Here is a 144,179-nt window from a genome sequence, read left to right as displayed (position 1 = left end):
TGCGCAATGGTCACATCTAAACAAAGGCAGCGGAAGCGGAGGAAAATCACCGCATGCAGGGGAAGGATTCAGTCAAGGAAAACACCTGAGCAATGTTGTTAATAACCAGAGTTCTTAGTGGTCTCATATTCATGTGGCTGCCATAAGTAGTTATGAAGTAACAACAAAAATAATTTTATGGTTGCGGGTCACCACAACATGAGGAACTGTATTAAGGGGTTGTGGCATTAGGAAGGTTGAGAACCACTGTTCTAAGATACTAAGCAACCAAATATTGTGCATTTTCTTTCTGGCATGTCTTAAACATTAAATCTGAAACCTTGATTTTCTAGTAAGTGAAGAGTAACTTTAAAGGATTACTTAAATATGTTTTGCATGTCACCCTATAAACTATACCACCTTCATACCAATAGATTAAATCAGCTTTCACCGAAACATGTTGAGTTATCATCTCCAGCAATTGGGGAAAGTGTGAGTGAAATAATCCCCTGGTTTTGTCTGCTACGGAAATATATCACTACCCAAACCTTGTATGGCTCAATTTCATTTCAGCAGCACTTATGTAGGAGATCTTCTCAACAGACCTTGCTCTATGATTATTTTTTGAAGACATTGCAGTTACAACAGCAGTGTGCCATTTCCCTCTTGTATTTATACTCCAGTTTTTATTACAAGTATCAGTTGCCCATTCCTTGCCAGAAACCTTGCCAAAGGGAGCGCACCCACGGTTTTCATGCTCAAGGCCCGATTGCGCCATGATTCATCTGCACCTATTCCAGACGCTGACTGCATGTTTTTTCCTGATAATGAGACGGTGTCTCCCCTGCAGCCCTGTCCCTTCCCTCCCATTGGTGGGTATCCTGTTCTTGCCCTTCAGCTACAGTAGAAGCGGGGAAAGCACGGGATGACTTCAGATTCCAGGAATTCTTGGCATCCAGTCAGAGACCGAACTGCAGCAAAATGGTCGTGTGGGGGACACTTTCCACATTGTAGAACTAGCTACTTATAAAAAGCTGTTGCTCTTTGACTTGATCGGTTCTCTCTCTTTGGTATCCAGTCACAAAGTCCAAAGGGGTCATCTGTTCTGTTGAATGTGCTGGAGACCTATAAGTTCTACACAGAAGCAACCATTACTATGAACCTGTATCTAAATACAGAGAATCCCTAAGTTATGAACATCTGACTTACAAATGACTGATAGTCAAGAACAGGGGTGAGACAACAGGAAGTGAGAGAAATCTACCCATAGGAAGGGAAATTCACTCCTAAAAGAAGATTTTTTTATGTGTCAGGAGTGACTTGTGAAACTGCTGTGAGAGAATTAACAATCTGCAAGGACGTTGCCCAAAGGACGCCTGGATGTTTTGATGTTTTACCATCCTTGTAACAGGCTTCTCTCATGTCCCTGCATGAGGAGCTGCAGCTGACAGAGGGAGCTCAACCAGCTCTCCCCAGGTTCGAACTGCTGACCTGTCAATCAGCAGTCCTGCTGGCAAAAGGGTTTAACTCATTGCCCCACTGGGGGCACCTTCCTAAAAGAGTTATCATGGGAGAAAAGATGTCTTCATTGAAGCTCTATCATCAATCCTTGTTTCCTCAAGTCAATTTTTTTCAAAATCCAATGACCACAGGGACAGAAAATGTGGGGAAATCTTCTGAACAGGGGCACAGACAGCAAAACAAACACTACAGGGGTGTTAACACTTCCCTATGCTAACCAAGCTTGTGTGTGTATATGTGTGTGTGTGTGTGAATGAATATATGCATAACACACACACACATATGGCTGAAGTTACACTTAAAAATGTATCTCTTCAGATTTACATACAAATTCAACTTAAGAACAAACCTACATGATCTATTATGTTCATAAGTTGGGGGTTGTTTGTACTTTCCTTGCCCAACAAGCAAAGCTGTTTGTTTTCATTTTGCAAAGGGAAAGCAAAGGCTGAAAGAAAGATGGGTATGCCCAAGGCTATTTTGGGTCGGATAGTACTTCAAACTCAGCACACATCATAAATGCAAGTGTCTCTAAGTAACTCTGAATAAACATCATTTCGTATTTCAGAAATTCTCAAATTCATATTTATTAATTGGGAATTCAATCTTATTGGTTCTCCTGAGACAAAACTAGTCCTGTGCAGTTATATGTACGTTTTGGGTGTGTTTTATATGGGGACCATGTAAATATTTGAGTGGAATGATATGGTACAGCAAGAGAAGCATCTCATGAGTCTTCTACTGGTGTGGTTCAAATCTCTATTAAAAGCAGAATGCCCAAATATTCTTTTAGGCTCCACAGGGAAAGGGGGTCATTTTTTTTCCTCAGGCACTTGCCTTTCTCCAAGGGAGATCATCACATATCTTTTCCAATAATACATAACAGTTAATGCCACTAATATACTTTGGATGGAAAACATGAGACCCTCTGGATGAGATCTAGAAAATGTCTCACAACTTCTGAGGATGCCTGCCATAGATGCAGGCAAAACGTCAGGAGAGAATGCTTCTAGAACATGGCGTATGGCAGCATGGTGTGCATGTGCAGGCCAGGGAGAGCATGCAAGGCTGGAGAGAGGCTTACGCCAACAAGCAGGGAGGGGAGAGCAGGTGGGCTTGGCGTATGGCAGCATGGTGTGCATGTGCAGGCCAGGGAGAGCATGCAAGGCTGGAGAGCTCGAAAAACCTACAACAACCCAGAAAAATAATAAATGGAAGGAAGGAAGTGATAGACGGCAATAAGAAATGAATAGGAGCTAGCAAATTTATATAGCACTGTACATGAGCACATACAAAAGGTCTTTGGTTGTAAGTCTTGGCATTCCCCAGTAGGAAATCTTCCAGAAATCTTAAAGTCAGTGCTGACAGTGCAAGTGTAAGACAACTTCCCATATTCTCCTGTAGGTTTCAGTAGTAGCGGGTAGCTCCCTATTCAGTGAGGCAGTGAAGCAATGCTAAGACTTAGTCCTGACTTTAAAGGAGCTGTCCAAAGTGCTAAAACCCAGGCTTCAAACAGGCTCAGTACCTTGGATAGCTCCCCAAGATTCATATTAAAACACAGAGCACCAGCTCTCAGTAGTAGGTTGAAGTTCAAACATTATCTCTTGGATAAAAATGTGCTCAGTTTCAGCTGGGATTAAGGACAAAGGACCAAAGTCTAGATGATGCTGAGTCACATGTCGTGTTTCTCTAGGTTTTGTCTGTTTGTCTTACAAAATGCAAACAATGAAGCGATAATCTCCAATAGATTCCTACAGGGGAAAAGGCTTCATTTCATTTCCTCTGGCACTCCTCTTTCTCCACTGAAAACATTGAGCTTCTTCCCATCACCAGAACAGACACCTGTATCAATATGTTATCCCATGCTGGGGAGAAAAACTGCCTATGGGGCACAATTTTAAGCCCTCTCAAAATCCAGAGGTGAAATTGTTATGAAGCCCCTTCTTTCTTCTTGGTTTTCTGCTTCAGTCTGCAGATGTGTCAAAACATATTGTCTTAGTGCCTTGTTTGGTCTGCATCCTTCCTTGGCCATACCTCAATATTTCTCTGCCTGATCTGCGATGAACTCTGTGTAGTAGGTACCTATACAAGGTCATTCAAGACCAGTCTGTCATGACATCAGTATTTTACTTTGCTTTTCCCTTCCTGAACAGAATCAAGTAAACATGAACTTGGTGCCTTCCCACCACTGAGTAGGAGGTGAGTTGTTGCTCACCCAAAAACTCACACCAACTTCTCTGCATCATATTTTAATCACAAAGTAACTCAAAACGACATTTTAAAATCCCAAAACACTACAAAGTACCTGAATGGCAAATTTTTTTAAAACTGGTTGGTATAATTTTCTCCCTGATGGTTTGTGTACGTTTTAGAAAACTGTAGTTGGCAGATTAGTGACATTATTCAGACATTTTTATCTTTACCTTTTACTATCCAAAACTGCAAGTGACAATGTCATGAAATAAAAGGTAAAGATTTCACCTTGACATTATGTGTAGTCATGCCCAACTCTGTGGGGTGGTGCTCATCTCAATTTCTTAACCGAAGAGCCAGCATTGTCCATAGACGTCTCTAAGTTCATGTGGCTGACATGACTGCAAGGAGTGCCATTACCTTTCTGGGGTGGTACTTATTGATCTACTCACATTTACACATGATTGCCTGAAGTGTCTTTTTGCCTTTTCCTGCCGAAGTGGTACCTGTTTATCTACTCACATTTGCATGTTTTCGGACTGCTAGGTTGGCAGAAGCTGGGGCTAACAGTGGAAGCTCACCCCTCTCTTTGGATTTAAACCACCATTAGCAAGTTCAGGAGCTCAGCAGCTTAACCCACTGCGCCACTAGGGGTTCCTGTCATGAAATACTTGCAGGTATAGTTCTGCCATAAAACAGGATTCTGGGGTACTAGAATGTATTTTCTGGTAGGATGAGAACTAAAAATATAGCATATCCCAATTTCCATCTGTGAAGTCTTAAAGGATATACTCTGAATCCATCTTGATACTAGCTTCTGAGGTAGTAGTTATTAGTATTATTACTCTAGTGTAGTAATTAGTTATTAAGCCACACCTTTCCAATAAAAGTGGGAACTTCAGAGGATGTTAAGCCAAGTCCATCCTGGTATCTGTATTTTTCCCCCCTATTCTACCTACAGAGAAGAATCCATCAGGATTAGCTGACAGATGGTATGATATGAAGATGTGTAATTCTCTTTCCAACTCTTAAACTGGATAATTCCATGATGCTAAGTGATTATCCATGGAACTCAAAATGCACCTGTTCATCATATTATATCTTGAAAGGATTCCTGTAGCTGGGGCAAGAAGAAACGCCTGTCTTGATAATTTGACACAGATGGTATAGTGAGGCGAAACAATAATAGCTGTATATAGCTCTGAGGATGCTAAATGATGCGGAAAGACTGTATCATTATATATTGATTGAACATTAGCTCACATGTGGATTTTTTAAATGCATTACTTTGGATGAATCCCCAATGATTTCCCTGGAAAACCTTTTCAACAAATCACAGTCGATAAAAGCATAAGAAATATTTTCCCTCAGAAGTGAGTATATATGGATAACAATATTATTGGATGCTTCTGCTGAATACATTTTAATAGATTAAGGCTATTCACGAGATAACATTCAATATGCTTGTATTCAGTATAACAAAACATAATAATCTTTATGCTTAATATCCAGTGAGGATCGATGATCATTAAAGAACTGTTAACGTTCTGCAACATTTATTGGAATACTGCATTGCGACATAAAATAAACAGGTATATGGGGATGCTAGAAGGTGAAAGGCTGTAGTTGCTAAGTAACACGATCATTTCCAAAGCTCTTTGATTGGCCAGTAAAATTGGTTATGATGATTCTACAGTGCTGAGGATTTGTCTATTGGTCATCCACTTCTTTGCTTGGATTGTAGACTTTTAAGATCAGGACTTGCTTTTTCACTGAATTCATCTAAGTTGTGCACGCAAGTGGCAGAGTATTTTCAGACATGACACTTGTTTTGGGGCTTCTAGCATGATAGCTTTCCCCAACTCGAATACTGCCAAAGGACTAGCACTGGAGATTTAGGATGCATGCACTCTGTAGAATTAATGCAGTTTGACACCACCTTAACTGTCATGGCCCAATACTATGGAAGTCTAGGAATTGTAGTTTTACAAGGCCTTTGGTCTTCTCTGCCAAAGAGTGCTGGTACTTCACCAAACTTCAACTCCCAGGATTCCATGGCATTAATTTATGGTAGTGTTTCTCAACCTGGGGGTCAGGACCCTTGGCGGGGTTATAAGGGGGTGTCAGAAGGGTTGCCAAAGACCATGAGAAAACATAGTATTTTCTGTTGGTCATGGGGATTCTGTGTGGGAAGTTTAGTCCAATTTTATCACTGGTGGGGTTCAGAATGCTCTTTAATTGTGTGTGAACTATAAATCCCAGCCACTACAACTCCCAAATGTGAAAGTCTATCTCCCCCAAAATCCACCACTGTCCACATTTGGCCATATTGAGTATTTGTGCCAAGTTTGGTCCAGATCTATCATTGTTTGAATCCACAGTGCTCTCTGAATGTAGGTGAACTACAACTCCAAAACTCAAGATCATTGTCCACCAGACCCTTCCAGGATTTTTTTTGTTGGTCATGGGAGTTCTGTGTTCCAAGTTTGGTTCAATTCAATAGTTCAGAATGCTCTTTGATTGTAGGTGAACTATAAATTCCAGCAACTATAACTCCCAAATGACAACTCAAACCTCCCCCCCCCCCCACAACCCCACCAATATTCAAATTTGAGCATATTGGGTATTTGTGCCAAATTTAGTCCAGTGAATGAAAATACATTCTACATTTGAGATATTTACATTACATTTCATTACATTAGCAAAATTACAGTTATGAAGTAGCAACAAAAAATGATTGGGGGTCACCCCAACATGAGGGACTGTATTAAGGGGTATTAGGAAGGATGAGAAACACTGATCTATGGCAATTAAAGAGGTGTCAAACTACATTAGTTCGACCTTAATTCAACACCCATAGATTTATTGTTAAAATTCCGCATGCAGTGATTCTACAGAATGATATAAGTAGGGAAATAACATAAGAAATCCCAGTAGCCTTATCAAGCAGAAGCAGCAAATGCAAACAAGTTCTTCTTTCTAAAATCTTCTTAAGTAATACTCTTGAAATAATCAACAAATGTAATTTTAAACATTAGATGGCATTGCTCATCCTAGACCTTCCTCTTTCAATAGGCCAGCTTCCTCTCTCACCATCTGTGGTTTAAGTTACTTTTTTGAATGGAATGCACTCGGCCTGAAACCTTACTATTTTGAAGGCAAGCAAAGAGAAAGATGCAAACACATAAAAAACAAGAGATAGTCGCTAATCACCAGCTGCAGGCATGTACACTTGGGGAAGAGGAAGAAGAATGGCAGCAAAGGAGCGGGATGTTGTGTAGTCAGGAGGGAAACGTGATTAATGAGGAACCGAGAAAGTGTTTGTTTTTGTAAACCTTCAGCTCACAAAATGTTCTTGCATGAAGTTGTTTTGTCCAGGAAGACTGGTAAACATATACAAACTTGGGAGTGAGAAATTGTTGGCTCCTTTGTCTAGACCAGTTCATCAGTTTCAAATGAAATCCAGGTCAAACCACAGCAGTTCCCAACAGTACATCCTTTTAGGATGTTGCATTTGATATCACCAGCAAGAACTTTCCATGAACCTCTATGCATAGTGGTCAAGCTCTCATCTGTGGTTGAATGCACTGTGTGTCTGATTCTAATACCCTTTTCTGGAAGTTAACCAACAATGTGAATATTGGTGAGTTTCAATCCCCCAGGTGCATTGATGGAATACAATAATAAAGCCAGTGATTTTTCTGACCGTTGTTTACTGCTAACATGTCATCTTGGATAAGGGGCTCTGGTGGTGCTGTTGAACTGCCAACCTGAAGGTTGGTAGTTCAAATTTGCGGGACGGGGTAAGCTACTGCTGTTAGCCCTAGTTCCTGCCAACCTAGTAGTTCAAAAGCCTGCAAATTGTCCTGAGTTGCCCTTCAAAAACAGCCTTTAGACAATGTTGGAAGTAAAATAAAAATGCTTTACTTCAGCAAACACAAAGGATAAGCAAATGCAATTGAAAAGTGCAAAGGAAAGCAAGGAAGTCTTAATCTAGACACAAATTAAAGTCTCTTACAAAGTCCCCCAAAAAACACCAGTCTTCCTTCAGACAACAGATGATGAACTAAGTTCTTAGCAGACACAAAGCAGATTCCTTGACTCATTTGTCTCATCAGTATCAGGGTTGTTGTAACCAGCGAAAGCTGACTGCTCCTGCTACTCATTTATAGACCTGAATTCCCCACGCAGGAGGTGCTAGGGCATCTCCCAATTAGCTCAGCGTTTTTAGCAGCTATCCTAGCTGAACACCATCTGTACTCTGTCTCTTTTCATCTCTCTAGAAATGTGGGCACTTTCAAACCCTCATCGTCTGATTCTTCTTCTCCCTCTAATTCCTGAGCACTTCCCTGCTCCCCTTCCTCCTCTGAAGATGAGGAATCCCTGACATCAATATGAGTAGATAAACAGGTACCACTTTGGTGGGAAAAGGCAGAAAGATGCTCCAAGCAATCATGCTGGCCACATGAGGAGAAGGTGACAACTCAGGCTCCTCGGCTTGGAAATGGAGAAAAGCACCTCCTCCAGAGCCAGAGATGAAAGGAGAAGCCTTTGCCTTTGCCTGTGTTTGTGTGTTTCATTGCATGTAATTGTAACAAGGCATTGAATGTTTGCCTGTGTCTGCTTTATATACTGTAATCTGCTCTGAGTCCCTTCGGGGAGAAGGGTAGAATAATAATAATAATAATAATAATAATTTACTGTCAAATAATCAATTTTCTTTATAGCCATCCTTCAAAACCTTAGTCTGCAGATTTCTTGGAGGACTGAGGACCGCATCCCATGAAGGGGGGAGTGGGGGAGGGATTGTCTTCTTACCATAGCACTATTCCTGCTATTAAGCAGCTGAGGGGGAAAAGGAATTGTGGGAGTTGAAGCCCAAGTTTGCCCATGCTGACTTTAAACACATTTTAAAGATATAGTCCCACAAGGGAATGGCTAGAAGTAGTTTAGCATCATATGATGGACTCCCTTTTTAAACTGTTTTTAAAGTGCGTAGAAATGGGGGGGGGGGGGGGGAGACAGCATCTGATGAGGTCCTAAGATTTTGAAGGACTGCTATAAATAAACTGGTTGACATGATAGCAAATATCCAAGATGACATGACTAACACCTGAGCCAAAGTATAGAAGTTATTACATAGGGTGAGATCAGAATATAGTGGGATACAGCAAGGTGCTAAGTTGTGGTTGTTTTTAATGACTACCAAGACAACTTCGACTTACGGTGACCCTATGAATGAAAGACCTCCTATCATCCTCAGCCCTGCTCAGGCTTTGCAGACTTGAGACCATGGCTTCCTTGACCCATTTATCTTATTTTAATTATTTTGGCTTCTACTGAGAGTTCAGGCTTAATTTTTTTTTCTAGGATCCATTTATTTGTCTTATAGCAGTCTATCAGACAAATAAATGGATCCTAGAAAAAAATAGCAGTCTATCCACATTATCACAGGGTGTCTGCAACCCACACCACTGGAGAAATTACACTGCTTAGCCGGTATTGCACCACCTGACATCCGCCGGGAAGTAGCAGCCAATAGTGAAAGGATCAAGGCAGAGACATCTCCAGCTCATCCCCTGTTTGGGTATCAGCCAGCACGTCAACGACTTAAATCAAGACATAGTTTTCTTAGATCTACAGAGACACTCGCTGGAACACCCCAGCAAGCGAGAGTCCAAAAGTGGCAGGCCCAAACCCAGCACCTCAATTCATGGGTGATACCAGATGAGAGACTCCCCCCTGGGCTCTCAGAAGACTGGGCAACTTGGAAGGCGCTGAACAGATTGCGCTCTGGCACCACGAGATGCAGAGCCAATCTTAAGAAATGGGGCTACAGGGTGGAATCCTCAGCATGCGAGTGCGGAGAAGAACAAACCACTGACCACCTGCTGCAATGCACCCTGAGCCCTGCCACATGCACAATGGAGGACCTTCTTGCGGCAACCCCAGAGGCACTCCAAGTGGCCAGATACTGGTCAAAGGACATTTAACCAAATACCAAATTTGCAAAATCTGTGTGGTTTTTTTTCTTTCTTTTTTTTCTTTTTCTTTTTAATCTCTGTGTTTGTTTTGCTCTGTTAGAATTGTAATACAATGGTTGCTGATGACACGATAAATAAATAAATAGCAGTCTATCGTATCGATTGAAATTTCCTCCTGCAACTTTTTTTTGTGCTTTTTCTAAGGGTCTCAGGGCAACTCTTCTCCATCCACATTTCATCTTCACAAAAACATTGTGAAGTAGATTAGGCTAAGAGAAAGTGACTGATTCAAAGTCAATAGTGTTTAAATCATGATTTTGATCATTACTGGGCTGGCCAGTTTCCTTGTAATGGTATAAATATGGCCCCATTACTGTTGTTTCCTCTTCTATCCAAGCTTGATTTTTCTTGTTCACTAGTCCCTCTCACACTGCTAAAATTAAATATCTCAATGCACATATTTGCCATGGCAGTGTTGCAATCTCTGCAGATTTACTTATTTGTCTTCCTGCAATGCAAAGACAATAGAGAATGGAAATTGGTTGGGCTGAAATTTCCTCTTTTGGTTGTGCAATTGTTTCTTTTATTGGTTCAGGTCTGAATGAATGGAAACAATACTTTTTACCATGCTGTGTGGACTGAGGCAAACAGAAGGGTATCCTGGATTCGTAAAAGAAATGGGGAGCATCCAATGGAGTCCACAGAACAAAGAAAAGATGTCCCTCAAGATGCTCAAAAGATGAGAGGTTTTTAGGGGTATGCAGAATGGCAGAAATCTGTTATGTTTTTGTTTCAGAATCTGTTTTTGGGACAATTCTGGGAGACTAGGAGGGCGGCTGTTTGGATTTGTAATCCAGGATCCATAGTTTTGATTCCGTTTTGTGAAGAATCTCCCCAAAAACAGAACGGAGAAAAGCACTTTCTGCTTCCCTTCCATTTTCTTTCTCAGACTGCCATATTCCCTGAGACAAGGCAATATTTTGATGGCCAAAAAAGCGTGCGATGTTTGTTTGTTTATTCTTTGTAATTACACGAATGCTTTTTAAAGCACTGAACAATTTTTTTTCCAAAAATGAATGAATGTAAAACATCAAAATAAAAGGCAAGATCTAAAAATGCAACAATACCAGTTCTGTTAAAAAAAACAAGCTGCAAAACAAAACCGACATGAAAGACACAACTGCAAATGCAAGCGGCTGCAATGCCAAACCAACCTGATAAAGTACAGTAACAAATGAGGAGTTCAAACCAGCCAAGAAATAAATGGCACGTCCTTTTCCTCTCCTCCGCCCTTGGCATGTTCTTGGCCACTATTTATTTGCCAGTTTGGCTCCAGAGCCAACATCACACAATTAATATATGCAAATAAAAGCTTTTCCTCCCAAATCTATGATTCTGTGAAAAGCAACAATAACTGTCTTGAAGAGGGAATGCTACATAAAGCTTGTTTTGCAAAGTATCCACCATAACATCAAAAAACTGAAGGAACATATAGATATACGTACTGCTATTCCCAATGGAGTAAGCGGTGGGAAGGGGAGAAACGAGCGAAAGGGCTTGTCAAAGGAAAAATGGCTAAATCCCTCCAGCTGCTCCTTTCTGTTTCTTGGAGTACAATGGAAAGTACATAATTAGAACTACTGTACAATTCCCACCCTTCATAGCTGAGCCAAGGAGATTTTCTGTGCCAAAACCAAGAAGAGCCAATTCTTATTTCAGTCTCTGAGAAAACACTCAATTCATTATTTACCTGTGACGTCTCTTAAGTCAGAAGAATTTAGACAAGTTGCTAATAACAAGAGGCTTCGGGATGCCTTTATGGGTAAGCCTAGAATTACTTGGCTTTCATGGTTCAACCCAACTCAGAAACTTCAGAAGGAATGTATGCTTTCACTTGAATTAAAATAGCAATCCTTCATGTTTCCATGGTTTGGAAACATGCAGGTGGTTTTTACTGGAACCTCACAAGGTAGAACAGGTTACTTATTTACAATGGAGTTTGTTGTTGTGGAGTGCCTTCAAGTCATTTCCAAACCATGACGACCCTAAGGCTTCACAGTGTTTTCTTGGCAATTTGTTCAAAGAGGGTTTGCCATTGCCATCCTCTGAGGCTGAGACAGTGTGACTTGCCCAAGCTCACTCAGTGGGTTTCATGGCCAAGCAGGGATTCTATTTCTTCTAATTCTTCTATTTTTATTTATTTATTTATTTATTTATTTATTTATTTATTTATTTATTTACTATTCTTGTATACCACTGTATCTCAAGCCCGAGGGCGACTCACAGCGGTTTCCAAACAGCAAAGACAATAAAAACAGCAATAATCAATATACAAAACAGTTAAATTACACAGTTCCATTAATAGCTAATAAACAATCATCAATACACAGTTTTAAATGAAAGCACTCATGATTAGTTGGTTCCCAACATTTTTTTGACCAGGGGCCACTTGACCAGGGACCAGTTTGACCAGGAACCACTTGGACAGGGACTACTTTGACCAGTGACTACTTTGATCAGGAACCACTTGACCAGGGATCACTTTGACCAGGGACCACTTGACCAGGGACCACTCTCCAACATTAGTACCAAAGGGCTTATGAATCAGGTTTTGCTCAACTTTAGATTTGGTTTGATTATTTGGGGTGCTGATTCAGAAAATTGCCTTGGATAGACTACATACATTCTCATTTCTTATACAGAACATATGACATCCAGTAGTCACCATCTGCTCGCCCACAGAAAACCATATTTAATAATGTAGAGCTGATGTGGTACTGGTAATCTTTTGTGGGTAGTCAGCTTCTCCCCTCCCAACATCCCTGTTGCCTCGGTACTATTAATGATGTTGCGAGACCAGTTGCTCTAGCTGTTGTATGGTTTCGAGGCAATGGTGTAGTAATTTTCATATTTTCATTCTTGGGGGTCACAGGTTGGGAACCACTGTCATAAACACACCTCCAAGAATAATCCAAAAATGTCAACAGCTGTGTTGTTCTCTACCTACAAAACTCTTCTAGCATTTTTTATTTCCAACAGGAGTATTTCGTAAAGCGAATGGGTCATAATTGTCCATTCAGAACTAAACAACTTGAAAACAACTTGCCCTATAACAGAAGTAGTTCACAGCAATACACAAGTATACCTCAGTTAACAAAGTAGAAATAACTTGGAAATAGTAGGGATAGGTTCTTACATCAAAAGCAGCTCAACAGGTTTCAGCAAACTTTCTATTCAAGACTAATACTATGCACATGTGAAATGAAACAACCAAGTCAAGTATGAATTGTATCAGCAGCCTCCACTTTAGTTATTTTTTTTTCATTTTGGAGGCAAATTCCACCAGAAGTTGACCATAAAGTCATATTGAAGAACCTAGAAATTCCTAGAGAGAATATCTCTCCTTCAGAGTGAATCTATGGTCAACATATGTTGGAAGTCGACCAGAGAGTCAAGCTGGGAGGCCTAGATATTCCTACAAATGTATTTTCTCAAGTAAAAACAAACAAACAAACAAACTTGAGGCCTCTCAAAGTGTATTTTTTAGGCTTGAGAGAACATCTTGCAATTTTTTTTAATTAGAGAGAATTATTTTTCCATTTCACAGGGATCCTGCACCCCTAAAGTTCACAAAAGTACTATAAAGCCTGGTATAAATCCGACAGCATCAAGAGTATGCATGTTGTGAAACAACAACTGCAAACTACAATCACAAATTAGGAGAATTAACTTGTAACACTGGTTTGGCAAATACTGAATTTTTAGATCTCTGAAATCATTGTATTTTTGAACAATTAGCCCTGAAACCCGGAGAATTAATAAAACTTTAACACTGGGTTAGCAAATACCAAATTTTGTAGAGCCTCCGGATCATACTACTCTTGAGTAATTGCAGCCCTTAGTATCACCCTACAACTCTGAGAATTAATAAATCTTTGCCTGGGTGCAGCCATGAGAACTCTATAGAAAACTCATTATTGTGGGAGAGATGCTTATATATTATACTCCACTATTGTTGAAACTGTTGCCTCAGGCTTTCCAGTCCAGGGTTTGCTGAGGTTAAAATGTTTTGCCTGTGATCATCAGGTTTATGTGACACCAGGGAATCCTTTCTATTCCTCCTCCTACTCACCGCATGGGAGGTTTTTTGTTTAATTTTTTTTGTTCTTCTTGATTAATGGGAAAAATTATGGACATGGAATATGGAAGGAAGGTTCCTCTATCTGTCCTCTGCTCAGTAATTAGTAAAACAAACACTTTCCATTACAGCAGGGAAACACACTTTTTCCATGTAAATCACCTTCCATCTAACCTTAAAGGGATAGCACAGAGGGATTTTCCTGGTGATGGTATGCTATATTCATCTTCTCCTCCAAACCTGTCAGTCCCAAAACCTGTTGTGCACATTTCTATTGTGGCAGTTGATTTGGCATCCTTCTGACAGGAGTTAGTTGACGTTGGAGTGAACCTACGCCAGGGAAGTCCTTCGTTACATTGTTGGATTACATTTCCAACAACTCTAGTGAGTAAAGCTGATGGTGGAGGAAAAATAGTTAAGAATGGAGTTGGACTTAATGACTCTTGTGGACTCTTCCAACTCTATTATTCTTTGACTCTGTGCATGCTGGGAATCATAGTCTAAAACCACCAAGAGGGTTGAATTTGCACCCTCTTGAATTCTAGAGTGGTTCCCAACCTTTTTTTGACCAGGAACCACTTGACCGGGGACCACTTGACCAGGGATCACTTTGACTAGGGACCACTTGACCAGGCACCACTTTGACCAGGAACCACTTGACCAGGGATCACTTTGACCAGGAATCACTTGACCAGGGACCACTTTGATTAGGAACCGCTTTGACCAGAGACCACTTTGATTAGGAGCCACTTTGACAAGAGACCACTTGACCAGGAACCACTTTGATCAGGGACCACTTGGCCAGGGACCACTTTGACTTGGAACCACTTTGACCAGAGACCACTTTGACTAGGAACCACTTTGACCAGAGACCATTTTGACTAGGAACCACTTTGACCAGAGACCACTTAACCAGGGACCACTTTGATCAGGGACCACTTTCACCAGGGATTGCTCTCCAACATTAGTACCAAAAGGGCTACAAATCAGTTTTCCAAGTTGGGGTTCTGATTCAGAAAATTGCATTGGATAGACCACATCAGCTCTAGTTTCTGATAAAGAGCATATGCCATGTCCAGTGACAGGGAATTAATGGCAGGCAATGCAAAATGAGCAGAAATAATAATAATTTTAAAAAAGATGAAAGAGACTTGCGGACCAGATTTTCGTACTCATGGCCAACACGTTAAGAACCACTGTTCTAGAGGAAGCCCAATAAACCTGGCTTAGGGACTATGGTATGAACCTGGTCATGAAGCTGAGGGCCATAAGAAAGCTTCCTTTGTAGCAGTGTCGCAATTGTGGAACGTGCACCACCCTCTCCCCCAGTAAGTTAGGGTGGCCCCTTTTCTATTAAGCTTCTGATAGGAAGCCAAAAAAGTGCTGTTCCGCATGGCTTTCAGTGTTTGAAACTGCTATTTTATCTTTCAAAGCTGGATTAACATTGTTTATAGACCACCTTTAGGAACTTTCAAAGCGTATCCTAATGCATTTTAAAAAATGTTTTAAAGGTCTTATTGTTTTAATTGGCATTTATTGGTTCACTGCCTTGTGTGTTGGGTTTGATGCAGAGATACTTGAAAGAAAATAAATAAATAACATATACAGAATCCCCTGCATTGGTGAAACTTCTGCCAAATTGGATTTGGGCACATGCATTTTATTTGTTTATTTATTTATTTGCTTCACTTTTATACCACATATTTCAGCCCTTGACAGGCGACTCAATGCGGTTTACTCAATGCGGCAATTAAAACACAGCAATACAACAACCGGGACGACAACGTCGCTCCACAACAATTAACATCAGACAGACAAATCAACAAACAACATATATAACGCCTCCGTTAAAGTCAGATCCATTCTCATAGTCATTGTGCCGTTCCTATGTTCAGTTACCGTCTTCCTTAGTTAGTTGCATTGCTTAGCCAAACGCTTGTTCGTAAAGCCAGGTCTTGACCATTCTCCGAAACGCCAGCAACGAAGGTGCCTGTCTGATGTCTGCTGGCAAGGCATTCCATAGCCGAGGGGCCACCACTGAGAAGGCCCTGTCTCTCGTCCCCGCCAAGCGCACCTGTGACGCAGGCGGGATCGAGAGCAGGGCCTCCCCAGACGATCTTAATGTTCTAGTCGGTTTGTAGGCGGAAATGCGTTCGGAGAGGTAAGCGGGGCCAGAACCGTTTAGGGCTTTATAGGCCAAGGCCAGCACCTTGAATTGAGCCCGGTAGCGGATTGGCAGCCAGTGGAGCTGGCTCAGCAGGGGAGTGGTGTGCTCCCTGAGTGCCGCTCCTGTTGAGCTAATATATAGTTAGCGCCAGAAACATTAATTCAAGTTCAATTGGTGTCAAACTGCATTAAATTCAACAGTGTAGATCAGGCACGGGCAAACTTCGGCCCTCTGGGAGTTTGGACTTTGACTCCCACAATTCCTAACAGCCAGTAGGGCCAAAGTTTGCCCATGCCTGTTATAGACGCACCCTTAGAAGAAGAGAGGGGAGAGGAAGGAGCAGAATCCTGGCTTTCCCAATAGGCTCAAGCAAAAGCTAAAGACTACAGCCTCTCCTTTCTCATTAGTCATTCTCTCTCTCTCTTTTTTCATTCTCTTTTGCCCTGTTGCTCACACTTTGATGTGGCTTGGCAACTTGTCTCTGGGTTTTTATCTGTGAAAAGTTGGAAGGTTTGAAATGGTGCTTTAATATTTAGGATTTAGAGACAAATTGAACTACTGTAAGGTTTGTTGGAGGGGGTTGTGAGAGCTTTATTGGGGTGTAATATATCATTCACACCTCTGTAACAGTGGCAAAGTCCATGCTGCAAATTTAAACTAGCTTTAAAAACCTGTTTAACTGGAATTCATTATATTCCAATCAACATGAAAGAGCCTATAATTGATGGTTTTACCTCCAAAACTGATGACTGAACAGGAATATTACAAAAGGATTTTAGTGGTTCCTAATGGCCTGTTAACTTTCTCTCCCCTACCTTTGGAACCATTACTGTAGAACAAAGAGGCAGCTGTTAGGATTCAAGAGTTTGAACTTGGACTTAGATGGAACTAGAGAACTAAAAGGTTTGCCTAGAGTTTTTTTTATTTATTAGAAACATTAGAAATATTGATGTGCTGCTACAAGTTGCTGCTGACTTTTGGTAACCCTAAGGCAAACTTATCACAGGAGCCGCGGTGGCGTAATGGGTTAAACCCTTGTGCCACTAATCTGCTGACCTGAAAGTGGCTGAACTGCTTACCTGAAGGTCAGCAGTTTGAATCTGCAAGACAGGTTGAGCACCGGTCTGTAAGCTCCAGCTCCTGTCAACCTAGCAATTAGACAACATGCAAATATGAGTAGATAAATAAAGTTCACCAAAAACTCCAAACAATCTTCCTGGCAACACAACCAGGAAGTAACAATGCAGGCTCCTCGGCTTGAAAACTAAGAAAAAAGCACCTCCCCAGAGCTGGAGATGAGCACCACCTCCAGACGCCAGAAATGAAATGCCTTTGTTTGTATTTGTCTGTTCCCTTGTATATTAATTTAAAAGCATTGAATGTTTGTCTATGTATGTAAATGCTGCAATCCACTCTGGGTGGAGAATGGCGGAATATAAATAAAGTGTATTATTATTATTATTATTATTATTATTATTATTTTCTTGGCAAAGTTCATTCAGAACTGGTTTGCCTTTCCGTTCCTCTAAGACTGAGTGAGTAGGATTTGCCCAAATTTACCCAAAGGATTTCTATGGCTGAGTCAGGTTTTGATTCTAGTCTCCAGAAGGGTATCCACAGTGCTCAAACCACTATACCACACTGGCTCTCTTTTATACAAATCTCAGAATGATTTATAACAAAAGGTACAAAGACTTTAAAGTGTCTTAAAATAAATGCCTAAAATATACATATTTTAGACTGGGGGATTAGATTGGGGGGCATTCATATTTTTTTAAAAAGAGTTGGAAGAGATTTGGAACTTAGCCGTGTCATGTTTCTGAGTTTTCACTTCTCCCTATGTTTTGGATTTCAGTTCCCAGAGGCCACTGCCTGCATGATGAAATTCAGGGATTCTAGAACTTCTAATTCCAAGTACCTGGAGAGCCAAAGGTTACAAACAACTAAGCCAGTCCAATCTACAGCTCAACACTATAGAGCAGTGATTCCCAAATTGTGGTCCATGGACTACCAGTGGTCTACAAAAATGAAAATATTACTACACCATTGCCTCAAAACCACACGGCAATGAGAGCAGTTGATCTCATGAAACCATCTTATAAGTGCCTAGGCAATGAGGATGTTGGGAGTGGAGAGGCAGACTACCCATGAAAGATTACAACTACCACATCAGCTCTAGATTATTAAATATGGTTTTCTGTGGACGAGCAGATAGGCAACTACAGGATGGCATATGTTCTGTATCAGAAACTAGAGCTGATATGGTCTATCCAATGCAATTTTCTGAATCGGCATCCCAATAACCAAACCAAATCTAAAGTTCACCAAAAAATTATTTGTAACCCTTTGGGTACTAATGTTGGAGAGTGGTCCCTGGTCAAAGTTGTCCCTGGTCAAATTACTCCATGGTCAAGTAGTCCCTTGGTCAAAAAATGGCTGGGAATCACTGCTATAGAATTAGTAACTACAGGAGTTCAACCCATATGAGATTCCAGGTGTTTGAGGGGGAGATTGTAGTTATGCCGTTTGGCCCTTTTTCTCCCCTTCCTTAGCATCTGCCACTTTCCACATGATGGAGGAGCAAAGAGTGAGGAAGGAGCCCTGTTCCATTTAGACAGTCTTCCTATAAATTTCAGAATTTTGATCATGAAGGGTATCTCCTGGAACCAACCCAAGATACATTGCTGTCCATATGGCATGGCATGTACAAAACCCAGCTGGGTTGACAGTTGAATCTTTTTTTTATACTTCCAGTGGGAAACAATTCTCATAACATCTTAGGAGAGCAATATCCTTTCAGAAGTGCAGAGTGACTGGCCCATGAGGCCTTGTCTTCCGAAAGAAGCAATCACTATGGGAGTCTCAGGAAGAACAGCTGCCCACCAGGCCTGTGAAGGTTGGTGACTTCCGTGTGAATGGGATAGTGAATCAACCACATAGTGGAGATTTTGAAATTGCCCTCAGTGTATTGCTACCTGAACACCATGCCTGAATACCTGTGGCCTTCCAGGTGTTTGGGCTTTCAATTCTGAGAACCCCTAGCCAGCTTGTTCAATGGGCAGGAATTCTGGGAGATGAAGTCCAAAACACCTGGAGGGATGCAGGTTATGCATGCCTAGTTCAGGTAATTGCCTAACAGTAGGGCTGGCCGACCTATGCAAATAAGACTAGCTTCCTTCCTATTTTCCCTTCACATACACAGTATGCAGTAGAACCTGCTGTCAAGCATGCCCCAGAATGTGGAGATGAACACGGCTTCAATCTTCCTCTCGCACAACTGGAATAGCTGAGAAATTGAATGCCCAAATAGAACAGAGGCTTATCATCAGTAACATGGTTTACATTCAGAGACTTGTGTGTGTGTGTGTATTTGTGTAGATTCAATTGAACTCAGACACTTTCCTTTTTTTGTACTTAAAGCTCCCAGAATCCTCCAGCCACTTGCCATGTTGTGTGGAATATTAAGCCTTTTCTCTGCCTTCTCCTCTCCTCTGCTTTAGTTACCCCTGTTTATAGGCCTTCCCAATAGTCTAGATAACTTCCTTTGTATTAGTTTTTGGGTGGAGCATAAAAACCCTAAAGGCCAGTCATAGTTGGTCTATTTCTTTTCCCTGTATAGAGCTCTCTTGCAGGACTCCTCCTTTTTTCTACAGCAGAGCTACTATGACTTAAGGTTGGGATTGTCTGGTAATCCAAGCCCAAGCAATTCAAACAGGCATTCTTAACTGCTGCATTTAGCAGTATTATTATACCAACAGTCCAAAGGACAACAGAAGCTTTTGGTCAACTTAAGCTTCACAGGAGAAAAGATTAAGACAGTTTGTAAGCAACAACTTGTAATCCATTTCTTTGCACCAGAGACAAGAGAGACTTTCAAAGATTCCAGAGCAATGATTGCAACCAGCAAAATATCCTTTTGTAATATTTTAAGTTACCTTATGATAGTCCCAGGTGTAGTTAACCCTTTATTCATTTTGTTTTCAGTAAACCCATTTGGTTATCTTTTCATTTTGCCTCAAATTTCCTCTGTCTACTAAGAGTCTTAATCTTAACAGAAGGTATCAGATAGCCCCCCGAGTAAAGCCAGACAATATAGTTTTTCCAAAGGCTCGGACGTGCCATCACAAGGAATATTCTGAGAGTTGTATTTTTTGTTCAAGGTAACCTTACCAAATGTGCACATTTATCTTCATTGACAGATGCATATGTACATTAAGTAAAATAACTGCAACTATCAAGAATATTATCTCTCATTTATGAGAAGCAAAAGGCTGAATTCCTGGCATAGGACTTCCCAGTGGTTAGAGACATGGGGACTGCATAAGAATATATAATGTCTTTATTCTTATCCAGGCAGTCGAGCATCCTCTGAAAAAACATCAAGATGTTCTGTCTTTTTCATGCAGCATATTAGACTTGTATCAGTGCACACCTGCCTCATGCATATCCACTCTGACTTCAAAATGTAACATGAGAAATAGTCCTGAGGGTTCTCAGGAATTCCAGTTCTCAGTCAGAAACCAGATTCCATGTTAGTCTTGAACAGATGGCTTGTGTATGGGTGGAATTTAATCTGTGGTATTGTGCTAAAAGCACTGGGTGGAATGCTGGCCCACTAAACTAGCATAGCTAATGTTGCATGAATACACACATCTTTCCATACCTTAACTGTCTTGTCTATAGTAAGTTCTATTTTTTCACAACTTAAATCCTATTCATAGAATCCTGGCTTAAATATTCTTTTTCCACCATTCACATTTGATTACACTTTTGAGTATATTTTGTTGAATTATTTTTTTCTATGTCTGCAAGGTATTTCTGACTTATGGTGTCCCTAAGGAGAGCTTACTGTGGGGTTTTCTTGGTAAGATTTATACAGAGCGGGCTTGCTTTCACCTCCCTTTGAAGCTAAGACAGTATGGCTTGCCCATTTCATCCAGTAGTTCCCATGTCCAAGCAGGGATTTGAACCCTGGTCTCCAGTTTCCAAACCACTGCATTAGACTGGCTCTTATTCATTGCGTCTTGTACCCTTTCATAAATAAACCAGGACTTTGCCTTTTATTGAGACTTGTGATTTATCTAATTGGTTTCCTGTGTTGTGATATTATTCTCAGTCTTATGTGCATAATGCTAAAAAGAAATTACAGGCAGTTCCCAAGATACGAACAAAATAGGTCCTGTAGGTTTGTTCTTAAGTTGAATTTGTATGTATGTTGGAATAGGTACATTTTAAGTGTAACTCCAGCCAAATATGTGCATGTGTGCATGCATGTGTGTGTGTATATACATACCAAGAGAGAGAGAGAGAGAGAACAAACTGTGGATAGCATAGGGAAGGGATAACACCCCTGCGGTGTTTGTTTTGCTGTCTGTGCCCCTCTTCAGAAGATTTCACCTCACTTTCTGTCCCTGTGATAACTGAATATTGAAAAATTGGTTTGTTATAGAAACAGGGATTAATAATATACTTTATTTATACTCATGGCGGATTATGGAACACATATACGGCAAACATTCAATGCCATTATACAATGAGCAGGACAGACAATACATAAACAGAGGTAAAGGCTTTTTCCACCTCTTTCTGTTTCCAGCATCTGGAGGTTGTGCTTGACTCCGGCCACAGGTGGTGCTGTCACTCCATCTTCCATGCCAAGGAGCTTTTGTCGTCTGTAGACGTCCTCCTGATGTCCTTATGGATGCCATTATTACCTCACCCTTAAACCAGTACCTATTTATCTACGCACATTTCTGTTTTCAATCTACTAGGTGGGAAGAAGCTAGGGCTGACGGTTGGGCACTCACCCCAACCCGGGCTTGCACTGCCAACCTTTCAATCGGCAGGATTTTCTGCAGTTAAGTGGTTTAACCCACTGTGCTAAGTCTGAATTGGTGATAAAGCTTCAGTGGAGACACCTTCAGTGGAGACACCTTTTCCCATGATTCAGGAGAGAATTTCCCTTCCTAGGGGTAGATTTCTCTCACTTGCTGTTATCTCACCCCCGTTTTTAATTATGGGTTGTGTGTAAGTTGGATGTTTGTAACTCAAGGATTGCCTGTATCAACATGTGGAATCACAGAAGAATGGAGATACTTAAAACATAGCATTTGGCAGAGAAAATGGAAGAATCTGCATTAAGATATTTCTCATTTGTTTGTTTGTTGGTGGTGCTGCCAGGGTAAGTTGGCCACATCACAGTTTTGGAACCAACTCTTGTCAGTCCTCGATACCATTCTGAATTGCCATGCCCACTGCGGAAAATGCAACGGCAGTTGAACAAATGGATTAGAAAAACTCCAACGCAGGGCGCATTTCAGCCCTGGATTAGCAGATGTTACTGCCAGTCAGAAGAGAAGTGTGTGTAGAATTAGCCAACTGCCACAACAGGTGGAAGCGGCCATTGGTCGATTTGTCCTGGGAAGGCCTGACGAATCCCAGTCACACTGGTCCTCTTTCATTTCCCACCAGCTCCCTCAAAACTGCAACAATACTTCAAACTAAACAGGAATTGGCTTTTTAAGGCACAGCACTTGTGCTTCCAGGTCCCTCTGTTTTATTGCTTCCAAACTGTTTAACTGACTGTGGTCTTGCCCAGCTGGATGTTTATGGCACAGCTCTGGTGTCATTCTTCCAGCTGTTTTTGCTGGTTACTATGGTCTGATCAATGTCGTCTGAGAGCTACTGCAGGAGTGAGGAATGAGATCTGACTCCCAGCTCCCATCAGCCCAGCCAATGGTCAGAAGTAACATCCATTCTGCTAGATTGGGGCTGACTCTGTTTGGCAGTGTTTACGAAGTGTATCGTTATCCTATACAGATCCAGAGTTGGCCCTGTGCTAGGTGTGTTCTGTTTCTATTTTGTATGTTTTAATTATGTTTCAAATGTATGTAGATTTGTCTAGCACTTGTATATATTAGTTAACATGGATGCACATCTATATAAATAAAAATGTAATGTTCGTTTGGGAGAATTAACATAACTCAAAAACCACTGGGTGAATTGACACCAAATTTGGACACAATACACCTATCAGGTCAACGAGTTACCATCACTCATAAAAACACTGAAAAACACAGCAGAAGAGACTTAAAAGTTAAAAAACAAAAATTACATTACAATGAATGCACAAAACCACATATACAGTATATAAGCAAACACACATATACACAAATATATACACACATATACATACATAAAACACATATACACAGACTGGGCTACAGCAATGTGTGACAGGTGACAGCTAGTATAGAAAGAAAAGGCAAACAATGTGAGTTTTCCTGGCTGTATGGCCATGTTCCAGAAGCATTCTCTTCTGACATTTCACCCACATCTATGGGCTTCTGGAACACAACCCAGAAAACTTTTAGCAGCCCATTGATTTCAGCCATGAAAGCCTTCGACAACACAATAAATACATTGGAGACTGATGAAGACTGTGAGCAAGTTAATTACCTGCCTGACTTAAGTATTGTTGTTGTTCATTCGTTCAGTCGTCTCCGACTCTTCGTGACCTCATGGACCAGCCCACGCCAGAGCTCCCTGTCGGCCGTTACCACCCCCAGCTCCCTCAAGGTCAGTCCAGTCACTTCAAGGATGCCATCCATCCATCTTGCCCTTGGTCGGCCCCTCTTCCTTTTGCCTTCCACTTTCCCCAGCATAATTGTCTTCTCTAGGCTTTCCTGTCTCCTCATGATGTGGCCAAAGTACTTCAACTTTGTCTCTAGTATCTTTCCCTCCAGTGAGCAGTTGGGCTTTATTTCCTGGAGGATGGACTGGTTGGATCTTCTCGCGGTCCAAGGCACTCTCAGCACTTTCCTCCAGCACCACAGCTCAAAAGCATCGATCTTCCTTCGCTCAGCCTTCCCTAAGGTCCAGCTCTCACATCCATAGGTGACTACAGGGAATACCATGGCTTTGACTAGGCGGATCTTTGTTGCCAGTCTGATGTCTCTACTCTTCACTATTTTATCGAGACTGGACATTGCTCTCCTCCCAAGAAGTAAGCATCTTCTGATTTCCTGGCTACAGTCTGCATCTGCAGTAATCTTTGCACCTAGAAATACAAAGTCTGTCATGGCCTCCGCGGTTTCTCCCTCTATTTTCCAGTTGTCAATCATCCTTGTTGCCATAATCTTGTTTTTTTTGATGTTTAGCTGCAACCCGGCTTTTGCGCTTTCTTCTTTCACCTTGATTAGAAGGCTCCTCAGCTCCTCCTCGCTTTCGGCCATCAGAGTGGTGTCATCTGCATATCTGAGGTTGTTAATGTTTCTTCCAGCAATTTTCACCCCAGCTTTGCATTCATCCAGCCCCGCACATCGCATGATGTGTTCCGCATACAAGTTAAAAAGGTTGGGTGAGAGTATGCAGCCTTGCCGTACGCCTTTCCCAATCTTGAACCAGTCTGTTGTTCCGTGGTCAGTTCTGACTTAAGTATTACCATGTGCAATATAGGACAGAGTCTCTGAACCTTTAATTAAAAAGAGATTAATTAATTAATTTTTCTATTTGTATCCCACCTTTCTCTACCTCAAATGGGACTCAAGGCAGTTTTACACATGGCAACTATTCAATGCCTTTTGGACAACAAACAGAATACACTTAAGCTAAAACATTAAAATTAAATGCACATTAAAATATATAAAACATTGCATTCACTATTAAAATCATGCCACCCTCAATCATAGTCTGAAGTCGTTCCAAAGATCAACTGCATGTTTTTCGAGGCTTTTACATTGCACTTCAGTTGCAATAACTGCAATTTCAGTTGGGGTTAAGCAAAATGCCTAAATTCCCTTTATGATCTTTCTTTGCAGTAGCATTTCAGATCTAAGATGGAGTCAAATGAAGGATTGCCCCTTAAAAACGAGGGCACTTATACCCAGGCTCCAAAGGAAAGCTCCAAATGCAAAGCAATGTTTTGATCCTTATTAATAGATCAGTTCTGGTAATCAAGTCTTTTTTTTTGTATGTGCCAGGAATGACTTGAGAAACTGCAAGTCGCTTCTGGTGTGAGAAAATTGGACATCTGCAAGGATGTTGCCTAGGGGACGGCCGGATGTTTTACCATCCTGTGGGAGGCTTCTCTCATATCCCCGCATGAGAAACTGGAGCTGACAGATGGGAGCTCACCCTGCTCCCCGGACTCGAACTGCCAACCTTTCGGTCAGCAGCCCTGCTGGCACAAGGGTTTAACCCATTGTGCCACCAGGGGCTCCACAATCAAGTTATTGATTCTTATCAATGAACCAGCCCATGTCATCAAGAAAAATGCATTCATGATGCTAAGAACTCTAAGCTGCCAATTCAAGAAGAAGCTGTCCCAAAACAGTTGTATTTCAGCTGGACAGCTCAACAACAAGGTAATGTTGCTGGATAAAACTATTTGTTTCCAGCTACTATGAGAACTGTAGCTATGCTCAAGGATAGGGGGAACATTATCCTTGGTAGTCAAAAATCACAGGGCTTCAAATGTATTTGCTGTAGCTTCAGTACAGTATTAATGGGTGTCCCACCTGTATCAAATTTGGGTAACCTCCATTATCTTCACCACAGCATACTTCCAACATTGCACAGATAAAAACAGGCACACATTTATTTATGTATTTACAGCATTTATATTCCACACTTCTCATCCCAAAGGGGATGCAGGGCAGATCACCAAACACATACATGGCAAACATTCAATGCCATTAAACAGACAGGACAGACAACAGATGACGTATTATGTCAGCAGCTTCAGCATCCTGGAGGTTGTGCTTGATTACGGCCACAGGGGGTGCTATCGCTCCATCCTCTATGAAGAAGAGCCCTTGATCACAGACTTCCTCCTTTGACTGCCGGCATTTTTCTGGTATTTCCTTTTCAGAGTGCAGTAAAAAAACCTCCCCGCTTAAGTGGTGCCCAGTTTCTGTACTCACAGCTCACAGCTGTTTTCTGCTTAGGCGGACAGTGAACTGGGCTGAAAGTCAGGTTCTCACCCCAATCCAGGCTCCAAAATGCCAACCTTTTGATTGGTAAAATTTATTGCTGCTTGTGATTAACCAGCTGTGCTACAGTCCGGCCCATGTGGCAAAACAAAATGGCAAGAGTTATTAATAAGGAAGAACAAGCAAGCTAGGAGCAACTATAGTAGTTTGCTTCTGCCTGAGCCAACTAGGAAGGGGAAGATTCCTATTCTTTGTCTGAAATAACTGAGTGCAACTATTTTTGCACTTTGAATTGTTTGCAACAATTGCAATAAACTAAGCTTGTGAAGAGAAAAAGAAACTGGGACATTTTAAAAGCAGCAGAAAAAGTGGGATGTAGATGATTACTTAGGACCTTCCTGTCAGATTAGGATAGTAGAAACACACAGGTTTGCCACCACAGCAATTTGTTGGACCTTGAAGGTTTTTTACAATCAGCAAATCATCATGCAGCTGTTTGTTCCTTATCCTCATACAACCCGCAGACAAATGTGTCTTCTTTCCTGAATACGGCCTTTTATCTTCCCATGACTAAGTAGCCACATTTTAGACCTTGACCATGTCTTACTTAAAAGACTATGGACATTAGCAACCTTCTCATTTCACTTTTCATGCCAGAAACAAATCCTGAAGCAGTGAAGTAGGGTGAAATCCACCCCCTCTCCGTAAAGCAAAAGCATGTGTTGCTGGGTGCTCTTCAGTGCCAAGCCACAACTGAATGAATGGACCCAGCTTAGCATAGCAATTAAAAGCCCGAAGAGCATGTAATACCTGGTTAAAATCTCACCTCTGCCTTGAACTGTCTCTTCTTGTTGAAAACTGTTATGTTACTAAGGCAGTTTCCATTTGTAGGTCACTTCTCCACCTGAAAGCCTTCAAAAGTAAAAGACAAAACCCAAACATGAACTATGACAGAGCAAAACAGTCAGAATGAAAAGCAATAGCTTTCAAAAGAGAGATATAAAGGAATCCTGTAGCACCTTTGAAAGAAGATGAGAAAAAGTAATTTCTACCTTAAGCTTTTGTGAATTTCACTTGATGCATAGAGTCTCAAAGGTGCCACAGCATTCTTTTATATCTTGAATATTATGTTATACTATTATACTGTAACATAATAAAATGTATTTAGATACTTTGGAAAGAGAATCATTCAAGGTCGGAAGCTTGGCAAATGAAAACAAGAGAAAATGCTTGATGCATGAAGCTCATAGAAACTTCCAAAGAGAGAGAGAGAATTGTATTGTTGAAGGCTTTCATGGCTGGAATCATTGGGTTCTTGTAGTTTTTTCGGGCTATATGGCCATGTTCTAGAAGCATTCTCTCCTGATGTTTCACCTGCATCTATGGCAAGCATCCTCAGAGAGAGAATTTTCTATCTCACAGAACCGTCTGTATTATTAGGACCCAAAGCATGGTCTCACTTTAAGAACTTAAGAGGAAAGCATACATATGGAAGTGCTACATCGTAGCATCCAGCTGTCCCATTTTGGCAGGGAAAGTCCCTTTCTCCTCTCCTATTTTTCAACTGCAGATGGAATGCCCCACTTTCTCATCCCTCTTCATCCTCATTTGTTGCAAACTGGGTTCAAAGTGCAAAAGCAATTTGCTCCAAACTTGGCAAGGAGGAGGGAAATAAACTCTTGCCCTTCCCATAGATCAGTGGTTCTTGATCTTTCTTTTTTGGCCAGGGACCGCTCGACCAGGGACCACTCTCCAACATTACTACCGAAAGAGTTACGAATCGGTGTTTGGGACAACTTTAGATTCGATTTGGTAATTTGGGGTGCTGATTCAGAAAATTGCATTGGATAGACCACACCAGCTCTAGTTGCTGATACAGAACATATGCCATCCAGTAGTTGCCATCTGCTCGCCCACAGAAAACCATATTTAATAATCTAGAGCTTTCGTGGATAGTCAGTCTCTCCCGTCCTGACATCCCTGTTGCCTCGGCACTATGAGAGGGTTTTGCGAGACTAATTGCTCTTGATTCCATGTAGTTTTGCGGTAAAAGTGTATTAATGGTGAGGCCATGGACCATACTTTTGTTCTTGCCAACCACTGGTGGTCCACGAACCACAGGTTGGGAATCATTGCCATGGATTAAAGCAAAGGCAAACCGCTGCAGCCTCTCTTTGCTTGTGTATTCTTATTCATTAGTAGTGTTTCTCATCTTGATTGTACTCTGCTGTTGCTTGACCATGTGTGTCCCAGTTTTATTTGTGAAATATTAAAGTGTGCTGTATAGATCAATTCCTAAGTCATCTATCTATCTATCTATCTATCTATCTATCTATCTATCTATCTATGTATCTATCTAGATGACATAAAATATGACATTTACACTGTGAGTTGCTATTGAGGGACTCTTACTTGCAAGCCCATAGCCAAGGGAGGGGAGGGGGGTGTTACAGGTTCAACAGGTAAAATTTTCAGCAAAAAAAAAAAAACAACACCCTGGTTTACTTATTAATATTAACTGGTTAACCAAATTCCCATGCTAAATCAACGAGAAGCAAAAAATAGAGTTCCTTCAGAACTGTAAGCACTATCTCAACCAAATGTTGATAATTTATTCACACTACCTTTCCACCAGGCTGACGGTAGCATGTTACATCCATCCTGGCAATAGAGCAGCGACTACCAAGAAAAGTGACTTTATTGCCAGGATGGATGTAAAATGCAACTGGCAGCCATAAGCAGCATTCTCCAGGCCACATGACACACACATCTCCCCCAGCACTTTGCTACACTTTCTAACACACATATATTGCTCAGCATTATCTGCCTGAGATACCTGGCTCATGTTGTAGAGATAAGTAATCTTGTATATATGGGACCCAAAATCCCTTCTTCTGGGCCACAGCCTACAGTTATATCTAGTGGTCGCCCAAGGGGTTGTGTTATACTTGATTTATTTTGCCTTTGGGTAACATGCATAGTTGAGACAATAGAGAGCAATTAACATAGATAGAGCTCATTCTGTTCACATATTTGTTACTGAGATAATGTTTCTAGAAGAGAGTTGAAAATGCAATGTAAAATTAGACAAAGTCTCTCCTCCATAAATTATTGTTTTCAGGGGAAGAAACAACAGTGTTTCATATGCATGAGCACATGTGTGAATTACTTTGCCAAGGGTGGCATTATTAACCTCTGGTTTCTCTCTCCGTCTACTCCTCCCTCCCTTACATACATCAGGAATGCATGAAATATTTTGGATATTAAATAGCTATGAAAGCAAAGGCTGAAACTAAAATAGCAATGGTTATGGCCTGATTCCATTAGTTCCAAAGGCTAACGGCAGATGTTATCAGCAGTCTCTCCACTACCGAGATTGTTGATATGACAGGTTTTGAGACAAAATATTAACACAATTTGCAGAATGGAAAAGTGAATCACCCTGTCCTAGCCAACTGGAATCAAACTATAATAAGAACATGTAATGTTTATTCTAAATTTTAATATGATTACAAAAATTGAATAGATACAAAAGATGGCCTTTCTAAGTATGTATCTGCAAGGATATGTTCCAGAACCTACAGTGGAAACAGAGAACCATGGAAAAATTAAATTAATAACCTCTGCTTAAAGTTACCATAGTGCTGTGCTCAAGGACACAGAAAACACCTAAGTAATGATGATGATGACAGTAATAATAATAAGTATGTATATCCCATTTTTTCTCTCTACTGCAGAGACTCAAAGAGGCTTACAAAAGTGTGGGCAGGTGGGTCACAGGGGGTGTCCTGGTCTGGGCTTTAGCACAGTAGGTTAACTGCCAGCTGCAGTAAATCTTGCCAACTGAAAGGCTGACAGTTCAAAGCCCGGGACAGGGTGAGCTCCTGGCCTTTAGCCCAGCTTCTACCTACCTAGCAGTTTCGAAAACAGCAATGTGAGTAGATAAACAGGTACTGCTTAAACGGGGAGGTATTTAAGGAAATGCCAGAAAAAATGCTGGCAATTTGATCAAGGAGGAAGTTTACAAACAAAGCTCTTTGGCAGGGAAAAGTGGAACCCCTCCCCCCCAATGGACAGAACTGAGCACAGCCTCCAAGATGCCGAAGATGGGGAAGCCTATGTATACCTCTATCTATGTACAGTTGTCTGTCTTGTCAGTGTATAACAGCATTGAATGTTGTTTATGTGTTCTGTGATCCACTTCGAAGTGAGAAGGGCGGAATATAAATACTGCAAAGAACTAAATAAATACTGTAGTTTGCCAATCTTTCTAAGAAAACTGTAATGTGAGCGCTCTGGTGATCATGGTGTATTTAAGTCCATGGAATACCTCTTTTATATAATATTTATTGTGAAGATATGGGGAATGAGAAAGAGTACAAGAGTGGATATAGAGCATCCTCTATCATCTTCTTCCATTATTATAATACATAAAAATATTCCTATGATGTTAAAAAAGAAAAAGAGAGAGCATTTCTTTTTTAATCTAAAACAGAACGACAGAATAGTGAGTTTAAAATGTTTTGAAACAAAGGAAAGATAGAAAAGCTGAGAAATGGAAAATAGAAAGCCCTTACTAACACTGCCAACCCTGTCTCTGCTGTTTTTTTTTTTCATAATGAAAATTTTGTCATAAATCTTATTTCTGGTAGATTAATTTTCAAGGATCCTTTGGATATCATTGGAGATTCTGGTATTCTTATCACTAACTTCTCTACTTCTTTTTTTTTTTTTCTTTTCTTGTTATTTTTTCATTCCCGCACTACTAATTTTCCCTTAATATTCTCATTTTTCTTCTTATTTTAAAAAGTCAATAAAAGGGTGCCATACTTTTTCAGATTTGGAAGGATCTGTTGACTGTATAAGCCTAGTCAGTTTATTCATCCCTGCCATATCAAACATTTTTGCAATCCATAATTTTTTTCATGTTAGGAGCGACTTGAGGAACTGCAAGTTGCTTCCGGTGTGAGAGAATTGGCTGTCTACAAGGATATTGACCAGGGGACATACATAGTTTTACCATCCTGTGGGAGGCTTCTCTCATGTCCCCACATGGGAAGCTGGAGCTGACAGACAAAAGCTCACCCCGCTCCCCTGATTCAAACTGACCTTTTGAGCAGCAGTCCTGCTGGCACAAGGGTTTAACCCATTTCCCCACCGGGGGTTCCATCCATAAATATTGTTTCTAATAGTAAGCATAAACAATCTTCCCTGCAGTCACCATGTATAAAAAGAGTATCAGATTTTTTTGGGGGTAATGTTGAATTTGTAAGTTCCAACAGAAAGGCTTCTGGTTTTAATGGTACTCTAATTTTTAAAATGTTTTCAATGCTCTTATGAATTATATCCCCCCCCCCCTCTTTTTGCTTTAAAACATGTGCACCACGTATGATAAAAAATTCCTTCTTTTTGATGACATTTTCATTAACAAACATTAAAAATTGGTTCCATCTATACTAATCTTTCCAATGTTGTGTACCATCTATACATCGTCTTATACAAGTTTTCACTTAGTCCATAGCACCTTGTGAATTTCACCTTTGTTTTCCACATCTGTTCCCATTTATCTAATTATGGCCCACAGTCTTTGACTATTAAATCATACAATCTTTGATTAGATGCACTTCTGTTTAATTTTAATAATATTTTGTAAACTTTTGCAATTTGTTTTTCTTTAGTCTGGAAAAAAAATCTATTTCATTCTTTTGAACTGATGACTATCTTCTTATCAATTTGGTATAGTTCTTGTAGTTGTCTATATTGGAACCATGAAAACTATATGTCCTCTTGTAGTTGGCTTTGATTTTTCAGATGAGTCTCATTTTGCTGTCTAGTTAATACCTGTTTATAGATGGGCCATTGGTCCCCCCCCCCATCTCTGCCCAATGGAAGGCTTCTTTGGTAGATGCCCCCAGAGGCAATTTTTTATTTGTACCTTTTCCATATTTTGTATAGTATATTTCTTTTCAGATGGCTCTTAAAATTAGAGTAAATTAATGATTTTTCATATATTAAGTATCTATGCCATCCATATCTTAAATCATGTCCTAATGTCAGTAATATTTTATTATCTATTCACCTGCTATACAGCTGTTAAACGTGGACTGTCTACAGATGTCATACACAACTCCTGGAAGTATTCCATCAGCACTGCCTCTGAAAAATCCTGCAAATCTCTTGGGAAGACAGGCAGACAAATGTCTGTGCTGGAAGAAGCAAAGACCACTAGCACTGAAGCAATGCTCTTCCACCATCAACTCCGCTGGACTGGCCATGTTGTCTGAATGTCCGATCAACATGTCCCAAAGCAGCAACTCTACTCCGAACTCAAGAATGGGAAACAGAATGTTGGTGGACAGGAAAAGGGATTTAAAGATGGGCTTAAAGCCAATGTTAGAAACTGTGGTATAGACACTGAGAACTGGGAAGTCTTGGCCCTTGAACGCTGTAAGTGGAGGTCAGCTGTGACCAGCAATGCTGTGGAATTTGAAGAGGCACTAATGGAGGGTGAAAGAGAGAAACATGCTAAGAGGAAGGCACGTCAAGCTAACCCTTACCAGGACCACCTTCCACCTGGAAACTGATGTTCTCACTGCGGGAGAAGATGCAGATCAAGAATAGAGCTCCACAGCCACCTACAGACCCACGGCCAATAAACCACATCTGGAAGACAATCATACTCGAGCTACAAGGAATCACTTAAGTAGTAAGTATAAAGTATTCTCTATTATCAATGGAATACGTATTGTGATTCACCTAAGATCTGAGCCATTGAACTATCCAATGAAACTGAACTACCCACTGAAATTGAAATAACAACCTTTGGAACAGCATTTGTACTCGAACAGAATGCTCCAGCTTACTATTTTTGCAGGAAAACAGGGCATTGCACAAGAATTGCACCACCAACTCAGCTTAAAGAACTGTTCCTTCTGCAACTTCCTTTAACAAAATGTACACTGTACTGTGAATATACATGGCCACTTGTTTGTTTGGGTTAAATTGATACTTTAGCACCATTTCCTTGAATTCCTGTGTGTGGATACAGTGACACATGGTTCTCCAAAGAGGCTTAGTTGGTCTGGAACATTCATGACATACCAAGTTCTTAGTATGGTGAATATTAGTTTTTTTTTTCTTTCCCTGTGGAATTCTATCTTGGTGGAGTCAGCCCTGTCATTAACCAGAGTTGTCTGCTCCAGACAACAGATGGTGAGGGTGCCAGGAAAATGTCAGTGGACAGCACTCTGTGCACCCCATGTGGCCATGAGAAATTTTCTTTCTCATTTCCAGTGTTGAAGCACATTTCAACTTCTAATCCAGTTGGTTTCTGTACATGGAAATGGCAGGAGGAAGAGAGGGGCCCACTTAACACTTTCCTTCACAGTAAAATTTTGTAAATGCAATATTGATAAATTCTGTTAAACATCTCAAATGAACTGAATTTTTCAGTCATTCTCAGGGATGAGGACATCTATTAGTTAGATGTTTTTTGAATTTTCCATATTTTTTTTAACTTCCAGTTAGAATTTAACTGAAATTGAATTGACAGCCACCCCTAAGAGAAGGAGACACCATCTTCTATTTCACTTAGAAAGCAAAATATTTTAGGAAAGCTCTACCCCTCGGACAGAAGAAACTCCTTGCTCTCTATTCCTTCTAGTTTATTTTTTTAATTCATAATATCAGAAGTTAACCGAGGGTACAGTTGTAATGTATTTAAAAAACACAAACTTTAAAAAACTTGGCATCACACTAAATGTCCTTTGACCAGTAGCTGGCCACTTAGAGTGCCTCTGGTGTTGCTATAAGGAGGTCCTCCATTGTGCATGTGGCAGGGCTCAGGTTGCATTGTAGTAGGTGGTCTGTGGTTTGTTCTTCTCCACACTCGTATGTTGTGGACTCCACTTTGTGGTCTTATTTCTTAAGTTTGACTCTGCATCTTGTGGTGCCAGAGCGCAGTCTGTTCAGCGCTTTTCAAGTTGCCCAGTCTTCTGTGTGCCCAGGAGGGAGTCTCTCCTTCGGTATCAGCCATGGATTGAGGTGCTGGGTTTTAGCCTGCCACTTTTGGACTCTCGCTTGCTGAGGTGTTCCTGTGAGTATCTCTGTAGATCTTAGAAAACTATTTCTTGATTTAAGGCATTGGTGTACTGAATGACAGCCGAACAGGGGATGGGCCAGAGATGTCACTGCCTTGGTCCTTTCATTATTGGCTGCTTCTTCCTGGCAGATGTCAGGTGGTGCAATACCGGGTAAACAATATAATTTCTCCAGTGGTGTAGGGCGTAGACATCCTGTGATAATGCAGCATGTCTTGTTAAGAGCCACATACACTTCTTTAGAGTGGTGCAATGTGTTCAACACTTGGCATGCGTACTCAGCAGCAGATTAGCAAAGTGCAAGGGCAGGTGTCTTCACTGTATCGGGTTGTGATCCCCAGGTTATGCCAGTCAGCTTTCGTATGATATTGTTTCTGGCACCCACGTTTTGCTTGATATTCAAGCAGTGCTTCTTGTTGGTCAGACAGAGCATGGTCCAGGGAAACTCCCAGGTATTTGGGTATGCTGCAATGCTCCAGTGGGATTCCTTCTGGTGAAATCCATTCTTTCCCATTCACATGTCTGCAGGGGCAGAAAACCTTTTTATCCACATCTAACAAAATATGTTCTTTCTAGATATTTTCTAGATCCTTCAGCAGGACTCTATGGCCAGAAGTCAATTATTTCAATAGGATTTTGTATTATCCTCAATTTTGTGTATCCACACAAAGTCTGGGAGCATATTCCAGATATTAGGCCTGTTTGATCAAGAAAAAATTTGTTTCTAAAATCGATTTGTAATTGGGGTGTTTTTTTGTTTCGATATTTAAAATATTTACAAAACTTTCCAAAAAAATGTTTTGTTATTTACGAAATTTCGTAAATATTTACAAAACATTTTAGAAACAAATTTTTTCTTGATCAAACAGGCCTAAAAATAATAAATAGCCTGAGTAACTATGAGGAGCCACCTACCTGCTTGGCCAAAAGATCCCCCTCCAGAACGCTATCACTTTGCTCTCCTGGGCGCCGCCATCTTTACTGCTCGACGGCGTGAGCAAAGCATCCCTTTCCCTGCTTCACCTACGGAAAGCCTGAAGGGACATACTTTCTTCCTCAAAAAAAAATACGTATTTGAATACTTGCTTGGTCTGTGAAGCTTGGTTGGCAGGTTGAGGCGTGTGTGGGGAGGGAAACTGATGGTCAAGGCGAAGGCAGGGGAGAAGGGCGCGCGCGAAAGGGAGGGAGATGTGATTGGCCGGCGGGGCAGATGATTGACAGAAACAGGAGAAGGTCATTGCAGCCAAGCGAAGAGAGAGAGAGGAGGGCGCAGCAGCCGGAGCCGATCGGATGGCGCGCGCGCTCCTGCGCCCTCCTCCTCCTCCTCCTCCCAGCTGTGTTGCAGGAAGTGCCAGGAGGAGGAGGAGGAGGAGGGCGCAGGAGCGCGCGCGCCATCCGATCGGCTCCGGCTGCTGCGCCCTCCTCCTCCTCCTCCCAGCTGTGTTGCTCGCGCCGCCCCTTCGCCCCGCCCGCCCCATTTACTGCTGGGGTGCTTGGGAGCGCCGGATTGGCTCCCAGGCACCAGCAGCACAGCAGCCTCCATCCCATTAACGAGACGAGCTGAAGCTCGTAAAAAAAATGGGGCTGCTGTTTCGATATTTTTAAACCCTTCCGGGTTTGAAAATATGTTTTGAAATCGCGTCGGATATGGTAAAAATAACGATTAAATTACGAAATAACGAATTAACGAACTAAAACCGACAGGCCTACCAGATATGGAAGTCATGCTGTACCACCAACTCTTTGCTGCTGTTTCTAAACTTTTCTTCACTCCTAAGTAGAAAACAGTTGTGTGAGGGAATGAAAATATTTTAAAAGGAATTTATAGGGTAAGCAGCTGAAGGTTAGCTGTGTCAGGGCTGATTCATACATGTATTTGTTGTCACTGAATTATTTGTTCGACAACTAACACTTGAACTGTATGAACTCCTTTCTTGGGAAAAACACATTTTGGATCCAACTTAGTTTCATTAAAATTTATTTCCATTGCTGTCAATGGGACAAGCTAATCATGACTTGAACTCAAGTTCTCTAGAGTTCAAGGAGAATTAATTCATCTACATTACTTTTTGTGCAACTCGTGGAAAGCATTGCTGTCATGTTCCAATTGAGTTTGGAAACAACCTCCTGACATGATCTAGAATATTATGGTTTTTGTTTCAGGAATATAACTGACAATACCTTGGCCAGCATGGGGGATTCTTGCAGTTGTAGCCCAGAAAGTAGCTTTTTAATGTTCTGCATTTTTCCAAAGGTTAGTCCTTATCACTTCGCCTTCCATTAACTGTGAGAACACCCTGCCTCGTTCATAGAATTTTATGGGGCATCCAGATCATGTCAACTTCAATTGTAAGATTCCCATATTTTCCCTTTATTTCCACATTTGATCTGAGCTAGTGTGAGCTATGCTCTGATTCAGTGAAAGGCCGCATGAAAAGGTCTGTGAAGGAGATGCAGTAGATGCAAAATTCCATTTCACTCACAGTCTTAGGAGTTAACCTCCACCTGGAAGCATTCAGAATGCTGTACTCATTGGCCTAAATTCTGTTGTGAGTCCTGATGAGAGTAGACCCATTCAGCTACTGATTTAATGAGTCTAATGTAGGTTAGAACAACCAACAGGACTCAGCTTTGTTCAATAAAGATCCAGAGATACTGGAATGTCAGTTCTCGAAAATATCCATGAGGTTATTGCTTTTATTGCCTTTATAACTATTTGTTTTATACTATTAAATTGTATTACTTATTTATTACTGCACAAAGCATCGAATATTTACCTTTTTATGTGTGAACTGCCCTGAGTCACTACGGGAAGATGGGGCGGAATATAAACAAAGTTTGGTTGTTGTTGTTGTGGAGACCCTCAGACTCTAAGCCCTCCTGGGATTCCCATTCAGTCCTCTGGGTTTTCCAGATACCCACCCCATCTTTCCCATTGCACCATCTTTTTGGAGTTTCCTGACTTTTGCATAGATTTTTCCTGTTCCAAAAAGTTGAAATATCTCTCCCAAGGCTTATGTTACTTGGAATAAAAAAATTAATCTAACCCCTTTGTCTTTTGCTCTGGGCACCTCTGGAAACTCTGTTCCCTGAATTTTTGTGAAATGGAATTCAACCGTCAGGTTAAAAGAGGTTTTCATTTCTTCCACGTAGACGGCAGTGAGCAATGCAGTGAGCAATGCAGTGCAAGGCAGTATTATATATTGATAGCTATTGCTGGTTCATTTGCCATTCCTGAGCAGAGCTGTTGATAGCCCAAGGCTCATGGTGGTCTTTCTTCTATAGGGTCAACCTAATAAGTAGGTGTCTTGATGGCAAATGAGAAAGGCGACATCTGTTTGCAGCAAATGAAGAAAGACTCCAATCTTGTGTTGGAAGACTTTGAGAAAAGGCCCAAACCCACCCAATGGGGCAGGATAAAATGACCCAAGCAAAATCTCTGTTACTTCCATTCATGGGCATTGACTGGCACCTACTTCCCTTACTCATAGGAAGGGGAAACAACATGCCCTTCTGAACCCCGGGAAAATTGTATCTGTCTAGACAATGACTAAGGGAAGAATATGTTGAGTTGCAGGGCTTTGAAAAGTGCAAACAGCAACAGGGGAATACAGATTTACAAGAACAATTCAAGTGTACTTTCACACTAGACATGGGGGAGAGGCAAAAGTGAATGTTGCAAAATCTAGGTTAAAATCTGAGCTGAGAATGAATTTTTTTATTGATGAAGTTGTATTAACAAAGTGTCTGATAGGGAACCTCCTTTTTCAGTGGTTTCCCACCTGATCAGATCCTCTTTCTCTTCTTGAATTTTTCAGCAGCACCAGCACTAAAATGATAGTGAAAGGAGGCTAAAGAAACACATATTTTCTTTTTTCAGGTTGCAGAAGTACAATATACAATGACATAAGTTTTTGAGTTGGAAAGAGGAGAATTTGACTCCAGTTGATCCGGTTGGGTGCCTGCGTACAACAGGTGAGGTAAATAGCAACTACCTCCAGAATCCTTTAATGCAGTGGTTCCCAACCAGTGGTCCAGCTTAAATGGCTGAGAGCGAAAAGGAAAGGGCCTGAGGCTGTTAGGAATTGTGAGAGTTGAAGTCCAAAACACCTGGAAGGCCCAAGTTTGCCATGCCTGGTCTAGAATGATCAATTACTTTCAAATGCTTCTGAACTCCAACTTTCTTAGCAATTATCGATTAAGACAGCTACAGGCACCTGAAATACATTGCAATAAGCTGTGAGCAGTGAGCCAGTGTGGTATGCTCGATGTCATGTTGCACTGTCATCCTACCATCTGGATATATGTTGATACACAGTGGAATAATTTCCTGTGGAGTTACTGTAAGGTACATATTCCTACTGTCTGTTAGGGTAAGACCTCAGTTACTCATATTGTCTCTTGCTAACAGGTACACTTTATGTGCTTTAGTCTAATAAGTGATTTGCCCTTCCTACAAAAGCAGTTCACATAACTTCTGTTTAGGGGATGTGTCCATATAAAGTCATAGACAGAACTATTTGCCCATTTGCTAATCACAAGTTTGATGCGCACCCCCCCCCCCCCCCGGGGCTGTGCCAGCTTTAAGAAGATGCCAGGTAGTAATCACTCTGCCATTCCACCCACAAGAGCATGTTGATAAGAGGTCAGCCTTGCTTATACAACCCTTTGGGGCACAAGCAAATAGTGACTCATCCTAGTTACAAGGGGAGTGACTCATCCTGTCTGAGGAAAACTTGTCTACATTTGACTACACTGTGTACCTATTTTTTAGTGGTACAATGCTTAGTTTTTATGAGGCATACCAAAAACATACACTATGCTTGCTGAAGCTGTGCTCTATGTTCCTAATCATATCCATATCCTCATATAACAGAGATATTAAACTCATTTTCACTGAGGGCCACATCAGCTTTATAGTTGCCTTCAAAGGGTGTTGAATCCATGGACAGAGAATCCATGGATACAAAGGGTCATGGATTACATAGTGGTCAGTGCTCTTTAGTTTTTACCCAGTTTGGGTCCTGGAACAATTCCATCACCCTTGCCTCTGAAAAATCCTGCAAATCTCTTGGGAAGACAGGCAGACAAATGTCAGTGTGCTGGAAGAAGCAAAGACCACCAGCCTTGAAGCAATGCTCCTATGCCATCAATGCCACTGGACTGGCCATGTTGTCCGAATGCCCACTCAGTGTCTCCCAAAGCATTTACTATAGGAAAAGAGATTTAAAGATGGGCTTAAAGCCAACCTTAAAAACTGTGGCATAGACACCGAGAACTGGGATGCCCTAGCCCTTCAGCGCTCTAACTGGAGGTCAGATGTGACCAGCAGTGCTGCAGAAATTGAAGAGGCACGAACTGAGGGCAAAAGGGAGAAACATGCCAAGAGGAATGCACCTCAAGCCAATCCTGACTGGGACCGCCTTCTACCTGGAAACCAATGTCCTCACTGCGAGAGAACCTGTGGATCAAGAATAGGGCTCTACAGCCACCAACAGATCCACTGACAAGACACTACACTTGGGGGACCACCATCCTCAGGCTACGAGGGATCACTTAAGTAATTTGTTTACATATGGGTCAGTGCTCTTTTGTTTTTACTCAGTTTTGGTCCCCAGATGTTATTGTATCTCAACTCCCATCAGCTCTAGTCATGATGTCTAATGATGGGGAATACATAAATTATACTTCAGCATTTGGAAGGCCACAAAAATGACATGACTGGTTAGATTTGGGCCATGGGTCTTGAGTCTGACATGCAATATGAAATCAATAACCATTACTTTTTTAGTTAGCATCTTTCTTGAAGCTGACTGCAGAAAAAGTCCAGAAATGAGAGATACACATTTAACCTATAATATTCCTTTGATGTTAGTGAAGTTGTCTGGATGTTGTTTTACAAGTCTGCCTTGAACAGATGCGAGGAATCCTAACTTCTCTGCCCATAGACTCCACCACTGACCTTGCTGTCTCAAAGATCTCCTGAAATTTTTTCACAGATTCTGTGCGCATCTGCCTGGCTTTTTCTAAGAGACTGTCAACATGTTGCAGACTACAGAAAATGTCTGTATCATTATCTACTGGATGAGATGTTTTGATAAGCTGAAAGGATGATGACAGCACAATGTCGTCTGTCTAATTTTGGATGTCAGAAGTAGTGTTAAAACCCAGGAAAAGTGTTTTTTTTTAACTGCAACTCCCAGAATCGTGCAGCTCTGTGTGTGGATCCTACAAGCAAAGTACATACAACAAAATGTTTGACATCTAAAGGCAAGAATGAGGTTGTATTTTTTTCCCTTTGATGTAGGAAATGTAATCTTTTCTTTATTTTCGGTTGTTGTGTGTTTTCCAGGATGTATGGCCATGTTCCAGAAGCATTCTTTCCTGACGTTTCACCTGCATCTATGGCAGGCATCCTCAGAGATTGTGAGGTCTCACAACCTCTGAGGATGCCTGCCATAGATGCAGGCAAAACATCAGGAGAGAATGCTTCTGGAACATGGCCATACAGCCCGAAAAACACACAATGACCCAGTGATTCTGGCCATGAAAGCCTTCAACAATACATTTCCCTTATTTTGCTTTTTCTGAGAGCTGAACATAAATAAAACACAATAGCACTAAATTTTGTTTTGAGCCTTTTAAAAATAACTTTAGATACAGTACTGAGTAGTATAAATTAATTTTATATAAAATGGGCAGGGAAGAGAAAGGATTCTGCTTTACAAATGAAAAAAAATGTAAGAAAACAAATAGTCTTTTAAGACAGAGTAAAATTGAACAGCAAGAAGTGCTTTAATCTTTGCAAGTTTTTGGTTTCAGGTTGGCAAACAGGAAGTGTGTGGCTCCAAATTGTTTTTAATTGAATTTTTTGACTTGTTATTTGTCTACTTTAGAGAATGATATTCAGAGCCCATAGCTGTTGTTGTACGGTTTATTCATTTATTTTCCAGTAAAAAGCCTGACCATACCATTAAATACACATTGTTTGTCAGAGGCCACGAAGCAGAGTTTTGCCAAATATCTATGGACTTCTTTGTCACAGGAGAACTGGGCCAACCAAATACAACAGGTAGTATGAGAAGCTGTTTGAATTCCAGGTGCTGCATAGAAATTCAGCTCCTGAGAGTAAAATAGTCCTCTGTTATTTTTCCGGACAGTAGAATTGAAGATCTAAGACCATTGTGTCCCCTCCTCCCTTCTTACTCCGTTCAAGTGAATGGAATGAAAGCACTGTATAATTGCCAGATGCAAGGGAGAAATGGCTGCAATTGGAAAAGGAGTCAAGCACCATTCTTCTTATGACCGTGTTGTATTAAGAAGCGGCAGGCTCTTTCCATTCATTCTATAAATAAATAGAGCCAAAGCCGCAAGCCTGCCTTTCCAAGGGCAGAATGGCTGGGTTTTTGAGCCAAGCTGATTGTCTTTGTTAATTGTCATAACGTTGGACTTAAGGCAGTTCTATGAAGGAGAGGCCTCCAAGTTACCCTGTTATCAACAACCTTGCTGAAATCTTGCAGGCTCAGGGCTGTGGCTTCCTTCATGGACTTTATCCACCTGTGGCCAAACTGGAAAAATTGGGAATTTGAAACCTTTGGCTGGTTTAGCATGATTTCTGTGTTTCAGATGATCCAAGGAAGGTTTTTCTTTCTCCCACAGACTGCCTCTATCAGGTTTATAGATCTTCATCTTCTGGGGCAAAATTGCATCTATTGCCTGCTAACAAACATACCTATACTGTTACTGAGCCCAACCAGGCATCTGGTTTACCTGAGATGATGTCGGAAGAGTTTCCATATATTATAGTCCATTCATAAGGTAAAGGTAAAGGTTTCCCCTGACATTAAATCTAGTCATGTCTGACTCCGATGGGTGGTGCTCATCTCCATTTCTGAGTTGAAGTGCCAGCATGGTCCGTAGACACCTCCAAGGTCATGTGGCTTGCATGGAGCACTGTTACCTTCCCGCCAGAGTGATACTTATCGATCTACTCACATTTGCATGTTTCTGAACTGCTAGGTTGGCAGAAGCTGGGGCTAACAGTGGGAGCTCATCCCACTCTTCGGATTTGAACCACTGACCTTTTGGTCAGCAAGTACAGCAGCTCAGTGGTTTAACACGTTACACCACCAGGGGACCCTGTCCATTCATTGAATACAGAGTTGGAAGAGAGGACATGGGCCATCTAGTCCAATCCCCCACCATGCAGGAAAAGCACAAAAAAGTATACCTGACAGATGGCCATCCAGACTAAGAGGTCATCCAGAAAAGCCGCTTTTCATTTTTTTCAATACGTGCCATGGCCTGATCCACCAAACATCCCGCACTCTCCTCTGACCTTCTCCCAAGCCAAGCGTACTCCTAGCTGAAGGACAGCATCGTGTTTTGATAGGGATACGAAAGCTGATTTATTGGAATTTTAGTCCAACACCCAAGTCATTACATCAAGCTGGTTCTACTTTGCTTAATATTGCAGAAAAGGAGTGAAAGAAATAAGGCAACCAGCGGAAGGGAAATTATCTATAAAGAAGTTTCATTTCCAGAAGCTTAGCAGAGTCTCCTCAAACCCAGCATCTTCCACAGATGTAGGACTCTATAATCTCATTCATTATGGCTATGGCATATTTATGGTCCAATCCAACTGAATGGCACCAGATTGGGAAAGGCTACTTTGTGCAAATTTAGATCATTCATCCTCCTCAATATTATGTTTTGATTTTTCTCCTTTGCATCGAGATAATATAGTGAGTCACAAGGGATAAAAGAACAGCACTTAGAAAGACTGTGTCATGATCAAAAGTCCTGTAATCCCTATCTGGGGATTATGGAAAATACAGATATTTTAGTAAAGCTTTTCCTAGGTGTAGCTGGAAAGTAACAGTGATGAAGTCTCGGCTCTCTAAGCGTATGTCAGTAACTAATCCCTTTCCTTTGCTGTTTCATTTTTGGAAGCCATTCCTGAAAATAGGCCACTATCTTATTCTACCCAGTTACACAAAAGCTTCAGTGGATCTCATCCTTTGGTAATTTGGGATATTTTGTGAACCCTTCAGTTCAAGGCAAAATAAAGGTGTGTAGTGGAAACAGAGAAAAGGATCATAGCAAGCAGTGATTCGAAACTATCCTTTCTCTTTGCTTTCTTGGCTTCCAACGGTTGCACTAGATGCTACCAATGGAATCCTTGCCTGGAGACTTTGGTTAAATCAGGCATGGGCAAACTTTGGCCTTCCAAGTGTTTTGGACTCCAACTCCCACAATTCCTAACAGCCTCAGGCCCCTTCCTTTTCCCCCTCAGCCACTTAAGCGGCTGAGGGGGGAAAGGAAGGGGCCTGAGGCTGTTAGGAATTGTGGGAGTTGGAGTCCAAAACACCTGGAAGGCCAAAGTTTGCCCATGCCTGGGTTAGATAGTACTAGCAGTACAGAATAAAATGCAAAAGCATTCAGCATTATTAGCATATCTTTTGTGATCTTTTGTGCAGAATCTCCTGCGGCTATAATGAGGCTTTGCATAACTCCAGTTACTTCAGATTGGAAGATGTCACCCTGAGACTACTAATATGAGTTAGAAATGGGATATTAATGACTATACCAGAGAAAGAGGCACAACCGCAGTGTTTGAACATAAGGTCAAATACAATAAATGAAAATGGGAAGTGCTGATGATACAATGTCAGTTGGTTCACTCTTAGCAACAGTCCACTGAATCATAACGGTTTACCCTCATTAATTTTGTCCCTCCATGGTCCCAAGTACTAATCTCTCTCTATACTAGCATTTGAGATTCCTTATGAAAGTGGCATTGTGTAAAGACCTGAGCCTGGAAGGCTTACTTTCCTGTTTCCCAGAATGCCTCAAGCAGGGGTTATACTGGGCTTAGATGCATGGGAAGCTATCTTATAGTGAGTCAGACCACTGGCCCATTTAGCCAAGTGTTGCCAATTTTGATTGTTAGCTGTTCTTGGAGTTTCATGCAGGATTTTTTTCCTAGCAAAATCTGGAATTCCATAGTACTCCCCGGTTGCCTCTGTCCCAAGTACTAGCCAAGTCTGACTCTAATTCAAATTTCAATAATACTAAGGGTGCACCTATGCTGCAGAATTAATCCAGCTTGACACCACTATAACTGTCATGATGGAACCCCCAATGGCTCAATTAGTTAAGCCCTTGTGCTGGCAGGACTGGAGACTGAGAGGTTGAAGATTCGAATCCTGGGACAGCACAGATGAGCTCCATCTGTCAGCTCCAGCTCCCCATGTAGGGACATGAGAGAAGCCTCCCACAAGGATGGTAAAACATCAACACATCTGGGTGTCCCCTGGGCAATGTCCTTGAAGACGGCCAATTCTCTCACACCAGAAGCAACTTGCAGTTTTTCAAGTTGCTCCTGACACAAAAAAACTGTCATGATTCAATGCTATGGCATCCTAGCTATTGTAGACTTACAAGGTCTTAAGCCTTTTCTGCCCAAGAGTGTTGGTGACTCATCAAACTACATATCCCAGGATTCCATAGCATTGAGCCATGGCAGTTAAAGTGGTGTCAATTCTACAGTGTAGATGCGCCCTTTGTATTGCTGGTTTTTGAATTAGGGTCAGACTTGGTTAGTAAAGTGGTGTCAAACTGCATTAATTCTACAGTCTGGATGCACCCTGAGTGTAGTCTAGGAGATACTGCGGGAATTGTCTGGCAAATAAATAACTTTTCCAATGTTGTTATGCTCTCATCTGCAATTAACAACATAATTACAATATTCCTTCAACTTTTATGGGAATTAGAGATGCAGAACTTCTATGAAAGTGGAAAAAACATGAACAAAAAAGGCTTTTTTTAACAACCCGAAAGAACACCCCTCTAGGAATCTTTAAGTCCTTCGGTGCGATTCTATGGTGAATGTCTGGCAGAAGTTGACCATAGAATCATATTGGAGGACCTAGAAAAGTATTAATCAAATTTGTGAATAATCAAATCCACAAAAGTCAAACCTGCAAATGTGGATGTCTGACTGTATAGCCCAGGCATGGGCAAACTTGGGCCTTCCAGGTGTTTTGGACTTCAACTCCCAGAATTCCTAACAGCCTCAGGCCCCTTCCTTTCCCCCCTCAGCCGCTTAAGCGGCTGAGGGGGGAAAGGAAGGGACCTGAGGCTGTTAGGAATTCTGAGAGCTGAAGTCCAAAACATCTGGAAGAATGAAGTTTGCTAATGCCTGGTATAGCCTGATTTTAGAAGTCACGGAAACAGTATCTGTATAGCAGGCTAGGAGCCCCAGTTCACCCAGTGTGGCAATCTTAATTTTACTTTATGTAAATCCATGAACAAAAGCTCACAGTGATCCATACCACCAAAAAAATGGGGAGGAGGTGAGGGGAAATACAAATTCCAACTTAAAGAGAAGATAGGAAATCAAATAAGCCTCATCCTCGTTATAATCATGTGCCGAGAAGGCCCGGGTTCGGTGGGGCAGCGGTTCCCCCAGAGGACAGCGCCTCTTTTCCTGTTCATACACAGCTTGTAAACAGCGAAAAAAGTGTTGATACATGTATTTTTGCTTGCATTAGTTCGGATCCCCGAGGCATGACATGGTTTAGTGGTTTTAAAAATAAAAAATATACATACATACATACATACAATTAAAAATAATCTATTCAGACATGACAATAGAAGTCCTTAGTGCATATGCTGTCACTGGTTGTCATTCTGACTGCCTTGACTTTGTGCCCATTGTCACTGTAAACAGCCTGAGTCCAATTAACTGCCGGGTGGAAAAGGAGGAGAGGGAAAAAATAACTTCTTGTCCTCCTGATCCAACCCACCCCAAGGGGAGACTGGAATCATAAGTCTTTGCCATATTTCCCCTGCGTCTCTTGCAGCAGGAAGCATATTGTCCATCCAAACGGCTGTGTTTTCTTCAGCTTATTCCCCACCTCAGTTTTGTTCCTTTGGGAAAATGCGCTTGAGAAGGGAGAACTCCAAGGGTCAACTTTGGTGGGAGAACGTCCAGTGAGCGAGGGATCGGGAAGCACCATTGGCCGTCCATAGCAGCGTTGAAGCGGATGGACGGAGAGAAACTCTGAAAACCCCATGGGGGCAATACAGCAAATATATTAAATAATAAACCTGAAAAGTAAGAAAAGAGAAAAGGTGAGTTGAGATTCCATCTTGCCTCGCTAGACCAGTTTCATTCTAGCTATTCTTTCTAATGTCCTTTCCCAACCTGACCTCCTACATGTTTTGAAATGTGTCTTTATCAGTTCCAGTTAAGTAGCTGATGGTGAGGAAGCTTTTGGCAAAGGAACTAATTAATTTACAGTTTTATAAAATTGAGAAGTTGAGAAAATAGTGTGCAGCTGTGGAATGTTTGATAAGGCAAAATGGGCATGCTATTATCATGCTCTAATCCAGCAAATCTGTCTGACTGCATGCAAAGCCATTCCTGTGCTGATTCTTTCCCATCTCAGCCAAGAGATGTATGCTGCCAGCTGGATGGAGTAGTAGTTTATTCCTTTCCTTTGACTGGGTCTTTCTAATCAACAGAACTGTGCATTCACACTAGGCATGGTTGATTAAAAAATGCTTCAAAACTGCATTCCAAAGTAGGGGGCACTGGTGATTCAATTCTAAAGTTACTTCCGAATTTTTCCATTTTTAAAAAACTTTCTGAAATGTCTGAATCTTTGGAAGTGATTCGTTAATGGAGGACATGATTGTGCAATAGGGGAAACTTCAGGGGCTTCTCTGAGTCCCCTTGTGGGGAGAAGGGCGGGATAGAAATGTATGTAATAAAGAAATAATAAAATTCTCTCTCCCTCATTTTTGAGCTATCCTGATGAAACTTGCTACAGTGGTAGAACACATCCTCCACTGTTAGGATACCAAATTTCAGAATGTTCAGATGATACACTGATTTTTAGAGAATTTTAAAAAGAATTTAGAAAATATTTTTTAAATAAATAAATAAAAGTGCTACCTCCTTGAATTTTCTAGGGAACACCTTAAGGTTATAGGAAATCTCTCCCTCCAACTTTCAGACATATTCAGACTTCTACCAATTTTTGGTAAAAAATAAATAAACAAAAAAATGAAAACTCTATCTCTTAATTTCTTATGAAGATTATAACAAACAGCAATCAGCCCATGTTCTTGCGAGAAACATTACGGAAGTAATTTGGATTATGTTTGAATCCGTGAACTGTTTTTAAATGAATGCTTATAATTGCTTTAATTATGTTAATTGTAACTCTGTGTTTTAATGTATTGTTCTTTGGCATCTAATGGTTGCCTGCTGTAAGCCGTCCTGAGTCTCTCTTCGGAAGTGAGAAGGACAGGATAAAAATGCCCAAAATAAATAAACAAAAAAAATGAAAACTCTATCTCTTAATTTCTTATGAAGATTATAACAAACAGCAATCAGCCCATGTTCTTGCGAGCCAATAAAAAAAAAAAAGGCAGGAGGAAACCATTAGGGGAAATCATCATCTCAGTTTGACAACACAGCCACTCCAGGAGGAAATATTGGCACTGCAGAAGGAAAGGGGAGGGAAAGAGGGGACCCCTGAGGGCATGGGGTGGGGTGCCTTTTTGGCTGGCCACAGTTTGCCAGTGTTCCACCCCACTCCTTAAGGATCAATTCCTGCCCCAGCAGAAGGATCCCTCAGGTGTGTGAGGTGGGGTGCCTTCTTGGCTGGCCATTGGAGGCCAGCATGCCACTCTGCCCCTTCAGGAGTCAGTCCTGCTCCTACAGAAGGAAAGAGGAGGGAAGGAGGTAGGTAGGGGACTCCCAGGAAGGCCAGGGGGCTGAAATGCAGGCCTCCAACAGCCAGCCAAACAGGCATCCCTTCTGGAAGAGAAAGGATGTCTCTGGGGAGGGAGGTAGAAGGAGGGGACTCCAGGGAAGGCAGGAGGGCTGGGACGCTGGTCTCCAGTGGTCAGCCAAACAGGCACCCCTCCCAGAGAAGAAGGACGCAGAAGGAAAGGGAAGGGCATCATAAGGAAAGGACAGTGAAAAGCCAGCCTTCTGTCAGAGGTTGACTGGCTCTCTTTCAGACTTTCACATCAGCACCAGCTCTCCAACACTTTCACAACAGTCCTGTATAACTTCATGTGATTTGTTTCTGCAAATTGCTCCACCCTTCTGCTGAGACTTGATTTAGTCCCTGGGACAATTCTGCAACACCTGCTCCCCTGCAATTTTACAACTGTCTTATATAATTTTATGTGATTGGTGGCTGTTGGTTGGCCATTTGGTCGGGCATGGGTTTAACAGTACTACGCTACTGTTAAATTTCATGTGACTCATTGCTGCAAATCTCTTTAGTCTTCTGATAGGACCTGATTTCGTCTCTGGGTCAGCATTGCATCAACTTTTCCCCTGCAATTATACCACAGTACTGTACAATTTTATGTGATCAGTGGCTGTTGGTTGGCCATTGGTCACTTTCCGTCTTACCAGGGCATGGGTTTAATAGTACTATGCTGCTGTTAAATTTTATGTGATTCATTGGTGTAAATCGCTTTACCCTTCTGCTGGTACTTGATTTAGTCCCTGGGACAGCTCCGCAGCACCTGCTCCCCTGAAATTTTACAACCGTCTTATATAATTTTATGCGATTGGTGGCTGTTGGTTGATCATTCCATCACTTTCCCAAAGGAAACGGCATGGGATAACCTAGCACTATCCTTTCAAATTTTATGTGATTAGTTGCTGCAAATCTCTTTAGACTTCTGCTGGGAGTTGATTTTGTCTCTGGGATAGCTCTGCAGCATCTGCTCCACTGCAATTTTGCAACCGTCTTATATAATTTCATGTGGTTGGTGGCTGTTGGTTGGTCATTCTGTCACTTTCCCTCTGGATAGGGCATGGGTTGAACCAGCACTATACTTTTAAACTTCATGTGAGTTACTGCTGCATATATCTTATGCCTTCTGATAGGCCACAATTTAGTCTCTGGGACAGCTGCATCCATTGACCTGTATTTGTACTGCACTGTTGTTAAACTTCATGTGATTTGAAGCTGCTGCTAACTAATCCATGATATAACTGCACGCTGCAGCCGCTGACCAGCAGTTTTCCAATGGTGCTATTAAAACACATGTGATTTGTAGATGCAAATCGAACTTGATTGAATCCCTGTGACAGCAGTGCATCATTTGCTCCTCTGCACTTTTACTACAGTCTTATATAATTTTATGTTATTGATGGCTGTCGGTTGGCCATTCTGTCACTTTCCCAAAGGACATGGCATGGGTTGAACTAGCACCTTCCTTTTAAACTTCGTGTGATTTGTTGATGCAAATTGTTACTGCCTTCTCCTGGGACTTGATTTAGTCCCTGGGACAGCTATATGCAGTACCTGTTCCCCTGCAGTTTTACTACAGTCTTATATAACTTTATGTGAAAATTGGCAGTGGTTGGTTAAACGGCAGGCAGTGGAATCTCAAGAGTTGCTTCTGCAAATCTCTGTAGCCTTCTACAGGGATGCAATTTAGTCCTTGGGGCAGCTGCAGCCACTGACCTGTACTTGTATGATGCTGCTGTTGAATTTTATGTGAGTTGTTGCTGCCACTAACTAATACACAGTATAACTGCGTGGTGTGGTGCGCCGCAGCCTCTGATATGTATTTGTACCATGCCGCTGTTAAATTTCATGTGAGTTGTTGCTGTGCTGCAGCTAATTGATCCATGGTACAAATGCGTGGCATGCTGCAGCCGCTGATCAGCACATTTTCAACAGTGCTATCAAACTTTGTGTGATTAATTGCTGATGGCCATTTGGCCATTTGGCCCCACCATTAAGGGCAAATCGTTTGTATTCGTTTAGGATGAGATTTACTTCCCAAGGCAGCTGTGCAGCAACATGCACGCAGCAGTTTTTCTACTGTGCTGTACAAGTTTACATGATCTGTGGCTGACAAGCTGTTGGCTGGCCATAAGGCCACTTTCTCTCTATCCAGATCATGGGTTGAGCAGTACTACCATACTGCTACACTTTATGTGATTTGCAGCTACAGGCCTGTGTCAGACTTCTAAGGAGGGAAAGGTTAAGCCAGGAATTCGCTACACAACAGATTATTGGAAAAGGAGGAGAGGATGTGGTTAAACTTAAATTGTATCAAAAGCATTGCATGCATACCCTGGCATAAATGTAATAGAAGTAGAAGCAGCCATTAATCTGTTGAGCAAAACTAAATGAGGTCAACAGCAAACACTGAGCATGAGGTAGATTAATGTTGAAATTAAAACATTGGTAGCAGTGTGATCTCACATATGTCAATTTAACATTGGTGTGGATTTCATGACCTCACACAAGTCAAGATCACTTTAAAAAACATTGGTGGTTGAACGATGTCAAGATCGACCTATAAAACATTGGTGTTAGACTGATCTCTCAAAACTCAAGACCAAGTCTGAAAACACTGGTGTTAGTCTGATCTCTCAGAACTCAAGTCTGAAAACACTGGTGTTAGTCTGATCTCTCAGATCTCAAGACCAAGTCTGAAAACATTGGTGTTAGTCTGATCTCTCAGAACTCAAGACCAAGTCTGAAAACGTTGGTGTTAGTCTGATCTCTCAGAACTCAAGTCTGAAAACACTGGTGTTAGTCTGATCTCTCAGATCTCAAGACCAAGTCTGAAAACATTGGTGTTAGACTGATCTCTCAGAACTCAAGACCAAATCTGAAAACATCGGTGTTAGTCTGATCTCTCAGAACTCAAGTCTGAAAACACTGGTGTTAGTCTGATCTCTCAGATCTCAAGACCAAGTCTGAAAACATTGGTGTTAGTCTGATCTCTCAGAACTCAAGACCAAGTCTGAAAACATTGCTGTTAGTCTGATCTCTCAGAACTCAAGATCAAGTCTGAAAACATTGGTGTTAGTCTGATCTCTCAGAAGTCAAGACCAAATCTGAAAACATCGGTGTTAGTCTGATCTCTCAGAACTCAAGTCTGAAAACACTGGTGTTAGTCTGATCTCTCAGATCTCAAGACCAAGTCTGAAAACATTGGTGTTAGTCTGATCTCTCAGAACTCAAGACCAAGTCTGAAAACATTGGTGTTAGTCTGATCTCTCAGAACTCAAGATCAAGTCTGAAAACACTGGTGTTAGTCTGATCTCTCAGAACTCAAGACCAAGTCTGAAAACATTGGTGTTAGTCTGATCTCTCAGAACTCAAGACCAAGTCTGAAAACATTGGTGTTAGTCTGATCTCTCAGAACTCAAGACCAAGTCTGAAAACATTGCTGTTAGTCTGATCTCTCAGAACTCAAGATCAAGTCTGAAAACATTGGTGTTAGTCTGATCTCTCAGAACTCAAGACCAAATCTGAAAACATCGGTGTTAGTCTGATCTCTCAGAACTCAAGTCTGAAAACACTGGTGTTAGTCTGATCTCTCAGATCTCAAGACCAAGTCTGAAAACATTGGTGTTAGTCTGATCTCTCAGAACTCAAGACCAAGTCTGAAAACATTGGTGTTAGTCTGATCTCTCATATCTCAAGATCAAGTCTGAAAACACTGGTGTTAGTCTGATCTCTCAGAACTCAAGACCAAGTCTGAAAACATTGGTGTTAGTCTGATCTCTCAGAACTCAAGATCAAGTCTGAAAACATCGGTGTTAGTCTGATCTCTCAGAACTCAAGACCAAGTCTGAAAACATTGGTGTTAGTCTGATCTCTCAGAACTCAAGATCAAGTCTGAAAACATTGGTGTTAGTCTGATCTCTCAGAACTCAAGACCAAATCTGAAAACATCGGTGTTAGTCTGATCTCTCAGAACTCAAGTCTGAACACACTGGTGTTAGTCTGATCTCTCAGATCTCAAGACCAAGTCTGCAAACACTGGTGTTAGTCTGATCTCTCAGATCTCAAGACCAAGTCTGAAAACACTGGTGTTAGTCTGATCTCTCAGAACTCAAGACCAAGTCTGAAAACATTGGTGTTAGTCTGATCTCTCAGAACTCAAGATCAAGTCTGAAAACATTGGTGTTAGTCTGATCTCTCAGAACTCAAGATCAAGTCTGAAAACATTGGTGTTAGTCTGATCTCTCAGAACTCAAAATCAAGTCTGAAAACATTGGTGTTAGTCTGATCTCTCAGAACTCAAGACCAAGTCTGAAAACATTGGTGTTAGTCTGATCTCTCAGAACTCAAGATCAAGTCTGAAAACATTGGTGTTAGTCTGATCTCTCAGAACTCAAGACCAAATCTGAAAACATCGGTGTTAGTCTGATCTCTCAGAACTCAAGTCTGAAAACACTGGTGTTAGTCTGATCTCTCAGATCTCAAGACCAAGTCTGAAAACATTGGTGTTAGTCTGATCTCTCAGAACTCAAGATCAAGTCTGAAAACATTGTGTTAGTCTGATCTCTCAGAACTCAAGATCAAGTCTGAAAACATTGGTGTTTGACTGATCTCTCAGAACTCAAGACCAATTCTGAAAACATTGGTGTTAGACTGATATCTCAGAACTCAAGATTAAGTCTGAAAACACTGGTGTTAGACTACTCTCACAGAACTCAAGATGAAATCAGAAAACAATGGTGTACGTAGAATTATTTTTTATTATCTAGATTAATCTAGGGAATACTGCTGATGTCAAATTCCAACTCTGGGAACTCCAGAACAGGCAGGTTGGCCTTCAGGAAGACCAGCTTTTCCATTGCAAGGGGGTCCAGCAACCTCCAGTCATGGGTCACAGCATCTCCTGCCAGGTTGAAGACCCTTTCACTCTGGATGCTGGTTGGTGGGCAGGTGAGGATCCTGAGGGCAATATTTGCCAGATCTATCCACACATGGGTCTGGGAGCACCAGTTGGCCAAGGGATTGCAGGAAAAAGGCTCTTGAGGCTCCTCAAAGTAATGGTTTATGGAACACTTGGCCAAGCCTATCTTGCATGCTTTGGCAGACAAAGACGTTCCCACCTGTGACAGCATGGCAACAGTCTCCTCAAAGAAAGCGTCCCCGTTGCTGCTGCTGCTGCTACTCCGCCCTCTGATGCTTTTTGGGTGACACCAAGGAGCTTTCAGACTTGGAACTGGCATTTGTGCTGGGGGTGGCCGGCAAAGCTGCTGGTGTGGCAACCGGGGCAACATCCTTCACCCTCAGAGTGTATGCCTCCCTCACCAGGTTTACCAACTGTGCCTTCCATGTTGGTAACTGATATGATAAATATCAGCTGTTAGGATTTCTGGGAGTTGAAGGCTAAAACATCTGGAGACCCACAGGTTGAGAACCACTGACCTATTTCAATGGTATATTAGCTTTCCACAGCCAAAGTGTCTGCTATCTTTGTCTAATAAAGCAGCAGGGTAGGCAAAGTATGGCTTTCCAGCTGTAGTTGGACAGTGTCCCTAATGCGAAGATCGCACATGGCTGCCAGCATATGGATCTTATTGCTTAGCAGGAGCTCCAAGAGTTTCCGGAGGGCAAAGGTTAACTTCCTCACCACCTCCTGGGCCTGGGGTGTCAGGGGCCCTGCCATGGACTCAAGCATCCTCCCACCCCCGAGCATATCCAAGTGCCTCTTCTGCCATAAGATGAGAGGGACTGCCTGGCTGAGGAGGGCTCTGGTGCCGGAAAGGGTCACGGTGGCATTTTTAAAGGGCTTGAGCATGTCGACCAGCTGGGAGATGGTGTCCCACTCCTGCTTGTTTGGGACCAGCTTTGTTGCCAGCACAGTTACTCTCAGGGAGATGCTGTGGACAGCCCTCTGCTACTTCACCATGCATTCCAGCATCTTGTACGTGGAGTTCCAGCAGGTAGAAATGTCCTGTAGCAGCTTGGGTTGGGGTAGGCCTTCCAGGGTCTGCCTGTCACGCAGCTGTCGGGCTGCCTTGCTGCTCCAGTGGAAGTAGCCTGCAATCTTGCGGCAGCGCTCAATTAGGTGACTGATGTGGTTGGCGTTCTGTTCTTTGGGGCTCTTAATGCCATCTTTCATGGTGTTGTGGAGTAGGTGCATTATCCAGTTAACGTTGGTAAAGCCCGCACTTTCCACCATCCTTATCATATTCTTGCAGCTTCGGTGACCATGAATCCCATCTTCATGTTCTCCTGCCTGTGCTGCATCCACTCCCTCATCATGTTTTCCAAGTATTGGCAATTGTATCAGCCTTGTGGTTCTTGTCTATCACTTCCATTGCTAGCAGGGCCCAGCGATGCCCTAACTCCAGGCTTCCTTCCTTCTCCTACCAATGTGCAGTGAGAGAGAGGCAGGAATGACCTCCTCCCAAGCTGGACCAAATGTCCAAGGTGAAGTGGCTGCAGCTTGCTTGGGTATTGTGCATAAACAAGGTCTACCTTGCAGCCGTCATATAAGGATAGAATGACACTTCAGGGGAAGATGTGGCATGTGGGGATCTTGAACTGTGGGAATGCGAGTGGCATCAAGCACCAGAAGCCTTCCCTCTCCACCATACAGAAGAGCTGTTGGTCGAGAGCTATCACCTCTCCCATGCATTGGGTGATATGCTTAGAAGTGGGTGACTTTTCCCCAATCTCATCCTGCCTGTAGGCAGGCCCCAAGCTTCCAGCGTGGACTGGGTCTGTGTGTCCCCCTTTGGCAGTAGGCGTCAAAGTAGGAGTACTCTGGCGGCTGTTGCAGGTGCTGCCAGCTTCTCTTCCCCCCACCTTGATGGTTGGGTGATGTCTCTTCATGTGCATCCTCAACCCCAAGTTAGCCAGATGCTTCAGGTCTTTCCCCCTGATGATGTTCCCCCCACAGTGCCTGCAAACTACCAGTGTGGCCATCTGGGAGTAAACATCAAAATGATCCCAGAGGAACGACTTGGGCCTTCCCATCACACCAGTGCCTGTGGACTTGTATGTTGAGGTGGTGTGGGGGTTGCAGGGGGCAGATGTTGGTTCACTCTCCTCTGAATGCCCCTCCTCCAAATCGCTGACAGCCGAGGAAGACGTGGAGGAAGTGGGAAAGAATTTCTATGGTTTTTCCTGCCCCCACCACCAATACATCATCATGACTCTTTTGTGATTGCTCTGAGCTAGTAGCAACAGAAATGGGAAATGGAAAGTGGGACCCCCAAGTGCTTGCAACTGCCTCCACTACCCAGGGTAAAACATTTCAGCAGCATGTTGCTTTCCCCCCTCCCTTTCTTGCTGCCTCGGGAGCTACATGCAGAAAAAGATACAGAGGTCTTACGTCCCATGCCACTTTCCGCAGAACTCTTCATATTGAAAATGTATCAACCCCAAACAAAATTCTATGAAAAGTAGACAATTGGTCAGACGACACCTTGAATACTGTGTCCAATTTGTGCATCGCAATTGAAAGAAGATGTTGACAAGCTGGAATGTGTCCAGAGGAGAGCGACTAAAATGATCATGGGTCTAGAGAATAAGCCCTATGAGGAACGGCTTAAAGAGCTGGGCATGTTTAGCCTTCAAAAGAGAAGGCTGAGAGAAGACATGATAGCCATGTATAAATATGTGAGGGGAAGTCATAGGGAGGAGTGTGTAAACTTGTTTTCTGCTGCCCTGGAGACTAGGATGTGGAACAATGGCTTCAAACTACAGGAAAGGAGATTTCACCTGAATATTAAGGAAGACCTTCCTGACTGTGAGAGCTGATCAGCAGTGGAACTCTCTGCCTCAGAGTGTGGTGGAGGCTCCTTCTTTGGAGGCCTTTAATCAGAGGCTGGATGGCCATCTGTCAAGGGTGCTCTGAATGAGATTTTCCTGCTTCTTGGTAGGGGGTTGGACTGGATGGCCTACGAGGTTTCTTCCAACTCTATGATTCTACAATTTTATAGTTTTATGAACCCCAAAAAAATATAATTTGGTGCCTTTCCCCTGATTTAGGAAGGACACCTGGGTGTTGGAGTTCAGGGGATAAAGGAAAAATTAACAGGAAAAGTTTAAAAACCTACAACAACCCAGTGATTCTGGCCATGAAAGCCTTTGATAATGCATTTAACGGAAAGATTTTGAAAACACAATCCAAAATAGAAGGGAGGCAGTTGAACCCCAAGGAAAAAAAAACCTTTTGTGCCTTTCCCCTGACTTTGGGAAGGCAGCAAGGCTTGGGATCAAGAGATTTAGGAAAAATTAACAAGAAAAGTGTTATAATATTAAAAAAAATGCAACCCAAAACAGAAGGGAGGCAGTTGAACCCCAAGAAAATATAACTTTGATGCGTTTCCACTGACTCAGGGAAGACACCTGGGTTTTGGAGTTCAGGTGATATAGAAAAATAAACAGGAAGAGTGTTATGATGTTGAAAACACAACTCAAAACAGAAGGGAGGCAATTGAATCCCAATAAAATATAACTTTGGTGCATTACCCCTGATTTAGAGAAGGCACCTGGATATTGAGGTTCAGGACAGGAGTTTTTTGGAATGAATAGAAAAAAAGTGACCAAAAAAAAAAAAAACCCGCCCCCAGGAGTGAAAGGCTTTCTCTCAAGTTTCACACAGTCACTTTATAATTTTTTCCCTTCCCTCCCTCCCTCCCAAACGTTTCCTTCTTTCTTCTTTCTCTCTCTTTCCCTTCTCCCTCCCTCTCCCATAATCTTTTCTTCCTTCTTCCTTCCTCTCTTCCTCCCTTCTCCAAACCTCCTTTGGATCCAATGCCTTTGCCAATGCCTACCCTTCCACTGCAAGCAGCAGCAAATAAGACCCAACCACCCTTGTCACTTCTCTGGCTGGAATGAGTCTTCCAGCCATGTGCTTGGGTTTATAAGCATCAATGACTGCTGGACTTTGGATAACCCCTCCCCCTTACAAAATGGAAGCCCTCATTGGCTGGGAGGCAAGCAATTTAGGCTGTGCCTCTCAGCAGGTTTACTTTCATCAAAAAGGCTCTTTCATACTTCCAAATCGACTTCCGAGGCATTGAAATCACTGGTTCGGGTTGCTTTGAAACTACAGGGGACTTCAGACTCGCTAATGCGCATCAGAACAGAGTTCGGAAGTGTGAAACTTCCGAATTTACTTCCGACATCTGTAACTTCCGAACTAAATCTCCCATGTCTAATTCACACCTATTAGGCCTTCCTTCCTGGACAGGTGATGAGCTATTAAGTCTAATCAAAAGTGTGTAATACAGTGTTCCTTGACAGACAAATCCCAGTGGGGGAAATGTTTACTCCTTGTCTCTTCCTCTTATTCTTTGGCTCTCTAATATAAATGAAATTTTATTCTCATGTGATTTCCTTTGAACAGTGCTTTTAAATTTAATGACTCTAAACTAACGGGACTGGAAGAGGCCATGTTTCTCAAAACTCAATAATCCAGCTCCTTGGGCACCTGCAGTCAGGACAAAGTGTACCTATAGGATGAACACATTGATGAACACATAGTGCACTTGACTAAAACCAATGAAGTAAAGAAGGCCATGATGTAGAATCAGACCATTTGTGTGATGTTCAAATGACATATCTATCCCAGTGTTATCTGATGCCTTCTATGCCAGTGGAATCAACTCTACCTTTTACCCAAAAGTGTAAAGAGCTATTGGTGTACATCAGGCCTGCACAACTTGTAGTCCCCCGGGTTTTTTGAGCTTCAGCTCCCAGAATGCACTGGATAAGCTGGCAAGGACTTCTGGGAGTTGGAGTCCCAAACACCTGGAGTGCCACAGGTATGCAGGCTTCAATACTTTGGATAGGAATACCAAAATCTTCACTATAACATGGGGTTGATTTGCCACCTCATTCACATAGAAGTCACCACCCTTCTCAGGCCTTCCCATGCTACATCATGCCTTCTATCTGTCCCTTTGGTAATAAATTTCAAGCTTGTTGATACACCATTCAGCTTCTCAAAAACTGCTTTTCTTGTCCAGGAAGAATGTTATAATGTTGAAAAAAACACGACCCAAAACAGAAGGGAGGCAATTGAACCCCAGGCAAAATTAACTTTGGTGCCTTTCTCCTGACTTTGGGAAGGCAGCAGTAGATTGGGGTCAGGAGATTTGGGAAACATTAACAGGGAGAGTGTTATGATGTTGAAAAAACACAACCCAAAACAGAAGGGAGGCAATTGAACCCTAAGAAAATATAACTTTGGTGCCTTTCCCCTGACTTAGGGAAGGCAGCAAGGGGTTGGGGTCAGGAGATTTAGGAAATATTAACAGGATGAGTGTTATGATGTTGAAAAAAACACAACCTAAAACAGAAGGGAGGCCGTTGAACCACAAGAAAATATAGCTTTGATGCATTTCTCCTGACTTAGGGAAGGCACCTGGGTGTAGGAGTTCAAGTGATATAGGAAAAATTAACAGGAAGAGTGTTATGATGTTGAAAACACAACCCAAAACATAAGGGAGGCAGTTGAAAATATAACATAAGGGAGGCCCCAAGAAAATATAACTTTGGTGCCTTCCTTTGAGTTAGGGAAGGCGGCAAGGGGTTGGAGTTCAGGAGATATTGCTTCCTTTTCAATAGGACAGAAAGATTAAAGACTGACTTAATTATTCAGTCTGTACTCTGTGCAGACTGGGGAAGGATTTATCAGTTAATTTTCTTTAATTATCCTTCCTCCTATGATTTCCTTAATGCAAAAAGAAAATTAAACAATGAAAAGAAGCCAGTAATTATACTCCCATTTATAAACAGATAAATCAAAGAGCAATTCATCATTATTGCTGTAACCATATTGAAATGGAAGCAAGGACTAATAGATTCGATGTATTCTATGAATGCTGCAAAGATCAAAATCCAACTATATTTCAAAATCATATTTGAAGGGGACATGTGCTGAATGTTACACATCGAGGAGAAAACATGGTGTAATGATTTTCACCATGAAAATGGGCATTTACTTAATAACAGAGCATTATAGTAATCGCTGTAAGGAATCATCTTAATTCTATTTCAGATTGATTGCAGAAAAGCAAGGCCTCAGCAGCATTAGAAGATCATGTAGAAGAAGAAGAAATAACATTTTGTGTGTGGAAAGGCTGCTGTATATTTGCAGTACTACTTTATCGGTTGAAGTTACCTGACATTTGCACTTTTGCCTGCCAGCGGTTCTATGCTGGGTAGATTTCTTTCAGCGCCTTCTTATCATGTAATTGCTTGAACTTCCGATGCTTCCTCTTTCGTGCCTTTGTTGGAATAGAAGTTACAGTGCTTGGTAGTGGACCACCTGCCAGAAAGGAAGAAGCACAGCACATGCTGGTATGCAACAGCTGACTGCAAAGGAGAGTCTCTTCTCAGAAAAGTTCCATTTTCCCTGCATGGACATCCACATACAGAGCTTGGGAAAGGTCTTTTTGGACGACAGCTCTCAGCATCCCGCAGCCAGCCTGGCTACATTCCAATGGAGTAACTTTTCCAAGTTCTGCCAAAATTTTGAAAACATAATTTCTATAATACTCACTTTTAATTCCTGGTGAATTTGGCTGACTGGGAGGTCGGGATGAAACTGGCTGACATCGGCATTGCAGATGGTCTTCCAAGGCCACAATGGCTTTATTGAAAACTGGCTTCCTTAGGACAATTTCAATCTTTTGTACCTGTCATCAGAAGAGATGAAAAAAACAAACAAAAACAAAACAGCACAAATCCATTAGGAGTCAGTATGTCAAATCAACCTTCCCTCAATCAGCATCAGTGGAGTTCTATACTTCTATACATCTGTAAAGACCTTTGCAATGTCAAAAGAGCTCTGCTCATCATAATGATCACATTCATTCACTTGGCCACCTGAATCATTTTACTACATTGTTCCAATAATCCAGGAATAATAAAGACTACCACTTCTGATCCTAGGCACAGTTCATCATCTTTGCCGAGCCTATATCACCAACTATCCTGATTTAGCGGAAGCAGTCATAATTAATGTTCTGTCATCCCATTCTCTCAGCTGCGTTTGAAGTATCCCATTTACTTTCACCTCCTCCCATTTTCCCCTTTTGTCCTCAATCTACTGCAATTGCTGCAAACTTTGTATTAAGGAGGGAAGAGGCAGGGGAGGAGTCTTGCCCTTCCCAGTAGGTCCAGGCAAAAGCAGACTGTTGCAGCCTCTCCCAAATTGTGTATTTTTCCTCATTAATAATGTTTTCCAACTTAATCACATTCTGATGTTGTTTGGCCACATGTGTCTCTGTTTTTCCCTGAAATGTTGGAAGATGTGTGATCCTATATTATGTGTAAGTTTTGTTGTAGAGCTCAAAGAGACCAAGAGGCCACTGAGTCCATTTTTTTCTGCAAGGAATTAATATCTATCTACCAATAAAGTTGACACACACTGTACTCACCTTGCTATAATGTGAAGGAATCCAAAGGCACATTTGGGACTAATTGAGAAAATGAGATTTCCAGCATAAGCTTTTGTTGATAAAATCCACTTCATCAGATCCAATTGCAGCTGAAGTAATAGGCCAACTCCCTGGAAGCTTATGCTAGATTTATTTTTCTCTTTTAGTCTCAAAGGTGCTACAGGAATCTTTCAGACATAAAATCAGATTAATTTAACAGTATTCTTTTGGAATGCAATTCTGTTTGGATGTACAGAAGGATGCTGCAGATCAGAACATATGCCTTCACATAGTCTGTGTGGCGAAATAAAAATCACACGCAGATCATGTTTGTACCAGTCCACACACTATCTTGCTAGATAAATGATATGCCATGCAGTTGATCAATAAAGAACAAGAAGCTTACTCTTTAAAATGCAGAGCAACACATATACAGTCATGTAAACACTTGCATTGACTCACACAATGTCCTTTGACAGAAATTCAAAAGGTATTTAGGTGTCCATCTGGAAGACCTTATTCCAGCAGCCCAGAAGCAAAATCCTTGCCTCTGTAAGCTCATGCACAGCTAACAACCTAAATATGTAACTGTTGCCAAAATTCCCAGGTTCAGCTAGTCTCTCAGGCATAGCCCAACCAATCAGCTTCGTGCTTTGCATTTCCAATTAACACACTCACCAACTGATTTCTATATGCTCCAACAGTCTGCAGATTTATGGCAACCTCGTGCATTTTTCATATGTTTTTCTTAGGCAAACAACAGTAAGAGATGATGAAGAAGGTTAAGTGTGTGCCTTATGATAATATGTTAGAAAATTAGTATGGCTTCCCTTTGGGAGAGATAGTAACTCCATTACACAACTTGTCATTAGACCGTGTGATTCCATTTCACTCAGCAACTGAATAACATCCAAATCTTCTTTTGTCTGTTTATCTTTCTTTGAAAGCATGTCCCCACTTTGCACAGTCCAGGACACATGCTGCTTGCTAGACAAACCTTTCCAACCAAACAAGACAGACGTCTCTATTTTCAGAAGAAACATTTCCAGGTCACATTTTCTGATTAACCTTTGACTCCTTGTTTGCTCTTTTTCCAGAAAAACAATTGCTTCTATTGCCACCAACCCTCAATTTTCTCCTATTTAGCATGGCTTTTTAGAGAAAGGAATTTCCCCACATAGTCATGGCGTAATGTCTTCCCTCCCCTTTGTCTCCTTGCCAGGCAAAGGATTTACATGATAGTTTTTAACCATTTGACTGGGAGGAAGCACACTATTGGCTAGATATTTAGTAGGATCAGAATGTGAGGTCAAGGGGCAGGTATCCGCTTACAACACATTCAGACAGGATAATGTGGAGGAGCTGCTGGCTTAGGCGAAGAGAGCAAAGTGCATTGAAGTGGCAAGGAAGCAGAGGTCAGAATATTTAGATGTGCCATTAGACTGCTGATTTGCCTCCATGCAAGGAGACATAACAAAGCAGAATTCTAAATAATTGTGAATGTGCTGGCATGCTGCATAGTTTACTTCTACTGCAACTATGGATTTTTAACAATTATTTGCTTATCATGATGTCTGAATCCAACAGGACTCTGTACTCTGCTTTTTGCTTTCCCCTAACAAGCCAGAGTGCTGGCTCTTGCTAGGTTCATAGGTAAAGGTTTCCTCTGATATTAAGTCTAGTCCAACTCTGGAGGGCGGTGCTCATCTCCATTTCTAAGCCGAAGAACGTTGTCCAGCATGACTGCATGGAGTGCTGTTACCTTCCTGCAGAAGCAGTACTTATTGATCTACTCACATTTGCATTTTTAAACTGTTAGGTTGGCAGAAGCTGAGCTTAACAGTGGGAGCTCACCCTGCTCCCAGATTTGAACCGCCAATCTTTCAGTCAGCAAGTTCAGCAGCTCCGGAGACTCCAACTCCCAAAAATCCTAGTCAGCTTGTCCAATAGAAAGGAATTCTAAGAGCTGGTCCAAAACACCTGAAGGCCCACAGCTTGTGCAGACTTGCCTTAGAGATTTATCTCACTGTGATTGCAAAATGGGGTCAAAGATTCACTGTACTTCTCTCTCTGTTGCTGTTCCTGGAAAGAAACATTTTCAGATGGCTGACTCCCACTGAGTGATACCTCTGTCCAAAACATTAATACGGCACCTCCCCCCACCCAATCACCCATAATTTAATCACCAGTGTAGGAATGCTATAGATTTCTGGATTCTACTTGCAGCAGAGATCCAACCAGGGTGGTGACAGAGAGTAGCGATGACATTGAGTTGGAGGAGCCTATTTTGTTTAGATTTCCAGAAGCTGTTACACCTACACATTGCATTCTATTGAATCTTGTAGGTTGAATCCTTTAAAAATTAAAATGGAAGAAATATTAACTTATGGTAGTGATACGAACAGAGGTCTTTGCTTACCTGCACATGTCGCACACGAACCTGCGTGGGGCGACACTGCATGCTTCGGGTATTACAGCAGCCTGTGCACCGCTGCACTTCCACACATGGTGGCCACACAAGGAAGTTGGCATTAGTGGGATCCACCATGCCCCGGGTGATTTCAAACACTTCTACTCGTGTCTTACATTCAGCAAGTACTGCTGGTTCTACTGGTTCTTCTCCACCTAGAATTAATCAAGAAAGACACATTGTGGTCAAATCAACTTTGTAACTCAAGTCCTCTAGACATAGCCTTGAGAAACATGCCTCCTCTGTTCCATTCATGAGATTCTAGGCCAGCGGTTCTCAACCTATGGATCCCTAGGTGTTTTGGCCTACAACACACAGAAATCCCAGCCATCTTACCAGCTGTTAGGATTTCTGGGAGCTGAAGGCCAAAACATCTGGGGACCCACAGTTTTACTGCCTGTCTCATCTGCATTTGAATCTTCAGAATGTAAATACTCTATGACCTAAGCATGTATATTTTCATGTGAGAGGTACAATTGCCACTTAGATATCTCTTTCCAATCTGATTTCTAATCCCTGGATTTATGGCAAAGCATTTTCAAACATTTCCAAATATTCAAACTCTAGAAGCTGGAGGAAACCTTGGTGAATTTTCTAGTAGTGAAGAGGTGGAGCTATTTCTCTGAACACAGTTCTGCCATCCTCTGAAACCTGATATTTGTATCTCTGTGCTGATATTTAATTTTTGAATGGTCCTAACATTAAAGAAAATTAAGTTAATAGTGGATCACTCATTCCAATTCCAGAAATTATATCTTCAGATTGCAAAAATAAGATTTTTTAAAAAACTTACTACAGAATAGTATCTACCTAAGAGACATGACAAAAACTGAAATCCACAACTAGAGAGCTTTGAAACCTTGCTGTATTTTAGTTTTAAGCAGGAATGTAGTGACTGGTGCAGGATTATCCAAGGAGCTTTATGTTTGAGAAGTGAGTGAAATACATATGTTCCTGGTTGATATGAAACACAGTCAATAATGATACCATACTGCCTTTGATGTGCCAGTACTGTTTACTGCTCCTGTAGGACCAAAATTGCTCACTGGGGGATTCTAGAAGTGGAAGTGTTCCCAAAACTATTTTCAAGGTTACACAGGGCCAGTCCTGTGTCTGAAGTTTCACCCATCAATTAAGTAAGCCATATCTGCAACTCACCTGGACTGCGTTTCCCTCGAGACAAAGGACCAGGATGTAATCTAGTGGCGTTCAGGTAGGAACTAGGGCTATCTGGTTCTTTAAGAGAAAACAGAAACAACATGGGAATTAAACAGTGCTGTGCACATGTAATTCTTTAAGATCAAGCATGTTGAAATTCACACAGATAGAAAAGGAACGGGTTCACTAGTTTATGCAAAACATGACTCCATTAATTATGCCAAGAAGACAACAGGGTTAACAGTATATCAATCTAAAGACACATAGCATAGTGCATTTGACTTTGGGAGATTACCAACCAGTCTGACAAACATGCTGGACTATAACTCATATCTTGATCACCAAGCACAACAAATGGTCATGAGGACTGTAGTCCAGCATGACTGGACAGCACAATGTTGGAAAAGGCTGCCGCACAGGCAGTGGAAAAGGTGCAGTTTGATAGACTGACATGGCATTATCCTTGCACAGCCCATACCAAAACAAAAACTAAGCTAAGCTGAAGTTCTTGAGAAAAACTATAGGGCGGAAGAGAGCCCAAGGAGAGAGCAGAAAGCTTTAGGAAGAAATGTATGCTATGGACAGGGTTGTCAGATTAGCATCCCTGACATGAGGTTTTGGAGCCAAAATCTAGTGATGTTACAGGCATTGGTTTCTGGTGATGTCTTTAGGGATAATATATTAAGCATCAAACCCAGCTGCTCAGAGTATGACATTAAAAAAACCAAGGCTCACAAAGAATATATGTATATGCAAACATACTGTCCTCCTTGCCTTAAGGACCAGAGCAGAGACTCTGAAAGATAGGAACACTATCTATGGAGTAACATTTCTTAAATGAAGACTCATTGTGTCTTGCTTTACATGTTGAGAGCTTCCAAATCTTCTTGCTAAGGAAGGCTTACAAGAACCTGCTGTCTTTTGAAGACAAGATATTTTTTTTCTGTCTGTCTACTTGACTTCAACACTATGATTGGCAACCTTGTCACATGGCTGGAGTCATATCACGTCATCTTGCATTGTCAGGGGGTGTGGGGGGACCGGCGCTGGGCTAAACCAGCACATGCTGTCAATTTTAGCCCTTTGTGATGAGATTTATAGTGTGTTTAATGCTCATCTGTGATATCGATTTTTGCCTTGTTAGCTGACAGGTCTATTTTGTGGGAGTTTTTTTATTGTCTAGAAGACAAGCATAATCCTGGAGTCCTAAGGACAAAAATTTAAGTAACTTAAGAAGCTCCTTTATACTTTTGTCTGTTTATCTGTGTAGCCCACTACTATTGACTTTGATTGGTAGAAGACCTCCAAAATCTGGAGATATTAGCATTGGAGGAGAAAGAGACTGGCAATAATTTTTTCCAGTACCATGTTTGAGAGCAACAGCCAATGGCACCAATCTAGGACCATTATTGCTTTAGTAGCACTGCTTTATAGCAACTGCAACCTGAATTGCTAAGGTCTGGATCTTTTTCATACCAAGCACATCACTCCCTTCCCAAATCATAATATGAAATGTTATATTTTTAGCACTGAGGATAGTTTGCAAAAGCTTTCGGTCCAGTGCCTACAAACACGCCCTATATTTTCCCAAAGGAAATGCTGAATAGAGCAATTCCCACCACACCTCCCTGGAGCTAAGAGTCCCTCTAGAGTCTTAAGGACAATGGCAACATTTGGAGATAGTTTCTGCACAGTGGCTGGTCTTTCCTTCTCTGAACTTCTTGACTTACAATGAGAAAGACATAAAATCAGTATTGGGGTACTAATCTGGATTGTCAAGCACAGAGAATTGAAAGCCCAAGGAAGAGAGAGAATGGAGACAAGCTTAGTACAATGTACCACAAGACTAAGTTTTTCAGTGTAAAGGAATGGCAGCCATGCATTTTCTTTATTGAATTCAGGACAGACACATTTTCATTATTTGGGATGCAGTGGGAGAATACGCAGAATATTACTGATGTATCCACACTGCACAGTTATAATACTTTAACAACTATTATGGCTCCATCCTGGAATCTGTAGTTCTGTGGGGTTTCTTGAATTCCGTCCCAGAAAGCTCTAATGATCTAATTCAATGGTTCCCAAACTGTGGTCCATGGACCACTAGTGGTCCCCAAGAACTAAAATATGGTCCATGGCCGAACTGTTACTACACCATTGCAACAAAAACCCTCTTATAGTGCTGAGGCAATGTTGGGAAGGGAGAGGCTAACTACCCACAAAAGGCATGACAACAAGCCTCCTGACTGCTGCTTCTCCTCCTCCGAGGAAAGTTATTCCATGTGGCACCTGGAAGCGGGGGCACCTTGGTGTTTTCATTTTTAGGCTTGTTCCTGGGGTTATTTGGGCTACTGATTCAGAAAATTGCATTTGATAGATCTCATTAGCTCTAGATTATTAAATACAGTTTTCTGTGGGCAAGCAGATGGCGACTACTGGACGGCATATGTTCTCTATCAGAAACTAGATCTAATGTGGTCATTCCAATGCAGTTTTCTGAATCAGCACCCCAAATAACCAAACCAAATCTAAAGTTGACAAAAACTGATTTGTAGACCTTTTGGTACTAATGTTGGAGAGTGGCCCCTGTTCAAAAAAAAGGTTGGGAACTATTGGTCTTATTAAGGGCTTCACAAAACTACCAATCCTAGATGAAATCATGGAACTTGCAATAGTATTGAACTGTTATAATTGAGAATTGTGAACATACCCTAAATACATGGGCTACCTTCACACTGAACAGTATAGCAGTCTAATATAGCTTTAATTGTCATGCTTGCATCCTACAGACTGTTTGTATTCATTGTTTAGGGAACCACAATCCAACTATTTCATGCAATGGAGCCATGGCTGTTAAAACGGCATCCAAGGGCTATCACAGAATTATAGAATCATAGAATCCTTGAGGTGGAAGAGACCTCGTGGGTCATCCCCTGCCAAGAAGCAGGATAATCACATTTAAAGTACTCCCAACAGATGACCAGCCAGTCTCTGTTTAAAATCCTTCAAAGAAGGAGCTCCACCACACTCTGGGGCAGAGAGTTCCACTGCTGAACAGATCTCACAGTTAGGAAGATCTTCCTCATGTTCAGGTGGAATCTCCTTTCCTGTTCTGTAGTTTGAAGTCATTGTTCCTAGTCCTAGTCTCCAGGGCAGCAGAAAACAAGCTTGATCTTTCCTCCCTATGACTTCCCCTCACAAAATTATACATGGCCCTCATGATGTCTCCTCTCAGCCTTCTCTTCTGAAGGCTAAACATGCCCAGCTCTTTAAGCTGCTCCTCACAGGGCTTGTTCTCCAGACCCTTGATCATTTTAGTCGCCCTCCTCTAGACACATTCCAGCCTGTCAACATCTCCCTTCAATTGCAGTGCCCAGAACTGGACACAGTATTCCAGGTGTGGTTTATCGTTGTTTAGAATGCCGCAGTGGTTATTTGGGAGAAGGAGCTCCAATAGATACTGCACGATTCTCAAAAGCTTCAGATTTAATCTTCAGCATATGGTCTGAAACTATTTTGAAAGGTGCCTGTTCCCAGATTTATTGCTCTAAAGCATCCCTGTATCCCAAGGGAATGAGAAAAGATTAGCTACAGGGAACAAAGTTGGTATCAGCTATTTATGCCATAAGGCCAAACCAGTTCTTCCCAACCCGCCTCGCATCCCCCATGCTCTGGAATGTTATCAGGCTTGGGAGAGTTCTTTTGCACAAGGGCTAAACAGACAAGGGGGAAAACAGCATTGATGTTGACTTGAAAGCAATCTTCTACTGAAAAACAGTTCTCCACTAAGCCTCACCCAACCCGCCCTCTTTTCCCCAAGGGTGTCCTTGACAGGGCAGGATGGGGTTGGCAAACCCGGCCTTGGAAAAGCCAGCGCTGCTAATTTTGGAAACCACACCATTGTATATAGACTGTGCAATCCAAGGGATGGTGGTGGTGACGGCCGGGGATGGGGAATTTTTTTGGTGGGGGGAGAGAAGTCCTAGTGGCTTTCTCTGAAGGAAACAATAGCTGTACACAGCTGGTGCCCTCCCCTCTCTTCCCCCTCCCCTCACAAGCATTTTGAAAGGCAGTGGGGAATGCTTTTGAGAACACGCCAGTGGTCCGACTGGCATAGGAAACAAAAGCAGGAAATTCTGTTCCCCCGTAGATAGTGTCTCGGCACAGATTACAAAGCTACAAACAGACAAACACAAGAGAGAAGTCAAGGGGGGGGGGCGGTCTAGGGAGAGGACAGGCGGGAGCAGAAGTTGAAACAGAATGGAATTTACGAAGAAAGCAATTATAAATAATACATTCCAGGGCCAGCCCGGTGGCTGTGACGCGTGCTCGCATTCCTGCACGTGCCACCACTGCGGCCTCAATGCAACTGCCGCCGTTGCGGTGTGTGACCTCAGTCCTGTGGCAGGTATCCCCAGAGCTTGGCCACACAGCCAAAGCGAAATCCATTTTCCAGAGGCTGTGATAAAGCCATCCATCTGCCCTTCTCACCCTTGCCTGTTGCTCATTTCTTCCTTTTCCACAGGAGAAAAGGATCAGGAGTCTAAAAATTAACAGAAGCAGCTGCGCAATGAATCATACAAGTCTAGTTCGGAATCTGATGAGATTCCCAGACTCCTGAAAAGCCTTGCCCTTATCTTTAAAACAATGTTGCAAGCACTAACAATAATTCTGGAGAAGGGAAATGGTTTTGTTGTTGCGGTTGTGCACCTTCAAGTTGTTTCCAACTTGTAGCAGCCCTAAGGAAAGCCTACTTTGGGGTTTTCGAGGGTAGAGAGAGTATACAAACCTAATTCTGCCTTGGTCAGACCACACCTGGAATCACACTGTGTCCAATTCTGGGCACCACTATTGAAGGGAGATGTTGAGAAACTGAAATGTGTCCAGAGGAGGGTGGCTAAAATTATCAAAGGTCTGGAGAACAAGCCCTATGAGGAGCAGCTTAAAGAGCTGAGCATGTTTACCCCGCAGAAGAGAAGACTGAGAAGACACATGATGGCCATGTATAAATATGTAAGGGGAAGTCATAGGGAGGAGACAGCAAGTTTATTTTCTGATGCCCTGGAGACTAGGACACAATGGGATTCCACCTGAACATGAGAAAGAACTTCCTAACTGTGAGAGCTGTTCAGCAGTGGAACTCTCTGCCCTGGAGTGTGGTGGAGGCCCCTTCTTTGGAGGCCTTTAAGCAGAGGCTGGACTAGGGGTGCTCTGAATGTGATTTTCCTGCTTCTTGGCAGGGGATTGGACTGGATAGCCCACAAGGTCTCATCCATCTCTATGATTCTATGAATTCTGAACTAACTGGAAGGGATTACATTGACTTCAGATGGAATGCCCTGTGGCCTTCTATTCCTTTGTTTTTCACTTCTGCTCTATTACAATCAATTTATTCCTCTTCCTTTTGTGGCAAAATTTCTTGCAAGATGAATCATGGCATTTGGGAGTGAGCTGTCCAACCTGTTCAATCCACGGGACAACTTTGTTTTGATTTAAACTAGCTCTATAACAGGCATGGGCAAACTTTGGCCCTCCAGGTGTTTTGGACTACAGCTCCCACAATTCCTACCAACCTACTGGCTGTTAGGAATTGTGGGAGTTGAAGTCCAAAACACCTGGAGGGTAAAGTTTGCCCATGCCTGCACTATAAGATGAGCTGACAGATGGGAGCTCACCCCACTCCACAGATTCGAACCACCAACCTTTCGGTCAGCAGTCCTGCCGGCACAAGGCTTTAACCCATTGCGCCACCGGGGACTCCTGGCTGATTGCCTAAGACCCATTTACTAAGTTTATAGCTGACCTGACTTGCTTTAAACCTAGGATTTGAAGGCTCTGCCCACAGCAAACTCTGAAAACCAAGAATTCAAGAGACAAAAAGAGAGGGATAATACAGAGAAGAGGAAATGGAATTGGCTGAAGGAATACATGCTATTACGATAGATCAGTTTTCTTCTATTGGATATCTTCTAAATATATTTGACTATACTACTCACTGGCAGTGTACTGGTAAATTTTGCAGTATATCCCTTCATCAGAAGTTCCTATAGCAACACTCCATAAATGCAGGCAATAATATGCAGTACATAACAATTTTCATCTCTATCAAGAGCAGGTCTATTATAAAGCCACTTTTTCCACCCAGGAAACAAGCCATGTCCAAATGCATAGACATTCCCCCTTTTTCCTGGGGAAATCTGTCTTCCCTCCAACTCCTCTGGGAATTACATCAAAATTCAGAAGAAAAGTCATGTACTTTTTCACAGCCGCAAGCAACAGACAAGGTGAGCTGCATCCTCAATGGAAGAAAAAAATGTCTAACGATAAGTGAGCAACTTTCACGAGGTGGTTCTATTTGCAGCACTGACAGATGCAGGTGGGAGGGCAAAGAACTGACATCTTAGGTCTTTTTCTCCATTGCTAAGAAATTAAGGAGGAATAAAGAACCTTGTGTGGAGGTAAATAATGTTTGCTGTGGTGCAAAGCCACTGCTCATCAGCATGTCCCAAGGCTTCAACCCCGCAAGCCCCAGCTCCACTATACTATTGCTCCCCACCATCCCTAACTAAAATCCACACTGAACTGGATTATATGGCAGTTTGAACTCAGTTCAAAGCAGATATTGTGGATTATCTGCCTCAATATTCTGGGTTATATTTGGAAACAACTTGTTTTTTCTGCAGCTATGACTGCATTTTATGAATTTAAATGCTTTACACTGTAATTATGTATGTGCATGATTGTAACTCTATGGTTTTATCATTGTAGATTTATGTAGTGTGTATATGTGGTGCTTCACTGTATTCTGTTAGCTGCCCTGAGTCCCTTTGGGGAGATGGTAGAGGAGTAGAAATATATTATTATTATTATTATTATTATTATTATTATTAATATTATTATTATGGTTCTGGAAGGGCCCTAAATCACACCAGCTGGGGATGCACATTACAGCATATCTAGCAGACTTTCAGTTAGGGAAAGCTGATGTAGGGTCCTTTCACACAGCCATATAACCCAGAATATCAAGGCAGATAATCCACAATATCTGCTTTGAATTGGATTATCTTAGTCCACACTGCCATATAATCCAGTTCAATGTGGATCTTGTACAGCTGTATGGAAGGGGCTGTAGAAATATGTCATCAGCAACATTTACAAACAAATGTATTTATTTACTGTATTTATACACTACTTTTCTCATCCGGGGGGGGGGGGGGGACACTCAAGGTGATTTACAACATACTAGTGGTAAAAATTCAATGCCAACATACAGTACACAAATAATAATAATTACTACATATAACTATGAACGTAAAATCAATTAAAACCATTAAACAAACCACTTATTTCAATAGGTTGCATGCCAAGCCATGTTTTAAAATGTTCCTCTCTAAAAGTAGTGCATTTATTACGTTTGCTGCCCAATTAAACATTTTCTTCATCTAGATTTGCTCATGGCAATTCCTAGCTAACACTGTTCTGCTGAAGTTTGTCAGAAACCAAAAAAAGGCAGGGAAAGATTTAAGCACTTAAGAACTGTGGCTGAATGTGTACAACTGCCCTGGGATCTCAAGTTGCTCAACGAAACATTCTCATATAGTAAACAATCTCTGGGAGCAAGCAAACCAACCAACTAACCAACCAACCTGGATGATTTTAAGAAAACACTATGTAATAATCTCTGGTTTGCAAAGGACAATGTCATATGCAATGGAAGTTGCATTGTATGAACACGATGCATACAAGAGGGTCACAGACACTTTTGATACAAGTGGTAGGGAGCTGGGGCCGGTGATAGATTATAGGGTCTTGACTATCTACATAAGGCTATGGCAAAAAAGCATAAACCCCGTCTCTGCGTTCGCTCCATTTTTAGGTTCTCCTTTCTTTGGCCTCAGGAATGGAGGAGAGTGGGTGTGAAGAAACATCCATTTCTGGCCCCTCTTCCTACTAAGTCTTACCTCCCAGCAGTGGAGACAAAGATCTGTTGGCTTCTTGCTTTCTCAAGTTGCAGCAATCTTATACAATGCTGCAAATAACACAAACTTGTGAGAGACGCCGATTTAAAGACTTCCCACTGATGGAATCAGGGACGCAGCTCACCTTTTCTATCCTTCGTGGCTATAGACAAATGTGTGGCTCCTTAAAGAGGCCAAACATGTATTTCTGTCTCTCAGTAGGTGTTTTGATTCTCTTGCTGAAAAAGATGGGAGCTGACAGGGTGCAGAAAATAGTCTGGATTGTTCACCCCACACAAAAAGTATGGCATGTGATATCTTTCATGTGTGAAATGGCAGGCTTGACTTTGAAGGAGCTGGGGGTGGCCACGGCCAACAAGGAGCTCCCATTTGGGCCAGTCCATGAGGTTATGAAGAGTTGGAAGCAACTGAATGAATAAACAACAACAATCTTTCATGTTGATCCATTCTGTTATTTCTATCATCCATGATCAATAAGGCTAGCTCAAGATATTTTGTCATCTGAGGCCAACAGCAAATGGTGCTCTTCTTTCACCTACCAGATTAAATGTACAGCATGTTCATTGTGGCATATCAGGCAAAAAAAAAAAAAATCTCAACAAGCACTTCAACCTAGCTCTAGTAGAAGATTACTAGTAAGTAATAACAAATTCAATAACTATTTGCCAAAGATTCTTTCTGAGGTGGTTGTTTTCTCATTCTATGGTAGAGTTGGTTTTTCATAGAGTCAGAGTTGGAAGAGACCTCATGGACCATTTAGTCCAACCCCCTGCCAAGAAGCAGGATAATCGAATTCAAGGCACCCCCGGACAGATGGCCATCCAGCTTCTGCTTAAAAGCCTCCAAAGAAGGAACCTCTACCACATTCTGGGGCAGAGAGTTCCACTGCTGAACAGCTCTCACAATCAGGATGTTCTTCCTAATGTTCAGGTGGAATATCTTTTTCCTTTCGAAGCCATTGTTCTGCATCCTAGTTTCCAGGGTAGCAGAAAACAAACTTGCTCCCTCCTCCCTATGACATCCCCTCACATATTTATACATGGCCATTATGTCTCCTCTCAGCCTTCTCTTCTGAAAGCTAAACATGCCCAGCTCTTGAAGCTGCTCCTCATAGGGCTTGTTCTCCAACCCTTGATCATTTTAGTCGCCCTCCTCTGGACACATTCCAGCTTGTCAACATCTCCCTTCAATTTCAGTACCTAGAACTGGCCACAGTATTCCAGGCGTGGTCTGACCAGAGCAGAATAGAGGTGTAGCATGACTTCCCTAAATCTAGAGCAATCATTCCTTCTATATCAGTGCTTTCCAAAGATTTCATGTTGGTGACACACACTTGAGATACGCATCATTCCACAACACATTAATTCAGTTTTACCAACAAACCAGAAGTTACGCCAACTCCATATAAGGGATGCAGACACATACATAAATTGTTATAATGAAATTGTATGGGAACACAATGTATCTCATGAAAACCTTTTCATTTATATATTTAAAAATATAAGATTTATTGGATATTGCACATAAACTTAGAGGTTCTTTGTTACGTTTGTGCAACACACCTACACACTGCAGCTGACACACTAAAGTGTCACAACACACATTTTGGAAAGCTTTACTCTGGGTGCTTCTGGTATAGATCCAATACAGGAATCTGACAGTCGACCTGACAATCCTGGATGCCTCACACCTGCTTTTTGAGTGAGGTGATAGTGAGATGACATGATTTCAGCAACCCACACACAACATATGCCCTTATATTGCCTTCCCTGAATGCAGAGAAGAAAGCATTCACTTATTTGGAGTACATGCCAACAGTGAAATCTGTGTATGATACACACATATATTTGTTGTTCTCTTACTGTTGCTTTTCCCTAAAATTTAAGGAATAGAAACATTCAGCATTGAGGAGATTTACCTACGGAGTCTATCCGCAGGACCTGCTGGAGGTCTCTGATGGAGCGCACGGAGCTGTCACTCAGCATTTCATATACCTCTTCGGGGATGGGGTCTCCCTGCCAGACAATAAAGAGAGAGACTTGCTGTTAAATAGATTCCATGATGTTAGCTAAACAACTGTTTTGCATTTATTACAAAAGGTAAATCCAGTGAAAGGAGAAGCCAGTAAAACAATGAAGCAAAATGCATATAAGTGTGTCACAAAGTATGGTATTAGAAACCATCAACTGAGAAAATCCCTGCCATATACACAACAGATTAAAACGATGGCGCAGTCAGCTCCTAGGACTTATCAATTAAAGGATATTATTAAACTCTCTTCTTTTACAACTTAGAGAAGGTGCGGGGGGGGGGGGGGGGCAGAAGAAATGGGAAAACACAAGGGAGTTGCAGGTGAAAGATTACAACTCCTGGATCCTCCTCCTCTTTCAAACTCCATGAATGAGGCAAGGCAATTGCATAATAAAAAGCCTAGTCTGGAAGCCTGCTTGATGACCTTCAGGATTACACACCCAAGAATTCCAAACATTCTGCTAACAGGCAGAGCTTGAGCCTGCTTCGCAAGCTCGACATTTGAAAGATCTTTATAGTATAACCCAGGCATGGGCCAACTTGGGCCCTCCAGGTGTTTTGGACTTCAACTCCCTCAATTCCTAACCGCCTCAGGCCCCTTCCTTTTGCCCCTCAGCCACTTAAGCAGAAAAGGATAAGAAAAGGAAAGGGCCTGAGGCTGTTAGCAATTGTGTGAGTTGAAATCCAAACTGAAGTGTGCCCATGCCTGGTATAACCCTACACAGTTTATGTAACATCATGTTCAAATGAATCGTAAGTATATTCAGAACTGCAACCTCAATGTGTGGCTCTGTAATCACTTCTTTAGCATATGCCTTTCTTATGTCAATTTAAGTATGATGGAAGACAGTCTCCAGGGTTTATTTTCTTGTTGCTGGTTTTATGGTTTTGATTCATAATATGGAGACCATGGTAACAATTAAATGCTAAGTGGAGGAAGGAATGTCAGGATTTTAAAAAATCAGTTTAACTTCTTTTTTTAATTTGGCAGTGAAATCTCTAAACACGCTGCAATTTACACTAAAACAGTGGTTCCCAACATCTGGGGCTCCAGGTGTTTTGGACTTCAGCTCCCACAATTCCTAGCAGCTGGTAAGCCGTCTGGGATTTCTGGAAGCTGAAGTCCTAAATACCTGGAGGCCCAAAAGTTGGAAACCACTACACTAAAACTATTGTTAGTAGTTTGGACAGGGCTGTTCTCATTCCAAAAGGTTGAAATGCCTCTTCAAAGGTTTGGTTACTGGCAGTATGAGACATAAACTGAAGAATACTAGTATCTTTGATTCCAGAATTTTGTCTTGGAGGCTTTCAAGAACTCACTTGAAGTTGAATTTAGTCCTCTAGCTAAAATATTTTTCCTACCCTTGGTTGAAAAGAGGGGTAGTTTTGAGATAAGGAGGCAACTGGCTCTTTCCCCAGCCATTCTTCCTTTCAAAGAACAATTCTCCTCTTCCTCAAGTTACATCTTGCACCCTCCCTCCAAATGTTCAAAATATATGCAAACATACACTTGAAATTTCATGCAGATGAAAGATGCTTTGGTGAGTCGTAGAATATGATAATTTAGGTAAGTCACTGGTAGGATTAAGTTGCTTTGATGATGATTTGCAGAGATGACAGCTGATAGAAAGGCTAAGAGTCTCTTATCCTCTGCTACTTTCTCTATTTTGAATCATCTTCCTCAAAACAGTTCTTCTAAAACCAATTTCACGCTCTCATGTGTGTATTAGCACATAATGTGTTGTTTGACCTTAAGCAACATTTCACACACATACACTATATGTGGATGCAAAAACAGTGCTTATTTTGTCATAGCAACACATTTGGAAGGCAGAGTGTGGCACAGCTTCAAATGTTTTGCAATCTCACCCATGTTTTTCGTATGTAATGCTGTACTGGGAAATATAGAGATCTGATCCCCTTACAGGACAAGCAGCCTATGTCAGGTTGCCAGACTTTCATAGCTTACTATTCCATCTGAGATAGATAGATAGATAGATAGATAGATAGATAGATGAAACTATCTATCATCTATCTATCTATCTATCTATCGATCTATCTATCTACACAATAAAAGTCAAAATATGTATGTGTGTATGTGGCTGGAGTGTCCACTTACACAGACAAGCTCCTGCCTCCACAAACAGCTATAGCTCCCACCTTCTCACTACTCAGGAGATACCAAAGGCCCTCCCCTCCAGTGACATTGCAGGTTATAGTGAGCACCGTAAACATGTACAAGAGTCTTGCCAATGTCCTCCACAAACACCATACTGCCCACCACCCAAGTGAATGCTTCCATACGGGGACAATTTCATCCAAGATTTTCTGTTTTAATTCCACCACAGACATCCCAATGTTTCTGACTCTCCCCATTGGTGTGGAATTTACGTGATCCCACCCATTGCCTCTCCCATAACCCTTTCCTTTCATTTTCTATGGCACACTGCAAACAGAGAGGAATTGATCAGCAACTGAACATACTGGAGGGGGTTGGGGAAAATTCACCATGATTATAGGAGTTGTAGGTCCTGGGATGTATAGTTCCCCTGCAATCTAAGAGCACCCTGAACTTCACCAACGATGGTCCTGGAACTAACTTGGCACACAGAATCCCCATGACCAACAATCCCTCTTTGGAGGGACAGGGGCTGGAGTTCACCTACATCCAGAGTGTGCTATGGACCCATATGATGATGGATCTGGACCAAACTTGGCATGCATACCCAATATGCCCAAATTTTAATACTAGTGGGTTTTGAGGAGAATTGGCCTGGACATTTTGGAGTTGTAAGTAGTTCACCTGCAGTCAATTGATAGTTCACCTGCAATCAATGAGGACTTTGAATTCCACCAAAGAATGAATTGAACCAAACTTGGCACACCTAGCCCCCCATGACCAGCAAAAAATACTGCAGGTTTTTTGGGGAAAATTCACCTTGATTTGGAGGAATTGTAGTTCACCTACATCCAGAGAATATTGTGAACCCAAACATTGTGAACCGGACCAAACTTTGCACACATACCTGATAGGCTGAAATCTGATTACTGGAGGGGTTTGGGGAAAACTGACCTTCCTTTCTGGGTGATCTCCATTGATGATGGACCTGGACCAAACTTGGCACACAAAGCTCTCATGACTAACTCAACCTACTGGAGGGGTTTGAGGGGACTGACTCACCAAAGTGGGAACTGTAATTTACCCTAGAGCCAGAGAGCACACTGAACCCCACTGATGATGCATCTAGAGCAAACTTGCCCAACATAACAAACTTTAAGTACTGATGGGAGTTTTTCAGGGTTAACCTGACGTGATGTGAAGTGTAGTTCACCCACAATCTTATGAATTTGTACAACTAAAACTTGACTTTTTCAAATAGCCCAGGCAATGCCGGGTACCCAAGCTAGAATGACATAAAACAGAAATCATAGACATGGGTCTCGGGGGTACTGCCTTGCAGTGGCTCCAGTCATTTCTTGAGGGACGGTCCCAGAAGGTGTTACTGGGTGACACCTGTTCGGCCCCACAACCGTTGTTGTGTGGAGTCCCACAGGGTTCGATCCTGTCCCCAATGTTATTTAACATCTACATGAAGCCGCTGGGAGAGATCATTCGGAGTTTCGGATTGAGATGTTATCTCTACGCAGATGATGTCCAGATCTGTCACTCCTTTTCACCTGTCACCAAGGAGGCTGTCCAGACCTTGAATCGGTGTCTAGCTGCTGTGTCGGACTGGATGAGAGCTAACAAATTGAAATTGAATCCAGACAAGACAGAGGTCCTACTGGTCAGTCGCAAGGCCGAACAGGGTATAGGGTTACAGCCTGTGCTGGATGGGATTACACTCCCCCTGAAGACGCAGGTTCGCAGCTTGGGAGTGATCCTGGACTCACCGCTGAGCCTGGAACCCCAGGTATCAGCGGTGGCTGGGAGAGCTTTTGCACAACTAAAACTTGTGCACCAGTTGCGCCCGTACCTCGGGAAGTCTGATCTGGCCACGGTGGTCCACACTCTTGTTACATCCCGAATAGACTACTGCAACGCTCTCTACGTGGGGTTGCCCTTGAAGACTGTTCGGAAACTCCAACTAGTCCAACGAGCGGCAGCCAGATTGCTCACCGGAGCGACATACAGGGAGCATACCACCCCCCTGTTGTGCCAGCTCCACTGGCTGCCGATTCAGTTCCGAGCACAATTCAAGGTGCTGGTTTTGACCTACAAAACCCTATACGATTCCGGTCCAATGTATCTGTCCGAACGTATCTCCCTCTACGTCCCACCCCGGAGTCTGAGATCATCTGGGGAGGCCCTGCTCTCGACCCCACCACTGTCACAAGTGAGGCTGGTAGGGACGAGGAGCAGGGCTTTCTCAGTGGTAGCCCCCCACCTGTGGAACTCACTCCCGGGGGAGATTAGGGCATCATCATCCCTCCTCGCCTTCAGGAGGAGGGTGAAAACTTGGTTATGGGACCAGGCCTTTGGGCACTCTGGCAATTAAATCAGACAATCAGGCAAGTAAGACCAGCAGGATGGATGAATGGAATGAAAAACTAGATCTAGGTGTTAACAAACGCTGACCATGTAAGAGGAGAAACTGGGTTTGTATTTGGTTTTAATGATTTTATTGATTTTATGGTTATAATGCATGCATGTCAACTGTGAATTGTTGTAATTTTGTGTACGATTGTTTATGATGCAGGCATCACATTGTGCCTTGTTTCTGTAAGCCGCCCTGAGTCCCCTTCGGGGTGAGAAGGGCGGGGTAAAAGAACCACACATGATAAATACTAATTTTGTACTTCATGCATTTTTTTTTTTTTACTAAACTACACAACAGGGATTTTGAGTTGAAGGAGATGGACTTGGGGAGAAATTGCCTACTACATCTCATTACAGTCTGTTCTGTTACACCAGCTCAGTGCCATGTAAGTGTTTCTGATTATGGGCCCTTTCATACCACACAGTTATAACACCATGATCCCATTTAAACTGCCATGGATTCATCCTATGAAATCTGAATGCTTTCAGTTTGGTGAGGTACAAGATGTTCTGGTTGAGAATTCTCAGTAGCCCTCATGGATGTCCATATGTGCTGTGCTGTCATAAAATTTAAAGTGGAATCATAAATGCTATAACTGTTTGGGCCCCAGTATGAAAGCTCAGAGTCATTTCATGCTCAGCTAGGATTTGCAAAGGACAATTTGTGATAGACTTCCTGTAACCATTTTCAGCAGAATATAATACACAGACTCACACCACTGATCATTTAAGGTCCATGATGTTGTCCACCCTGGTGGGCAGCTGCTCTCTAGGAAGTCTTTCCAAGAACATGTATCATACAGTATATGTGTGTTATTAAACTATGGCATCTCTCCTACAATGTAACAGTATTCTCCTAAAACATTCAGTAATGTAATCATTTTTATAATATATGGATTGTGTTTCACCTCTCAAATTAGAGGACTATGTCAGTATAATATTGAATCAGTCCTAGTTAAAGCCTAACTGCAGAAACAATAAGGAAGAAAACATAGTGCTCAATAAATGCTTATCCATGGCTCATGGTGCTCTGTATTGTTTTTCCTGACTGGAGGGAAGGAAGATAAAAAGGTCTAATTGCTCAACCATGATTTGAAATGCAAGGATGCTGATGTTGCTGTTACACTCCAGGATCATAATGTGGATAAAAGAGAAATTTGTGGTGTTTTGTAGAACAAATTAAGAGTTCCACATAATTAGGAAACAGGATTTTATATTAGAACTATTGAAGTATACATACATAGCCTTCCCATTTCTGTTTTCTATTGGCATGTAAATGTGTCTAATAATATGAGCAACCTAAGGACTGGAAGGAAGAAGAATATCATAATCTCCATCTTTTCCCCATGAGATCACATGTTTCTACAGATCTATGCGATTGTGGAGAAGAGGAGACCACCTACTACAATGCAGCCTGAGACCTGCCACATGCACAATGGAGGACCTTGTCACAGCAACACCAGAGGCACTCCAAGTGGCCAGGACATTTAGCACAAAGCCATGTTTTTTTAAAAAAACAAAAAACTTTGTGTTTTAAGATACATTATAACTGTATTTAAACTGTACCCTCAACTCACTTCTGACATGATAAATAAATAAATTACATTGGTGAAGGACCAATGTTAGCTATAGCTTTGTTCAAATATCAGATTAAATATATCTCAGGTTATCCCTAAGGCTCTCCAACTGTGTTGGACTTCAATTCCCATAATTAAATCTTGGCTCATTTATCCTGAGACCTATATGTTCCCTACCACTGGTTTTGACAATATGCTAAGTAGGCAATGTTTTATCTATATATAAGAAAACACAAAAACGTAAGTGTGAAACAACATGTAAACTGTCTTTATAGATTCCTCCCCATGTCTGGCTTCAGTGAGAAGGGATGTATACACATTGAAAACAAATATCGATATGTCGAAGGCTTTCATGGCTGGAATTACTGGGGTGTTGTGTGGTTTCCAGGCTGTATAGCCATGTTCTAGCAGCATTTTCTCCTGATGTTTCATCTGCACTTGTGGCTGGCATTTTCAGAAGATCATTAGATCCTCTGAAAATGAGTGATCCTCTGAATATGCCAGCCATGGTGCAGGCAAAACATCAGGATAAAATGCTGCTAGAACATGGCTATACAGCCCAAACAGAGGCGGCCCTAGGTAATTTTCAACGGTAAGCAAACAGTATTTTGCCCCCACCCCCACCCCCACCAATCACTGTTATATATTTTCTGTTCATCGTGGGAGTTCTGTGTGCCATATTTGGCTCAATTCCATCATTGGTGGAGTTCAGAATGCTCTTTGATTGTAGGTGAACTATACATCCCAGTAACTACAACTCGCATAGGTCAAGGTCTATTTTCCCCCAAGAGCACCTCAAGAGCGCCCCTGGGCAAAATCAACTATACTGAAAATGCTTACTTTGCGTAATGGGTTAAACCCCCCCCCCCCCCCCCGAGCCCAAAAACCACACAATATCACAAATGCAGATATTTTTTTTTATACCAGCATTCTGCCTTGCCTCACCCAACTGTAGGAACCTCGGAAGTTTCCAAGTGGGTAAAGATTTGTTGATGTCACAGTTAAGTAGCAGTGACATAGTCTAGACTCAGAGCACAGCAAAATTACCTGGACTACATTTTCCAAAATCCCTCTCACTAGCGTGCCCAATGCCCATTGCTTGTTGGCTAACTAAGGGATTTGGGGAGTTTTATTAACAGAAACAACAAAACCAGTTTCAGGCTCTTTCCATATCTTTCTGTTCCCAGTTCCCTTTGCCATTGTTCTCCTGGGCTTGATTAACAAAAGGGTTGTTTGCAAAACCCACATTTGTGCAGTGGGAGATCAGAATCGATAAACCGAACCATTCTGAAGCATTGAACCTGTCAGGAAATACAGGTGAGAATTAATAGTGCCATCACGTTGATGACAGGACTACCCTTTCCTGACACATACTTCATCACACTAGAGAATGAATCCACTTTAAATCTGGTTTCTGTCTCCTGCAGAATTCTGGGATTTGTAGTTTAGTGAGGATATTAAAGGCTCCTTCCTGAACTACAAACCCCAGAATTATGCAGGAGGTAGCAACAGGATTTAAAGCGGATTCATTCTCTAGTGTGATTAATACAACAAGAAGGGACTTTATTTGGGCACCTTTGATAAAGGATAGGAAGGAAAACTACAAGAGTCTCCATGAGCTGACTGTCTACTAAGGGAAGCAATGCAGAGCCTGGGAGGGAGAAATGCTGAAGAACTGATTATAGAAACAAGCTCCACTCCCTGTTCAGAGAAGTGGGTTTAGGTGCCAAGTTTTACTTGTCAGCGATGTTATCAGTTGGACTAAAGCATGTCAACACGCCCAGCTTGTAAAGTTCATTATCCTCTCTCTCACACACAGAGAGGGGCATGCAAGCCCGGGCCACAAAGCCTTTTTATTCTTCTCTTTTTCGACCACGTCTGAAGGTTGAAGTCCTGGGTGGAGAGAAGCCCCACTGAGCTCAGGTGTACTGACTTTGAGCACAAATATGCTTTGTTTGGATCAAGCTTTTAAGCTGGTGCAGCTATCGAGATAAGCTTCTTCCCATGGTTTTGCTCATTGAATGGGAAACTAGACTGAGTGATCCAACGGGACAGAGTCCAGTTCAGAAAAAGTGCTGTGGGTAAACAATTGTATGCTCACACATGTTCCAGGCAAGCAGACACTCATAAACCTAGTAAGGAAAATTCCTTAATGTAAACAAGTCACTTTATAGCCACTTCCGCCTGCAAATTGACTGGTCAGAAGGGTGAATGGCAACAAAAGGGAGGAGCCTGTCCCTCCACAAACTGGAGTTGTGGGATTTATTTTCTGCTCAGCTTCTCCAAAGGTGAAGCTAGATGTCTAGAGAAAGTTAATGATCTCCTTTTAACTGCAAGGTAGATCAAAGATGCCTGTTCCTTGGCTGGCTGGCAAGCTCTCAAGTGCCTCCAGGCTGGTCTTGCATCAGCACAGGGCTCCACATTCAAAGCCCAATGTGGTTTTCATATCTTCTTGTCTGCCTTGCTTTCCCAATCTTATGGCTTCCCCTGTGTACAGTATGTACTGCCATATTCAGTCATCTGCGTCACTAGGCATAAGCCAGCATTCACACACATACATTTTACACACACTCCTTCAGCAATGCTCATGAGTTAAGCACAGAATTGAAACACTGGCTGTGGACATCACAGTCTAGAAAAATTAACTTTTCAAATTTGGGTGAAGACAATACAGGCAGTCCCCGAGTTACAAACATCTGACTTGCGAATGACTCGCAGTTAAGAATGGGGGATGAGACAACAGAAAATGAGAAAAATCTACCCTTTGGAAGTGAAATGTACTTCTTGGAAGAGTTATCATGGTGAAAAAGTGTCTCCACTGAAGCTTTCTCACCAATCCTTTTTTCCACAACAAGCTAAATTTTTCAAAATCCAGTTATCACAGGGACAGATAATGAAATCGTATTTTAAAAATTCAACTTAAAAACAAATGTACAGAATCTATCTTGTCGAAGGCTTTCATGGCCGGAATCACTGGGTTGTTGTAGGTTAGTGAGCCTCACTACCTCTGAGGATGCTTGCCATAGATGCAGGCGAAACGTCAGGAGAGAATGCCTCTAGACCATGGCCATATAGCCCGGAAAAACCTACAACAACCCAGAACCTATCTTGTTCATAACTTGGGACTGCCTGCTTTGGGTGCATGGTGTGTCCTTTAACCTTGGAGTAAGTTGCCTGAGTTGAGCCAAAGCAAGAAGCCATTCTGTTCCACTGACAGGTGACAGCACCATGATTCCTCTTTAACTACATTGGCAAAATCCTATGGCAAAATCACGTGGTTTGTAATGGCTGAGAATCTTAAATGCTCCTCCCTAAATTGCGAAGCTTAGGATTATATATGATTTTGCCACAGCAGTTAAAATGCAATCATAACACTACATTTGTGTAGTGCGTAAGAGCCCCAGGCATGGGTAGGAGAGGTCCAAAACAGTTTCTGGCCTGAAGCAGATCCTAAATACTTTTAAAATGAACTAAGTTTGTTTGATTGATTTAACATGGGTATATAAGCTAATGCTTCCAAGTTGTGCACACAAAGCAATAATGCTATCTCTTTTAAAGGCTACCAAAATCAGTTGCTGGTCTTCTTCTCTTCTGCTGATTTGGCTGTATTAAGTAGCTGAAGCAGAAACGCAACTGCTGCCCTGTTGCCTCTACTTCCTTGTCTTCTCACCCTACAGAATAAGACAGCTGCAGGAACACTTTTAGCAGTACAGGCCAATGTTTCTCTACCTTGTTGACTACTGCTGCTGGAGAACAAGCACGGGCAAAAATATTGCACTGCCTTCCTGGACAGCTTATCCTATTAATCAAGGTCAGCAGGAGGATGAACTCCTCATACCTAGAATTATAGCCAGTGGCCATGCTGGCTGAGTATTTTGAGCACTGTAGTCCACTGAAGTAATATTCCCATTCTCTGTAATGAGTCTTGTCTTCTCATGATATGGCCAAAGTATGGTACCCTCAGTTTAGTCATCTTGGCTTAAAGAGGGAGTTTGGGTCCTATTTACTCAAGGACCCTCAGAATATTTCTTCAGCACTACATCTGAGTTCATTTTTCCCCTTATCAACTCTTTTCACAGTCTAGTTTACACAACCATACATAGTAAATACTGTTCTTCATTATAACAACAAAAAAAACATTTTTAGGTTTTATTTGAGAACAGATTCTTTTTTCAACAGCTACTCAGACCTTTCCACAAATTATCTGCTTTGAACTGGGATAAATGGCAGTGTGACTCAGACATTCCAGTTCAAAGCAGATATTGTGGATTATTCTACCTTTATATTCTGGGTTATATGGCTGTGTGGAAGGGCCCTCACTTGAGATATTATGTGTTCGAAATCATCAAAGGCATTGAGGTCATTGTAATGGCACGCTCTACAAGGTGACTAACACTAAGGATAGAGGATGGAACTGGAAAGTTTAATATTAGATAGGTGGAACCGTATATCTATATAATCCCCCTCCTTTATTGGAAACTACCATGCAGAATCCAGTCAGATATATATATTATAATAATAGTTTTTGTTCTTGCAGGTGTAGGTGAGCCACATATTTCTGGAGCATTCTACAAAGTTCCTTCCCACAAATGCTATACTGCTATTTCGGCCATAGGGTGATTTTTCCCACAGGTGCACTTTTGTTGAGTTATCTGAACACATATCTCGAGGCTCCTCTAAAAGGCACAAACCCTAAGTCAGAATATATTCATGAAAACCAGTCAAGATATTTTGCTACCTGAAGCAGGAAAAAAATTCCAAGATTTCTCCCTGACAGTAAAAACGGATTGTCAAACTTACCAATATAAACTCTCCTTGCTTTCATGATATCTTAAATTAAGTTTCCTGAGGCAGCCACCTTGTTCTGCTTAATGGTAGGGCTGGCCCTGAATTTACTATTTCCTTGACATTTTTAACTACTGTGATGGATAGTTTAAGACAGAGTTTGCCAAGATGTAGCGGAGCCAGGCAGCCAGTTTATTATCCTGCAGGTACATAATAGATTATGATCTCGGAAAGATTGGAGAGCCACACCTTTTCACTGCATCCATGCTAAGGTGGGAGCCTGAAAGTGTTCCCATGAAAAAGTAATCAAAAGCCTGAGCCATGCAGTTATATATATAAGTTCCCACAGAAACCATGTATATGCACAGTGGTTTCACATGATTGTTCTAAGGTTTCGACCAGAAATATACTTTGCAACATAGGACCAAAGAAGCAGGAATTGTGAAACTGGATGGAGAGGAAATGGTTCTGAAAGCTCAGAGGGGAACACCAGATATACTTCTGCATTTTGTTTAATTTGGTCTCTGCTTCGTTTGAACATCCAGGGTCATGAGAGATGGGAAGGGAAGGTCTCCTGATCTGAAAGCTCCAAGAAAGATTATTGATTCTACTTCATTTTGTATTGTTGTTGTTGTTCTAAGAAATGTATTACAGTACATATATTACATCAATAGAGGTGAAATAAATGTGCAGGCAAAAACTCATGTCTCATAGAAGTCTCCCCCTAACCCTTTTCACCTGCAATTTCCATCATCCCCAGCCCTCACAGACACAACCATGCTGTAGAGCAGTATTTCTTAACCTGGGTGTCAGGACCCTGGGGTAGGGTGGGGTGTCGCAAGGTGTCAGAGGGGTTGCCGAAGACCATCAGAAAACACAGTATTTTCTGTTGGGGGTTCTGTGTGGAAATTTGGCCCACTACTATCATTGGTGGGGTTTAGAATACTCTTTGATTGTAGGTGAACTATAAATCCCAGCAACCTCAACTCCCAAATGTCAAAGTCTATTTTCCCCTAACCCTAAACTCCACTAGTGGTCACATTTAGGCATATTCAGTATTCGTGCCAAGTTTAGTCCAGATCCATCATTGTTTGAGTACATAATGCTCTCTGGATGTAGGTGAACTACAACTCCAAAACTCAAGGTCAATCCCTACCAAATCCTTCCAGTATTTTCTGTTGGTCATGGGAGTTCAGTATGCCAAGTTTTGTTCAATTCCATCATTGATGGAGTTCAGAATGCTCTTTGATTGTAGGTGAACTATAAATCCCAGCATCTACAACTCCCAGGTGACAAAATTACCTCCCCCGCCCAACCTCACCAATATTCAAATTTGGGCCTTATCGGGTATTTGTGCCAAATTTTCTCCAGTGAATGAAAACACATCCTGCACATCAGATATTTACATTACGATTCATAACAGTAAGAAAATTACAGTTATGAAACAGCAACAAAAATAATTTATTGTTGTGGGTCACCACAACATGAGCAACTGTATTGAGGGGTTGCAGCATTAGGAAGGTTGAAAACCACTGCTGTAGAGGGATTGCAGGAAGTTTGGTCCAACAGCTGTCTTCTTGCAATGATGCCCTTTCTCCACTGAAGGTCATATACCAAGAATTATTGTGCCCTTTCAGCAGTTTCCCAGCTCTGAAATCCAACCTATCCCTTCTGTTCCTCTGTTCCTCTGTTTGGAAAAGGGAGGATTTTAATTAAGCCAGAGTGCAAATTGGCCACAGAGGGGTGGATGGTGGAAAGACAATATTAATAATAATAAAGACTGCCCTGCCAAATTGGCATTGCTCACTGTCACCAACCTGGCAGCGGCTCAGCCACAAAATCCCAGGTTTTTGGAAATCTAGGTGGTCTTTGCCTTTGGCTCTGTGTTATGATAGGATGGAATGCAAACTGTGCACCTGGAGAACTAAGAGAGCAAAGCAAATTAAATAAAAATGAAGACATTCCTTCCCTCTCCAAACAGTGCTTGGGGTTACAGTGAGGGAAACACAATGAGATTCCTCAGCATGGAGAAACAGCAACACATTGCAGAAGAACCTAGCAAGAGATACAGAATCTAATTTAACTCCAAGGGCAATCCTTTCAATGGCTGCCATTAAATCCTCCAGTAATCACATCAGCAGAGGACTATCGCCTCAAAATCCTAACAAGGGATCTCTCCTGCATAGGTCATCCAAAGACCTTCCCATTATCTGGAAACCTGTCCTTCATGAGCAAATAACACTGTAAGTTTGAGTCTTCCCACTGGTTATTAGTTCAGTTTTTGTATTCACACCCACCACGATGATTACTACAGAAGACTATTCTATTCTCCACCCTTCACCCAAGAGCAGGCTGCAAAGAAAAAAAAAAGGGAAGGTATTTTCCCAGAAGCATTATGTGTATAGACATACAGGAAACTGCATCATTTTCTCCTAGACCCACATCTGCACCCTTCACATACCCCTTAGGCAGCTGTTTCAAAGACATTCCCCATCTTAGCACCCTGTACACACATATGTCTATTCTGACAGCATCATTCATTCACAAGGACAGTGCCATGACCCATTAATATACTTCCTCATGTTGTGGTGAACCCCAACCATAACATTATTTTTGTTGCTACTTCATAACTGTAATTTTGCTACATTTGCTATCGTAATGTAAATATCTGATATGCAGGATGTATTTTCATTCACTGGACCAAATTTGGCACAAATGCCTGATGCACCCAAATTTTAATACTGGTGATGTTGGTGGGGATTGATTTTGTCATTTGGGAGTTGTAGTTGCTGGGATTTATAGTTCACTCACAATCAAAGAGCATTCTGAACTACACCAATGATAGAATTGAACCAAACTTGACACACAGAACTCCCATGACCAACAGAAAATACTGGAAGAGTTTGGTCGGCATAGACCTTGAGTTTGGGAGTTGTAGTTCACCTACATCCAGCGAGCACTGTGGACTCAAACAATGATGGATCTGGACCAAACATGACATGAATACTCAGTATGCCCGCATGTGTACACTGGTGGAGTCTGGGGGAAATAGACTTAACATTTGGGAGTTGTAGTTGCTGGGGCGTATAGTTCACCTACAATCAAAGAGCATTCTGAATCCCACTAAGGACAGAATTGGGCCAAACTTCCCATACAGAACCCCCATGACCAACAGAACATACTGTGTTTTCTGATGGTCCTTGGCCACCCCTCTGACACCCCCTCATGATCCCCAGCTTGAGAAACCCTGCACAAGGAGATTGGATCTGAATGGACAATTTACCTTGAGAATTTAATAAGCACATCCCAAACCAGCCTCATCTACGCAGTCCAATCTCTGCTTATGCTATTTAAATGTGATTTTGTCACACTGAATACAAGGTTCATGAATACAGATCTACAAGATTCCTCCTTTTGATCTGCACTGAAAATGCAAAAGATTGCCTGCAATACAGGTACCCAAGATAACAGATGAATTTAAAACAAGCTTAGAAAATAACTTTTGGGACTACAACTAACTGTGGGACTCTGAGAGCTTTAGTCCCCCAAATAATATTTTAAATTCTTAAAGTAGAAATTACAATGAATTAGAGTGGCTGTGTTGCTTAGAACCGTGCTTGCCAGCAAACCCCCTGCATCTCAGTGGCATAAAATACTTTTAGAAAACAGATGCCACTAAGTAGTATCCTTCCCTAGGAAAATAGAAACTTGGTATCATATTTTCCTCTGCATTATGGCACAAGGAAGAGTTTCCCCACTGCAGCCCCTCTGCGGCCAACAAAAAGCCATGCATCATACTTTGAGAACACCTGCCATTAAGAAATAAATAATGAGTGGGCATCCAACAGAGAGTTCAGAGCAAAAGAGACCGCGTTGCAGAAAGCAGGAGACTCCCTGGCGTGGTGCATAGAAGCCGGGATTTCCAGGAAGGCAGGTGCCATGTTTGACCGGGGGATAACTGTCCCATTGGGAGGATGGCATTTCTGTGACCTAATCCCAGATCTAAGTGACAATGCAGCACGAGTGTGTGTGAGTCTGTGAAGGTACGTGCTGGGAGATGAGTAGGGTAAGGATGATTAAGCCAAATGGCATGGGGTACATTTCCTTTCAAAGTCAGACTACACATACTGTCAAAGAAAGGAAAATGTTTACTGCTTGGGGAGGAAATACAATTGGCCACATGTATACAACTACAGCGAAGGCCGATCTTTCTTTTATGACCAGAGTAACAATGGAACAACCACAGGAAGGAAGGCTGCACACCCACTCATTCTCTTGTGAGTGGTTGACTGAAATGAAGAAAACATTGTACCATCTTGGTGCAGGGCTTTGAAGAATAAGACCCCCCACCCACCCCAATTCCACATTTTAACCACTTCTTCAGATGTATTGCAGCAGGCTACCATTGGTAGTGACAGCCACTGGATTAGTGCTAGAGAGGATGTTTGCATTGACTCCTATCTTGGCTAGTTTGTTGCCTGGTAGTTATAAATGCAAGAAGAAAGAATGCAGTCTTAGAATATGTAGATGCTCCTTTCAAGGGTCCTGTTCAACATCTTTATTAATTACTTAGATGAAGGTTTAGATCATCAAGTTTGCAGATGACACCAAATTGGGAGGAATAGCCAATACTCCAGAAGACAGGAGCAGAATTCAAAATGCTCTTAACAAATTAGAGAGATGATTGCCAAAACTAACAAAATGAAGTTCAACAGTGACAAATGCAAGATACTCCACTTAGGCAGAAAAAAAATGAAATGCAAAGATACAGAATGGGGGACGCCTGGCTCGAGAGCAGTACGTGTGAAAAAGATCTTGGAGTCCTTGTGGACAACAAGTTAAACATGAGCCAACAATGTGACGCTGCAGCTAAAAAAGCCAATGGGATTTTGGCCTGCATAAATAGGATGAGAGTGTCTAGATCCAGGGAAGTCATGTTACCCCTCTATTCTGCCTTGGTTAGACCACACCTGGAATACTGTGTCCAATTCTGGGTACCACAAATGAAGAGAGATATTGACAAGCTGGAATGTGTCTAGAAGAGAGCAACTAAAATGTTCAAGGGTCTGGAGAACAAGCCCTATGAGGAGTACCTTAAAGAGCTAGGCATGTTTAGCATGGAGAAGAGAAGACTGAGAGGAGACATGATAACCATGTATAAATATGTGAGGGGAAGTCACAGGGAGGAGGGAGCAAGCTTGTTTTCTGCTGCCCTGGAGACTTAGATGTGGAACAATGGCTTCAAATTACAAGAAAACCACTTGAACATTAGGGAGAACTTCCTGACTGTGAGAGCTATTCAGCAGTGGAACTCTCCGCCCCAGAGTATGGTGGAGGTGCCTTCTTTGGATGCTTTAAAACAAAGGCTGGATGGCCATCTGTCGGAGATGCTTTGAACATGATTTTCCTGCTTCTTGGCAGGGGGTTGGACTAAATGGCCCATGAGGTCTCTTCCGACTTTATGATTCTAAGGGACTAAAAGAAGTATTTCTTCCAGGTCTAGCACAGATCTCACTCCCAGTTTCGCCAACGGAGCAGGGAAGACTATATGAGCAGAGAGCAAGACTGGCCATGACCCCACGAAACTAGTTGCTTAGCTAGAGAAGAACTGAGAAGTTACAGGACAACCAAAGATTTGTTAAAGGGGGAGTCAAGTATTCTTTCCAGCATGGGATGTCTTTTCACTGGAGCATGCTTATTTTGCAATATTACTCTCCTGCCCATATTGCTGGATCTCTGGGAGATATATAACATCCTGCTCCAGTTACTTTATTTTCAACTTGCCATGAATACTTCCTACTGTTGCAATGCCACCTTCCCCAATTGAATTTCAGCCCTGGTTTCCCATCTCCAAGTTTCCATATCCATGATATGATGTCTCACACTATGAATAGGACAGTTTGTAGCAGATGCGCAACTACATTCTAGAGTAGTGGTTTTCAATCTGTGGGTCCCCAGGTGTTTTTGTCTACAACTCCCAGAAATCCCAGCCAGTTGACCAGCTGTTAGGATTTCTGGGAGCTGAAGGCCAAAAACATCTGGGGACCCCAGGTTGAGAATCACTGTTCTAGAGTATATGTCTGAGAGCCAGTATGGTGTAGGTAAAAGAAACCATGTGTTGTTCACATTTGATCAGCCTACACACTGCCCTGCCAGAGAAAGAAGATATGCCACACAGAGGAACAACAAAGAACAAGTAGTTTACTCTTCACAGTTCAGAATAACATATGTACAATGGGATCAGTTAGCTCAACTCACATAATGTCCTTTTGTGAGTTTTAAAATTGTCTTTCTCTGTCCACATAGATAAATCCCTTCAGCAGCTCATGAAGCAAGAGTACACTCAAACACTGTGTTTCTCTCTGCTTCTCTCTTCAAACTGACTCTCTGTGCATCCGCATAGCTCAAGCCTGAACAAAAATGTAATCGTTTCCAAAAGTTCCAGGCTCAGCCTGCTCCCCGGGCATTGCCCAGCCAATCAGGTCCATGCATCTTATTTTACAGTTACTGATTAACTGATTCCTTGCATGCTCCAACAGTGTAGTGGTTTGAGTACTGGAGACCAAGGTTTTATACTCTGCATGGCCATGGAAACACACTGGTTGGCCTTGGGCAGGTCAGGCACACTCCACCCCAGAAAATCCCATGATAGAGCTTTAGGGTCATCATAAATCAGAAACACTTTAAAGGCACACAGCAGCAGTAGTGTGTGTGTGGAAGCCAAAGTATTGCAGAGTTCCCTTATGATGATCAGCTGAGGGAGGCAACAGTAAAACAAGCGAGAAGAACCAGTGGGGGAATGGGCCAACAGCTGGTGCAGGACAACTCTACTCAGTGAACTGTAACAAACTTTTCTTGAAGGAAAGACTGAAAATATTTCCTTGCTAGGAATCAAGAAAGGGGTCAAATATTATTGTCATCGTGTTGGTAGAAAAAGTTGTTTGGTTTTACATTTGTCTTTCACACAGCAAACACTCTTTCAAACACTTTTCTGCAGTTTTGCATCCCATCCAATGACAAACGAAATGCTTTCTTCTGAACTGCACAAGTTGTGTCAGAGACTGGCATGATGGTGGCCAAACCAGTCCCATATGCAGATATGAAAAAATGAAATGCGGAGATACAGTACGTGTGAAAAAGATCTTGGAGTTCTTGTGGACAACAAGTTAAACATGAGCCAACAATGTCATGTGGTGGTAAGTAAAGCCAGTGGGATTTTGGCCTGCATAAATAGGAGTATCGTGTCTAGATCCAGGTAAGTCATGTTGCCCTGGTCAGACCATACCTGGAATACTGTGTCCAATTCTGGGCATCGCAATTTAAGGGAGATGTTGACAAGTTGGAATGTGTCCAGAAGACAGCAACTAAAATGATCAGGGCTCTGGAGAACAAGCGGCTTAAAGTGATGTTTTAGCCCAAAGAAGAGAAGGCTGAGAGGAGACATGATGGCCACGTCTCCTCTCATATGTGAGGGAAAGTCATAGGGAGGAGGGAACAACCTTGTTTTCTACTGCCCTGGAGACTAGGACGTGGAACAAGGAGATTCCACCTGAACATTAAGAAGAACTTCCTGAATGTGAGAGCTGTTCAGTAGTGGAATTCTCTGCCCTGGGGTGTGGTGGAGGCTCCTTCTTTGGAGGCCATCTGTCAGGGGTGCTTTGAATGCGATTTTCCTGTTTCTTGGCAGGGGGGTTGGACTGAATGGCCCACGAGGTCTTTTCCAACTCTATGATTCTATGTCATAACAACTCTGATGCACCTGGAAAAAGCATGACATAAGCCCTAACTTTTTGAGCCCTTAGCACCTGATGTCTGCCCTTGCCTGGGGAAGCTTTCTTGCGTGTTTGTTTACAATCTTAATTCATTCATGTGCAATAAATGTGCAACAACCCTCTCTGTTCAGAAACGCACAGTAATTGAGGCGAACCATCAAAGTGGGTGTGTGCCTTATTATGCAAGTTTACAGAGTCACTGAGGGTGATAATTTCTCTCCTTTCTGCTGCTCCACAACACAACCCGCTCTTTGTTTCTCAAAACAGGAAAACTTTACTTGTTGTACCATGTTTTAGTAACAAATGTATGTTCCCCAGGGTAGAGTCTCTGCCTTTACTTGCCTCGATTAACTGCTTTACATAGATTACAGTGCTTCAAAACACGATACATACGGCGCCTGCATGCAACTGTTTATTCAGTTTGTTTATGCTTGATTCTTATATTCATAAGCATCTAATGATCTATATCTTAATAGTAAGAAACAGGCAGTATTTGGAGGAATTATTCTTCCGGAGAGTTACACAAGAGCAACAGTGGGGGGAAATACTTTCTTGGAGCTCACCAGGACTTTTTTTTAACCTAGACATAAGCAAATATAAAGGGTAATATTTAACAACCTTGTAAACACATATAAAGCATATTTAATGAATGGTACTTATTAGAATGTTTGCATTCAAGCAGAGCTATCCAAATGTGAAACACACACAGCTTTCTCTTTGAATAGCACCAGACAACAAAACACATTCTTTAGGGGGGGATCCATGTAAGATACCATATCTATAAGATATAATGTATACATGTTTTGAACCTGGGTAATTATCCTTTCTAAAAAAGAACATCTTAAGAAATGGGCCACATGTTGTATCTGGGAAGTATTTTGGTAGAAAAATGGATCTCGAGATATTGCTCATAATATCAATTTCTATGGACAGTATACAGTATATATGGGCAAACTTTGGCCCTCCAAGTGTTTTGGACTTCAACTCTATGGACAGTATACATGGGCAAACTTCAGCCCTCCAGGTATTTTGGACTTCAACTCCCACAATTCCTGGCCTCAGGCCCCTTCCTTTCCCCCCTCAGCCGCTTAAGCGGCTGAGGGGGGAAAGGAAGGGGCCTGAGGCCAGGAATTGTGGGAGTTGAAGTCCAAAACACCTGGAGGGCTGAAGTTTGCTCATGCCTAGTATACAGTCAGCCTCCATATCCAAGGAATTCTGCATATATGGATCCAACCATTAATAGCTTGGAATTAAAAACAATTCCAGAAGACAAACATTAATTTTACAAGGGCTAACATTTTACTATGACACTGTATGTATATTATGGAACTTCAATATTCATAGATCATAGTATCCATGGGCGCTCCTGGAAACAAATCCCAGCCGATACCAAGGGTCCAGTGTACAAGGCAGTACTGGATTTCCCAATCCTCTTCCCCAGATAGAATGGAAACAGAAGCTTTTTTTCTGATATAGAGAACAGCAAGATCATTTTGGAGCACATCGCATTATATTAATTGCACATTACTTTGTAGTAAGTGCACCTAGGATCACTGTAATTTTAGCACATCTATGTACTATGTTACTCCCGGTGGCGCAGCGGGTTAAACCACTGAGCTGTTGAACTTGCTGACTGAAAGGTCAAGGATTCAAATCCGGGGGGCGGGGTGAGCTCCTGTTGTTAGCCCCAGCTTGTGCCAACCTAGCAGTTCGGAAACATGCAAATGTGAGTCGATCAATAGGTACCGCTTCAGCGAGAAGGTAATGGCGCTCCATGCAGACATGCCGGCCACATGACCTTGGAGGTGTCTACGGACAAGCCGACTCTTCGCCTTAGAAATGGAGTTAAGCACCACCCCCCAGAGTCGGAGTTGACTAGACTTAATGTCAAGGGGAAACCTTTACTTATGATTATAGTATTAAAAATGTCATAGGCCAGGTTTTAAAATGTGAGCTTGGCTGACAAAAGCACAAAACAGATAAGCTGCTGCTCATTACACTGCAATCTGGAAGGCATTCATTCTGCAGGAATGCTACAATTCCTGTGCAAAAATTTACTGTGTTGTGGATCTATCTTACACTGTTATTACGCAAAGTGAGGCAGCCACCTCAGGCAGCAGAATCTTGGAGTCATGAAAGGGCAGCAAAGAGTTATCCAATATTATTTCTTATTATTGTAAGTGAGGAGAATTGCCAGTCCTTGACTTTGGGTGAATCTTCACTGTAGAATTAATGCAGTTTGACGCCACTTTAACCACAACTTTAAATGAGTGCTATGGAATCTCTTTGGAAGAGAAGAAGGCAAAAGACCCCATGACACTACAGCTTCCACAATTCCATAGCATTGAACCAGGCTGTTAAAGTGGTGTCAAACTGCATTAAATCTACAGTGTAGATGTACCCTGAGGCTAAAGAAGCAGCATCAATGTGTGACATCATTGCCCCACTCCCGCATCCCTGCCCAGACTCTACACAACACACACACACAGCAGAACAAAAGCCTACTGTAATCCTTTGCTCAGGTTTGTGGGCACAACAACCTCAGCCTTGGCCACCTCCCAAGCCTTGGCTTCCAGACTTTCTCCTCCTTCTCCTCTAGAGGGACTGTGTGCTTTATTAATTTCTACACACTGTGCAAGCTAGGGGAGAGCCCTCTGCACATGCTTGGAGGTGCTGGTGTTTGCTTCACAAATGGTTTCAGTCTTCCCCAGCCTATATCAATGGATGCCTGATGTTGTGAACACCTTTTCTTGACCTCTGCCCTCTCACCTTTTTGCTAGTTTGTTGGAAAAAGGTGGTTTGTAATGGCACGGAGTTTATTTACTTGTGTGGGTCTGTGCCATGCCCTGCATCCTCTATAAATAGCTATTGCAGGGCCCTCCTCTTCTTAGCTTTGGTTCTTGGCTCTCCTGCTGCCACCAACTCAGAAGGCAAGAAGGAGAAAAATATACACATATGCAAACATGCGGAGATCGATTCTGCCTGCCCCTCCTTAGCAGCTGTCCATTTCCAGACAACCTGCTGTTCCATGACTGGGAGTGCATCTATACTGAGGGCCATATCGGGCCTGTTGAACCCCTGCAGACAGAAGGCACACTTTCATTTTTGGAACATAGTAGCTGATGCTTTTTAGCCAATTTGGGTCCACATTGGTTATTGAACAATAACGCCCATCAGTTAATATTTTAATAATTATTTTAAATGAATGTTGTGTTGTTTATATCATTTATGTTTAATGTCGGCTATGTTAGATATAGATTAAGTGACAGGTCATGACATTATTTAATTTTGGGGGGTATAATTTGGCTGTGGATATTGATTTTTTTTGGGGGGGGGACATGGTTATTTGTTTTAGGTTTCTTATTTATTAATTGGATATGGCATTGAATCATAGAATCACTGGTCATCCAGTCCAACCCCCTGCGAAGAAGCAGGAAAATTGCATTCAAAGCACCCCTGACAGATGGCCTCTAAAGAAGGAACTTTCAACACACTCCAGGGCAGAGAGTTCCACTGCTGAACGGCTCTCACAGTTAGGAAGTTCTTCCTTATGTTCAGGTGGAATCTCCTTTCCTGTAGTTTGAAGCTATAGTTTAGCATCCCAGTCTCCAGGGCAGTGGAAAACAAACTTGCTCCCTCCTCCCTATGACTTCCTCTCACATACTTATACATGGCTATCATGTTTTCTCTCAGCCTTCTCTTCTGCAGGCTAAACATGCCCAGCTCTTTAAGCCGCTCCTCATCAGGCTTGTTCTCCAGACCCTTGATCATTTAAGTTGCCCTCCTCTGGAATATTTGCCATCTTTTCTTGGATTCTGCCCTGAGCTCCCTTGAGGAGAGAGGGCAGAATATAAATAAAGTTTATTATTAAGGCTGCCTCCCTTCTAAGCCTGCTTTCCTTCTAAGACAGTGTAGAGCAGGCATACGCCAACTTGGGCCCTTCAGGAGTTTTGGACTTCAACTCCTACCATTCCTAACAGGCTCAGGTCCCTTTCTTTTTATCACTTCCACTATGCAGTTTGGTGTTAATGGGAATGGCCACCCAACAGCACTTGTGGCTCTGAGGTTGGGAAAAGGCGAAAAGACATTTTAAAGTCAGACAGTATATCCGCAAGCCTTGCATCTAAACCCATACCCCACTCTCTTGACTAAACAGAACAAACTGCAGCTGTCCATCAGCTATAATCATGAAGTTCAATGATGAGAAACATAGGAGTTATAGTCCAGCATCCGGAGGACCACAGTTGGCCAGCGGACCATGAGTTTGACACGTCATCAACACAATAATAATAATAATAATCTTTATTTATATTCCACTCTATCTCCCTGTGCCGGAGTCTGCAGTGGCACAGCAGACTGGGCTGGGCTGCAGAATTTGCTAACCAAAAGGTCAGCGGTTCAAATTCGGGGAGCGGGGTGACCTCCCACTGTTTGCCCCAGCTTCTGCCAACCTAGCAGTTTGAAAACATGCAAGTGTGAGTAGATCAATAGGTTCTGATTTGGCGAGAAGGTAATGGTGCACCATGCAGTCAAGCTGGCCACATGACCTTGGAGGTGTGTATGGACAAAGCTGGCTCTTAGGCTTAGAAATGGAGATGAGCACCATTCCCCAGAGTCGGACACAATTAGCCTTAACCTCAGGGGATACTAGACTTAACTTCAGGGGAAACCTTTACCTTTAACTATCTCCCTGAGGGGTCTCAGTGTGGATTACAACATAAACAGATAGGTAAACATTCAATGCCTTTAATGCCTATAGAGTTAATGCAGTTTGATTCACTGACTAAATGCTATAGGAGCCCTCAGTGGCGCAGTGGGTTAAGGCTGAAGACCGACAGGTCAGAGATTTTAATTTGGAGAGAACGCGGATGAGCGCCCTCTGTCAGATCCAGCTTCCTATGCGGGGACATGAGAAAAGCCTCCCACAAGGATGATAAAACATCCGGGCATCCCCTGGGCAACGTTCTTGCAGATGGCCAATTCTCTCACACCAGAAGTGACTTGCAGTTTCTCAAGTCGCTCCTAAAACAAAAACTAAATACTATGGAATCCTGGAAATTGGAATTTTACAAGCCTTTTTTATTTGTTTTGTTTTGCCCAAGAGTGTTGGTGCCTCAACACACTACAATTCCCAGGATTCCACAGCATTTAAGCATGACAGTTACAAAGTGGTGTCAAACTGCCTTATTTCTACAGTGTTGAGAGGATTGGCACAGGAAAAAGTCCTCCCTGGCCCTTTAAGAGCCCTTTCCTCCTCCTCTTTCCCCCTTTCTTGCATTCCCTCTCTTATCCCCGGGGGCCTTTTGCTTGCAACTGATACAGGATCCCTCCGGCAGCAGCGCCGACTTGGAACAGCTGGGAAACTCCGCCGGCGACTAGCCACCCCTGGCTGAGTTTCAGCTGCCAGCCACAACTTGGCCTGATCCCCTTCCTTCCCTCCAGGCTGACCTCCCATCGTGGGAGAAAGGGAGAGAAGGAGGCAGGCCAGACAGAGAGACGCACCTCCAGAAAGGCTCCCCCTCTCTCTGCCTGCCTTCCTTGCAGAAGCAGGTACCTGGGCTGCCTGCCTTCTAAGACAGTGTAGAGCAGGCATGGGCCAACTTGGGCCCTCCAGGGGTTTTGGGCTTCAACTCCCACCATTCCTAACAGCCTCAGGCCCCTTCCTTTTCCCCCTCAGCCGCTTAAGCGGCTGAGGGGGAAAAGGAAAGGGCCTGAGGCTGTTAGGAATGGTGGGAGTTGAAGCCCAAAACCCCTGGAGGGCCCAAGTTGGCCCATGCCTGGTGTAGATGCACTCTGAGATGCTCCCAGGAGGTCCAGTTTCCCCAGGGCTCAGCTGTATCATTTAAAGCAGTGCTTCCAAACCTACCTAATGTCGTGACCCCTTAATACCATTCCTCATGTTGTGGTGACCCCCCCAACCATAACAATATTTTCATTGCTACTTCATAACTGTAATTTTGCTACTGCTATGAATCATAATATCCGATATGCAGGATGTATTTTCATTCACTGGACCCACTTTGGCACACATACCCAATACACCCAAATTTGAATACTGGTGGGTTTGGAGGAGGGATTGATTTTGTCATTTGGGAAATGTAGTTGCTGGGAGTTATAGTTCGCCTACAATCAAGGAGCATTCTGAACTCCACCAACGATGGAACGGAACCAAACTTGGCTCACAGAACTCCCAACAGAAAATACTGGAATCATTTGGTGAGCATTGATCTTGAGTTTTGGAGTTGTAGTTCACCTACATCCAGAGAGCACTGTGGACTCAAAGAACAAAAGATCTGGACCAAACTTGGCATGGATACTCAATATGCCCAAATGTGAACACTGGTGGAGTTTGGGGAAAATAGACCTTGATATTGAGGAGTTGTAGCTGCTGGGATTTGTAGTTCACCTACAATCAAAGAGCATTCGGAACCCCACCAATGATGACATTGAACCAAACGTGGCACGCAGAATTCCCATGACCAGGGGAAAATAGTGGAAGGATTTGGTGGGCATTGACCTTGAGTTTTGGAGTTGTAGATCACCTACATCCAGAGAGCACTGTGGTCTCAAACAATGATAGATCTGGACAAAACTTGGCATGGATACTCAATATGCCCAAATGTGAACCCTTGTGGCATTTGGGGAAAATAGACCTTGACATTTGGAACTTGCAGTTTCTGGGATTTATAGTTCATCTACAATCAAAGAGCATTCTGAACCACACCAACAATAGAATTGGGCCAAACTTCCCCCACAGAAAGCTGGTGACCAACTGAAAGTTTTTGGTGACCCCACTGACACCCCTTGCAACTTCCCCTGGGGTCCCGACCCCCAGGTTGAGAAACGCTGGACGAGAGGGTATAGCGGTTGTTCCACTGGCATAAGAGCAATGCATTCCTCCACTACCTATGTTATAATATAGGGTTATTATTATGTAGATTTTAATGAATGTAAGTGTGTGTGTGTGTGTGTGTGTCCACGAGCATGAGAGAAAGATACTGTGTTTTCTGATGGTCTTTGGCAACCCCTATGATACCCCCTTCATGACCCCCGGTTGAGACATGCTGATTTAAAGGAAAATAACAGTGCTTCAATGTTTGACTCTTCCCCATACATTGTTACCAGCATACACTCATCAAATATGCTCACTCAAGGTTTCCTCCCAAGTCTACTCTTGACCCCATGGGTTTCCCCCTTTCTCCCATGATTAAGAAAAGCCCATGCATTTATGTATCTATCTACTCACCTCACCGCTGATGAGTGGCAGGTACCAGAAAGATAGGAAAAGCACTCCGAAATGCATGCCGACTCCAATCCCCAGAAGTTCCAGACACATTGAAGGAGAGTCTTATTTTTTGTTTTAAAATTTATGAAAAAAGAGAAGAAGAAAAAAGAAATAATTTTTCCACCCTGGGGCTATGAAGTCCTACAGAAGGGGGTCTCTGTCCTCCTTCATGTCTCCTCTCAAAACTTTTGCTCAAAACCCAAAAAAAGTGTCCCCTTAGGTAAAACTTCTTCTAAAGAGGGAGAAAAAGGATTGCTGTTACTGCTTTGCCCTCTCTATTGAGAAGAAAAAGCATAAGTAACAACCAAAGGGGGGAAAAACACAGTGGATTAAAGTTCTTCCTCCTTTCAGGACAGGAGCGTCTGTTTGCAGAAGCGAAATGGCTTGCAGTATTCCTTCTAAGTAAGTATTCAACTTCAGGATATTAAAAAGGCTAAGGGAAGAATGGATATCTTCCTGGGTTCCTTGTTAAAGACTTCTTGCAATGCAGTCTTTGGTTTGAGGGGCTTGTTTGCTCTTTTCTTGGCTTCTTTTCCCAGTTGCTCTCTTTGCGCACAGGTGAGCCAAGTCCAGCTGAGTCTCCAAACTTGGCTTACGATTGCTGCTGCTGTTCTTCTCCTCTCTGGTAGTAAAGAAAGAGAAAGAAAGCTCAGTGGATTCCAAGCCAAGGCAGCACCAGGGAGAGAGCTCACTTGGGTGTTGCTTTCTAGCCTGCCAGAGAATAAGGTGCTAGCATTTCAGTGGTTCCTTCTTTTAAAGGAGAAGAGAGAGTGAGAGAGAGAAAAGGGGTGGAGACAAGACTTGCAAGAACTCCTCTCTTGGCTGTGAATCAAAGAGAGAAAGAGAGAGGGGAGGGAGGGAGAAATTGAGGCATATTTCAGTACTCACTACTTTGGGGAAAAAAATAAAATACAATCCCTCCCTTCAATAACAAACACAGTGTGAAGGCAGCAAACACTCCCCTCCTGATTTCAAAGTGGGAGAACCTGGGAAATTCTGTTCCTTCAGGACAAAGGGAGAGAGAGGGAGAGGGAGCAGAAGTTGTGTGGGTGCGTTCCTTGGCTCCGCATCTTCTCTCTCTCAGACATTTTCGGAGACAAGATTAATTTGTGTTCTCTCCATTCTGCCACCTCAGTGGTTCTGAAGCCTATCTTTGATCTATCCATCTATCTATATTTTCATGCCTTTGATCTCACTCTCTTTCTATATGTGGAGGGGAAAGCGCCAAGGAAATCTCAAAAGTTGTTAGAACAAGATCCGCACTGAGGTTGGCACTTGGCACGGCCTTCAAGGCTGGAGGGCATTTGGTTGCATGGTAATTTCCACCATGTAATAAACACCCAAGCTTTGGAGGGTTGAGCCAGCAGATATTGGCTTGGGGGGAAAGTAAGGGGAATTAGTTAATAGGTGAGAGCAAGGCATAGTCATCTTTGTTAAAATAACATTAAAATAACAGCACAATTACACAATTTCCCCACCTACATGGGCCACATGCAATGATGATGAGTTTTCTTTACTGGCAGGTAAAGTGGGAGAACAGACCTGGGCAGCTTGTAGCCTCCTAAATTAGGCATGGGCAAACTTGAACTCTCCAGGTGTTTTGTACTTCAACTCCCATAATTCCTAACAGCCTCAGCCCGTTCCTTTTCCCTCTCAGCTGCTTAAGGGTGGGAATTAGGAAGCCTACCAGATAGTGTATGCTAACACACCTTTGAATAACCTATGGTGACTCCATGAATTTCATGGGAATTTCTTAAGAAAGGAATGCTCAGAGAAGGGTTACCTTTGCTTTTCTTCCAAAATATAACATAGAGCACCTGGTATTCCCTGGTGATCCCCTGTCCCACTTCTAATTAGACTCTGCTTAGTTTGCAAGATCGGATAGAATCTTGTGGATTCAGGGTACAGATCCTACAGATCTTGTTAAACTGTAAATCCCAAGATCCCAGTCAGTTTAGCTGGGCATTGCAGTGCAACAGTATCTGCCTAAACCAGTGGTTCCCAACCTGTGGTCCGTGGACCACCAGTGGTCTGCAAGAACTAAAATATGGGCCGTGGCCTCACCATGACTATGCCATTGCAATGAGATCGACTGGTCTTGCAAAACCCTCTTATGGTGCCAAGGCTTATTAAATATGGTTTACTGTGGGTGAGCAGATGGCGACTACTGGATGGCATATGTTTTGTATCAGAAACTAGATCTGATGTGGTCTATCCAATGCAATTTTCTGAATCAGCACCCCAAATAACCAAAATGAATCTAAAGTTAACCAAAAACTGATTCATAACCCTTTTGGTACTAAAATTGGACAATGGTCCCTGGTCAAGTGGTCTCTGGTCAAATAAAAATTGGAACCATTGGCCTAAATGCTGGTCTTTACCAGGATTGTCCAGCTGGATGTACTCTATGAATACTGTACTCCATGTTCAGACACACAGCCACACAACACTTATGCATGCGTTAACACTCATACTTCAGACTGCAATTACTCTCAGAGTTTCCTGCTGTTCCAGAGATGATCCAGTGCACTTCCTTTTGTGGAATTTGTACTTTTGTGCATGCACAAACCTGTGCTTATAAAGTGACTCTCTGCATTGCAGTTGGGGCATGGTGTCATTGCTATAGTATAGAGGATAACTTGGAAGCGGTCGCCATGCTGGGTTGCTGCCAGTTGCTTTATTTGGAAGATGAATCACTTTATTTTTAAGAGGAATCCAATTCCCTTTGATGACAAATGGAAAGTGCATCCAGCTGAGTGGGTTCCCCAGATCTTTGCCCAGTGGTCCATGGCCTCTGGTCCTGTCCAGAGCTTAGAAACTACAGCATTTCTTTGAATTCTAACTGACAGCACATGAGCCAGCATGACCACTCTCTTCAGAAAAAGTAAATTTTCCATGTTCCAAGACTATTTCATAGGATGTTTCCCAGGATAGAAAATATGAGGGTCTCTAGATATTTTTGGACTGCAACTTTCAGCAACTCTAACCAGTTCAGCAGCATTTGAAGGGCTGCATGATTCCCATTCTTGATTTAGAGTCATGTGGCAAAACGGGCCCTTTGAAATCATATCATGGCTTTTTGGGGAGCTCTTTTGCCCTGCCTTCTGGGAAGTGTTGGCTAACATCCCCTCCTCAGTGAGGTGCAGGAGACCCATGGTGGAGATTCCATCCCCAACCTTTAAAGAAACCTCATCTCATGGATAGGAAGAGAGATTGTTGCTGAGCTGTTCTTGCTATTTTGAGTCCTTCCTCTTTTCCTCTCATCATTCCTTTTACAGTTGATGTAACTGAAGATCAAACAGGAAGCACTTTAGCCTTCGATTCCCAATTGCAGTTGATGGTCCACTGTGTGAAGAGACAAAATACACCTTTGGTCTGACCAACATGCCTCTTCCTGTGCTTTTATGTTCTGGTCTTAAGTCATTGTATTGGAGGATAAAATAATAAAGTGTTTCCCTTTCCTTAGAAAGTAGTTTTTTAAGTATAAAGTTATATGATTCTGTAAAAAAATATTAAGTACATTAAAATGATGCTGGTGTTGTGTGCCTTCAAATCATTCATAATTTAGAAGTTGCAGTGACACAGTGGGTTAAACCCTTGTGCTGGCTGAACTGCTGACCTGAAAACCTGAAAGTTAGTTGGAATTTGTGAGACAGCGTGAGCTCCCGTCTGTCAGCCCCAGCTTCCCATGTGGGGACATGACCGAAGGCTCCCACAGGATGGTAACACATCTGGGCATCCCCTGGACAACATTCTTGCAGACAGCCAATTCTCTCGCACCAGTAGCGACTTGCAATATATTCCCAAGTTGCTTCTGACACAATAAAAAGTCCTAATTTATGGCAGTCCTGGGTTGAACATATCATTGAGTTTTCTTGGCAAGATTTGTTCAGAAGGGGTTTGCTACGGCCTTCTTTTGAGACTTGAAGAATGCGACTTTCTTGAGGTTACTCAGTGGTTTCCTATGGCTGAGTGGGGATTCAAACTGGGGATTTGAACCCTGGTCTACCAGCTCCTAGTAAACCTATATAGGTGCAGAAATAATGTATTCACCCAGTAAGCTCATTCATACACCCCCTATAGAGACAATTCACACAATAACGCATGGCACACCCTTCCGTTCTCCTTTTTTGTCACATCATTCTAGTCGAACACATGTTGGATAATAGAGTGCACTCTAATTTCAGTTTTCTATACCTTTGGGATTTAGAAATACTTTACACTGCAAAACTAAGGAACTTGGCAGTCCACTTACATTTTAGACTTAACAGACAGTCTGCCCCTGCCAAGCTGGCAGACATTCATCCACCAACAGCCTGGACTTCTTTCTGTTTAGGACACTGGAGAAGACCTTGGGCAAAGGTAGAGAACTGTAACTCCCATAATCTCCTAGACACCACGCTCTGCTTTTGGTGACCCATAGCTTCTGTCTTGTCTATCATTCCAAATGTTTCAGCATTGGCCAGCTTGGACAATACTGAAACATTGTGATTTTTGCAATCTACTACAGTTTGTAATTACACTGTAGTAAAAGTGGATGCATAAACCCCCAGCCCTTATTTTATGGAAGACAAAAGGCAACAGTGGAAATCTCACAAGGAAATGTATTGTTGAGATCCTTGAACAGCTAAGATCTCATTAAACTGGCAAGGCAATCTAGGAAATATTACTTTTTGAGGTGAGAACTCCCATAATTTGTGTCCCATGCTGGTTGGGAGTCTCTTGGAGCTGTATCCCAAAATATAAAGTGGTTTGAAAACTCAACTACTACTCAGGAGACCAGGGTTCAGTTCCCTGCTCAGCCATGGATACACATTGGTTGACCTTAGGCCAGTCATGCACTCCCTGAAAACCTGATAATTGGCTCATCTTAGAGTCTCCATAAGTTAGAAATGACTTGAAGGCACATAACAACTACAATACAGGTGGAATGAACTCCGAACCTTCTGCGAGTAAAACTTTGAAGCTCCAGCATTTTGCTCTGGAACCTCATTTTTAACAAGTAAGTAATTGCCAGAGGCTCTTACAGGATAAAGCCAATTTCTGCTCACTGTCACCTTTTGACAAGTTTATTTGTCTTGGCAAAAGAGAATCTGCTGAGCATCACTATGCGGTCCTAAACATGTTGATTTGGGTTGTATTTCTGAGGGCTAAACTACACAGGATGCCAAACATGTCACTTAAGTATATAGAGAAAAGGAGTGACAGGATTATCCCTTTCATTTGGAGATGGGTATAATGCAGCTCTCCAGCTCTTGGTGGCTTGCAACTCCCACTTTTACCAGAGTTAGGTTCATAGGGACCCCACGAAAGTTAAAGATCACAATTAAAGGCATTGCTACTTTTAAAAAAACTTCTCTAGGAATTTCTAGGCTTTCTGGTATTACTTCCATTGGTCAAGGTCCAATGAAAGTGGACCAGAGAATCACACTGAAGGACCTAAAGAAACATAGAGATTTTCTATAGGTTCTCTAAGTTCTCCAGGACTGGAGGAAGTTGACTATGGAATCAGAATTGAGGATTTAGAGATTCCTAGAGATAACATTTTAATCAAATTTGTAAACAAATCGCAAAATTTAAAACCACAAATGTGGAGGAATGAATGTACTGTGTTTTAATAGAACTGTATTTTATTTTCAAGCTTTTTGTAATCTATCCTGTGATATTTTTTGTAAATTAGACAGTGTAAAGATATAATAAACAACTTATAGAATGTCTCATTCAGTATACATTGTTCTATTCATAGTTTACATTTCTAGGCCACCTTAATAATAATAATAATAATAATAATAATAATAATATCCAGCATATATATCTCGTTTGCTGTGACATACTGTGTTTTTGTGTCAGTAAAATAATAATAATAATAATAATAATAATAATAATAATAGACTTTATTTGTAACCCACCCTATTTCCCCAAGGAGTTGAACTGGAAGATATTAATTATTATAGTTTTAATTGATTTTATATGGATTCTATTATGTATTTTAACTGTTTTTAAATTAGTGTATGTATGCTGTGGCATCTAATTGTTGTCAGTTTGTACGCCACCCTGAGTCACCTTCGGGCTGAGAAGGGTGGGATAGAAGTGCTATAAATAAATAAATAAATAAATAAAGGGGACTCAGGGCGGCTAACAGCATTTGACGGCAATGTACAAGAGTGCGCTGATGTCCCTTCTGGCCAGATCAGTCTTTCAAGTGGCTACATTACCTGTACTCTTAACGTGTGAACAGATTCAGATACATTATCTGGGGTTAGGAGTTCAGAATCCACACAAAAGTGGAAAAACCACAAGTTTTAAAAATGGTTTTTTTTAACCTCAGAAAACTCCCCACTAGCAATCTCCAGGTCCTCAGAAAGATTGCTAAAAAGCCATTTTAATCAAATCTGCAAATAATCAAAGAATTTAACACGCAAGTGGAGATGGCAAACAGTATTTGTAACCTTCCCACTTTACACAAAACCTCCAAATTAATTATATGTGGTTCTGGCCCAACTTACATGTCCGAACGCATCTCCCCTTATGAACCATCTAGGACCTTAAGATCGTCTGGGGAGGCCCTGCTCTTATTACCGTCTTTGTCACAAGTATGTTTGGCGGGGATGAGAGATAGGGCCTTCTCGGTGGTGGCCCCTCAGCTGTGGAACGCCCTCCCTATAGATATTAGATCGGCCATCCCCATTTTAACATTCCAGAAAAAAGTCAAGACTTGGCTTTTTGAACAAGCATTTGCAAATGCAGAATAACTGACACAGGAAAATGGAATGACTAGACAATGAGTCCGGACAATGTTTTTAACAAGGAGACACTATGAATTTATATTTTATTGATTAGTTTTTATTATGTTATGTTTTTAATTGTATTTAAGACATTGTAAGCATTGAATTTCGCCCTGTTAACCACCTTGAGTCACCTGCGGGCTGAGAAAGGCGGTATACAAATACAGTAAAATAATAATAATAATAATAATAATAATAATAATAATAATAACAACACTTCTTTAGGCTGCGGCCCTATGGGTTCAGGAGGTACGCCCCGCCAAACTCAGACCTCATGTTCACTGCCATTTAATGCAGTTCAATGCAGTTAAACAACATTATGAAACTGCATTATATGGCAGTGGTGTTACCTTTGAAAAGGTTGTATAGAGTTGCACTATTAATCATCTAGACATGTTTCTCAAAGCATCACAGTCCATCTCCTTATCTCAATACAAAGCCATTGTATTTTCCATAATCAGTTTTTATGTACATAAAATGAGCTATATGCACCATCTAAAGCTAATTTACCAGTGAGGGTGGCATTTGACGAACATGATAACTCAGATTGTGGATGTGTGTGTGTGTGTGTGTGTTTTGAGCTCCTGGTGCGTTGTCTTTTCCATATCCGGCTAAATTACGTAGAAGCCAAGATTGAAAGAAGGTTATTTATTTACTCGTGGATGATGCTGTGTGGAATTTTTAGAAGCACGGCTTTTGATAGAAGCTGATACTCGCAGATTCTTCAGACAATGAGGAAAAGGATGTTTGGAAATAGACCGTCCACCTATAGCTCTGAAGGAGCCAGGGATAAATAATAATCAAAGTCTCTATAAAGATTTCTGTGACTATTTATTTAACATGAGAAGGGAAATGAGTCCCAGGTCAAATTTAGATCCAGCAGAGACAACTGGATCCCAAAACAGAAGTGTGGCCCTTCAGATGATGCTTAATTGCAGTTCCTTTCATTCACTGACAAGACTGATAGTAGATGCAGTCCAACAACAATTGGAGGGCCCCATGTTTCTTACGGCACTCCATGCAGTCATGATGGTCACATGACCTTGGAGGTGTCTACGGACAACGCCAGCTCTCCGGCTTAGAAATGGAAATGAGCACCACTCCCCAGAGTCAGACATGACTGGACTTCATGTCAGGGGGAAACCTTTACCTTTAACTTACTATGTTATTATACCTGTCCTACAAACTAGGGGTTTACGTGTATCTTCTCCATAATGCAAAAAAGAATACTTCTTAACTTCAACATGACGTAAAAAATACATGAAAGCCAATCTGACACAGCTGGACAGAGCTGAGTTCTGATGATGGGGAAAAAATTGCATTTTCTTAAGGCAAAAAATCCAACCTGAGGAGTGAAAGCAACACATGAAACAGAGCAGTGCAGGGAAAGAATCAGCCCCTCTTTGACTCATAGAATTGGAAGAGAGCACAAGGGTCATCCAATCCAATCCAGGAATTTAGCCATATCTCTGTATGTATTTAACTTTGGTGGATTTGATTAGCCATGGATTGTCTTGGCATTCCAGATACTAAGATCGAACCACAAGCTCTATATAACTCCTTACAAATACGTACATATTTGAAACTTTGCAAATCCTCCAGTTAGCATGAAACATTTGGGGGAAGGGAGGTGGGTTGTACAGCTTTTTTGCAAAAGTTATTTTTTCCACTTTCTGCCCCCTTTATCCAGTTTGTGTTATATGGAAGGCTACTCCTGCCATTTGCTATTGGCTATGCTTGATTAGGTTGCTGGATGTTGCACATTTACCATAGCATTTAAATCCAGTTTTTAAAGGGTTCAGGCTCAACGTATGTATCTGATTGCATTGCTTCTTACCAATCTGCTCGATCGTTAAGATCTTTCAGAGATACCCTTCTCTTGTTGCTGCTGTTGTTACAAGTATGGTTGGCGACGACAAGAGAGAGGGCCTTCTCAGTAGCCGCCCCAGTCCCTTGGAACTCCCTCCCCACTGAGATTAAAACGGCCCTTTCCCTGCTATCTTTCAAGAACCAGTTGAAGACCTACCTGTTCAAGCAAGCTTTTGACGAATGAATTCAATTGCTAATGATAGCAAGATTGATAGGAGCCCCCGGTGGTACAGTGGGTTAAACCCCTGTGCTGGCAGGACTGAAAACCGACAGGTCAGTTTCAAATCCAGGGAGAGCGCGGATGAGCTCCCTCTATCAGGTGCAGCTCCCCATGCGGGGACATGAGAGAAGCCTCCAATAAGGATGGTAACACATCAAAACATCTGGGTGTCCCCTGGGTAACGTCCTTACAGACGGCCAATTCTCTCACACCAGAAACGACTTGTAGTTTCTCAAGTCGCTCCTGACATGACAAAAAAGAAAAGAAGCAAGATTGATTTGTTCTGAGCTTAGAGAAATATACTATTTAATTGATGAGTCTTCACAATAATTGTAATTGGTTTAATGTTTTAATGCTTAATATTTTTGTATCTTATTTCTGGATGATAGTTTGCTTTGTATGATTTTTGTCTTGTGTTTTATGTTAAATGTGCTTTGATTTGTAATGTATTGTGTTGTTCTACCGTTAGGTAGAAAAGCAGAATATAATAAAGATGATATTATTATTATTATTATTATTATTATTATTATTCTGACAGAAAAACACAGTATGTCACAGCAAACGAGATCTATATGCTGGATTTCGTATCACAAAATCACAAGTCAAACACTTCCCAAGTGTTTAGGACTGTGTGATGTATTTTCAAATGATGCACACAGATCCAAATAAGGTGGCCTTTTGCAGTTGACAGATCGTGATTTTGTCAATGTTTATTGTTTCCAAATGCCAGTTGAGATCTTTTGGCACGGCACCCAGAGTGCCGATGACCACTGGGACCACTGTACTGGTTTATGGCAGAGCCTCTGTGGCTCGATTTTGAGGTCCTGATAACGGCTGAGTTTTTCCTGTTGTTCTTCCTCAATGCGACTGTCACCTGGTATGGTGACATCAATAATCCAAACTTTTTTTCTTTTCCACAATTGTGATGTCTGGTGTAGTGTATTCCAAAATTTTGTCAGTCTGGATTTGAAAGTCCCACAGTATTTTTGCATGTTCATTTTCCACTAGCTTTGCAGGTTTATGATCCCACCAGTTCTTTACTACTGGCAGGTGGTACTTGTGACATAAGAGTTGTGTCTCTGTTTGTAGTCTATCTGTGTAATTTTCTTGCAGCAGCTGAGGATATGATCAATGGTTCTGATGGCTTCCTACTGGGCTGCACAGGCCCGTAGCCAGGATTTCGTTTTGGGGGGGGGGGGGAGGCTAAAAAAAATTCAGGGGGGCTGAGTTTCGGGGGGGCTGAGTCTGAGTGAAAGAGGGTTTACCCTAGCAAACCTTTTGTATCATTACTCCAATACCCCCATGCATATGGGATATATTGAGTATGGTGATCAGATCATGATATGAATAAACATAACAGTTTAAATAATGCACCAGTAAGGCCTTTTCGCGAACCACCATGAGAATTTGGGGGGGGGGGATGAAGCCCCTCAAGCCCCCCCCCCCCCCCCCCGGCTACATGCCTGGGGCTGCAAGAATCAGGCCTTCCACCTCCTTCTTCAGGGTTCCATTCATGAACCATAACCAGGTCTTCTCCTTATCAACTTTTCCTTCAATTTTGTAAAGGAACTGCCCATGCAATACTTTGTTGTGCCAGCTGTCAGCACTGGTTTGTAGTGCAGTTTTCTTCTACTAATTCTTTGTCCACTGTGCTTGGAGACGTTTCCCATTATTGATTTCAATTAAAGCAGGTTTTTGGCTTTCTATTACATTTTCTGCCAGGGCATGTTTTTCTTCTTCAATTGCTTGTTTTACTTGTAAAAGTCCTCTACCTTCTAGGCAGACAGAGCCAGTCAACGTCACTGTGAGGATGTAGTGAATTATGAATGGTCATGAGTTTTCTTGTTTTTCTGTCCAAACCGTCCAGTTCTGCCTGCGTCCAGGTTATGATGCCAGCAGTATATCTTATGACAGGTATGGCCCAGGTGTTTATGGCCTTGATGGTATTGCCTCCATTGAGTTTGCTTTTGAGAATTTTTCTGACCCTTTGAGTGTATTCTTTGCTGACCAGTTTTCCCATGTTCGTGTATGATGTTGTCCAGCTGTAGTATGCCCAGATATTTATAGGACTCTGGCTGGTGACACTTTATCACTTGGCCATTGGGCATATTTATGCCCTCACTTTCAATGATTTTTCCCCTCTTCAGTACCACTGTCGAACATTTGTCCAATCCAAACTCCATGTTGATAACAGTGCTAAAGATTTAAACAGTGTTAGTCAGAGACTGGATTTCAGTTTCGGATTTCCCATACAGCTTCAGGTCATCCATGTACAGCAGATGTGAAATTTTGAGAGATTTCTTAGACGTTTAATAGCTGAGGTTTGTTTTTTGTAAGATTGTTGACAAAGGGATCATGGCAATGATGAAAAGCAGTGGGGACAATAAGTCTCCCTGGAAAATTCCTCTCCTGAGGTTGACAAGTCCATAGCTTTCACTTCTAACATACAGTTCAGTTTTCCAGAACTTCATCACATTTTCAATAAAAGTGCCAGCATTTTTACAAATCCTGATGGTGTCTAGGCACATGATGATGATGATGATGATAATGATGATGATGATGATTAGACCCAGCTACACTAGACCTACAGAAGCATAAATGCTGCCCTTCTGTGTTCTATTGATCAATTGAGTCTATGCCAATTGGCATAGCCTTAATTATATTGCTGTCTACTTTTCTCACCCCCTTTTCTTCCTTCTTGCCCATCACAAGAGTAGGTTACTCATACCTAAAGGAGATACTCTGTTGGATACCAGTCTCTGCTTCTTTACAAAGACTGCTTTACAAGCATTCTTTCCCAATCGTAATACATTGTAATACATTACAATAATTTATCATATATAAACCCCACTTGCCAGTTTTACAGCACAACTCACAATCTCTGAGGATGCCTGCCATAGTTGTAGGTGAAACATCAGGAGATAATGCTTCTGGAACATGGCCATACAGCTTGGAGAACTCACAGCAACCCATTATAATACTATTCAAAGACATAGCAGTTCTACTCTGTATCAGCATAAAATTATACCCTCAAAATCTGCAGCACTTTTGGGACTGAGAAAGAGAAATGCTAGTATAAGCTTTCATGGACTTGTCCATTTCATCTGATACAAGGTTTTGTGCATCTGATGGTTTCAGTGTAAATTCATGAAAGCTTATGTTAGATTTTCTCTCTCTCCAGCCAAACTAGTCTGTAAGGCCATTTTGAATTCTGATCCTGTCCTCTGGGGTATTAGCTATCTCAGATGGAAAGGATGCTTGAAAGGGCTACTAAGGCACATTAACTGTACACAGAAAGAGTCAGCAAGAACTAAGAGCAGACTATGACTCTGGGAGACCAAGGTTTGAATCCTTGCTCCACCTTGGAAAACCACTGGGTTGCTGTGAGTTTTTCAGTCTGTATGGTCATGTTCCAGAAGCATTCTCTCCTGACGCTTTGCCCACATCTATGGCAGGCATTGTGAGGTCTGTTGGAAACTAGGCAAGTGAGGTTTATATATCTGTGGAATGTCCAGGGTGGGAGAAAGAACTCTTGTCTGCTTGAAACAAGTGTGAATGTCGCAATTAGCCATACAAAATCTGGCTACAAGTATTTAAAAAACCCTCTAAAATCAGGACAGTAAATAAAGAACTACACACACAAAAGCAAAACAAAACAAAACAGGGGAATTCCAGACAAGAATCAATCAGGGCCAGTTAACAGCACCCAACAACGGATTCCCCCAGGCAGCAATCAGCCAGGCTTTGCAGCTACAAGGCAATTATGTTGTCGACTATCGGCTTCAATTACATGCAAATCAAGGTGGCCAATTGCAATATTCACACTTGCCTCACAACCTCTGAGGATGCCTGGCATAGATGTGGGTGAAACGTCAGGAGAGAATGCTTCTGGAACATGGCCATACAGCCCGGAAAAATCACAGCAACCCACTGGGTGACTTTGAGCAATTCCCACTCTGTCAGTTAGAGAAGAGAGCAGTGGCAGCCCCTTCTGAACAGTTCTTCCCAAGGAAACACTGGAATAGGGTTGTTTGTCTTAGGCTAGTCATAAGTTGAAAATGATGAAAAGGCATACAACCACAAGATGAAGCCTTACAAACTACTACTATGTATGTGGTTGTCATGGTGAGAGCTTGTGCTTCAGATTTTACAATGCACCCTTGCCATAGTCTGTGCACTACAGCTATTTTTATAGCATGCTGATCTATCTGGATCTCTATGCTCTCAGGCCACCAAACAGCCTTACCCTCCATAGAGAGGTCTTGGGGCCTTCTCCAAGGAGGCTGTGTGCCCAGGGCAGTGCTCAGGTGGAGTGTCCTCTTGTGTGAATTCGCCTTCCTTCACCTTGTTTATGTGGCCCTTCAATACCTGTGAGGTGCTGAATGGAATTCCAATGCTCCCAGATATACAAAATTAACTTTTTAATTGTTGTAATATGCATTGTTTTTGAAAATAAACTGCCCGTGCCATATATTGCTTCATTTCTAAGTGTAACTTCAGAGTGATGAGAGAATGCGTCTGTTGAGATATCACTAACATGTCTTTTAAAAACAAACATAAGAAAATGCTATGTATTATATCAGTAAAGTAACTTCATCCCCACTTGCTCTATTACTTTGGAAATGTGACTCACCTATCCCTAACATAAAGAATTTGGAGTAACTGGATTGCTTATCATGTGTTACTTTCAAGCCCTGGGTTCCCTGTACCCTCCAAATGTCCTGATTTGGCAGGGAGAGTCCTGTTTAATCCTCTGTGGTCTCATTTTTTTGAGCTGTTTTTAAAACGTCCCAGTTTCTCTCTGCAGTGTGAAAAATTTGGGACACGGATGGAAAATTCCATTTGGTGGGGCACATTTCTTCATTTGAGGTGTGAGAACTGCCTTCATCCTTCTTCCCCCATAGTTGCAACATGCCCTTCAACTGTCTTGATTCAATGTATTGTCGAAGGCTTCCATGGTTGGAATCACTGGATTGCTGAAGCATTCACTCCTGACGTTTTGCCCACATCTATGACAGGCATCCTCAGAGGTTGAGGGGTCTGTTGGAAACTAATAAGTGGGGTTTATATATCTGGAAAGTCCAGGGTGGGAGAAAGAACTCTTGCTTCCTTGAGGCATGTGTGGATATTGCAATTGGCCACCTTGGTTAGCATTTAATGGCCTTGCAGTTTTAAGGCCTGGCTCATTGCTGCCTGGGTGAATTCTTTGTTGGGAGGGGTTAGCTGGCCTTGATTGATTCTTGTCTGGAATTTCCCTGTTTTTTTTAGTGTAGTTCTTTATTTACTGTTTTTAAATACTGGTAACCAGATTTTGTTAATTTTCATGGTTTCCTCCTTTCTGTTGAAATTATCCACATGCTTATTAATGTGTATTAAAAAAAACTCTAAAATCAGGACAGTACATAAAGGGGAACACTCAAAAAGCAGGGGAATTCCAGACAGGAATCAGTCAGGACCGGCTAACACCTCCCAACAAAGGATTCCCCAAGTCAGCAACAAGCCAGGCCTTGAAACTGCAAGACCATTAAATGCTAATCAAGGTGGCAAATTTCAACATCCACAAGCAGACAAGAGTTCTTTCTCCCACCTTGGACGTTCCACAGATATATAAACCTCTCTTACCTAATTTCCAACAGACCCCTCAACCTTTGAGGATGCCCTCCATAGATGTGGGTAAAACATCAGGAGAGAATGCTTCTGGTCCATGGCCATACAGCCTACAAAACATATAGCAACCCACTGTCCTGATTTGACTGGGATAATCCTAATCTGTCACTCATATTTTCAGCTGGTTTAGAAATACCCAGTTTCTTTCCCCTTCTCCCCCTTTCCCCCTTTGTCCTCAGCCTACTTTAGACCCTGAAAACTGAAATACAAAAGTAGTTTGGACTTGGTTAACTTGGCAGGTGAGGGAGAGAAATATAGGGAGCAGAATCTTGCCATTCCTAGAAGGCTTGGGCAAAAGTAAACTACTGCAGGCTCTCCTTGCTTTTGTCTTCTTTCTCATTAATAACTTTTGGCATTGTAACCACACTCTAATGTTACTGGGCCACATGCGAACTGGTTTATTTGTGTTGAAGGGTATGTCCTCTTTGGAGTGGTACCTGGGGAGTTGCAGTACTGGGGTTCTGTGCCAAAAGTTGAGCTTCTGAGGAACACTGTGGCATCACCCTCTTTGGTATATGACTGCTCGGGGACATGTCCCTGCTACAAATTCATGGGCTGCCTCCACATATGGGTGTAGGGAGCATGTAGGCATCATTGCCAGCAGTCTCTCATTGGAAGACCATAGTGATATTTTCAGAGATGATGTCTGCCCTTTTCAAATGTTCTTCAGGGTATCTTTTCATTACTCTTCCCAGGCTGAGGGCATAGACTAGAGCAGTGTTCCTCTACCTTCCTAATGCCATGACCCCTTAATATAGTGCCTCATGTTGTGATGACCCCCAACATAACATTATTTTTGTTGCTACTTCATAACTGTCATTGTGCTACTGTTATAAATTGTAATGCAAATATTTGATATGCAGGATGTATTTTAATTCACTGGACCAAATTGGGCACACATACCTGATATGCCCAAATTTGAATACTAGTGGGGTTGGGGGGGGGGGGGTTGATATTGTCATTTGGGAGTTGTAGTTGCTGGGATTTATAGTTCACCTACAATCAAAGAGCATTCTGAACTCCACCAACAATAGAATTGTACCAGTCTTGGCACACAGAACTCCTATGACTAACAGAACACACTGGAAGGGTTTGACCTTGAGTTTTGGAGTTGTAGTTCACCGATATCCAGAGAGCACAGTGGACTCAAACAATGATGGATCTGGACCAAATTTGGCACGAATACTCAATATGCCCAAATGGGAACAGTGGTGGAGTTTGGGGGAAAATAGACCTTGGCATTTGGGAGTTGTAGTTGCTGGGATTTATAGTTCATCTATAATCAAAGAGCATTCTGTACCCCACCAACGACAGACTTGGGCCAAACTTCCCACTCAGAAACCCAATGACCAACAGAAAGTACTGTGGTTTCTGATGGTCTTTGGTGACCCCACTGACACCCCCTTGCGACCCACCCAGGGGTCCTGACCCCCAGGTTGAGAAACGCTGGACTAGAGGGTGTAATGGCTGTTCCACTGATATAAGGGCATTGCATTTCTCCACTCCCTATGTTATAATATAGGATTATTCTGTAGATTTCAATGAATGTAAGTGTGTGTGTATGTCCATGAGCATGAGAGAAAGATGCACAAGGAAAATATAAAGATGTCTCTTGGGTGAGGGGAGGAGGCCAGTTTTCCACAGAAGTGCAGCATGCTCTGATACTTGAATGCTTTTACGAACAAGGGATTAAAAACACCTCCTGCAGAGATATATTCACAGTTCTATTCATTCTGTCCCTCCCCATATTTAGGAAACAATGAAACTCTCCCCCACCCATCCCTGTCCATTGTTGAGGAGCATTTGATGCTATCTATCCCCCTCCTCCTTTCCCCACCATCTCTTTCCTGTTTTGTTGGAAGGAAAAATGTCCTGCTTTCTTTCGTTATTTTTTCCAAAGTCCCCAAATAGCACTGGAAAGAAATACCTCCCCTTTGCCCATCCCCTGCGCCACCCCCAAATATAACTCTTTCTCTGTGTGAATATATACATTTATGAGATGTGTGTCACATCCTATTCTGTTCCTTTGGATATTAGCATATTATTCTTTCCTAACTATGCAAGGCTACCCCCCCCCCCCTTGCCAGAAAGCATCACCACCCAGTCCCGTCTCTCATAATAAGCCATCCATGGCCCCCAACTCACCAGCCTCGTGTCCTTCGGCTCTTCAGCTGTAGCAGCCGCTGAGGAAAGAAAGCCTGCTGAACTAGAGTAAAAATAGACCCGGCAGTTACTCAGCTCTTGAGAACATGATGATATGACTCATGAGGTAAAATAAAGAGACGTGAAAATCAAAAGCCTTTGCAATACATCCTTCCCCATCCTTAAGCTTTATCACACTCCACTCTCATCTCCATGGAAGATCCTGTTGTATCTCAGCTCAAAGGAAAGAGGAATTAAAATGACTCAGATGATGCTGAGCACCCAGTTCCACACCCCCAGGTGCAAAAGGGAATCTCTACTTCTAAAATATATTCATATTTGTCATGCAGTGTCTGCTTTACTTCAGTTTCCATATACAGTGCTCCTTCGCTACCTCGCGGTTCGCTTTTAGCGGACTCGCTGTTTCGTGAGTTTTTGAAATTATGAATATAAAATATAAAATATGTACGTCCAGTGGAGGGCAGGGACCTCGGAAGTGAGGTGGCCTGAGGTGTGGTGGGGAAGATCGGCCTCCCTGGCCTCCACAGACCCCAGAAGTGCGGCAGCCTGAGGTGCAGCGGGGAAGGCCTGCCTCCCTAGCCTGCTGCCACCTGCATGGATCCAGAGGCTTTGCAGGGATCTGTGGAGGCCAGGGAGGCAGGCAGGTGCCCTTGGGATGGGCCGGGAGGTGGGTAAGGAAGCGCAGACAAGAAAATAATATAGAAAATAATGTATAAATATTGAAATTAATCTGGTGTCCCTACGCAGATTTTCACTTATTGCAGAGGGTCCTGGAACTTGAACTCCCGCAGTAAGTGAGGGAACACTGGATTCCCATTTTGAGGTAAGGGAGTCCTATGGAGACCCTTTATGTTCTTCACCAATAGTGCATGGGGCTGGGAATGAGACCATAAATCAATTCAGAGGCCCATTTAGGCTCCATCTACACTAAGAGTAGAGACATCACACTGGCAATGAGGATCCACATAGTTTGTTGGGGTTTTTTTTCATGTCAGGAGCTACTTGAGAAACTGCAAGTTGCTTCTGGTGTGAGAGAATTGGCTGTCTGCAAGGACATTGCTCAGGGGACACCTGGAGGTTTGATGTTTTACCATCCTTGTGGGAGGCTTCTCTCATGTCCCCGCATGGGCAGCTGGAGCTGACAGAGGGAGCTCATCTGTGCTCTCCCTGGATTTGAACCTGCAACCTGTCAGTCTTCAGTCCTACCGGCACAAGGGTTTAACCCATTGTGCCACCGGGGCTCCATCCACATAGTTAAAGCAATGGTATTCCGCACCAGCCAATCCCTCTCCAATGCCAGAAATACAGCTTAATGGTGTAACATTAGAAAATATTGACCATTTCCGCCACCTCTCTACAAAAGTCAACATTGTCACTGAAATACAACACCGCTTGAGCTCTATGAGTGCAGCATTTTTCCAAATGAAGCAGAGAGTGTTTGAGGACCTAGGGATACCAAGGTGCTTGTTTATAAAGCTATTGTCCTCCCAACCCTGCTATATGCCTGCGAGACGTGGACGATCTACAGACATCACATGCAACTCCTGGAACGATTCCATCAGCGTTGCCTCTGAAAAATCCTGCAAATCTCTTGGGAAGACAAGCGGACAAATGTCAGCGTGCTGGAAGAAGCAAAGACCACCAGCACTGAAACAATGGTCCTCTGCCATCAACTCCGCTGGACCAGTCACGTTGTCCGGATGCCCGACCACCGTCTCCCAAAACAGTTGCTCTACTCCGAACTCAAGAATGGAAAACAGAATGTTGGTAGACAGGAAAAGAGATTTAAAGATGGGCTCAAAGCCAACCTTAAAAGCTGTGGCATAGACACTGAGAACTGGGAAGCCCTGGCCCTTGAGAGCTCCAACTGGAAGTAGTGCTGTAGAATTTAAAGAAGCACGAATGGAGGGCAAAAGAAAGAAACATGCCAAGAGGAAAGTGTGTCAAGCCAACCCCAACCAGGATTGCCTTCCACCTGACAACCAATGCCCTCACTGCGGGAGAACATGCAGATCAACAATAGAGCTCCACAGTCACCTACGTACCCACCGCTAGTACACCAATCTTGGAAGACAATCCTACTCGGACAATGAGGGATCACCTAAGAAAGTAAGTAATTCCCCATAGTAACCTATGGATTTGAGAGCTGGAACATAAGGAATGCTGAGTGGAGGAAGATATACATTTTTGAACTGTGGTATTGAAAGAAAATTCTGAGAGTGCCTTGGACCACGAGAAGTTCCAACCAGTCCATACTCCAGGAAATAAAGCCTGACTGCTCACTGGAGCGAAAGATATTAGAGGCAAAGATGAAGTACTTTGGCCACATAATGAGAAGACAGGAAAGCTTGGAGAAGATAACAATGCTGGGGAAAATGAAAAGAAAAAGGAAGAGGGGCCAACTAAAGGCAAGATGGATGGATGTTATCCTTGAAGTGACTGGCTTGACTTTCAAGGAACTAGGGTTGAAGATGGCCAACAGGGAGCTCTGGCATGGGCTGGTCCATGAGGTTATGAAGACTTGAAAGTGACTGAACAAATAAACAACAAACACTGACCATTTAATGCAGCTTGGAATCAGATTTACAACACAATGTTGTGAAGCTGCAGCACGCTTCAAGTCCTTTAAACAGAGATAAGCAAAGTCAGAGGATATGTTAAAATAGAGCCTGTAATGTGCATCAGCACACTCAAGGATAAATGATATTGCATGGTGAACGTGACTCCATAGAATGTGGATCATTGTGTGGTTACCCAAAGCATTCTACTGATATGCACATGCACATTGCTGCAGAGGGAGTGAGAAAATGAACCACATTCTCTATGGCTGCCAAGCCGTAGATACTGTAATTGTTGGGACCAGTTGGCTACCCTCTGTGGTTGCTTCACTGCCACCTGGGCTTCAAACCTGTTGCATAGAGGTCAGTCTAATAATTCTCACAGTGGAATTAGTTTCTGCTATTCCAATTTGGAACCAACCTAAGTGTAGATGTGCCCAGTATTAGCACAGTGATCTTAGTTCTCACTCTGCAAAAAAAACAAGGAGAGGTCAGAGGTAGTATGTACTTTACTGTCTTTGTGCTGTCTCTGAGTGCATCTACACTTTATAATGAATGCAGTCTAACAACACGTTAACTGCTATGGCTCAATGGTATAGAGGGACTATAACCTATGGGAGTTATAGTTTTGCCGGTTCTTTAGCCCCCTCTGACAAAGAATGCTGGGATCTCGCCAAAGTGCAAGTCTTATGATTGCATAGGCTTGAGCCATCGCAGTTCATGTGGCATCAAACTGCATTCATTCTTCAGTGTAGATGGACCTCCCGACCTCTAGAGTCAGAAGCATTCATTACTGCCAACTCATTCTGAGAGTAGAATGAGAAATCCCTTTGAAGTTTGCACGAGCATGTGGTCTCTTGCACATATGTAGGTGTCCCTCATACAATATTCCTCATTCTTCTACAATCCCTACTCAACTGCGTGCTGGAAATTGATACATTCATAGAAAGAGAGAGAGCGAAAAACAAAGACTGAAACTATGCTCACTCTCACGATGACTTGAATCAGTTTGTAACCATGTGTTCCCCATATATGGAGTGGTAAACCTAAAGTCTCTTTGGAAACCCAAGGACTTGCTTAGAGACGCCGTGGTTTCCCCTTCATTCCTTTCAGTTCCTCTTCTGTGTATAGCAAATGACCTTTTGCTCCTGGTTCTCATGTAAGCTGACCATTCTGGGACCTTGTTGGTCAGCCCCCTATTTCTCATAGTACTTCACTTGTTTAGCTTATTTTCTACACCTTTGGGCTGCCAAGAACACAATTGCAGCTTCTATTTAGAACCAGTTGGTAAACTGGCTGCGATTTCTGAGAGTTGTAAGCCAAAACACCTGGGGACCCACAGGTTGAGAACCACTGATTTAGAGTTACTCTTGTTTCTGGAACCACCGGCCCTCCAGATGTTTTGTACTATAACTCCCATGGGCCCTGGCCATTGGTAAGGCTGTCCAAAGCTTGTGGGAGTTGTATTCCAAAACAAAGATAATAATAATAATAACAACAACAACAACAACAACAACAATAAAATACTTTATTATCATCTCCCCAAAGAGATTCGGAGTGGCTCACGAAAACACACACAATAGTGGAGCAGCACTCAAAATACAACAAGGTACACAAACATATAAATCAATAAGACTGTGGATATAAACAGGCTGTGTATAGTAACAGTCCCATAAAGTGCTAAAGCGAATCAATCACTAGGTCCTTGGGTTTAGTTATTAAGGTACTAATCATGGTCCAAAAATGTTTTCAGTTGTGTCCGGAAAGCTTGGAGAGTGGGGGCTAAGCCAGGGGGCCACCACCAAAAAGGCCCTTTCTCTCATCCCCACCCACCAGAGATGGGGTGGGACTAAGAGGAGGGCCTCTCTGGCAGATCTTAGAGCTCGCACCAATTCATTAAAGGAGATGCGGTCTTGAAGAAAGCGTATAGGGCTTTATAGGCACTAACCTGCACTTTGAATTGGATTTGGAAACTTGTTGGCAGCCAGTGCAGCTACATTAATAGGGGTATAGTATGCTCCCTATTATAAGCCCCAGTTAGTGATCTGGCTGGCAACCTTTGCACTAAATGCAGTTTCTGAGCCGTCTTCAAATAGAGTGCATTGTAGCAGTCCATTATAGATGTCACTAAGGCATGGACCACCATGGCCAAGTCAGGCTTCTTGAGGTATGTTTGGAGCTGGCGCACCAGTTTTAACTGTGTGAAGGGATGCTATGATGCCACTGGAAAAAAGAAGATACAGCCATGTGAAAGAAAAAACCCCAGAATGTAGCATTTAAAATGCATTCATCATACCAAATATATACCCACATTTAGAAACCAAACCAACTGGACATCTTTCTTTATATCAAGGAGTAATACTGAAAGCTCTGTTAGACACCACAGTTTTAACCAGTTTTCAAAAGGCCGTGACAAATGTGCCACGCCCAGACATCTTATTTAACTCAGTTTTCCCCAAGCTAGCACTTTCCAGGTGTGTCAGACTACAATTCCCATCAGCTGGGGGTTGTTGTCCCACCCATTTGAAAACTACTGAATTGAGATAGGCTGTGTAACTTCTGAGATCCTTGCATCACTATGTTCCTTCACCAGCATTTTTGTCTTGCTATAGATACATCAATGAATCCTCTCTCCTTCTGCATTCTTCCCATTTGTCAAAAAGTTAATGACTATAATGAAGCAAGATGAAGTTTTGCTCATTGAATCTGTATGAGAGAATAGAGAAGTGCATCACTGCAGAAGTCTAGTGGAAGGGCGTGTGAGCATAGTATCAATGCAATGGCACTCATCTTTTTAAAAACACAAACTGTCCACAACACACATGTCAAAGTGTGCTCCTACGTCCTCTCCTTGCCACCCCCATGGACCCAGACAAAGTGGCATCTCTAAAGACAAAAGGTTTCAATAGCTCTCCTGGCCTCTGCCCTCTCCAAAACAATGCAAAATCAAGGAATATTGTCCTCGGCTCAATAAAAGGCTCTAAATATAGCGCGTCTGATGTATTCTTGGTTTCCTGCCCGTCGTCATTCCCCTCCCGCCGTCCTTCTCCCTGCCACTTTGTCACTGATTTTGCAAACTTAACACAAAGAGGGTGAGCTCACCACCAAGACCACCTCCTCCTCTTTTCCCTGTGATGAGGCAGAGGGGATTTCCATGGTTTTGTCCCTCATGCTTGCAAAGCCAGAGGTGGGATGTTGGAGTCGGGGTAGGGGTAAATGTCAGGAGGCATGCATGCTGAATTGGGGGGTTATTGGGTTGCAAACAGAGAGCCTTTCACTCCCGGCTTCCTCTTGCGCCCACTGCTCATTCTGGACCACCCACAGCGCCCTGTCTATGCACACTGGATATTAATGCTCTACTCTGGGATTCCCATTTCATTCTGCCAAGCCACACTTGTCCTTTATTTGTTTCTGACAAATTGGATCTAGCATAGACCTTGAGAAAGTTGCTTTCTTTTGGGCAACCACTCTCAGAGGGGGAAATTGTCTGTGGGGATTCTGGGATTTCCCTTGGGTTTTGTTCAAGCATAATAGATGCTGGGGCATCCAGGCTGCCTGCTTGTATTGAGCTGAGCTCAGTACCAGATCAGGTTCTCCTGGGTGTAATAGCAAGGGTACAGGTATTTGAAGTTCACAGTCTGCATGGGGCAGAAACCATTAGGCCACACCTGTTCTCAGAAATGACAGGAGGAATTAGTATATGTTGTCTTTGCAACTAGACAGTGTGCTGCTGCCACAACTGATATAGTAAAGCTGCACTTACCCCTTTTCCCAATGATTCACCCATGGAGGCTTACTAAGCCTAGTGGCATCACTAGGGTTGGTGTCACTCCTGAGAACCTCTTCCCACATTGGACCATACCATAGAGCAGTAGTTCCCAACCTGTGGTTGGTGGACCACCAGTGGTTCACAAGAACTAAAATATGGTCCATGGCCTCGCTGTTGCAACAAGAGCAACTGGTCTTACAAAACTCTCTTATAGTGCCAAAGCTTATTAAGTATGGGTTTCTGCAGGCAAGCAGATGGCAACTAGTGGATGGCATATGTTCTGTATCAGAAACTAGAGCTTATGTGGTCTATCCAATTCAATTTTCTGAATCAGCACCCCAAATAACCAAACCAAATCTATAGTTGACTGAACTGATTGATAACCCTTTTGGTACTAATGTGAGAGAGTAGTCCCTGGTCAAGTGGACCCTGGTCAAAGTAGTCCCTGGTCAACAAAAGGTTGGGAACCACTGCCATAGAGGGAGAGAAATTGTAGGATTTCTTGGTACCTAATGCATGGTATAATGTTACATGACTTAGCAAATGGACCTAATAGATCTTATCCCTGAACATCAATTCATTAGTTGGGCTAATAAATGAAGATTTATATTTGCACATATTGTATATTTGTTCTGAAGCCAACTTCATTTAAATGGGTATTTTCTTCTGTGGATTATTTGTTACGCGATTAATCAAGAACACACATTTTAAAGAGGCTTTAACTGATCAATCAAACTGATTAAGCAGCTTCAAGTAATTCTACATTAATCACTCAAAATAAAGCTCTACTGATTTCAAGATGTTTGAATTCCAATGAGATAACCAAGTATAGGGTTGCAGTTTTAAAAATGTAATCTTATATTTCAACAAAAGGATCGTGGATAGATTTAGAACATGGGCATTTTATGTGTGAATGCATAGTATAGATTCAAGAAATAAATGATGAATTTACTGTCTGAGGAAAATGTAGTTTGCAGTAAATTGTACACTAGCAAAAATGAGAGTTTTCTTTAGTTGTTTTTCTTTAGTTCTCAGAATCCTAGGGGCTTCAGTCCAAGATATACAAAATAGATATATTTGTAGTTATATCTATTTGCTCAGGTGTCTGTTTGGTAAGTAATCCACCTTGTTGCTAAAGATATGGTGGATATGCAACAAGGGGTTGTGCTGCTGAACTGCTGACCTGAAGGTTGGCAGTTCAAATCTGCGGGATGGGGTGAGCACCCACTGTTAGCTCTAACTCCTGTCAACCTAGCAGTTTGAAAACATGCAAATATGAGTAGATAAATAAGAATTGTTTGGTGCGAAAAAGCAAAAAGACACTCCAAGCAGTCTTGCCAGCCATGTGACCAGGAGGTGACGATGCAGGCTCCTTGGCTTAGAAATACAGAAAAGCACCTCCCTAAGAACCAGAGATGAGCACTGCCTCCAGAAGCCAGAAATGAAAGGAGAAGCCTTTGCCTCATCTGTGTTTGTGTGTCTCATTGTATGTGAGTATACAGCGGACATGTTTGCCTATGTCCGCTGTATACACTGTAATCTGCTCTAGGGCAGAAGGGCAGAGTATAAATAAAGTGTGTTGTTGTTGTTGTTGTTGTTGTTGTTGTTGCTGTTATGGTCATATGCCTTTTGCATGGTGGAAGGTAGACCAGGCCTGTAGCCCTTATGCTTCTACAACTCATGTTTATCCTAAGTTGGTCATATAATATGTGACAGACACAGCCTTATTCCAAGATCATTCTGAGATTGTTTGCACAAATAGATATTCTGCTTTTTTATAGAATTGCTTAGAAAGGCTACTTTTTTGGGCAACATTGACTGGGAAATTATGTTTGCCTTTCATAACTGTTGAAAAGAGTTTAAGTTTGTGTGTTGGCTGCTGGTATTGTAGAATAAGATGGTAGGCATGGTCAGAGAAATGTATGAAGCTTGAATGATAGATGTCTATTGTTGGATAGAGAAATTTAGATATGAATAGTGACTAGTAGAAAGAATGACAGTGGGATGTACTATGGGGATGCTATGATGAGGACACAGAGGATTAAGATATCTGTGAAGTCAAGAGACCAGTAGGGCTGAGTGCTAAAAAGTGAGGTGTTGTGTACACAGGCAAAGAGAATCTGCTTCAACTTGCATTTTCCTGTTATGTAGTGGCCATTTCAACACCACACACATCCTTATTAAATCAAAGGGAGAACAGCATTACCAACCATACAGTTCCTCTATTCGAGCTCACTTTAGTATTAAAGAGCAGACCTTGGCTTTTCCGGGAAAAAAATGTTTTAAACTCAGATGTAAGCCCTTGGGGATGTAAAAGAATCAAATCAGATTCAAATCTCCTGTTATGCCAGCACCAGATACAAGATGAGTACTGTTCCCCCCTCCCATATTGACAACTATGTAAATGTTGATTGTAGACCAGGTTAAAACCACTTATTAAATAAATGAAAAGATCCGTAAACACATTAAACTGTATTTAGTAAACACGTATTACTTGTTCTACATAAGAATACCCACCTGGTCACTATAATTGTTTTTTTAGAGCAAGGTTAGAATGTGACATCTAAAATAACATCCACTTTAGAAGAAACTCCTTTTTACACAGTTTAGAGCAGTGGTTCCCAAACTGGTTTTGGACTTCAACTCCCAGAAATCCCAGCCAGCCTGTCAGCTACTAGGCATTGTGGGAACTGAAGTCTAAAAGGTTCTGAGATCATAATGTACTCTTGGATATCATTTCAGGATTGAGCTGCTCTTTCTTTGAAAGGTGAATTCCACTCATCTTCCTCTCAGTGCGCCGAACACAGAGATCTCTAATTAGGGATGCTTCTCTCAGCTCACAAAAGAGATCACGCATCCCTGCACCACAATAATTTTGCTTTGGTAAAACATAGCTGGGATCATTGTGACCTTCTGCTTCTCTTAACCCTGTTTCCTTTCCAACTCAATGATTCTTGGTGTAGCGAACAAGTGAACCCTGCTGTGCTTTTTCTCCTCTTTGAAATTATATTTTAAGTTTTCCATTTTGCCAAGAAGGCAAGGATTTGATGGGAAAAGGAGTTACAAAATGCTGTCTCTATTTTCTGTGGCTGTAGATGTGCCAAATGCAGTCAAAGTATGGAGGTGGAGGAAACACCGTATCCCACAAGGTGTGGAGGCGGAAGCAGGAGAACAGGAGTTACACGCTCTGAATCACAGATGGAAAATAAGTAACAAGAGTGGGGAAAAGGGGAGGGAGGTATTTTTTTCTTAAGTTGCAAGAAGGCTTTGTGGAAAGGTAATAAAGGGATGGGTGTGGAACATTTTGTTCATGAGCCTTCCAGACGGGGAAAGTTGAGAATGATCAAGTGTGCAGTGAGCCAGACGGAGTGATCATATAGTGATAGAGAATGAATGACAGAGCAGTGATGGAGAATGATGGAGCAGTGTTAGAGGATGAACAAATTCCTATCTAATGCATTCCTATCTAATTCCTATCTAATACGGTGGACTGGAAATATTTTTCTTCAGTGTGCCAAAGAAATAGCACAATTGTTTTGCCATATTATCAATGGTTCACCACAAACTTCATGGCTTGTAAAATGACATTTGTGTACAGACCTCCGCTATAAACTAAAGGTTCACAGGTTGTGATGTGGCCCCTTTTGAGGAAATTGAGTGTGCCAGCGAAGCCTCTGGCAAACATCAAGAGATGCATAGGATGCTGAGGTAAATGAATCCCCCCCTCCCCCTGCCTCCATAGCCAGGATCTGTGGCATGGAACCCATACTTATTCACATTAGATTTGTGAGCTTGGTTGCAACCTTTCTTCTTTGTCATCTCTATTTATTTATTTATTTATTTATTGTGTCAGAAGTGAGTTGAGGGAACAGTTAAAATGCATTTTAAAAACACAAAGTTTTAAAACCTTGGCATTATACTAAATGTCCTTTGACCAGAAACTGGCTTCTTGGAGTGCCTCTGGTGTTGCTATAAGGAGGTCCTCCATTGCGCATGCGGCAGGGCTCAGGTTGCATTGTAGTAGGTGGTCTGTGGTTTGCTCTTCTCCAGATTTGCATGTTGCCCCATTTCTTAAAGTTAGCTCTGCATCTCGTGGTGCCAAATCACAGACTGTTCAGTGCCTTCCAGGTTGTCCAGGCTTCTGTGTGCCCAGGAGGGACTTTCTCATCCAGTCTCAGCTACTGATTAAGGTGCTGGTTGTTAACTTGCTACTTTTGGATTCTTACTTGCTGATGTGTTCCTGTGAGTATCTCCCTCAGTTTTAGGAAGCTGTTTCTTGATTTAAGCCATTGGCATGCTGGCTGATGTCCAAACAGAGGATGGGCTGGAGATGTCGCTGCCTTGGTCCTTTCATTGCTGACTGCTACTTCCTGATGGATGTCAGGTGGTGCAGTATCAGCTAGATACTATAATTTCTCCAGCGGTGTAGGGTGTAGACATCCTGTGATAATAGGGCATCTCTCATTAAGAGCCACATCCACTGTTTTAATGTAGTGCAATGTATTCCACACTAGGCATGTGTATTCAGTAGCAAAGTACAAGGGCAGATGTCTTCACTCTATCTGGTTGTGATCCCCAGGTTGTGCCAGTCGGCTTTCATATGATGTTATTTCTAGCACCCACTTTTTGCTTGATATTCAAGCTGTGCTTCTCATAAGTCTAGGAATGGTCCAGTGACTCCCAGGTATTTGGGTGTGCTGCAATGCTCTAGTGGGATTCCTTCCCAGGTAATCCTCAGAGCCCGAGATGCTTGTCTGTTCTTAAGATGAAAAGCACAAGTCTTTGTTTTAGATGGATTAGGAATCAGCTGGTTTTCCCTGTAATTGGCAGTAAGAGTACCTAAAACTTCGGAGAGTTTCTGTTCAACAATTTCAAAGCTCCCTGATTGAGCGGTGATGGCAGGATCATCAGTGTAGATTAAACTCTCTGTCCCTTCTGGCAGCGGCTGATCATTTGTGTAAATGTTAAACTTTGACAGAGCAAGCACATTCCCCCTGAGTCAGGCCAGCCTTCTGTTTTTATCATCTGCTCCTCTGTCCCGGGAACTCAACAAAAAAACAAAACAAACTCCTGTTTTGTAGCAGATTTCCTATCAAGCAGGTAAGGTGGTAGTCCTTTGTGATATTACAAATTTTCTCCCAGGAGAAGGCGATGGTTTACAGTATCATATACTCAATGAGATTTGGCAAGTGTTTTCTCATATAGGTAAGTAGAGAGTGATCATAGTATAGTGGTTTGAGCATTGGACTATGACTGGAAACTAGGGTCTGAGTCCCTGCTCAGTCATGGAAGCAAACTCAATGACTTTGGGCAAGTCACACTCTCTCAGCCTTAGAAGAAGGCAAAGGCAAACCATGCTCTAAACAAATCTTGCCTAGAAAACTCCATGATAGGTTCATCTTAGGCTTGCCATAAATTGGAAATGACCTGGAGGCACACAACAAAAACTGGAAAATGAGGCATTAGAAGAAGAAAAGAAAGAAAAGGAAAAAATCTTTTGAAAGTCCTGTCCAGTTTTTTTATTGCAGTATGGGAAAGATCCATCTAGAAGAGTGTGCTTGGATTGGCAACCTTCTTGACATTTCTTCCTACTTCTTAGCAGGATGTTGGTCTGCATCCCCACCTCCAGACCTCTTGCCAAGAAGCCTTTATTTTTGAAATTCCAAACAATGAACTAACAGCTGTTATGATCCTGGAGGGAAATTATATATACATTTTAATTAGCTCCTTTGAGTCAATTTCCCTTCCCATCATTCATTAGCAGGGGCAGGTGCCAAAATGGCCTCCTAGACCCTTATCTGTAGGGTGGAGAAATGTCTTTGTTCCATGGCACACCTGGCATTTATTTTTGGTATGTGCCCAAATATACCATTATGAACAGATCCAATAATAGGTCCTGTCCTCTGGCCTACCTGTGATCTTACATGCTGATATATTTAAAGATGTCGGGTTAGGACTGCTCTAGGCTCCAAGATTTCAGGGCTATGGGGATGATACCTTATGATTTGTAGAGGCAGTTCCATTATAAGAATGGTGCTAAGAAGAGGCAGTTCCTGGTGATGTCAATAAACATGATTTGGTATAAGCCACAATTCCACAGAGCATGATCTTCAAAATAAAAAACATAAACTGTGACATAGGTACAAACACCCTTTTCAAGGCAGCATTCTCACCCTGAAATTCTTCCCTTTCACCCTGAGAATCAGAGAAGCAGGGCCATACCCTGAGATCTTGCAGGTCTGTGTGTAATTACATGCGTGTGCATGTGAGAGGAGTGGATAATGACATACTATAGCTTGGAAAATATTTTTTGTGTCTTTTACATTAGAAATCCCAGTATTCTAAAGCTTGCAAACATTCTAAGTAAATGGAGTTCTGGGAGATTTATGCTGTTCTTTCCCATCTTTTGCAAATGTATGGGCTACTTCTTGGGCTTGTCTACATTGCATATTTGAATTGGCTTTCTGATAATTTCCTAAAAAGAATCTTAGAAACTACATTTAGTGGGGTAGAGAAAGGGTTATGGCCCTCTGAGAAAAAGGTTCATTTCCTTATCATAGAAGAATTGGACTAGAGTCATGGGAGTTAAGATGATATAAAACCAATCTAGGGGCCCTGCCACACAGCCATATAACCCAGAATATCAATATCTGCTTTGAACTGGGTTATCTGAGTCCACACTGCCATATATTCCAGGTCAAAACAGATAATGTGGGGTTTTATTCAGCCGTGGAAGGGGCCCAGGAAAGGATGTAGTGCAGAGAAGGCCCAGTGATGGCACAGCAAAGAAACAACCTGTTAGTGTCATTCCACTCGGCAGGCTCCTCTTCTCTACTTCCCAAGGCAAAGGAAAGGATCACAGGGCAAAATCATTTGTTTCGCCTCCTAGTCCAGAAAAAGAGAGAATAGTGAAACAGTTTACTTGGCACTTTCAGGTCTTTTTGCTGTGTGTGTCTTATGTCCTGAAATGGGATCAATGTGGAAATAGGGAGTGGAATGGTTTGAGGATGGGACATATTGGTGGGTGGTTACTTACGTCCAGCTAACATTTCAGTGCATGTAGATCAGGGGTCCTCAAACGAAGGCCTATGGATTGGAGGCGGTGCTTCTAGGTCATTTACCTGTCCCCCATCCTAAACTTTAGACTTAGGGTTGCCCTAAGTCTGAAATGACTTGAAGACACACAACAACAATTCTAATTAACTTAACTATCTCATCTACCTAAAGCAGGCCCATACTTCTCATTGAAATACTGGTAAATTTATGTTGGTTAAAATTGGTCGTCATTTTAAATATTGTATTGTTACTTCAATTTTTGAACTACAAATAAAATATGTGCTGTGTGCATAGGAATTCATGTGTTTTTTTCCAAACTATAACCCAACAACCCCCAAGAGTCTGAGGGAGCATGAACTGTCCCTCTTGGTTGTTGTAGGTTTTTAGGCTATATGGCCATGTTCTAGAAGCATTATCTCCTGGCGTTTTGCCTGCATCCATTTACATGCAAACAGACACTAGGGCTATCCAATTCCTCTCTTCACCTCTAGTGGTTGTGCACATTGAGTTCAAAGGTGGAACTTAAACAAAAAGACAACATTTACATACAGGTCAAGAAAACGACAATTTAGAGGTTAGATGGACAAGTGGTTGACTTGAATTGGGACAAGCAACTAGACTTTGACCAGGGATGAGAATTATGTGGCTCTGTGGATATTGCTTGACTGTACATCTCATCTATCACAGCCAACATAGCCAATGGTGAGAAATAATGAGACCAACAGGCCAACAAGGTCTAAAGGGACACGTTTTTCTCACCCTACCACCCCAATCTAGTCATATTATGTGAGTTTCTAAGTACAAAATATTTCTTCAGTTATTGATTCTGTACAATTTGAAGGGAATGCTATGGAACTTATTGTTAAAGGTCTTCAACTAGCCCTGGTAGTGCGGACAGTGGTGTGAAGCAGGTGAGCATCACAAGGGAAAGAACAGTGAGGCTCCCCACAAAACCTGGAGCTGACACTAATAGTGCCTGGAGTCTTGGAGAAAGGTTTCAGGGACCTGTTATGGGAAAAGTTTGATCAAAACTGTTTACTGTCTGCCAATACAGTCATGTCACAATTGAAGGTCAAGATAGACGCAAAGTATAGGCTCCTGCCCTCACTCCAGAGCGAGTGTGAATAGGTCACACTTATCTCGAGAAAACATAGTGGTAGCCAAGGCATGACGTCTGAACCCCCATGCGCTTTGCTTGTCAGCACTTACAGCTTTCCTCCCTTCTGTGTTCTTGCAGGTTTCCCTCCCTTGCAGCTCTTGGCCATGAGGAAGCACCTTGCCCTACGACTGCCAAGCCTGCTGGAATGTGAGCAATGCCACCCAGACAAATAGTTCCTCGGGTGGCAATAAACTCCATGCGCCATCTCTCTCAGAGTCTGGCACCTGCCATTCATAGAGGCCCCGGTGAAAGGCCCCTGAGCCAAAATTCCTCTACCACCCCCCAGGTTGTCATTTGGAACAAAGGTGGAAGGCAAGCCGATGTGGTAATGCAAAAGGAATGAGCCTTTGCACCCTGCGAACAAACATGTGTATGCATTCGGCATGCGAAGGCCTTCCTGTGATTGTTCGGCAATGCATTCCTGCCAGTAGCCTTGTAAGGATGTTCTAACCCCAAATGGGCCTGTGTCTGTTATTCTGGTGGCTGTCCATCTTTGTTGATTTCGGCAAGGTCTTCTCCCAGGAGAAGAAGTATGCATTCATACTGCCTGTTAATTATGGCTGAAACTATGCAGGCGTTCTAACTGGCACCTGCAAATAAACAAAACATTGGCTAGGACAAAACAGTGACACAAGGAAATTAGTCATATGAAAAACATGTAACTCCTTCAAGAAAACAAGTTAGTGAAATAATTTATTTTGCCAGTTTTGTCGTAGAGGGGGTTTGCCACTTTTTTTTTTTTTGCTGGTGTTGTGAAGTCTCAGTCATATTCTTTGTTGACAACGTATTACTACTGATACTAACCTTGGCTCCTTTGAAGACCTGTAATTTAATGTGTGAGATTTCTTCCACTAACTCAGATCACCATCATTATGCTACTATCAGCTATGGCCAATTCGTAAGCAGATGCCAACCTTCTGGTGCTGTGTTTCTCTGTACATAGGCTGAGGCAATAGTTGTGTATTTTGCCACTGGAGTAATACACCAAATTGTGCCAGCTTTGTAGGACCTGCTACAGTTGGTGATCTAATGGTCAATGCCACTTCCAAAGCCATACTAGATGGGCCAAGTGGCACACTATTTCTTTCTCCTATATTCAGCTGCTGTTTTCCAGCACTGGGCCTCCTGGTGGCATGGCAGGTTAATCCGCTGCGCTGCTGAACTCGCTGACCAAAAGGCTGGTGGTTCAAATCCAGAGAGCAGAGTGAGCTTTTGCTGTTAGTCCCAGATTCTGCCAACATAGCAATTCGAAAACATGCAAATGCGAGTAGATCAATAGGTACCACTTCTGTGGGAAGGTAATGGTGCTCCATGCCATCATGCTGGCCACATGACCTTGGAGGTGTCTATGGACAATGCTGGCTCTTCCGCTTAGAAATGGAGATAAGCACCATCCCCCAGAATTAGGCACGACTAGACAATGTCAGGGGAAACCTTTACCTTTCCAGCACTTGGGCCCTGAATCATTTGTTTTGCTCACCACCTTCTTCTATGAGCATCAAAAGGAGAAAATTAGCTCTGCTGTTTCCCATCTCTGTCCTGGAATTAGTTTTCGTGGTCATTTCTTATTGAAAAAAGACCCTCCGGACTTCACTACTCAGGTACTGCTTAAGAAAATAAAGGGAAGAACTGGAGTTGTAAATGACTTGAGTTATCTTTGAACACTCCCAGGCAGTATACATGAGTTCTCCCAAGATCTAGCAAAAAGAGGGAAGAGGGCTATGGCCCAGGGCTTTCTGTGAGACTCCGGTGTAAGGCAGGCTCTCCTCAAGGAGAGGAAGCGATCAAGCGACAGGTCATTGGCTTGGTAATGGGTGACGGGTTTTGCACATTACATGCGGAAAGCATTCCCTGCATTCCAGGGCTTGTAACCCCCAAACCAGCCATGCTTCCAACTTGCCTGGCAGGTTGCAGGGTGGTCTCCTGTCTGCCTTGGAGGAAGCCCTTGAATCCTAGGTGAGAAAAAAAAATCTGCTCTGCCTGTAAAAGCCTCTTGCTCCTAATTGCTCTTCAAGCTGGAGCTGGTGGGCCACCTGCTGCCAGCAAAGCCTTTTGATGTGGTTACCAGCCCCTTTGACTAATGCTGAATCAAGGCTTAAAGGAGACCAGTGGTGGATGAAGAAGCTGTCATCGTCTTCCCTTGAGCCTTGTCTGGAATGGACACTGGTCCTTCCTGCCTCGAAAATGAGCAGTGTCCTGGAAATGACTAAACTGTAAACCTTTGTGCTCTTGGTCTGCTTGCTATCCTTTGCTTATAATGTAGAACTTGGGAAAGATATATATCTTAGGATTCTAGGAGATGTAGTGCAGAAAAAATAACCTTTCCAATCTCTTCCAGAAGCAAGAGCTATTGGCTGTTGTTGGAGCCAGGCCTGTAGCGAGGGGGTGGTTTTAGGGGTTCAACCTCCCCCCCCCCTGAAATGTTTCAGATTTTTTTAAAAAACCTGGTTTACTGATTAATTTTAACTGGTTAACCAAATCCCCATGCTAAGTCTATGAGATGCAAACAATTAAGAGTCCCTCCAGAACTGTAAGCACTATCTCAAGCAAATATTGACAATTTATTCACACTGTCATTACTTGCAGCAATAGCCGATGTAGTGAAGCAACCAAGTTGGGTGTGTGTGTATTGAATGCTCTCATTAAGGAGACCAGACTTGGTGGAGATGGTTGACAGGGGTGGAGCTGCAGGCTATTGAAGGTTGCTCTGCCCCCTGCTGTGCTGTTTGCTTCAGTGTGAGCTAGGAGGCAGGTTTCAACCCCCCCCCCCCGAAATTTTCAACTCTCCCCAAAATTTTCAACCCCCCCCCCCAAAAAAAATTGTCAACCCTCCCCAAAATCTTTTTCTGGCTACGGCCCTGGACTTGGAGCGCTTCTCAACTACGCACAGACTCCAGAATAGTCTGTTATGTTTACTCATACCAAAGACTCAGGATCTTTTCAACTTCTAAAAATTCGGCGTATCCAACAACCACCAATGATTCAGGAGGACAAATATATGCCTTTGGTCAGTTGAGGAGAAAGTTAAATTTTGGGCTACAATTTTCTAAATCATCCCAGCTGGGGATTGTGAGTTATACTCCAAGGAGCAGCTCTTCCAAACTCTGCTAAGAATTAAAGATAGAATATCTGATCATGTATGTATTCAACGCAGAACCAAAAAAAATATCACTGTTTGTTTTTCTTGCTTCAGCAGCCATAATTTGGGCTCCCTATAGACCTCAGTGCATTTGCACAATTACATTTCCAGTTGGATATTGTTCTAACTACAGGTAGTCCCGAAGTTACGAACAAGAAAGCTGAATTTCAAAACTTGGCTTTGGGATCAAGCCTTTGGAGAATAGTGCAGTGCAATAATAAATATGGAATATGTGCAATGGCCTTGGACTACGATTATGATAGTGTGGTTTTAATATTGAATGTAACATTTTTAAATGTTTAATATGTATTAATTTTAATTTTAATGTTAATTGGAATTGTGTGTTGCTCTAAGGCAGTAGTTCTCAACCCCTTAATACAGTTCCTCATGTTCTGGTGACCCCCAACCATAACATTATTTTGTTGCTACTTAATAACTGTAATTTTGCTACTGTTCTAAATTGTAATGTAAATATCCGATATGCAGGATATATTTTCAAGTTTGGCGCAAATACCCAATTAGCCAAAATTTGAATACCAGTGGGGTGGGGATGGGGGGTTGTTGATTTTCTCATTTGGGAGTTGTAATTGCTGGGATTTATAGTTAAACCTACAATCAAAGAGCATTCTGAACTCCACCAATGATGGAATTGAACCAAACTTGGCACACAGAACTCCCATGACCAACAGAAAATACTGAAAGGTTTTGGGGGGCATTGACCTTGAGTTTTGGAGTTGTAGTTCATCTACATCCAGAGAGCATTGTGGACTCAAACAATGATGGATCTGGACCCAACTTGGCACAAATACTCAATATGCCCAAATGTGAACACTGATGGAGTTTGGGGGAAATAGACCATGACATTTGGGAGTTGAAGTTGCTAGGATTTATAGTTCGCCTACCATCCCAGCAGAAGAGGGCTTTTGGTGGGAACATTTGCCATCTGTTTCCAAAAAGGAAGACAAGGGCAGGTGGAGAGATCTTCAGTCCTCTCTGCCAAAGGGGTTCCTAAGACCATCAGAAATATATGTTTTCTGATGGGTCTTTGGCGAGCCCTCTGAAACCCCCTCGTGACCCCCCCAGGGGTCCAGACCCCCGGTTGAGAAATGCTGCTCTAGGGCATTGAATATTTGCCCATATGTAAGCCACCTTGAGTCTCCTTCGGGGTTGAGAAAGGTGGGGTATAAATAGGGTAAATACACAATAAAATAAATTTGTACGTCGGAACAGGAACATTTTTTAAGTGTAACTTCAGCCATATATATAGAGAGGGAGAGGGCGAAAGAGCTTTGCATAGCGTAGGGAAGGGTTAACACCCCTGTGGTGTTTGTTTCACTTTGTGTGCCCCTGTTCAGAAGATTTCACCTCACTTTGAAAATTTTGGATTTTGAAAATTTTGTCTTGTTGTGGAAACAAGGATTGCTGATGAAACTTCAGTGGAGATACATTTTCTTCATGAAAACACTTCCAGGAGTGAATTTCCTTTCCAAGGAGTAGATTTCTCTCACGTCTTGTTGTTTCAGCCCCGTTCCTAACTATAAGTTGTATGTAAGTCTGATGTTTGTAACTCGGGGACTGTCTGTTCATTTTGTTTTGTTTTTTAATCTTTTGTTTGGAGCATGAGTATTTTTTGACACTCTTAAATCTGTGCACTAAAATAAGAAAGCTTTTTAGCACAGATGCAAACTTTGATTTTTTTCAAAAAGCTACCGTTCATTTTTTCTAATAACTATCACTTATTGCATTTGAAAAAGTTCCAAAATCATTGACATTTAAAAAGTGTTTTTATGCCATTTTCAATTATTTTTAAAGCTGGCATGTTAAGATGAATTTCTCTCTTCCTTACCCTTTTTATATGGATGAAACCCAGCAATATATTAGATAAAGGTTTCCCCTTGACATTAAGTCTAGTTGTGTCCGACTCTGGAAGTTGGTGCTTATCTCCATTTCTAAGTCGAAGAGTTGTTGGTAGACACCTCCTAGATCATATGGCCAGTATGACTGCATGGAGCGCCGTTACCTTCTCGCCGAAGCAGTACCTATTAATCAACTCACATTTGCATGTTTTTGAACTGCTAGGTTGGCAGAAGCTGGGGCTAACAATGAGAGCTCACCCCATCCATAGATTCAAAACACTGACCTTCTGATCAGCAAGTTCTGCAGCTTAATGGTTTAATCCACTGCACCATTGCAGCCCCATAAAAACACATAAATTCTGATTTGTTGTGTAGTTCACAGTCCAACAGCATTGGCATTTACTCTGCAAGCAAACTCCACTAAATTTTGTGAGATTTGCTTCCAAGTAGGCAAGCTTAGGTGCTGGCTAAGGGAAAACACACATAACAAGGCTGTTGTTACAATTTCTAAAATACTGTTAAATGCTTTTAATATTTAAAACAAACTTTGTGAACGCCAAGGACACACAGGCCAGTAGACATATATTCTCCTTTTGCTGATCAATATCTGTTTTGCTCCAGGGGTGGGGGCAGGATCCTGGTTTCTTCAGGATGATAGCAATTTCAGAGAGTGAAGTTGGCTTCAGAACGTTGTTTGACAGCTGTTTTATAGTGCAATCCACTGAGGACTGTTTCCTCCTGCCTGTCTGTGTCAAATTGCCAAGTCATGCAATTTTGCTAGCGGTAGCCAAATGGAAAACTGTTAAATATTTGCTGGATGCATTATGTACATTAAGCAGGACATCTGGAAGCCCAAATGCTTCTGTAAGCTCTTATTCTTGAAGAACAATAAATAACAGTATCCAGATTTATGTGTAAATTAAGGGAGCTATCCCTTAATAGTGCAGCGCCAAGGGTCCCTGTGTAGTCCTGAACATCATTACACCCAATTTGAAAAATTACTAAACCCTTTCCTTGTCATTCCCTATGGAGCTGTGGGAACAATATTTCAGGTTGATAGTCCCCTAAACTGTTTAATGATTGGAAAGGGAGGCTTTTTCCAAAAGTAGAAGTAAGGTTCAATGATTTCTTGTTGGGAAAAAAGGGTCTGTCCTGGGTTTAGAGCTGGCAAGGGACTCTCTCATAGCTGGCAAACTTGCCACCCTAAGCATGCACTTTTAAGTGGGGGAAATAGGAAAAAAAATCAGGCTAAGAAACTAGGAAGATCTTCCAAGTCTGAATGAATGCCCCTTCCAGACTTGGAGCTGTTGCTCATTGCTGGTTTGGCACCTCAGATGATAGTTGTTGTTGTTGATTCATTCAGTCGCTTCCTACTCTTTGTGACCTCATGTACCAGCCCACGCCAGAGCTCCCCGTCAGCCGTAGCCACTCCCAGCTCCTTTAAGGATAAGCCAGTCACTTCAAGGGTGACATCCATCCATCTTGCCTTTGGTTGGCCTCTCTTCCTTTTTCCTTCCATTTCCCCCAGCATCATTGTCTTCTCCAAGCTTTCCTGTCTTCTCATTATGTGGCCAAAGTACTTCATCCTGGCCTCTAATCTTGCCCTCCAGTGAGCAGTCGGGCTTTATTTCCTGTAGTATGGACTGGTTTGATCTCCTTGCAGTCCAAGGTACTCTCAGAATTTTCCTCCAACACCACAGTTCAAAACTGTCTATCTTCCTTCGCTCAGCCTTCCTTATGGTCCAACGATCGCATCCATAGGTTACTACGGGCAATACCATTGCTTTAACTATGCGGATCTTGGTTGCCAGTCTCCACTCTTCACTATTTTATCAAGGTTGGTCATTGCTGTCCTCCCAAGAAGTAAACATCTTCTGATTTCCTGGTGTAGAATATATATATATATATATATATATATATATAGAGAGAGAGAGAGAGAGAGAGAGAGAGAGAGAGAGCAATGGTATTCCCCATTGTAACCTATGGATGTGAGAGCTGGACCATAAGGAAGGCTGAGCGAGGGAAGATAGACCCTTTTGAACTGTGGTGTTGGAGGAAAATTCTGAGAGTGCCTTGGACCGCGAGAAGATCAAATCCCAGGTGACAGCACGATTGTCGAGAAGCAACTGGGAAAGCTTACACAATATGAGGATTTAAAGATTGAACTGCAGAGACTCTGGCACAAACCAGTAAAGGTGGTTCCAGTGGTGACTGGCACATTGGGTGCAGTGCCTAAAGACTTTGGCCTGCACTTAAACTCAATCAGCACTTACAAAATTACCATCTGCCAGCTGCAGAAGGCCACCTTACTGTGATCTGCACTCATTATTCGCTGATACATCACACAGTCCTAGACACTTGGGAAGTGTCCAATGTGTGATCAAATACAGAAGCCAGCATGGTGATCTTGTTTGCAGTGTACAGATCTTGTTATGTATCAAATAACAACAACAACAACAACAACAACAACAGGATTAGCTGGGAATATTCCTGCTAAATCCAAACAGATGGGGGCATGATGTAACTATGGAGGGAAGTAAATGGTAGTTTCCCCTATCCCAATTAAAATATTTGCCCTGTTACATGAAATTGTCTTTCCATATCTGAAATGTTTAACACTGCAGTGAGTAGGATACTGAAAATCATTCATGCCTAGTACTCTTACATTTGCTGTGTTTGCATTTCCTTTATCACTTTGCCTACCCCCTTTCTTTTGATGCTGAAACCAAATTTCTGCATTTTAATTTACTGCAATGTTATAAACTTGAGAACTGGAGAAAAAATTCATTGGGAGGCAGAATGCTTATTTGAAGGGCAATGCCCTCATTGGCCCACCCCCACCCCTCCAATGCCTACACCCCTAGATGCCTTTCATCTATAGATGTAAACTGCTGCTGTGGCAGTTGTCTGCTATTGACAGTCAGCAAGGAAACTAAAGACTCACTGGACCACGGAGGCTGAACTCTTTTCTGACCTCTGGAAGTGGTCTCGCTCTAGCAGACCAGCTCTGATGTCACACCGTGTACGCATATGTGTGTGCACACATACATTGCAGCTCATGCTATGGATAGACTGCACACTGTATTCCATTTCTTGCCTTGGTACTAAATTTGCTGAGCAATGGCATCAAGAGATCATGTGAACTCAGCAGAGAGACATCTGTCTGACCTCCTCAAAGCCTTTGGCACACCTCAGGGAAAGAGGCATGAGAAACTCTTTGCTCATGAAAAGCAATGCATCATCTTATTTTTCTCCATAGTACTATCCTGTGTTCCCATCTATGGAACTTCTTAGTCTTAATACGTCTATGGCTGAGACCAATGCCTTTGCCTTGAGAGTCACACTTGGCATTCCTGACCAATTTCAATAGCAGCTATTGTCCTTAGGAAAGGTCACCAGCGGCTACAGTCAGCCAGACACTTTTTTTGCACTCTAGAAAAAGCCTCTTCATGAAACAAATTGGACTGGAGGAAGACAAATGGGAAATAAATCTCCCATCATTTGAATTACTCCCTATGAAGGCCTCTGATCCAATGCAATCTAAATTCATGCCTGGAATCTTCAAGGATGTTTGTTTCTGGGATATTACAGCCGTTTAAGCCATTATTAGATGGCAACAGATAATATTTCCATCAGGAGTTTTCATCTTCAGCGTTCAGTACATTCTCTGAGGGCGCTTCCAGACACCGTCAAAATGCGGGTCAAATAAGTGGGGCAAAAAATCGCAAGACCTGACAGCAAGTCAGGTCTTGCGATTGACAGATCTTGACACTTGACAGCAAGTGACAGATCTATCACTTCTGGTAAATAGTTCCCTGCTGTCCTGACACAATTGTAGTGAATTTTAGAAATCTGTAAGATGGATGGGGGACATCCGGTGGAAGTCTACTTTTTTAAAAAATGGACTCTCTGAGACCTCATGTGAACCCATGTGGATATCTAAATGTAATATTTATGTTAGAATGTTTTTCATATTTTGTCTTAGTGTTTACATGTTGTACTACCTCCCCAGCTATATTTGATCAGTCCCTTCCCGCCTGACCTTCAGAAAAAAAGTGAAAACATGGCTTTGGCAACTAATACTGTGCAATAGATGGACTTCGATCTACATGTAATCATCACTGGAACAGCCTGACCTTGGTTGTGGATATTGCGATTTTATAGCCATAAGTGGTAATGTTTATGTTTTAATTGTTTTTACCTTGTTTAGATTTTTAACTGAATGTTTATTTAATTGTTGAATTGTTAAGGCATTGAATTTTGCCTCTGCTGTAAGCTGCCTTGAGTCCCCTTCAGACTCGAGAAGGGTGGGATATAAATATAGTAAATAAATAAATAAATAAATAAATAAATGCCTATGTTTAAAGGTTTTAATTATTTTAATTTATAGTTATGTGTCAGTGTTTAGTTATTGTGATTTTATTTTAATATAAGTATGTTGGCATTGAATTTTTGCCATTAATATGTTGTAAACCGCCTTGAATCCCGCCAGGGGAAAAGCAGTATATAAATATACTAAATAAATAAATACACACAAGCAGATTTCTTATTATCTGTCCTCACCCTCCTATAAATTCAAGCTCTGTTTAATTTAATAAAAATCAGAACATAGGAATGGTTGCAGAGAGTTCTCATTGTAATTGCTTTCCATTTGTGCTTCCATTTAGACACCTGTGTGTCCGTGGCTACATTTGTTTACATCCCAGATCAGCTGTTTCAGAATTTTAAAATGTGCATGCACTGCAGTAGTCCACACCAGGGTACATGAACAAAATTATGTGTTTTCCTTGACTGCATGAATATACAGTCATGGGAATTTGCACATTTTTCAGCCAAAATCTGGTTTTAAGCACACCTTTTTAACACTTTTTTTTTGCTGTTAATCTAAATCAGTGCACATTTTTGTGAAACATCATTTAGTCACACACATATACACCCTTTTATTCCAGTTTATTCCGTGTTTTATGGCATGTGTAGAAGGACCCTGAGAAACTGCCTTATAACAAGACTTTTAGGGAGTTCAAGAAATTTCCCATCATCCAACATTTCACAGATAAACACCAGTACACAACATCAGAGTATGGGCAAGATAGCAAAAGTTTTAAATGAGGAGGTTGGAGAGGTAGGAGGGGTTGCAGCAGTTTGCTTTTTCCTGGCCTTCCTGGGAAAGCCAAAATTCTGCCTCCCCCTCTCCTGCCTACTTAAATTAACTGGATACAAGCTATTTTTACACTTTGAATGTAGTTTGCAGCTACAGAAGTAAGCTGAGGGCAAAGGAGGAAGAAGGGAGGGGGAGAGGGAAACTGAGGCACTCTCTACACTATCAGATAAAATCCAAATTATCTGCTTTAAACTGGATTTTATTAGTCTATACTGCCATATAAACCAGTTCAAAGCAGATAATCTGGATTTTATCTGGAAGTGGATGGGGCCTGAGCGATTTTAAATGCAGCTGGGAAAAAAGGGATGATAGAGGATTACTCAGGAATGTCTCTGTCAAATTAAATGCTGCTGCTTAAGTCCAGAGCTGAATAAAGACATGCTGAGGCTTTCAGATAGCTCAAATTTAAGATTTCCCAAGACATTATCTGGTGGCGCAATAAGTTAAACCCTTGTGCTGGCAGGACTGAAGACCGACAGGTTGAAGGTTTGAACCCAGGGAGAACGTGGATGAGCTCCCTCTGTTAGCTCCAGCTCCCCATGTGGGGACATGAGAGAAGCCTCCCACAAGGATGGTAAAACATCAAAATATCCAGGCGTCCCCTTGCAGTTTCTCAAGTCACTCCTGACATGAAAAAAAAGTCATTCTATGAAATTTAAATTATGTGCAGAAATCTAGCAGGGGAAAGAAACCAGCGCATTTGAATTGTTGTTCTGAATCTATGGATACTGTGGACCATCAAAAAGAAATATAGTCCTGCACTCTCACTAGAACAGGAATAAGTGCTGAACTCTCACTAGAAGCCAAGATGACTAATTGGAGAATATCATACTTCAGATACAGACAATGGCATGACTTATGGCAAACATAATAATGCACGTTAAAGTGACAGTCAGTTGGAAACCAGGAAGATTCCATTATAGGTAGATAGACTCAGTCAAGAAAGCCATGGTCCTGAGACCAGAACTGGGCAGATGATGACATGTTGAAGGTCTCTTATTCATAAAGTAACCATAAGTAGATGCCCACTAGAAGACTTACAATAATAAACATGTGGTGTTTGCATGTTATTTTGATGGAGGGAAAGGAAAGTATGTGTGTGATGTATATACCATATTTTAACCTTTTTAACTTGTATGCAGAACACATCATGCGATGTGCGGGGCTTGATGAATGCAAAGCTGGGGTGAAAATTGCTGGAAGAAACATTAACAACCTCAGATATGCAGATGACACCATTCTGATGGCCGAAAGCGAGGAGGAGCTGAGGAGCCTTCTAATCAAGGTGAAAGAAGAAAGCGCAAAAGCTGGGTTGCAGCTAAACGTCAAAAAAACCAAGATTATGGCAACAAGAATGATTGACAACTGAAAAATAGAGGGAGAAAATGTGGAGGCCGTGACAGACTTTGTATTTCTAGGCGCAAAGATTACTGCAGATGCAGACTGTGGCCAGGAAATCAGAAGACGCTTACTTCTTGGGAGGAGAGCAATGTCCAGTCTCGATAAAATAGTAAAGAGTAGAGACATCAGACTGGCAACAAAGATCTGCCTAGTCAAAGCCATGGTATTCCCTGTAGTCACCTACGGATGTGAGAGCTGGACCTTAGGGAAGGCTGAGCGAAGGAAGATTGATGCTTTTGAGCTGTGGTGTTGGAGGAAAGTTCTGAGAGTGCCTTGGACTGCGAGAAGATCCAACCAGTCCATCCTCCAGGAAATAAAGCCTGACTGCTCATTGGAGGGAAGGATACTAGAGACAAAGTTGAAGTACTTTGGCCACATCATGAGGAGACAGCAAAGCCTAGAGAAGACAATTATGCTGGGGAAAGTGGAAGGCAAAAGGATGAGGGGCCGACCAAGGGCAAGATGGATTAATGGCATCCTTGAAGTGACTGGACTGACCTTGAAGGAGCTGGGGGTGGTGACGGCCAACAGGGAGATCTGGCGTGGGATGGTCCACGAGGTCACGAAGAGTTGGAGACGACTGAACGAATGAACAACAACATATACCGTATTTACCAGCATATAAGATGAGTGGGCGTATAAGATGATCCCCAACTTTTCCAGTTATAATATAGACTTTGGGATATACTCGCTGTATAAGACAACCCCCTTTCCACCCCACACCAAATAAACATTTAAAAACATCAGAATTGATTTCAATATGGTAATTCTCCTGTTACTGTACATCCTTCTCTGCCTCTCAGATCTTGCACATGCGTGCCTGTGCCACTTAACTGCAGTCCTCAGGAGCGAGATCTGAGAGGCAAAGAAGGAGGTACAGTAATAGGACACAAGGGCAAGCCAGATGGATGCAGGAGGCGTGTTTTTCTGGGCACAGTGCCACTGTATGTCTTTTTTCCATACTCTGGGCGTCCCAGATGCCTGCAGCTTGCTCCGCCCTTCACTTACACCTTCCCGGTGAGGCGCCCCCTCACCTCGTCATCGGGACTGCGTTAAGTCACTTATTTCCACAAATCCTGGTGAGTGGATTTTCTTCTACCGTACTTGTACAGCGCCACCCTTGGTGCTTTCATATAGTCACTGCATACGGCGGGGATGCAGCCGCGGCTGTTTTTGAGCTCCCCCCACCATATGCAGCAACCACAGATTCTCCAGTCTGACTTGGAAGTTTCAGTACCTGCCCTATAAGATGACCCCTGACTTTTGAGAAGATTTTCCTAGGTTAAAAAGTAGTCTTATATGCCAGGAAATACAGTATATCTATATATATATCTATATATCTATATATCTATACACACACACACACACACACCTAATTCTGCCTTGGTCAGAACACACCTGGAATATTGCGTCCAATTCGGGCATTGCAATTGAAAGGAGATGTTGACAAGCTGGAATGTGTTCAGACGAGGGTGATTAAAATGATCCAGGGTCTGGAGAACAAGCCCTATGAGGAGCAGCTTAAAGAGCTGGGCATGTTTAGCCTGCAGAAGAAAA

The 144,179-nt window shown here is 42.3% G+C and overlaps 1 protein-coding gene across 2 annotated transcripts; it reads right to left on the bottom strand.

The window, feature by feature from the left end:
* Window positions 1–45,290: 45,290 nt before the first annotated feature.
* Window positions 45,291–116,716, bottom strand: PDGFB (platelet derived growth factor subunit B). Of its 2 annotated transcripts, none has more exons than XM_067469194.1 (8): window positions 116,506–116,716; window positions 99,781–100,641; window positions 73,748–73,844; window positions 63,851–63,928; window positions 62,642–62,847; window positions 59,343–59,478; window positions 58,962–59,108; window positions 45,291–46,127 (listed from the first exon to the last, which is right to left on the bottom strand). In XM_067469194.1, the coding sequence occupies exons 2-7, from the start codon at window positions 99,868–99,870 to the stop codon at window positions 58,993–58,995; spliced, it is 723 nt and encodes a 240-aa protein (XP_067325295.1). In that variant the 5' UTR covers window positions 99,871–100,641; window positions 116,506–116,716; the 3' UTR covers window positions 45,291–46,127; window positions 58,962–58,992. The 2 variants fall into 2 exon arrangements, with proteins under 2 accessions (XP_067325295.1, XP_067325296.1); XM_067469195.1 differs by having other exon boundaries at window positions 99,781–100,441.
* Window positions 116,717–144,179: the final 27,463 nt, after the last annotated feature.

Source organism: Anolis sagrei, chromosome 5 (assembly GCF_037176765.1).
Source record: "Anolis sagrei isolate rAnoSag1 chromosome 5, rAnoSag1.mat, whole genome shotgun sequence".
Classification (NCBI taxonomy): domain Eukaryota; kingdom Metazoa; phylum Chordata; class Lepidosauria; order Squamata; family Dactyloidae; genus Anolis; species Anolis sagrei.
The sequence above is the reverse complement of the archived record's forward strand: the minus strand, read 5'-3'. Positions and strand labels throughout refer to the sequence as shown.

Bases quoted from the DNA above. Each gene is read 5' to 3' on its own strand.
- PDGFB (XM_067469194.1), bottom strand. From the start codon at position 99,870: ATGTGTCTGGAACTTCTGGGGATTGGAGTCGGCATGCATTTCGGAGTG. The intron at 63,929-73,747 runs GTAAATCTCCTC...TTTCTCTTAAAG, and splicing joins CCTGCGGATAGACTCCGTAG to AACCAGATAGCCCTAGTTCC. The intron at 59,479-62,641 runs GTAAGCAAAGAC...TTCTGATGACAG, and splicing joins TTCGTGTGCGACATGTGCAG to GTACAAAAGATTGAAATTGT.